General features: G+C 36.6%; 2 long non-coding RNA genes across 5 annotated transcripts; both read left to right on the top strand.

Moving 5' to 3' along the window:
* Positions 1-21,280: 21,280 nt before the first annotated feature.
* LOC141502232 (uncharacterized) lies at positions 21,281-76,185 on the top strand. Of its 3 annotated transcripts, XR_012472468.1 has the most exons (6): positions 21,281-21,498; positions 31,334-31,464; positions 54,233-54,362; positions 67,618-67,707; positions 70,255-70,433; positions 72,271-76,185. It is a non-coding gene; the product is annotated as an uncharacterized LOC141502232 (long non-coding RNA). The 3 variants fall into 3 exon arrangements; XR_012472467.1 differs by lacking the exon at positions 70,255-70,433; XR_012472466.1 differs by lacking the exon at positions 72,271-76,185 and having other exon boundaries at positions 70,255-72,073.
* Positions 76,186-86,970: 10,785 nt separating this feature from the next.
* On the top strand, positions 86,971-120,222 carry LOC141502233 (uncharacterized). 2 transcript variants are annotated; one of them, XR_012472470.1, is made up of 5 exons: positions 86,971-94,250; positions 98,415-98,516; positions 113,132-113,284; positions 115,442-115,544; positions 118,280-120,222. It is a non-coding gene; the product is annotated as an uncharacterized LOC141502233 (long non-coding RNA). The 2 variants fall into 2 exon arrangements; XR_012472469.1 differs by having other exon boundaries at positions 86,971-98,516.
* Positions 120,223-144,179: the final 23,957 nt, after the last annotated feature.

The following is a 144,179-nucleotide window of genomic DNA, read 5'->3' on the forward strand; positions in this document are numbered from 1 at the left end:
TATTTCATGATCACTAGAACTATCCTTGGGTCACTTTTCTTTTATCCCTCCACTCTGGCTACATGGCTACCCATCTCTTTTTCTAGTCCAGCAGGATGATGGATTTGCTATCTTACTTAATCCACTGTTGGTAGCATGCTGCTTCTTCCCTCCTCCTTCTCTCTCTCTTACTTCCCTTTTATTATTATTATTATTTAATTGATTTTTAATTTATGGACTAAAACGAGAATTTCCATAACATAATAAAGAGATGATTGCACATGAAACTGCAAATATGATATGTAGCTTTCTATTCCTTTTAAATATATAACATTATCATGTAAATTTCTTTATTTCCTTCCTACTTCTTTTCCATTCCCTTCACTCTTCTTTCTCTCCCTCCTCCTCTTCTCTTTCTTCCACCTTCTCCCTATCCGTCCCTCTTTTCCCCAAGACCATATGATCCTGAAAAGTACCTTTATACTTCAAGAAATAGGCAAAACAACAATCAACATTTTCCAGTATTTTTAGGTTATACATATGTTCTCTCATTTGATCCCCATAACAACCCTGTGAGGAAGTATTTTCCCCATTTTATAGATAAAAAAAAGAAACCAAAAGAAGCTAAGGTACTTACCCAAGGTCATACAATTGGTATGTATCTGAGGCCAAATTTGTTCACAGATCTTGATTCCAAACCCAACACTGTGCGCTAATTTTTGCTTTTCATTTGCTTTCCACATTTTTATGGCCTGTCCCCCCCCCCAGATAACTCTCCATTCCTTCTCCCTCATAAACCAAAGATTTTCAAGGTGAGGGGAAGAAAAGGAAGTGACAGCTAAGACTGGAAGAGATTTTTCTTAATATTTGTCACTTCATCAATATTTCCTAATTAAGGAAAGCAACTTTATTAGAGCTTACCTGAACAAAATACTCAGGGTCTTCTGAGAGAGAGAGAGAGAGTAGTTATAGAGGAAGTACTGATTCCTCAGCATTGTCTGGGTCTTGCTGAACTTACTCAGGTTCCCAACCATTGTTCCAGTTATTGAAATGCTACCTAGTCCAGGATTTTGCCCTTGCCACAGTCTCACCTTTATCTTCAGAAAGACACAGTGCATTATCTCCATGACAAGTAGCTCCTATCTAATGTGCCTAGAAGCTCCTATCCTGATGTTTCCCAACAAGTTTCTTCTCGAATCAAAGAATTGTGTCACTTTAGCAAAAGACAGCTGGTCTTTGATGTGCTATCCAACCAACTATATTTTGTTTGACTTTTAGACTTGACCATGCAGATCTCTTTGGATGACTTACATTGTTAGAATCTCAATCTCTTTAAATTGACTGCTTCTGCCTCCACCCCTGAATCAAAAGGTACCTCCACAGACTCCTGCCTTTTATGACATAATGAAGCATGAAGGTGACCTTGGGTTATCAATGGCTATGGCAAGAGGAATGCACTCAAACAAGTTCTATCTTGTTGGAAAACTATCAGATATGATTTTGGGAATGACTGCACCTCCTCAAGGATGTAGCTAAGTAGGAAAAGAATCACTACCAGCAGACTGGCTACTTGGAGATGAATTTTCTAGCTTTGGTCATCAGTGACACAAAGGAAATGCTAAATGGCCCTCAAGTCCTATTGTGAGATTTTCATCTGATTCTACTCTGGTGTTAGCTTAGTAAGATAAAGAAGAGATAAACCTGAATGTTTCATAAATGTTCACTGGATCTGCAGCATTTTACTCTCATCACCCTGTGGAGGGTTATACATGGACCAAAGTCATACAGTCAGGGTAAGTTGAAATCTGCACTTTTAGTAGGAGAATGGATTTTGTTTTCATCATAATCTGTCTGAGAAAATTTCAAACTTTTGAAATATTTATCTCTGGAGAACAAAATGCATCATCAAAGAGTCTCCTCCAACAATATTTTCCCCATGCATAGCTATATATAGATCATATAAGATTTCTTGATTGATGCAACCAGAGAGAAAACTTTTCAACAATCATCTCATCATCAACAAAAAGTGAATTAGACAGGGTCTCCTCAATGATATCCATGATAACTTAAAGAGATCAGCCTAAGAATGAGCATAAGAAAAGATGATTGCCCAAATGATGACATGCTTTTGGGGGATGGGGTAGAACAGTTCATTGAGTTCATTTAATTATAAAGATATATTGGATAGGCTTTGCAAATGGACAAAAGTTGGATCCAGAGTAGGATAAAAAATCACAGAATTGGAATGAATTTTGGGAAGTAGGCTATTTCTTCCAAAATAGGATCATGGAATCTTAAAACTGGAAGAAGTCTTAAGGGACTAAATAGTCTAACCTACCTAAACAAGGTCCTTCTCAGCAACATACTAGCTAAGAAGAGGCATTTTTAGAGCACTGTCAATAGAAAGGACTGGCTCACTGGCATAATCATTACTGCTAGTCCCTCTCCTTTCACTCAAAAATTTAAGGATAGAGGTATATCAACCTTAGGTTGTCTAACCAATATTAATGCCTGCTTCAGTGTGTTCACACACCAAGCCCAAGCTTTATAAGCAGGTCTATGCATATCTAGCCTTTACTTCTCCAGGGAGGGAGAATCCATAATGTGCTTGGCTATCCCATTCTGTCTTGCAGATATCTCTAAATGTTAGGAAATGTTCATTGATATCAAATATAAATCAAATATAAATAGCTCTCCAGTTGTCATACATATCCACAATTTCTATCCTACAACACTCAAGAAGAATAAGATTAGCAACTTTTTTCACATGACAAGTTTGGCTCAAGTTTTTGAAAACAGTTACTATATTCCCAGCAGCTAGGTGATGCATTGGATAGAGCACTGCTCTTGGAATCACACTCCTCTTCATGAGTTCAAATCTTGCTTAGATACTTAGCTCTGTGATCCTGGGCAAGTCATTTAACCTGTTTGCTTCATTTCCTCATCTGCAAAATGAGCTAGAGAAGCAAATGCCAAACTACTGCAATATCTTTGCCTAGAAAATCCCAAAATGGGGTCTTAAAGAGCTGTACACAACTCAAAAACAATTATCACATCCCTCTCAGACTTCTTCCCAATTCCTTTGACTAAGTCTTATTAGACATGATCTTGAGGCTCTTTGATATCCTAGTCTCTGTCTCTGAACAAACTTATCCATGCCCTTTCTAAAATGTTTTGTCTCAAACTATATAATTGACCCAGTGTTGTCTGGAAACTTAAGTCTGGCTGAACAAAGTATAGAGAAACCATATTATCTCCATTTGTGAATACTTTGCTTCTCTTAATACCACCTTTGATCATATTAATTTTTTTAGCTTTCATATCATACTGTTGATAATATGACCTCTTACTTCACTAAAATCCCCAGATTTTATTCAGATGAACTAAAACCTAGCCATTTCCACCACTGTTTACTTTGTGATTTTTTTTTGAACTCGTGTTACATTTATACCTGCTAGCTTTCATTTTTATCAGGTTTAGCTTAATGTGTTACCTTGTCAAGATCATTTTGAATCCCACTGTCATTCATTCAATTGACTTCCATTTTAAAACACCTACTATGTATCATATGTTGTTAATTATCCCCTACTTCCACTTTGTAATTTCTGAAAAAATGATGAAGATTCCATCTATGCCTAAATCCAAGTTAATTGATTTTGAAATGTTATACAATAGAAGGCCTATGGCAGACCACTCTACTAGATGTCTTCTAAAATTAATGAACCATTATAGTTTCAATACAACCCTTCAACTACTTCAAAATCCACATAATTACCATTATCTAACCTATTGATCCCATCTTTTCCACAAGGATAGCATGAAAATAGTATTAAATGTCAATTTAAACTTTCTCAAGGATAACTTTTTTACTATCAGTCTTTAAACTTTGATATCTTCTCCCAAGACACTGTAAGTTAAAATGGACAATATTTTTATTTGTGTGACAATATAAATATATTTATATACCCATCCACATAATACTGGTTCCAACCTATTATCCTTTCCACTGCTCCATCAGAAAAAGAGAAAGCTATGATGCTTATCTTAGAGCGCATGAATAGTTCATAAAAGAAACCATCTTCTAGTTGTCCAAAATACCACTTTTGCCCCACTTTAGAGGTGAAGACATTTTGGCTCCCAAAGATGAAATGTTACTCAGCAATGATCCATAATTAATGAGTAATAAATGCATAACAAAAATCTTAGAGATTGGGGGACCTGAAAAGTTAAATGACTTAGCAAAGGTTATGCAGCTATCATGTATAAGAGGTAATGCTTGAACTCAGTCTATCCTGACTCTAAAGCAGGCTTCTTTCCATTAAGACATGATGCCTCCCTATTATTTCAGAATAAAAGCTAATTAAATTGAAACTCTTATAATATAGTATATTAAATTAATTCTTCCAAAATCATTCTAAAATTTTCTGAGGCTTTGTTTAAAAACTAATTAAACCCAGGTTCTCTTCAGATTATTCTGTTAAACTGTTCTGCTGCTCTATGATATTTATATGGGAATAATATAGACTCTTAAAATTCACATGTTACCTGTTATATAAGAATTCATATTGACTTTTAAGGAAGTGCTGGCTAAATATTTTTCAAAATGCACTATAAGAGTCTAAATTATAGGTTCTAGATCTAGTCACAGAAACAAAACTTTAAAATCTTACAATACAGTAAATATCAAGAGACTGGCTAAACTGGGCATTTGTTGAACTTTTTATCATTTAGTTATGCACTATATAGTTTTAAATATATTTTATTATTTTAGGATTTTTAAAAATGATTTATAATCTTACTGATTAATGTATAGAAATGTATTTGTGTATAAATATATATTATATATATTATATAGTTTGACAATATAAACAATTTATGCCTTAAGTTTGTATGTCTTGTTCATATGTAGTCTTTAGTTGCTAAGAATCCTAGGAGGAATAATATTACACTATCAACTTTGACAAGCTAGAGCAGGTCTATAGGAGGGCAGCCAAAACTCCAAACCATGCCATATGAGGAATACTTGGGGATAATGTAGAAGCTTAGCCTGGAAAGAAAAATGGGGAATATAGGGAGAAGGCAAAAAGTATGATTACTGTTATCAGTTATCTGAAGGAATCTTGTAGGTAAGAGTTACATTGTATGACTACAGATACAAATTATAAGGAAGATTTCCATTCTCCTTAGGTGAAACCTCATTTCTGACAAATCTGATAAAAAAACCCTTTTTCAGTAAAGGACATACATAAGAGAATGATGTGACTCCTGTTTAGTTAGAAGACATCAGAAATAATGATGCTTTGTAATGAGGATCTACATCTTGGAATAAGAGTTCAAGAAAGGCAGTTGAGAAAGACATGTGTGAACTTTTTTGAGTGGCAGACAGGACAGCACCTTGGAGCTGTAGATGTGAGAAATCTGACCCCTAACATCTTCATCTCCTACTTCCCATTCCTGCAGCTCTAAAGATTGTCAAGAATAGGATGATATTTCCCCAATAACCAATCCTTCTCTTTCCCAAAGGGCTCATTTACTCTCTTTTTTTGGCTCATCTACTGTTAATTCTTGCTACATCTCATGTAACTAGCATTTGTTAGGAGAGAGTATATAATATATGTATACATATCCATATATACATACATATATATATATATATGCACACACACACAGCAGAATGTTACAAGTTTCAGAAAGAACTCTAGAAAAAAAATCATTTGACAATTTGCAGAGAGAGAGAGAAATTGTTTCACCTAGGGGGATCAAAAAAGTCTCTGAGAAGAAAGAATTTCAGTAGTTGTGCAAGTGTTCTAAGAGCCCATTCCAGACAAGGAGACTGAAAAGGAGAAAGTAAATAGAGCGTTTTAGTAGAATGTACAATATGTTCATTCTACATAAGTGGAATAAAGCTGTAATGGTAGGGTAATAGATTTTGGGCAAACCTGGAAATTAGGAGTTCATTTAGGCTAAACTGTACAATTTACAGAGGAAAGTCAGAACAAAGAAGAGGAGACTGGTCTGGTCACAAGTGTAATTAAGTGGTGAAGCCAAAATTTGGAGTCAAAAATTCTGTGTACACACACACACACACACACACACACACACACACACACACACACACATTGTCATAGAAATTTTTTTCTAGAGTTTTTTTTTTTCCTTATTGGTTTTCCTAATGAGGGAATACTTAAAATGTATGGTCATCTAGACTCAGAATCTTGGAGATATCTCTGAGAAGAGAAACACATAAAGAAATAAAAAATTTTCCAATGCTACATTATTATTTTCTATTCAGGTAGGAATGCCCCAGATGACTTTGGATTTATGACACTGATATTGAGTGTTCTTTCTCTTCTATCACCTGGAGCTCTGGGCCAAAAGGAGGAATAAGGCTACTCCACTCCCACATGTCTATTGTACCTTTGCCATCCTCTCTGAAAAGCTTATTTCCCTTTGTAATTCAGTCCATACTTTTTTTGCATGTAATGAGGCTAAGTGACTTGCCCAAGGTCACACAGCTAGGTATTTATTAAGATTCTGAGTCTGGATTTGAATTCAGGTCCTCCTGATTCCAAGGTCAGTGCTCTATCCACTGTGTCACCTGTCTGCCTCCAGTCCAAACTTTTTTTAATCACCTAGTTTAGCTTCTTATCAGAATCACAGAATGGTCATCCATTTTTCCTTGGTTCTCTGTAAGTTCAGTATCTGTCTGGCAGTCTTCTTATCCATCCAGTTTTTTCTTCTCTATTCAAGAATTTCAACATACATGTCAATATTCCCTCAAACATATTGATCTTCAAAACTTCCATGACCTCTATTTCCATTCTACCTGAGCCATGTGCAGGAATAGCTATGCTTTGATATGGTTATTTCCCATCATTCTACATCTCTATGATACAGAATGCTGAAATTCCTCTCAGACTCAAACCTTTTAGATTTCAATTTTTCTTCTTATTCACTCTTCCCAAACCTGTTCTTCATCCTCACTATGACCTTTGTCCCTTCATTCTTCCTTGTTTTCCCAGTCCTAGCAACCTAGGACTTAGTCTCCCTTTCCTTCATTTAATAGCCTTGACTGTTGAGTCATCCTTCTTATGCTATTGCCAGGAATATCTTGCCAAAACTCCTCCAATTAGTTACTCCGACTTCTTGCCTTTCTAATTCTACTCACCTACTGCTGAATATTTCCAGATCTACTCTGAACATCCCCCAACCATGTAATCTTAGATCACAAAATGTGTTGTTGTTGTTGTTGATGGTGGTGGTGGTGGTGGTCCATTGTTAATCTAAATGTAAATACTTATGTAATCCCAGAAAGTAAAAGGGTAAGCATGATATGTTAATATTCTGATACCCTTAATATAGTTTGAAGTTCTCTTTGAAGAGTTGGCAAAGATCAGTCATGCCCTTATCACTTTTGAAAAAAATAGATCACTAAACTATGGCTCCATCAAGCTTGTGAACTGCCTATTGGAGTGTGATCTCTGTTCTCTACCTAAGGATACTTGGGTATACCTTCCCTAATCCCATTAGCTCTGACAGCACTGGACACATAAGAGGCACTTCAACAGATAGCAACCCCCACCCCCCCAAAAAGACACTGATACAGAGAGGCAGCTGAGTCGAGCAAATGGTGGCAGGAAACAGCTGCAAGGTCCTAAAAAAGAGTCTACAACAGACTCAAGAAAGAACTAGTTGTTGGGGCAGCTAAGTGGTGCAGTGGATAGAGTACTGGCCCCAGAGTCAGGAGTACCTGAGTTCAAATCCAGCCTCAGACACTTAATAATTACCTAGCTGTGTGGCCTTGGGCAAACCACTTAACCCCATTGCCTTGCAAAAACCTAAAAAAAAAAAAAAAACAAGAAATAACTAATTGGAATTGAGTTGTGGAGAGAATCAGAGACTGGGAATCCAAATGGACCAAGACTCAGCAAACCTACTGCACCCAGGGGAAAAGCCATATGAGAACTCAATAAGGGGAGAAGGAACAATTGTCTGCTACATGTGTTCCTCATGTGGGTGCCTTATTACCATTATACTCTAAATTCTTGCCTACTCCTTTCCAGGGACATTGTTTACTTGTGAGAAAGTGCACTCCAGGTGTATAAGGGGACTCTTAGCTACTACTGTTTTACTATGCCATTGCTTTGAATTAATTTTGTCTGAGGAGTGGCTGTTGAGGGAAGCTTACTAACAGGAGCTCATGAGCTACACCTTTAGGGTGCAACTTAGAATCTGGGGGTGCAACAACCCACTGGGAAAACAATGATTAAATACAAGTTTGAATTCAGGAGAGAAGAAAAGGAAGAGTTTGCTATATACACTCAATGGGGCTAATGGGGTACAAAATAAAGCAATGTTTTATAACCTACATTGAGTCTTTGCAGCTTCCTGGCAATCTTTTTATTCCTCTCTGACTGTCTCTCTCACTCTGCAGTTATTGCAACTCTCTCAATTCTCATCCTTTTCTGTCCCTCTCAGCAGAAAATAGTTTTCCTACTTTACTGAGAAAATAAAAGACATTCATTCTGAGCTTCTTCTTCCCCATTCATTACCCCTATCTCATTCACATTCTCTCCTGTTATGCTGTGATCTCTGATGATTAGGTGGATTTTCTCCTTGCCTGAGCTAAGCCGTAAGATTGTGTCCCTGATTCTTTCCCCTCTTGTCTCCTGAAGAAACTTTCTCACCTCTCTCAACTTCAGTCCTTCCTTATTTTTCAGCTTTTCCCATACCCTTTCCAAATACTGTCAGCTCTCCCCAATTTCTCTCTCTCTCTCTCTCTCTCTCTCTCTCTCTCTCTCTCTCTCTCTCTCTCTCTCTCTCCTTTTGCAAGACAATGGGGTTTTAAGTGATTTGTCCAAGGTCACACAGCTAAGTAATGATTAAGTGTCTGAGGCCAGATGTGAACTTAGGTCCTTCTGACTCCAGAATGGTGCTCTATCCACTGTGCCACCTAGCTTCCCCCTCTCTCCCCAATTTCTGCAGAATCCTCGCTTATCTTGTTACTCCCTCTCCCCTGCCTTCCACAAAAAAATGCCAAACATGGAATATAAACTCTACTTCCTAACTTCCCTCAATTTTCCTTTCTATTTTTTTTGCAAGGTAATGGGATTAAGTGACTTGCCAAAGGTCACACAGCTAAGGAAGTATTAAGTGTCTGAGGTCACATTTGAACTCAGGTCCACTTGACTCCAGGGCTGATATCCACTGTACCACCTAGCTGTCCCCAACTTCCCTCACTTTTCAACCTGATTTCACACCCCATCAACTCAACTAGAAACAGCTTTCATCAAAGTTATTAAGAATCTTGTAAAGCCAATGGACCTATTGTGCTATATAAGAAATAATGAGGAGTGATTTCAGAGAAAGTTGGGAAAAATTGTATGAACTGATGCAGAATGAAGTGAACAGAATTTGGAGAACATTTTATATAGCAATAACAATATGACTTAGATAAATGACTTAGAAAGACTTAAGAATCTGAACAACACAATAACTAACCACAATTCCAGAGAATCCTAATTATATATGCTATACTCTTCCTGACAGGGAAAACTTAGGTTGCAAATTGAGACACATTTTTTTGGACTTGACTTATGCAGGTATTAGTTTTGTTTGACTATGCACATTGGTTAAAAGGAAACTTGTGAGATGGAATGGAGCTATTAATAAAATAGACTTTTTATTAAAAAATTAAATTAAAATTTTAAAAAGCCAAACAATTTTGAAAAAATTAATATTTTTTGTTCACATTGTCCTTGATCTTTCAGTAGCTTTTAATATTGTTGATTCTCTAAAGCACTTTACTTTTATTTATTTTTTCCCACTTTACTACAAGTCATTTAACATTATCCCCCCACAAAAAAGAGAAAACTCAAGAAAAATAAAGTGAGAGAAAAAAAAGACCCCAGTCTATATTCAGATACCATCAGCTCTGTCTTTGGGATGGATGGCATTCTTTATCATAAATGCATCAGAAAAATTACTTCAATATTTTTCCCATTCCATCCCATTTATTCTATTCTCTCTCTCCTTTCACCCTGTTCCTCCTCAATAGTGTGTTGTATCTGACCACCCTCTCCCACAATGTTCCCTCTCTTCAAAGACCTACATTCCCCCTCTCCCCTGTCCCCTTTCTCCCATTCCTTTCCTGTCCTTTTTTCCTCTAGGATAAGATAGATTTCTATACCCAATTGAATGTGTATGTTATTTCCTCTCTGAGCCATTTCCAATGAGAGTGAAGGCTCACCCCCCACTTCCAATACAAAATCTTTTTCTTGCCTCTTTTATGTGAAATAACTTAGCCCATTCTGCCTCTCCTTTCCCTTTCTCATCCATTAACTCCATCTTTATAATATATTATACCCTCATATTCAGCACTCTCCTGTACCTTGTCTATATATGCTCCTTCTAACTACCCTAATGAATGAGAAGTTTCATATGAGTTATCAGTATCATCTTCCCATGCAGGGATACAAGTAATTCAACATCATTAAATCCCTCATAATTTGTCCTTCCCATCCACCCTCTCTATGCTTCATATGAGTCCTGTACTTGAAAATCAAATTTTCTGTTCCGCTCTGGTCATTTCAATAGGAAAGTTTGAAACTTCCCTATTTCATTGAATGTCCATCTTTTCCCCTGAAAGAGTATGTTCAGTTTTATTGAGTAGATGATTCTCAGTTGTAGTCCACACTCTTTTGCCTTCTGGAACATCATATTTCAAGCCCTATGAGTCCTTGTACAAACTGCTAAATTTTATGTAAGCCTGACTGTAGCATCTTAATATTTGAACTATTTCTTTCTGGTTGCCTCTAATATTTTCTCCTTGACTTGGTAGTTCTGGAATTTGACTATAATATTTCTGGGAGTTTTTAATTTTGAGATCTCTTTCAGGAGGTGAGGGGTAGATTCCCTCAATTTCTATTTTACCCCATGCTTCTAGGATATCAGAGTAATTTTCCTGGAGAATTTCTTGAAAAATGAAGTCTAGTTTCTGTTTTTCAGGTCTGTTGTTTTTTCAATGAGATATTTCACATTTTCTCCTAATTTTTCATTCTTTTGGTTTTGTTTTTTGTTTCTTGATTTCTCTAAGTCATCTACATTCAAAGGATTTATTTTCTTCAGAGAGCTTTTGTATCTCCTTTTCCATCTGGTCAATTCCACTTTTTTAAGGCATTCTTCTCCTCCTTGGCCTTTTGAACTGTTTTTTCCATTTGACCTATACTGGTTTATAAGATGTTATTTTATTCAGTACTTTTTTGTAATTCCTTCCCTAAGCTGCTAACTTGGTTTCATGATTTTATCTCATCACTCTCATTTCTTTTCCCAATTTTTCCTCTACCTCTCTTACTTGACTTTCAAAATCATTTGTGAGCTCTTCCATAGCCTGAGACCAATTCATATTTTTCTTGGAGGCTTTGTATATAAAAGCTTTGACTTTGTCGATTGTCTGAGTGTGTATTTTGATCCTCCATGGACCAAAGTAATTGTCTATGGTCAGAATTTTTTTCTTCTGTTGTTTATTCATTTCACCAGCCTATGAATTGATTAATTCTTTGTTAAGGTGGAGGGTACACTGTCTCAAACATTTGAGGGTTTTTGTGGCTGTTTTCAGGTTCACCCCTCCAAGGGAACCTCAATTCCTTCAAGGTCTTATGAGAGGCTCTGACTGTTCTCTAGGTCTGTGGTCTGGTCTGTGGATGACTACAAGTTCTCCCTTCTATCCTGGAGCTGTGAGGAGGATCCCTGCTCTTCTATGTCAGTAAAGCTCCCTTTCTGGGACCAGATCTGAGTAAGGGCAAAACAACAGAGTTCTGTCTCAGAGGTAGTAAAGAGAGAGACCTCTGCATTCTCCCCCCAAACCCCTTACCATCTGTGAGCTGAGTGCTCTGGAAGCAACTTTCAGTGTGGCTCCCTAAGCCTACTTCTGGTTTCCAGAACTGGGTCTGCACTGAGGCCTGTGCTGGGGCCTGTGCTGGACTGGGCTCCTATCTCACTCTGGTGTGACATGTTTTCCTACTGACCTTCCAAGTTGTCCTTAGCAGTCCCCGGGCTTAGAGATCTAGAAACTGCCACCACTTCCACAGACCCGGGCACCCCCAGGACCCAGGACTCCATGGGCTGTTGCTAGATGTCTGGAGCCCAGGCTGTGCTGCCACCCTTTCTAACCCTGGTTTAAAAGACCCTTCCTATGGATCTTCCAAGTTGTCTTGGGTCAGAAAATTGTTTCACTCAGTCTTTCAGTGAGTTCCACCACTCAGAAGTTGGTTAATATTGTTATTTAGAGGTATTTAGAGTGATCTTACTCCGTGATCTTGGCTCTGCGCCCCCCATAGATTTTTTTACATTGTTGATCCCACCCACACCTCCTAAACATGCTCTCCTCTCTCTTTTGTGGACTTTTTTTTTTAGTTAGTTTTTTTTGCAAGGCAATGGGGTTAAGTGACTTGTCCAAGATTACACAGCTAGGTAATTAGTGTCTGATCCCTGATTTGAACTCAGGACCTCCTGACTCCAGGGCCAGTACTCTATTCACTGTGCCGCCTAGTTACCCCATTTCATGGACTTTTTTTTTTTAACACTGCTTTCTGTCTTACTCCTAAGAGTCTACTTCTTCATAATCTCCTTTCCTGAAAAACCCTCTTCATTTCTCTCACTCAATTTCTTCTACCCCTTCAGTTCTTTTTTTTCCCTACACTTTATCTCTCAGAAACCTCACCAATTTCCATGGGTTCAATTATCATCTGAATGCAGATGAATCCTAACTATATATCTAGCTCTAATTATTCTCCTGAATTCCATTACCATATTATTAATAGTGTGATAAGATATACTGTGTCCCAAACAAAATAGAGTCTTTCCCCCTAAACCTATGTATTCACCCAACTTTTTTTATTTCTTTTGATAACACTACTATCCTTCCAGTTACCCACATCCACAATCTTTGATTTGACTCAACTTTGACTCTTGATTTCCCTCAAACTCTATATCAACCAATTACCAAATCTTATCAGCTCTACCCCCACAACTGCATCCATCTCATGCTCCTTAATCCAACTGCTTCTTCCAGGTTCTATCTCTCATAACCTCTTTTCCTGGATTATAGGCTCCTTATTAGTCTCCCTTCTTCAATCTCTTCCTTATTGTTATCATTCTCTATGGAGCTGCCAAAATTAATGTTCCTAAAAATGAAGATCTAACCATATTACTTAACTCTCCTTAAAAAATCTTCACTTAGCCCCTCAATTTCAGTCAATATAAATCTATCTAAAGTTGTCCCTTCTCTTATCAGGAATATTCTGACTTTTTGTAGTATCTTCAGTGAAAGGCCTATTGTTCATTTTCCATAAATACCCTAAAACTGCTATTTTCCCATAGATTTTAATATAGTCTTTTCATTCAGAGAGATATTTTATAGGAAATAGAGCTGGTCTGTATTCTTGTTTCATTTAACAAAAATTCCCTATCTCCCTCAAAGAATCTACTGTTCCACTGATGGAATATATAATGTCTTTATATTTAGTCAGGAAGCACTTTTTCAACAAAATTGTCATAAGGGTGGTTCTGAGTGCATCAGTGTCCTAAAGGTTAATTATTCATTTCTTTCATTCATTCATAATAATTATTAGCTTAAAGTATACCCACAATATATTAAGTAAAGCAGCAGATACCTGCATCTAAACCCCAGTGTCCTAAAGGTTAATTATCCAAACTGCTCATTTTAACTTAAAATACTCCCACAATGTATAAAGTAAAAATCTAAGTGGACAAGCAGGCAGTAATTGTTTTAAATCAAATGGGAATTGTCTCTTTTTCTAATCGGTCAAGAGGATAAAGTCTTTCAAAGCAAAGACATTTAATGAAATAGCAAAGCTGCATCTCCATTGGCCAAGACAGAATGAAAGATGCATCATAGTTATGGAAGGGATGTTTACCTAAAATAGAATGCAAGGTAAAGAATGAGAGAGTAAGTCGGGTTGTAAACACTTTATACAACCCACGCTCAGGGCTCCTGTCTCCCATGGCTCCAGGAACTGCAGGCTACTTTATTTGTCCCTACTCTCCATGATTATTTTCAGCATGGCACTGTAGGTTAAGGGATCAATCAACCAATCAATAGACGTTTATTCAGAATCTACTATGTGCTAAGACCATGGCAAAAGAGTATCCTTGAATGCTGATACCTTGATGGAGGGAAGGAAGGGAGGGAGGGAGGGAGGAAGGAGGGAGGATGGAAAGGAAAGAGGAGGGAAGGAAGGAAGGGAGGGAAGAAGGAAGGGAGGGAGGGAGGAAGGAGGGAAAGAAAGGAGAGAAGGAGGGAAGAAGGGAGGAAGGAAGGGAAAGAGGAGGGAAGGAAGGAAGGGAGGGAGGGAAGATGGAAGGGAGGGTGGGTGAGAGGAAGGAAAGGAGGATGGAAGGATGGAAGGGAGGATGGGAGTTCCTATTATATATCAGGTAAATATTATCTCCTGAGGGAAAATATGTTCCTATCATGTATCAGGCAAATATTATGTCCTTTGATCCATACAGCAACCTGGGGAGATAAGTGCTATTATTATCCTCCCTATTTTATAGTTGAGGAAACTGGGGCAGCCTGTGGTTAAGTAATTTGCCCAAAGTCACACAGCTAGTAGGTATCCAAGACTGAATTTGAACCTGGTCTAGGTTCTAGTTACCTAGAGAACATTACTTTTTTCCATATTATAACAATAATAATTATTAATGGTAACAACAATATCTAGCATTTATATAATACTTTAACATTTTCACATCATGTTATATACATATATATAGATATATATAAATTCAATTAATCCTCACACAACACTGGGAAGTAATTGCTATATTATCCTCATTTTGTAAATGAGAAGAGTGAGGTACAGAGAGGCTAAATGACTTGCCCAGGTTCACACAGCTTCAGTTTCTGAGGCAGAATTTGAACTCAGGTATTCTTGACTCCAAGTATTTTAACTTGTCCACTGAAATGGCAGCATCTTTAGCAACAGAAGGGATGCAACAGAAGGGATATGCTTCATGTCACTAGCCCTGGAATGAGTTAGACTTAGCCCTCATTTTTTTCTCCTCATGTGTTTTCTTTTCTAGATTGCTTCTTATTCTATAATTGCCTTGTAAGATTTTCTCCTCACCATTTTGAGATTTCCTAACTGGAAGAGCTCATCTCCAAATATCAGAAAATGCCTCTACATTGTAGTACCTCACACAGATTTCTAGAGAATAGAATTCTCAGAAAGAATATGCCCCCTTTACATCTTCCCACCAGGGAAAATCTTTCAGTCCCTACAAAATAAATTTGATATTCTTGAAACTACACCTATAAGAACACATCAGTTGGTATAGAGATAGTCACAAGCATTTTTCCTGAATATACAATACATATGCAGTAATGCAGTACATGTTATTCTCATTAGAATTAAATGCAACAGGCATATGTCACATTAAAAATAATATACTTAGCTCAGATAACAAAATTTCATAGAAAAGACCAAATATGAAGGTTATACATTATATAAAGCACCAGTACCTGTTATCTGGTTCCTTATGTAACTCTCTCTCTCCCAGAAGTCCTGGAATATTTTAAGTCATCCTTGTCATTGGCTGAATAGTCCTTGCATTGCTTCAGAGACCTGCCTGCAGTTTGTACCCTCAACAGTCTTAGATCATTGTCGCCATTCCTCATTTAGACATCCTACATAAGTGACCAGAATTTCCTTGTGACTTTACGGCTTTGAATCCAAGCTTTCCCTCTGCCCAAGGCCCCTTGCAGGCCAAGATAGTATTACCCTATTTCCCAGGTCTTCAGAAGAGTGATAACATGCAATTTCCTCTGTTTTCATTGTTCTTGGAATGAGAAGCAATAAATTCCCCTTATTTAGGATCTAGGTGAATTTCTGACTCTTTGTCAGAATAAGTAATAAGTAAACTCTCTAGAAGAAAATTTGTAATACTTAGAAGTGAATTAATTTTTGTAAGGTATATCACAACTTTTACTAAACTGTGAAAGAATTGATTACACCCAAAGTGAACCTCTGTACTTAGCCTCATTTTGAAGGTTTTGGATAGAAAGAAAAGCACATTGAAACATGCGGTGGTCCTTCTCACCCTGGTTTTTCTCTGTTTAGGTTTCTTTCTAAAGGACAAAAATAATGATTCTAAAGGGCATTAGGGAGTGATGCCTTCAAGAAGAGTAAAAAGAGAAAATAGATGGTTCTCCCATATCTCAAGGAGTTACTCCTTTGAAAAGCTTGCAAATAAATAGCTTTGGGTGTCTTTCCTTAGGTTCAAATTTATTCCTACATAAGTTGACCAGAGTCTTATTCATAGCCGACATATGCCACCTCATACAAGTTTAGGGTCACCCCAAATTCTTTTTCCCCCTTAAGACTTTTTATGTAGTTAAAAATGTAAGTTCCCCAGAAGGGAATACATGAAAACTTACCAGTCATTAAGTTGGTATGTGAATGGGCTTATTAGGTCCTTTTTTTTTGAGGGCAAATTTTAAGATGGAGCAGGATGGAAAGAATTTGAGGGCAGAGGGCGCCTGAAGGCAGTTAAGTGAAAAGAACCACCAAAAGAGTAAAACTACAAAGAAGTAATATATGAGGTACTAAAGACAATATTTATCTGCTTCACAATTTTGTCTAGGAGTAATGCTACCTGAGTTTTATTTTTTTCCTTAGAAGGGTTCTGTATCTGGCTCATGGACCTGAGTTTATTTGATAAAGCATCAGAATTTTTATTTAAATGTCACTGAAAGTTAATATAATTCCTGCTGTGACCATCCCTGAAGTACTACCCCAAGTACCTTCCTGACTTTAAGATCCTCATATGTCCTCAAATAGAAACCCCCATTCACTGACTCTCCCTAATTTTAGACCAGTTAGAATTTATCATATAATCTCAAATCATCGTGGGAACATAAACAATTTTCCAAAATTGAATTTAAAATATTCACTAAGAAAATGTGTTTTCAGACAACTTTCCCAATATAATACCACCACTCCCACTCCCAGTCCTGAAAAATTCTCTCCCCCCCAAAAAAAAAAAATTCTCCCGTCCTATACAGACACATACATTTCTCTGCTGGGGAAGAACTTTTCCCAGCATAGGATGGCAAGCTGAAGACACTCACAACCAGGAATCAGCGGAAGAATGGGTCAACATTGTAAACAAGTTTGTTGTCATCTCTTTGGCACAACTGGCCATCATATCTCCAATCCTTTCTGGTGTTTACTGACTCAGGTTTCTTCCTCTCAGCACCCAGCTGGTATCTTCGCGAGAGAGGAAGGTTTTGCCAGTCTGCTGTTCCAGAGTCCCAAATCTGACATAAAACACCATGACAGAATGGGATGCAGCTGATGAGGCATCCCTGCTTCTGCCACTATTTTCCATTCTCTCGACTTCTGGTCTTCTTTCCTGGCTCAGTCTTCACCTTGGCTTTTCTCCTGGGTCTCCTTGCACCAACTAGCTAGCCAGCCCTGTAACAGCTGTGGGCACTGAAGCTGTTCTGGAAGGGTCTGCTAATGACAGCTGATAAAAAGTGGAGCTCACTCTATTTGGATATACACCTCACCCTGCTGTTTCATCTCCTAGTTCTTATTTCCCTTAATTCTTATCTAGCAATTTCCCCATTCTTTGGCATCCATTTCATTGGCTCAAATGAGGGGTCAATGGAAAAACAAAATGAAAAAGAATATCATAAGCCATAAAACAACATATCTTTGCACAATATTTTTGTTTCACTTTCTATGGATATTTATGCATCGTGTTATCTTTGAATCTGTAACTATGATATCATGCAAATGGTTTTGGGTTCTGCCACTAAATGGCCGTGTAACCTTGGACAAGTCACAACCTCTAGAGCTTCAGCGTCATCTATAAAATGTTGGAATTCAACTCAGGAATCTCTCAGATCCCTTCTAGCTCTAAAATTCTATTTTCCACATTTTTTGATCTTTTGAACTCTTGTTCCCACTAGGGACTGGCCGTGGGTTTATTCTGCACAGTGACACTTTGAGAACTTAATAAATATCAAATGACAATGGCATAGGAGGAGGCTATGGTAAAGTGACTTGATCTCAAAGATGTTATGTAAATACAAGCATTATTATTCAGTTAGTGCAAATTTATAATTGACTCTTTCTAAAACATTGCAGCAAGTTAAATTTAATTCAATAGGATTATTGTCAATAAAACAAATGCTTGATAATGACTACTTTCTCATTTTAACAATTTTCAAGCCATTGGAATAACACTACATAAAGTCTTAGCTCACTTCTATAGATTCACTGGGATGTACAAGCTGGATCTATTATAGCAAGACACGGAAAGGGCTTTATAGAAATGGTACAATAATCTAAAGTCAATGGCTTAATAATCTAAAGTTGCATTAATTTACCTTAAAGCTTTTCCTACGCTTGCTGCCATGACATCGGGTACTATTCACTTGTTGGTTGCTGGACACAAGTAGGTTACGGTGACATCTCCATCTTTCCATGGATTTGCGGTTTTCTGAAATCAAAACTGGCAAGGAAATCCTTATGTAATTTTCCTTCTGAAACAGCCACTGACCAAATTAGCAAGTACACTGACCTCAACATGGCAAAAGATATCCCAAGGAACATGTTCAGGCTTTGCAAAACAGGACAGAAAGAGTTAAGTCCTCAGGGCTGTGGGTTTAAAAAAAAAGAAAGGAAAGAAAGAAAGAAAGAACTATGCTTGAGAAAACAACACCAGAAGTCACCACCAGGTATGGGAGGGGATCCCTGCCAGCAGTGGGTGCAGGAGAGGCTGTTTTCGTCAAATCAGCTTTTGCAGGCAAGGTCATCCTTGGTGTGCTACCTTAGAAATTGGCCTTATCCTGCAGAGGACATTGAAGGATAACACACTAGAAGTCAGCTGACTGCTCTGTCATAGAGCTGCTGCTTTCTACATTATCACAACTACCACCCAGCCAGCTCCTCCTGCTGCAGTGCGGCAAGGCAGACTCCTAGAACTAGGCACAAGGCAACGTGGTGGCTCCCATTTTATTTTGTCGTGAATGTCGGTACTTTCCTAAAGGAGGAGTGTTTGCCCCTGTTAAGCCAGGAGCAAAGATGCTGTCTGGATTGGCACGATGGTTTCTAAGTTGGCAGCGTGAATTTTCAGCTGAGCAGGTACTGCTTGAGCCTCACACCCAGACTGCCTCTAATGGAGAATGGCTGGTTTCCTAGCATTTTATTTTATTTTATTTTTTGGTAGGAATAGTTTCTTATGCCACAATGCAAAGCCTCAGGAGTAGGAAATCACCTACCAGGGAGGAGTCAGTGTTCACTTATCTCTCTGACTGGGGCCTTTTCAGTCAATTTTGCCAGCTCTGAAACCGACTGTCCCAGCTCCCATAGAACACTGGCTGTAGGGGCTGGTGCAGGCTCTCCCTTGCCTCACTTGGAGCAAGGTTTCAATGAGAAGCCAGACTCACTGACCCAAATCAATCCAATTCCTTTCTGGATGCAGGGCAGTAGTCGACTAGCGATGACACAACCAGCCATCAAGTGGAGAATCTCTGGGATTGCAGTCTGTGTCAGGGGGTATTGGGGAGAAATATTCCCAATTTTGGTTATCCAATTTGCTGCTTCTTTCCTTTTCCCAAATAGCTATTAATTGTGCTTGGTGTCTTAGACTATTTCTATGGATCAGTCTATCCACAAAGCAGTCAGTCCTTGATCTGCTCTTGTTGGAAATCAGGGTGCTAAGTCAGCCTGCTTTAGCAGTTGTCTCTTTCTGCGTGATGCTATGCAGCTAGAATGGGTGACAATGACAACAAAGGAGCCAGCACAAAGCTTCCCTTTATCCTCTCGATTGTTACAGGAGCATCACTCTTCTCCGATATGATGCCCTCCTCTTTTTGTTTCCTCCATGTGTGTGCATGTGTGTGTATGTTTTAATTCATCTGAGTGAAGAGCCTCACAAGACATCATCATGGATGTGGGTTTTAATGATTTGGAAAAGACAGCCTGTGGAGACCGCGATTTGAGACAGCAGCACATTTAGGTTATTGCCAATTTGAAATACTTGGTTTGTGAAGCTGAGCCCTAAGGGACGAGCTCAGGAACTGAAAAAGAGATCGTAGATAAAGAAATAAAAATGACAAGCATAATGGAGGCTCTGCAAAAGAGACTGTCAGAGCATCAGTTCATGGATGGCAATTTCACCAGCCTGAGACTGAATAATTCATAGAATGAAATTACCCTGCTTTCACCTTTCCATTTAAACCGGCATGATCTGAATCTCTAATAAATTTTCAAGATAAAGTAAAATGCCAATTTGAATCTGAAGAGCTTTTAAAGCCAGATGCTGCATCCTGAAATCTTTCGATATCTTTCACAATTATCCTGTGAAAACTGCACTTCAGCACGAAGCACCATTACCAGTGAAAATTGCTGTGATTACAATAGCAACAATAGAATACCATCAAATGATCGTTCATTTACCTAATTTGCTAAGACTGACTGTGGTTTGAATACCCATTGTGTGTCACCAAGCCTGGCATCCATGGATCAATATCGCAAAGGAACAAAAATGTTGCTGAGGGTACTACCTTTAACGCTGAAAGTCCAGCAGAGAAACCTCTACTAGATTTAACTATTTTTCCATGCCTAAACCTTGTATGGCTGTTTTGGGGTAGGGTTGACTTGTCATGGTTTTTGGTTTGTTCCTTGGTTTGGGAGGACATTATATTGTTGATTGATTTATAATATTTATGTTAACCCATAGAAAGTTACAATATCTGTTTCTCAGGGTAAAGGAGAATTTCTATTCTAGGTAAAATTAACAAAAATCCAGTTAGATTGATAGATTTTTTTTTCTTTCTTAAAATGTAATCGGTTTTTGGGTTGGCAATATCTTTTGATAATTCCGGTTGTAGCAAGCTGTGTTCCAATATCCTTTGGTTTTCAGATATGCTCAGGAGACAGCCAACAATCAAGTGTGTGTGATTTGTACATGTGTGTACGTATGTGTAGCGTTTATAAGAAATGTATTTTCTCTTGCCAGTCATTAAATGAAACTTTCTGCATGTATATTCTCTGTTTATGCATGCATGCTCTCTCTATCATCAATCATAGAATGAGAATAGCAACTTCCCCCCACCAATATGGGCAATACAGTGTTTCATTGTAATTGTGCCATTGTGAGAAGCTGGTGTGGTTCATAAATCTTTGCTTGGGAACAGAATGTAATCACATTTAACAGGACCTGTGACTTCTTGAATTGTAGGTACATTGGCACAAGAACAGTAAGTACATGGGTTTCCTAAGTTGCTCAAGAGATTCCTTTCAGTCTATGTGTGTATGGGAGATAGCATTTGAAGGAAATAACCAGAGTGTGGGAGGAAAGTAAGCTTGAAACACAGCTGTGTGATGTGTTGATGTGTGAGTTCCCCCAGCTCAGATGTGTTCCTCAATCTATAACCAGATCTACATTTCCCTCTCTTCTAACAGATATGTTAAAGGACAAGAGGTAAGCGATTCTTCTGATCATTTGTGTAATCTATTATGTTTGTCATTGTCTAAATTTAAGTGAGAGAGAATGCCCTTTTAGTTTGTTTTGATACAACTGTCCTAAGACACATTAAACAATTTTTTCTGTTTTTTTCTATGCAATATATGTGAATAATTTGCATTTAAAAAAACATTTTGAATATAGTATTTCTTCTCCCTAGAATTCACTCAGCATTTTATTGTTCTCTCAGAAAAGAGTAAAGATGAGGGAGAGTGAGAGGGATCGGGAAGACTGTACTTTTTTTGTGAATGACTTATTTTAAAATATTTTTTAAAAAAGCTACTAGATATTAAAAAAAAATACCCTCACATATGTTCCCATTCTGTTTTTTAATGAGATAGCAAATATTTTTGCTATAGATCTTGGTATACTTAAGTTTATTTTGGAAATAAGCTTGTATGTTTAATACAAAGAGTTTTTCAAAATAATATGCAAATGTCAAAGTTTTCTTTATTAACTTATGGTTTTACTATGTGTTTTTCTTAGCTAACATTTACTGACACTATTTAGCATTTAGATTACAATCAGGCTAATCAGTATTATGACCAAAGAGTTTGCAAATTTTCTATTCGAGTAATACATTTATTTTTAAATTAATGGAGGAATTAAAATTGGATATATTGCTACTTTTCTGGAAGATATTGAAATTTTATCATCTTCACTTCATAAAATGTAAATTATTAAGGTTTTGCTTTTAGATGATTCAAATGTTTTTATTTTAATACTTTGAAAATGAATGTTTTGCTTTCTTCTTTGTGTTTATATGATATTGAAGCTTTGATAGATAGTATAAATCAGAAAATGTAGTTTCGGGAATTAGTACTTGATAGTATTATCAACTTATTTTGCCAGAAAAATAAGATTCAAAGATCCACTAACTTTTTTTAAAAAAAGAAACCAATTATAAAATTCTTCTAAAGTGAAATCTCTTTCACAGTGCTTCCATACAAATGAATTGAACATCTTAAGATAAAGTAATGAAATTATTACTAGTCAATTCTTTTCAGCATGTTTCACTTTGTTTTTTATATCTATCTACATATTAAGCTAAATTTCATGGAGATATAAAAACTTTAAACTCTATAATTACCAACAATTCATCAGATGAAAGCCAGGAATTGACTTCAGAGAATTCTAGCTTGAATACTATTTTGCAAAGCTTTTTTAGTGGTCATGAGGGAGATAGGCTAAAAAAATTATTTGTTGCTCACCTGGCTCCCACTTCTTCCCACCCAATCTCTTTACCCTCATCAAAGAATAGGGTATTACAAGAATAGACAATTACAAGTAATAATTTAAACATACAAACAAAACATCAAAATGCTTTAAGGTAGAATTTGCCCATGCAAGCATCACAGGATACAACTAATGAAATTCACCTTCAACTATTTCCTGTATTAGTATGTTTACTGATTTAGCTGAGGCCCGGCTTTACATAACACAAAGGCTAATAGGACAATATATGCTTATCTTGATATGTCTTGCCAATATGTACTGTCCTCAATGAATTTGTTTGTACTCATAGATTTTATGGAATTTTCTTCATAGAAGAAACGATGAATAAGAATCAATATTTTTCTCTTAGTTTTATATTGTGTCAGGGACTAGACTCATGATTTTAATTGCCTAAAGAACTCCTATAAGGTGATCCTACCCCTTAATTTACATGAAGAAATTGAAGCCTCGAGAAATAACTTATCTAAGTTCATTCAGGGCCTCGTTCTTAAAGTATCAATTGGTTAATCTTGTTCAAGTCATTTTCAGCTTTGTGGGCCTCAATTTTCTCATCTGGAAAATGAGAATAGAATAAATGAGCTCTAAGATTCCTTTCAGTTCTAAATTCTATGATCCAATAATGTTACTTAGTCTAGTCAACCAAAAAGAAACAGGTAGGACCTACATTTAAAAAAAAATATCATTAGTTTTACCTTCTCCATTGTGCTTTTTTTAATGGGCAACATCAAAGAAGGGTGATTTCAATCTTATAAATGAGCTCAGAAAACTTCTAATTTTAGAAGGACTTTTTCTTAAAGCAACCTTCCATCTCATTTTTATTGTTACAACACCAGCATGAACTATGACTTTTCATGGACAAGGCTTTTAAAGGCTTTGAGATCATTTTCTGATTTTTTTTTTCTGTGCATAGTCCATTTGGGGAAAGGTGGGCAGGTTGCCCAATCTCTTCTTGTATTAGGAACTCAAACTCATAGTCAAAGGTACCCAGATAGTACCCAGCCAGATTTGAGATTATAACTGATGTAGTAAAGGCCTAGGGAACTAGAACATTGTCAAAGAAATTTCTCTTTGAGTAGTTCAGCTGACATCCCAAAGAGCTCACTTGTAGATGCTGTATATAGAAAAACTTTTTCCTAACAGCTCTATAGCCAAGAACAGAACTTACTAGAGTATCAAGTAAATGAATTTCCTTACTTGCCTTGGAATTCAACGATCCATTTTCTATGTAAGGTACATAAGGAAAGGATTTTTTGCACCTTCTCAAGCTGTGAACTGTCTATAACAATTCCAATATTGGTCTAAAATAGGATCATAAACTCTTTAAAATAAATATTTTGCTATTTCATTAAACATCCAGGCTTTTATAACTTTCATTCATAACTATGATTTAGCAGGTTGGAAGGTTCTCTTTCATTCAACAAGGTAGAAATAATCAGTTCATCCAAAGGGGTCAGCTAATTATTTCTTCATTTAACGTTCCCATACAAACAAACTAGTCTGAAGAATTGTGGGCTTGATAGGTGATTGTTAATATTTCTATTTAGAGTTGTCTGTCCATGATAAGATTACATTGCAGTTTTGCTTATGGAGAAAACCTCTCCATGGGAATATTTGATTTTCTAAGTGAAGCTGTTATCATCTTCATCATCATCAACAACTACAACCTTACATCCTAAAGTAGAAGAGAGACTGTGATAAGTTCTAATTCTCTTACCGCCTCCAGTAGTAAAAAGTAGAATCAGTTTAGAATTGAAAGATGACAGAGTTCATTGAGACCAAGAGGAAATGTATTGGCCTAGGCCCCAGAAGGCAGAACTGGAATCTGGTGGAAGTGAGAGCCAGATTTAGACTTAAAACAAGTGGGCTCCTGGGGAAATTTTAACCTTTCTCATTCCTAAGAAAAGGGAAAGAATAAAAGCCTCATGAGAGTCAATGACATCAGAGTGCCCAAGAATAGGGACTGCCTCCTAGGAGACAAGGGAGGGGTTGCCTTATTTGTAGCCACTGCTGAACCCCTGTCCCTCCTATCCCCTAAACAATTGAATTGACTAGAGAAAGAATCCTGGGACAAAAAGGGAAAATGAAACAGATGCAGAGATCCAGATTCCTGTTGCTGAGGCAAAAATAGGGGATAGCTGTACTTTTTAATATATTATTTGCTCTTTCTTTCTTGCAGTCTTCTGAAAGTTATATCCCCAATCTTTATATTTCTTTAAGAATTTGTTGTTTTGCCACATATTTTAAAAAGCACAATTTTCTCTAAAGTCTCATGGTTGTTGACTTCAATATTGATGCATGCAAGCCATTGAGGGTTAAATGAAGCTAAGAGATAGCAGAGTATGGTGAGGCATACACAAGGGAAAAGTAGATTTGATATGGGGACCCATAGGATGGATTCTCCAGGGAAATCAAGAGAAATTCTCTGTCTGAAGCTAAAGATCTGATCTAAACAAAATAAATTTTACTTATTCATATTTGTATGGCTTCCCAGGTTGAGAATATATGCAAATATATTTGCCTGGTCAAAGGCATCTGTGGCTAGCAGTCATGGGAGGTGGGGAATGAAAAAGAATTAGTTTGTTCTTTAGGGATGGCTGTTTTTAGTGACTTTGATTTTTCTCATTGTTTCATCTCTGATGGATTTAAGGAAATTTTTCCTCTTAAGGTTTGGACTGAAACACTAGAAAGTCAGGCCTGAAGGAAGAAGTTAGAACCAAGATATAATAAATACCCAAGATATAATACCCATACAAGAGATGGGGTCAGTCAAGAGGATATAATTAGTTCTGCTCACTAAAGTATACTCCCTCATTTCATACTGTGATATGTATGGCTCATCCCACAATGACTATTCTGTGAAATATTTCTTAAAAATTAGAGCTGCCCAAAAATAAAGTATCTGGCCCAGGAGATAGAGAGTTCCCTTTGAAGGTTTTTAAGTTCAGGCTATATGACCACTTATCAAAGATGGAACATTCTTTTAGGCTGATGAGATGGATAAGATGCACATTGGGATTCCTTCCAGCCCTTAATTTGGAAAGTATATGATGATTTAACGATTTGAACTCTATAATAACAATAGCTCTGAATAACTAATATTTATGCAGCACTTTAAAGTTTGCAAAGTGTTTTACATAGATCATCTCATTTGATTCTCTCAACTACTCTATGAGGCAAGAGCTATTATTATCCCCATTTTACAGATGAGGAAAATGAGAGTAAGATTCTAAGTGACTTGCCCATGGTCACATAACTAGGAAGTTTATGAGGCAGGGTTTACTCTTGACTTCAGGGCTAGCACTCTGTCCACTTTTATGTTTTCCCCTTCCCACATTACCTAAAGTAACATGAATTAAATGTGTTTTTTCTCTGACTCTAGTCTGCAAATCTATTTTAAATACATGATCAAGAATCATAATTTAGAGCTGGAAAGAAAGCTTAAACATCTTTGATTCCAATTCCTTGATTTTATAGATGTCAAAACTGAGGTACAAACTATCCCAGAGATACATCTAATAAGCATCTGAAGCAAGATTTTAACTCAGGTCTCTTTTTTTGGCCTCTCAAGACTCATACTCCCTCTACTGCCTATTTGATGACTATATCATTAATAAACCCCAAAGACTTTCATTCAGAAAAGAATGAAATAAACTGCTTAATTTTATCATATGAATATGGAACAGAAATATGATGCAGTTGATAATATTTTCAGTTTCCAAAAGGCTGCCAAAACATACAAAATTATTAGAAATAATTAATGGGGTTTTAGTTTCATTCTGGACAATCTTAATAACTGACCCTGATTGGGTAGTGAAATATCTTTCCATGGTTGTCTTTTTTTTTGCCTAGAATGTTCTCACTCCTCTTGGCTTTCCTGACTTCTCTAAAGATTCAGCTCATCCTTCTCAGCCCTACCCATTGCTATCTTTCCTCTCTAAGATTACCTTCCAAGATATGTACTTTTTATAGGTCTTTTATGTACATAATTAGTCAATAAACATTTATTAAGTGCCTGTTTTATGCCAGGTACTCTCTTACATACTAAGGTTTCCAAAAAGATGCAAAAGACAACCCCCTACCCTTCAGGGGTCTCACAGGGGAGACAGCAAGTAAAAAAAAATTATACAAACAGGAGTGATCTAGGTGATCTAGGAGGACCTGAGTTTAAATGTGGCCTCAGACCCTTACTAGCTGTGTGACCCTGGGCAAGTCACTTAACCCTGTTTGCCTCAGTTTCTTAACTGTAAAATGAGTTGGAGAAGGAAATGGCAAATCATTCTATTTCTTTGTCAAGAAATCTTCCATGGGGTCAGGAAGAGTTAGACACCACTGAACAATAACCACAATGTAAGTGTACCATATAGATATTTGTATAATTTCTCCTAATGAAGCTCCTAGAGGTCAGGGCTTTATGTATCCTGCCCATATGTACAATATATATTTTGTATCCACCGCATTTACCATAGCACCTGGGACAAAAAAAATGAAGTCACTAGGTGATAGAGTCTTGGATTTCATTTTGAGCTTTCTAAGAAGTGTTGCCTGAGCAAGTCACTTAATCTCTCTGTTTCTCAGTTTTCTCATATGAAAAGTGGAAATAATAATCATAGTATCTTCACATAGTATCTTTTGTTATGAGGAAAAATGAAATATTTACAAAGCACTTTGAAAAGTTTAAAGTGCTACGTATATACTGTCTAGCTAATAGTAGTTGGTGGTGGTGGTGGTGGTGGTAGTGATAGTGATGCTCTGTTTAAATAAATGTTCTTTAGCAGACAATAGAGGAGCAGAAAGGATTCAAAAGGAAGCTGGAAGAGATAGGTAAGAGAATGCCATTTAGAGACATAAGCAATTAGTTGATTGTAAATGGAGCTGAGAATCCCTGAAGAAAAGAGGAAAAAAGTTTGGAGAATTTGGAGAAACTGATATAGAAAGTTGGCAGCAGGATCTATGAGAGGCTATTATTTAATAATATTCATTAATCTTTGATTTTTGACTTTTGTTAATAAAACTCTATAACTACTTTTCACACAGACACTTAGTTATTTGCCTTTAGTCTTCTCTTACCATCAGATAGTACTGTATGTGAAGATCTCATGAGATCCTGGCCAGTCTCTCTCTCTCTCTCTCTCTCTCTCTCTCTCTCTCTCTCTCTCTCTCTCTCTCTCTCTCTCTCTCTCTCTCTCTCTCTCTCTCTCTCTCTGTGTGTGTGTGTGTGTGTGTGTTCCTGGTTATATGGCTCTCAGACTTCTCAAGGTCAGAGGCAGGAATTAAAACTTAGCCTTGGTCTCCTGACTTAGCTCTTTTTGCTGTTTCTGCTATGCTAGTGGAAAAGAAAGCTTTCTTCAGTGTCCTTTATCAACTGCTTTTTGTTATATTCTTTTTTTGTGGAGATAAGTATCCCTACTCAGACCTCCTCTTTGGAGTCTGCCCCATTCATCCACCCAGAAGCCTTCAGAGACAATATTCTGAGGAAGGATGATTAGAGCAGGAGAAGGTCTGCCCCTTGCAAAGTCATGGGAGGCGAGGCCTAATGTGTTTCCTTGTTCCAGGAAAGGCAGATGTCCCAGATTCCAGCTTTCAAGTTTAATATCATGAGCATACAATGTTCTGGTGATGGGTCTTTAACATTCATGCTTGGAAAGGTCTCTATCAACTTAAGCTGATGGCACTTTGTGATTAAGCATAAAACCTGGTAGACAAGAGAGATTGAAATTGTGGAAGACCTTATATAATCAGTATACACTAGAAAGTTTCTGGTAACTTAAGCCTGGGCTTGGTTCAGAGCACAGGAAGAAAAGTTTTCCTATGATATTATCTTCCATTTAGAATTTAAAGCTTTTAATAATCTGATCTTTTCCAATATTTCAAGTTTAATTTTTTTAACAACCTGGTCTTTTCCTAGATTTACAGTTTAATTAAAAAAAACCCATAAAACTTTCCTCTACACTAGAGTATAGCCATGCAGGGCTACTTGTCCCTCCACTCACTTGATTCTCCATCTCCCATCCCCTTTACACTCACAGCCCCTCTCTACCTGGAAGGATCTCCCTCTTTATCTATAACTCTTAGAATTGCTTGCTTCCTTCAAGGTTCAGCTCAAGTACCACTTCCTCTAAAAAGCCATTCAGGGGATCCACATCTTTTAACACTCTCCCCTTTAAAGTCTCCTTCCAACTACTCCTTATTTATTTTATTCATATTGATTTTTTATCAAAAATACTGATTTGTAGATATACACTGATTGATATATCAATAATACAAATTTATCTTATATATAAAATGGTATTTATATGCATATGCATATGCATGTGCATTTGTGTATATGACCACATATATAATATAATATATATAACTGTGCATTTTATATGCATGTACACATATATAAAAATGTGTATATATGCATGTACCATATATGTTATATATATATGTGTGTGTGTGTGTGTGTGTATAAATATGGATGGATGGATGGATGGATGGATGGATGGATGGATGGATGGATGGAGTTAAGTGGTGCAGTGGAGAGAGCACCAGACCTGGAGTCAGGAAAATCTTATCTAGCCTCAGACACTACCTTAAGTCACTTAACTCTGTTTGCCTCGATTTCCTCATCTATAAAATGAGATAGAGAAGGATATGACAAACCCACTCTAAGATCTTTGCTAAAAAAAACTTCAAAATGCGGGTCATAAAGAGTCAGACACAACTGAAATAATACAACATTATGGATAGATTGAGAGAGAAATACATACATGTTTTATATTGAGAGAGAGAGAGAGAGAGAGAGAGAGAGAGAGAGAGAGAGAGAGAGAGAGAGAGATGGTCTTCTGTACTGGAATGTAAGTACCTTGAAAATAGAGACTGTTTTTTCTGTTTCCTTTTGGAAAAAACCCCCAATACTTAATATAGTATCTGGGACAAAGTAAGCACTTAAATATTTGCTGATTGATAATCTTTAAAGATAGACAATAGCAAACTTGACCATGCTATTTAATTGCCAGTTAACTAAAAGGGAGTTTATACATAATCCCCAATAGGGTTTTAGTCTTTAAGTAAGTTCTCCATGAGGGTGTAGTGGTAAATGTTTAATAACCAGCTTGGGAGGGGGAGGCAGGGAGCAGGAGGGGGAAAAGTGCAGGTGATGGTGACACTCTAAAGTTTAATCTGAATAATATTTTCCACCACTTTCTTACATGTAGAAAATCATCAAAACAAAAACACAAGCGCTTGTGTGCAATATTTGCCTATTTCTAACATATAAATGCTCACACTAATAATTTAGCAATTATCTCTTACCACTTTGGTTGTATTCAGTTATGCCTCTGCTTCTACTCAATATCAACCTTAAATTACCATTGTAGATATGGTACAAATTTATAATATTGCATGGTCTGCTTTTCCCTTGGACAAAATCTGTTAAGTCTGGGGGAAAAAGTGACTGATATCACTATAGGGTTTCTGAAAGTGGAAAGCAGGGGAGAGATTTTTGTTTTTTCAAAAGGCAATGTGGTGGGGGCAGCTAGATGGCACAGTGGATGGAGCACCAGCCCTGGAGTCAAAAGGACCTGAGTTCAAATCCAGCCTTAGACACTTAATAATTGCCTACTTGTGTGACCTTGAGCAAGTCACTTAACCCCATTGCCTTAAATAACTTTTAAAAAAGTCAACATGAGCATCATTTTTAGCATATTTACTTTTAAGTGTGTCAAGTTAGTTACAAATCAATTTACCTAAAGAAACACTAAATATATCATATGTCTTTGCTATTATTATGTCTATGGAGTTTTTCTAGACCCTAAAATTCCCTTATGATTTTAAAAAAGTGCATAGAAATATCCAGCAGCTACCTAACTCAATTTTTTTATTTTCTTTTTTGTATTTTTTCTAGTTAAATATAAAGAAAATTTTCAATATTCTTTTGTTTTGTAAGATTTTGAGTTCCACAGTTTTCTCCCTCCCTCCCAAGATAGAAAGTAATCTGATACAGGTTATACGAGCACGTTGATGTTAAACATATTTCCACATTACTCAAGTGGTGAAAGAAGAATCAAAACAAAAGAGAGAAAATCATGAGAAAGGAAGAAACAAAAAAAAAAACTTAACAAAATGAAAAGATAGTATGCTTTTGTCTGCATTTAGACTCCGTAATTCTTTCTCTGGATGTGGATGGCATTTTACACCACAATTCTTTTGGAATTCTTTTTGATCATTTTATTGTTGAGAATAGCTATCATGCCTGATCATCACACAATGTTTCTGTTAAAGGGTACAAGGGTTTTTTTGGTTCTGTTCACTTCACTCTGCATTAGTTCATGTTAGCCTTTACAGGATTTTCGGAAATCCACCTGCTCATGATTTCTTACAAAATAATAGTATTCCATCATATTCATATACCACAACTTGTTCAACCACTCCCTAATTGTAGGCATTCAGTTTCCATAAATTTTTTCTTTAATCAACTGTTTAACTTAATTCAACCAATTCTTACATGTAGAATTGTTTCCTTATTTATTTGAATTTTTAAAAATCATAATTTTTATGTTCTGTTTTATCTTAGAATCCATTGGTTCTGAATGTATGAAAGGAAGAAAGAAAGCAAGCATATATTAAGTGTCTACTTTGGGTCAGGGATTGTTCCATACCTTATGCAAATATCATCTCTTTTGGTCTTCACAACAATCCTGGGAGGTAAGTGCTATCATTTTATAGTTGAAGAAATTGGGACAGAGGCTAGGTGACTTGCCCAGAGTCATACAGTCAGTAAGCATCTGAGTCTGGACTACCTGACTCTACCTCCAATGCTCTCTCCATTATACCACCCAGTGATGTGATATATATTTTTTCATAAATACAAATCCTAGGAGCAAAAGTATATTCAGGAATATTCTGATAAGGAGAAAGACAATAGAGAAAAGTAGTGTCCATCTAGGAACTTGGTCACAATATGGAATTATGAGATTTTTTTTAGGTTTTTTGCAAGGCAAATGGGGTTAAGTGGCTTGCGCAAGGCTGCACAGCTAGGTAATTATTAAATGTCTGAGACTGGATTTGAACCCAGGTACTCCTGACTCCAGGGCCGGTGCTTTATCCACTGTGCCACCTAGCTACCCTATGAATTATAAGATTTTATAGTTGCAAGGAACCTTACTTTGGAAGGATATGCTATTCCCTCTGTAAAAATAACTCAAGGTTTATATTTGATCCTAGAGGTAAAAGGGAACCAGTAGAGTGAGTTGGAGAGGGAAAAGGGAGGGGATGACATGGTCAGGACTGCACTTTGGGAAAATAACTTTGGCAGCATAATAGGTTTAAAGTTTATTTACTGAATGATTACTCTTAAGCAGTGTGATGGAGTGGAGAAGGTCTGAAAGTTTGCAACTTTTCCCCATCTGTCTCATCTTCCTCAGTCCTTAAGAGCTTGGTGCCTTCTCTCATAGTGAGAAGGCACCAACCTTTTGCCACAACATCTCAATACAATCTTTCCTTTTGAAACTTTAATGTTCTGTGCTCTAAATTTACTTCATACCCCTCATTTTTTCTTCTACTCTTTCTCCCCTACCATCATAGTTCCCGTTCCATTAGAGTTTGGTTTTAGAAAATTCTTTTGATTGAACTATTCCATTATTCTTCTGGTGATATGATATGGCCATGAATCATGGAACACCACAATTTCTAAATAATCAAAATTGGTGGTGACCAAAAGGACAACAGAGTGAAAGGAATGGTAGGATTGAGGTAGAGTACAGCATATGATGACTTTTATCCAAGAAGTAGAAAAGAAAGGGGAATCTATCAAGGAGGAATACCTGAGGAGCAATTTAAGTGATGCTCTAACTTCTATGAAATGTAAAAAGGAGTCCAACACTATGGAGAATATGGACAAGAATAATCCCAGCATGAGGATTACTTGGGTTATGATCTTCATTAAGAGAAATAAAATACATAATAAAAGTCAAAAGTATATAAAAATATTACACTGTTCAGGTTACTAAGTTGCTTTTGTAGTTTGCCACTTTCTGGGTGCTAAAAAGTCTATAGAGATAACCTTATCTCTGGTTGTTTGTCTTATGAGAGACAGCTGCCCCCACACCCCCATCCCCCTGGAGCTTTTGTTTGCTTGTTTCTTTGGGGGGATTTTTCTTGCTGGAGGACTAAACAGCAAATGCTCGTAACATGGACCTTGTGGGAAGCCCCTCCCCCACGATCCCAGATATTGGATAACTGGATTGGGCAGTTGTTGGGATTCTGCCATAATTATAGATGATTAAACTCTCTAGGAGTGAAGGACTGGAATGATGGGCCACTAGTTCCTTTAGAAGGAAAGAAAGCTGAAGCATGTCAATCAGCTGAAGCCCACCCCTCAAAATGCAGAGGAGTGCAAGCTGAGTTAAAAGCAAAAAAGTTTTATTGTGAGGAAAATTAGACATTCCAGCCTAGGGTCTCCCATACAAGGTACATAGAAGCCTATAGCCCAGGAGAGGCAAAAAGAACTGACCAATGGGACAAGGAGCCTAAATGAACTGAGGTAGAGTGGCAAGTCAAGAGAATCGAAGATGACTAGTATTCTGTCTTGTCTAATCCCTGGTTTCCCTTCAAGACTCACCCCAAGTGTTATCTTCTGTCTGAGGTCTTTCCTGTTACTGCAACTGTTAGAGCCTTCTCCCTACCCTGGATACACTGAGAATTTCCTAGGAAGTTCATACATGGGAACCCAGGAGCTTGGGAACTGCTCTGAACTCCTAATACCAATTGTCTATATTGTAGTTAGCAATTTATTTTCCATTCTTTCATGTGTATCAGTATTTCTTCCTTAGCTATCAGGTTATAGGGAGAAATTATGTCTTAGGTTTTTTATGTGTAGTCACACAATATGAATCATAGTGATAAACAAATGAAAGGTATTTAATAAGAGCTTAATAATAATTCATTTTGTGTAATTTTGATCATCTTTGTTATTCTTCTTTATTTCTCCAGCTCTGCATTTTAGTATATTATTATGAAAGCTGAACATAATAAAGATCTAATAATAGTTCACATTTATATAACATTTTATGAATCATAAAGCACTTTAAAAATATTTTACTCATTTTGATTTTTAGAAATTTTTCAATGCTGGAGTCAGTTGTCATTATCTCTATCTTACTACTGAAGAAACTGAGTGTCAGAGAAGTGAAAGTAATGGTCACCTATCTCGTCAGAGCTGGATTTCAGATTCAGGGATCTCCTAATGATTTCTCCTTTGTCATTCTGTCTCCTTTGGTTTACAGAGTACATTTCTCAAAATAACTCTGTGAGACAAATAATGCAACTGTTATTATTTTGATTTTTGTGGAAGAGGATATCAAATCTTAGAGTAACTCATGACCACATGTGACAAGTAAATAAATCAGAGGCATTGAGAGAGAGATTTATAAAATATATATTATAAAAATAAATATCTATATCCACAGCTATCTTTCTGGGGTAAACATGTGTGTGTGTGTGTGTGTGTGTGTGTGTGTGTGTTTACCCTGGAACTATAAGATTTTCTCCATCCAAAAATCTCTTGCTCAAATGAGGTGAACACCCCAAATAAAATCTGTTTGATTATCTACAAACTAAAGATGGAAGTTCAAACAATGATATGTGCAAATCCATAGCACTGTTTTGTATAATTAAAACACCTTTTTTGTCCTCAAAAGTCTAGTACATACTACCATATAAATGTATTTGAGAAATCAATGAATTAATGAGATAAAAACACCTTCTATACTAAGGCTGATTACAGGTAAATACATTACTAAATTGAAAATTCCTTAAGGGAGAATATTCTGACTCATTTATCTTTTTTTATCTTCCCAGGTAAAATGCTCATATAGATGAATAATAAATGTATATTAAATATACAAATGAATAAAGATTTTATTATATAATACAGCCTCTGAGATCCAAGTCATGGTAAAACAGTGTTGGTTAGAATGTCTTACAACAAAGTCCTCTTAGTGAGTACTTTAGTGATTATATCTCCCTTACTACAGCCAAAACATTTGCCCACAGCAAATTTAACCGTATAGAAAAACAATATTATGGTCACTTCCAATGAGCTTTCTGGATTTTTTCCCAGTAAACTTTTAAATTAACTCAATAAATATTTATTTCTAGGCAGTATTCTGAGGTGAGGGCTGGAAATACAAATTTACGGTTTTTTCCCTTTTTTAGTAGTATAATTATTGTTGTTAGTCGTGTCTGAGTCTTTGTGACCTCATCTGAGGTTTTCTTGGCAAAGATATTGAAGTGGTTTGCCATTTCCTTCTCCAGCTCTTTTTAGAGACGAGGAAGCTGAGGCAAACAGGGTTAAATGATTTATCCAGGGGCTGGATTAAAATTCATGAAGATGAATTCTTTCCAATGTGCCACCTAGCTACCCAATCCCTGTCCTCAATACACCTAAGTATGATACAAGATATGATGGGGCAAATGAGGAATGCAAGCAATTTGGTCTGGGAAAAAAAGGTAAGGAATGAGTACTTTCAGTTTGATGGAAGAAGCAGGGATCAGAGAATGTTTTGCAAAGAAGGAAGAACCTGAGCTGAACCTTGAAGGAAGACAAATCTTCTGAAAAGCAGAGTTTTGAGACAAGTATATTTGTATAGAGAGTGACTTTCAAATATAAGCAGAAGGGGTAAGCAGTCCATCACATTCCATGAAAAACTAGCTAAGCCCTATCTTCTTCCTTAGCTTTGTAGGCTCCTCGATGGGATGGGAGGGATTCTGTCTTATTTATTGTCATATCTCTTCCAGAATGTTCTCCAACCTGTGTAGTGAGCTGATAAGGAAATAGAGTTGTGGGGAGGAAGGTGGGGAAGATGTTATTACTATCTGAAAAAAGCATGGTTAAAAAGCCAGAGTGTCTTCCATGGATGAATTTACAGAATTGCTTTAAAAAGAAATTTCTAATTTTGAAGATGTGAATCATCCAAACTTCAGGAAACAGCTATCAACTAGATATTTCATTTCTCTTTCTAGTTGAAGAAAAAGAACCATAATTGCTAATAGATATAGAATAGGAAAGAGCTTAGAGCTTATATAGATCTAGGCAGGTAGCTGGTGCAGTAGACAGGGTGCTGGACCTGGGGTTAGGAAGGCCCTAGTTAAAATTTCTTCTTAAACACTTAATCCATCTCCTCCTGCAAAAGTCTTCTGGTTAGTTAGTTGCCACGTATCTTTCCTTTCTCTATGCACACCCCACCCCAAATAAACTCCAATGGTTCCCAAAAGATTAGAAGTTTCTTGTAAATCCTGTTTGAAGATGAATGAATAGAAAAGTGAAAAAAAAAAGTTATGTTATTTCAACATTTCATCTCATTGGCAAAAAAAGAATTAGCAGTCTGAATTTATGTCCTTCCATAGTTTGGATCCAATTTACCATACTCTCTTCCTTCCAGTCAAACTAGGAAGCTAACTATTTGACAATCCATCCCTTGTATCTATGTTCTTATGTAAGCAATCCTTGATGCCAGGAATAGTCTTTCTTCACCTCCAACTCTCAGAGTCCTTAGAATCAGAATACCGAGGATCAACTCAGCTGCTATCCCCCACCCAAAATCTTTAATGGAGGAGGTAACAAAATGATTCAGTGGATAGAGTGCTGGGCCTGGAGTCAGGAAGAGGTGAATTCATATCCAATTTTGTCATAGCAAAATTTGACTGGGATCGAGATGGTTGCTTAGTCTTAGTGGCAAGGTGTGTAGCAAAGGAAAGACAATTTAAAAAATCTATTTGGTTAGTTAGATGGTTCAGTGGATAGTTTCAAGTTGGAATCTGAATTCAAATCTGGCTTCAGACACTTGCTAGCTTGGATAAGTCTCTTTGCCCTATTTGCCTTAGTTTCCTCATCTTTAAAATGAGCTGCAGAAGAAAATGTCAAATTTCTCCAGGATCTTTATCAAAAAGAAAATCCAAATGGGGGTCACCAAGAGTATGACACAACTGAACAAAATTGATTTGTCTAGACTGATCACTGGAAGGAAAGTGGAGAGGTGGAATTTGACCTGGAGAATGTTCTAAATGTATTATATCAACTAACAACATAAAAACACATCCTTGTCTCAATCACTATTCATTTTTTTAATTTTTTTTTAGGTTTTTGAAAGGCAAACGGGGTTAAGTGGCTTGCCCAAGGCCACACAGCTAGGTAATTATTAAGTGTCTGAGACTGGATTTGAACCCAGGTACTCCTGACTCCATGGCTGGTGCTTTATCCACTGCGGCACCTAGCCGCCCCATAGATGTGTATTCATTTTTGATATTATGGAACTGTCATTATAATTAACAGTTTTTCCTAGAATTACTTTAGGATAAGTATAAAGAAGAAAGGAAATTCGAAATGTTCAGTTTTTGAATGGATTGACAGTTCAAGAACAAACAACCATATTCATCCCAGTTGTCTATTTCAAGAGCCTAATTGTGAGTATATTTCTCAGATTTGATTAATTCTGCAGCTGCTGGACAGTACCCTCCCCCTTTACAATTAATTCACAATTACAATTGTATTACCCTTATGTTTTAAATTAAAAAATAGATTTACAAGTAATTCATGAAAAAAGAATAGAAAAACTCATCCAAGAAGTCAGGGATCCTACCTAGTACTTACTGCTGAGCCAGATAAGCCATTTCTAAAAAAGGAGTAATATTTTCTTCCTTTTAGAAATGGCTGGAGAACTGACCTCATCAGACTTGGATACAACCTCTGACACGTACTCTGACTCTGGGTGATCATGGTCATGTAACATCTCACAGCCTCACAGGCTCTCTAAGAATAGGAGCTGCTAATCTGTCCTGGAGGGAGCAAACAGAGGGAGAGTTTTCACATAGGGAGTTCCCCAGATTGATGAAATCACAGGTCTGGGCCAAAGGGAAAAAAAAAGTCAATTTTCAAGCAGCCTTTTCCTGCTTGGCATCTAAACTGAGCTGCCTGTTTCATGGGTTTAGTCATCTGAACTTTTACTTCCTCTTACAAAAAGTAAAATCTAAATCAGGGCTCTTAACATTTTGGGGTCAAGGACCCCTTTGGCAGTCTGCTGCAGCCTTGGGACCCCTCCTCATAATGTTTCTAAATAAACACATGGGATTATAAAGGAAGTCAATTATATTGAAACTTAGTTTTCAAAAGATTTAAAAAAAACAGTTTCTGTTTCTCAGATTAAGAAATCCTGGTAGAGGTTAGCAGTGTCAAATCAAGAATATCTTTAAAACACTCATTACAGAATTTACCTCCCAGATAATGAATTTCATTGCCATTGGTTTATGGATTCTAATTTAAAGGATAGAGAAGAAAACAAGTATTTCTTAAGTGTCTACCAAGTACCTTAACCTGCCTTGCCGTCTACCAAATTTCTTACACTTTATACCTGCCCCTACCCTACCTTATACTCTTTGATCTGGTTACATCAGGCTCTTTGCTGTTCCCAGAATAAAACACTCCATTCTCTCATTCCAACTTTCAGCTCTGAGCATTTTCTCTGGCTCTCCCCCATGTCTGGAATATTCATCTACCTCCTGGCTTCCCTGGCTTCCTTCAAAGTCCCAGCTGAAATCTCACTTTCCACAGGAAGCCTTTCTCAAACCCTCTTAATTATAATGCCTTCCCTCTGTCGATTATTATCCTGTCAGTCCATAAGCATGTATTAAATCAACTAAGCATTTATTAATCACCTACTAGGTGCCAGACATTCTGCTAATTAGCAAGAATCCAAAAAAGAGGCAAAAGAGACAGTTCCTGGCCTTAAGGAGCTCACAATTCAATGGGGAGACAACAAGCACACAAATATGTTCAAGCAAAAAGAAAATAATAGAGGAAAAGCTCTAGAATTAAGAAGGGTTGGGAAAAGTTTCTTATAGGCAATGGAATTTAGTTGGGACTTAAAGGAAGACTGAGAAGCTAGGAAGGTGGAGATAAGGTAAAAAAGCATTCAGTCAGAAAGGACAACCAGAAGAAATGCCCAGAGCCAAGAGATGGGTATGTCTTGCTTCAGGAATGAAGAAAGGAGGCCAGTAAGGCCTCTAGAAGACTGGAAATGGAGGAAGCAAGTTATGAAGGGCTTTGAAAACCAAACACAGGATTTTACATTTGCTCCCAGAGGTAAATGGGGAGCCACTGGAGTTTACTGAGTTGGGTTGTGACATGATCTGACCTGCCCTTTAAGAAATCCACTTAGGGGCAGCTAGGTGGTGTAGTGGATAAAGCACTGGCCTTGGAGTCAGGAGTCCCTGAGTTCAAATCTGGTCTCAGACACTTAATAATTACCTAGCTGTGTGGCCTTGGGCAAGCCACTTAACTCTATTTGCCTTGCAAAAACTTAAAAAAAAATCCACTTAGTTGACTGAATGGAAGGTAGATTGAAGTGGGGAGAGAGCTGAGGCAGGTAGATCCACCAGCATGGAATTGCAGACACAAAGTAATGAGACCCTGCTCTAGAAAGTGATGGAATTGTAGAAGAAAAGAAAGGGATATATTTTTAAAATGTCACACAGGTGAGATCAATAGGTGTTGGCAACAGATTAGATATAGATATAGAGTGTAAGAGAGTGAGGAATTGAGGATGACACCTAGGAGAATGATGTGAAGCCAGAACAGTCTACCAACATTTTGTCAAGAAACTGAGTTGCTTCCATTTGAATTATTTTAGGAGAATTCTAAAGATCACCTGACAGGATAAACTGAACACTGAGGTCTTTCTTGCATTGAACCGCCATACTGAAGAGAGGGCAACTTCAGTGGGCTGGCCCATACTTGCTTAATAGACTGTCTTAAGAGAATTCTGTAGTAAGAAGACAAGTGATTACATGGTGATTGAAAGAAGTGATAGGGCAGCTAGGTGGCATAGTGGATAAAGCACTAGCCCTGAAGTCAGGAGTACATGGGTTCAAATCCGGTCTCAGACACTTAATAATTACCTAGCTGTGTGACCTTGGGCAAGCCACTTAACCCTGTTTGCCTTACAAAAACCTAAAAAAAAAGCAATACAAGAACACTCTCAAAGTCTCTCTGAAGAGCTTCCTAACTGAGTCTGTGATATGGCAGACACTGGCACAGGATCACCCAACTTGATGTGGCCTCATCAAAGATGCTGTGCTCTATAAGAAAAGCAGAATTGCTAAGAGAGAATTCATCCCAAATGTTCACATTAACTATTTGTGCCCAAGCTGTAGTAGAGCATTGAGATAACATTGGTCTGCCACAGTCAGACACACTATAGCTTGACTCTAACATAGCAATGTTATTTTGGTCCTTTTTGAGAATGAAGAACAACCTCTTCAACCAATAGAGAAGATAGGAGATTGGGAAGGTTATCTTACAGGGAAAGAGAATGAGCTCAATTTTAGACATGTTGAATTTAGGATGTTCTACTGAACATCCAATTTGAGATATGTGAAAGGCAGTTGGAGATTCAAGATTGGAGGTTAGCAAAGGGGTTAGGATAGAATAGATGTGCAAATTAGAGGTATTAAATTAAATCCATAGAAGCTGAGAACACCAAGAGAAGTAGTACAGAAGGAAGAGGCATGGGACAGAAAATCTTATAGGGCACCTATAGTTAGGGGGCATAATGTGGAGGAAGATCTGGTAAAGAAGACTGAGAAGGAGCAGTAGGATAGATAGGAAGAGAATCAAGACTGAAAGGTGTACTGAAAAATCTAGAAAGTACCAAAGAGAAGAGAATGATCAACAGTGTCAAAGGCTGCAGAGAGGTTGAGGTCTAAGAGAATGAGGACTGAGAAAAGGCCATTGGATTTGGCAACTAAGAGATCACTGTAACTTTGCAGACAGAAGTTTTGGTGGAATAATGAGGTCAGAAGACAGAGTGGGATTAAGAAGAAAGTGAAAGGAGAAAGCCAGCAAATCCAAGAAGCAGAGATGAGGAGGGAGAGAATTCCAAGTATAGAAAACAGATAACCAATGAAAATGCTCTGAACCTAGATATGGAATGTCTTGATGAATGGTAGGGAGGCTATTACCTGAATCAAAGAATACTTGGGTGAGTAGTGAAGGATGGGAATTCAACTTTTTTTTTATTTAAGGCAATGGGATTAAGTGACTTGCCCAAGATCACACAGCTAGGCAATTATTAAGTGTGAGGCTAGATTTGAACTCAGGTCCTCCTGTCTTCAGGGCTGATGCTCTATCTAATGCTCCACCTAAATGCCCCCAGGGAATTTAAATTTTAAGAAAATCAAAAAGATACTTAGCTGTGTGACTTTAGACAAGTCATTTAACCCCATGGCCTTGCAAAATCCAAAAGAAAAAGAAAATTGGAAAAATAGAGGACAGATAATGAAACTCAGAAAATTTTCTCAGAAAATAGAATTCTTGAAAGAAGATTAAAAAAATATACTATCACTGATCATAATTAATAGAAGTATGATGAGGTTCTTTGTCTTTGGATGAATATAGAAAGATTATTTTAAGGTGGATGATGACCAACTGCTGTTCAGTTGCACTTAGACCAGAGCTAAAAGAAATGAGCTTAAATTGCAGCAGGAGAGATTTGGGTCAGATGTGAGATTTCACTCATGTTCATCAGTGGCACAGATTACTATGGGAGGTTGTAAAATCTTCTTTATTGGAGATCATTAAGAGTTAGACAGAGAACCATCTGCCCTGGTTGATTTAGAGGCAATTTGCCTAGACACAATGGAAGGTAGAGAATGTATAATTTCTTGGTGTCTTTTCTAGCCCTGTGATCAGTTGAAAAATCTAGTTATCATTTTTTATAATTTTGTCCTTCATATAAAATAATGGCATTACTGACTCACCAGCAATAGATAGGGCATGGATTCTGTGTTGCTTTTCTGGTGGTGGTGATAGATTTGTATTAATCTATCCACACTCTCTCCCCTGGTTCTCCCGGTGACAAAGGCTTGCATTCATGAGACAGCTGGTTGGGATTAGGGTTAGGGCACAGCCTGTGGCCAAGGAAAAGAACAGAGCTCACAAACTGGTGTGTGTGGGGATAAGCCGTATGGGATTCAGAATGAAATGAAATAACTTGGAGGGCATTTTTAGAGAGGTGCCTTATGGGCCTTTAATGGCTTCAGACTCAGTTCTTTCTTTCCTTCTCTGCCAACATTGTCCTTTACGAAGTCTGCCAGAAGGAAAACTGCCTGCTCCTAAGCTGTAATTATTCTCTATTCACACATCCTAGGCTTCCAAAGGGCTGTGGTACAGAGAATATCATGCCATTCAGTGGAGTATATGTTGAGCATCCCCTGCACGTAAGCAGCAAAACTGGCCCCCAAAGCTCAGGTGACAAAGAATGTGGGAAACTGCAAAGTACTTTCAATGACCCCAAGTTTCTCTCCAAAAAGCCAAAAAATCCCTTTCTTTAATATCACTATCTATATTTATGAGATTATTATGATGAGTATTATGAAGTTATATGTTTTTAACTTATAAAATACTCTCAATCTCCAAAGAATTAAAATTGTAGGTTGCCTGAAAGAGAAATATCTTGTGGCCATATTTAAGATATAGCATATTGGCAATGACACATTGTGCAACTAAAGTAAGAGAAAATGTATCTTTAAGGAGATGTAGCTAGGTAGCAAAGTGGGTGGAATGTAGGTCCTGGAGTGAAAAAGATCTGAGTTCAAATCCAGTTTTAGATACTTACTAGCTGTTGGAAACAAGTCATCAGGCCTCAGTTTCCTTATCTATAAAATGGGGATAATAATGGCACCTACCTCCCAGAGTTGTTATGAGGATCAAATAAGATAATATTTATAAAGCACATTGTAAGCATTATATAAATGTTAACTAATATTATTATAGAAAAGATAATAAATCAGTCCTGCAAATGAAAGATTATAGATGTACTAGGGATATATTGGGGGATGATAACCTAATGATTTCATCAATAGCTAACTAATATTAATTCCTAAAGGAAGGTCGCCTATCATTTTTGGTGGGCCCTGTGGTGGATTTATTGGGGTATAGTGAATCACACCAATAAGAAGGAATGCATGGTTTCTGTTCTCCCATTTGGAGGGGGTGCCTTTATTAATGATACATTATTTGAAGTATTGAAATATTGAAAAATATTCATCTTTGAATGAAAAAGTTCATCTTTGAAAAACTATAGCCTATATGCAAATGCATGAAAAAGCATTGAATCAATCAATAGGTATTTAGTAAATGTCTACTATATATCCCTCACTCAGGACATAAATATGAAAGACAGTCCCTGCTTTTTAAAGAGCTAATAGTCTAATAGAGAAAGACAAACACAAAAGGGAGCTGAAAAACTGCCTGGTGTTTGGTCTAAATGGTTTCTGGATTAATCCATTGTTTTATCTTGTTAAAATGTAGAATAATTAGTTTTCAAATTCTAGTTAAATAGGAGGTATATGGAGGTGGGACCAGCTAGGTATCACAGTGGATAGAATGCTGGCTGTGGAGTCAGGAAGTTTCATCTTAATGAATTCAAATCTGACTTCAGATTCTAACTGTGTTATCCTAAGCAAATCACTTAACCTTGTTGGCCTCAGTTTCCTCATCTGTAAAATGAGCTGGAGAAGAAAATGACCAACCATTCTAGTATCTTTGCCAAGAAAACTTCAAATGGGATTATGAAGAGTTGGACACCACTGAAAAGCGACTGCACATCAACATATGGGGGGGGGGAGTAAGGATGATATAACAAGACTTTTATATCTGCTACTGTGTTAGACAGCAAGGTGGGTGACAGGTAGGAACCATACCTAGTTGTCTCTAGAGTCTCGTCTAGCTCTTGAAGGCTACACTTTATGAGTAGAGAGATGTTAAGAGATGTATAAATAATAGGCAAGAAAATTTATTAAAAAGTTCTTGCTATTCCATTTTGGAGCAAGTAGGTGACCCACTGCATAGAATATTGGGTCTGGAGTCAGGAAGACCTGAGTTCAAATGTAGCCTCAGATACTTTCTAGCAATGTGGCCTTAGTCAAATCACTTTATCTCTGTTAGCCTCAGTTTCCTTATCTATAAAATGGACATCATAATACCACCTACCTCCCAAAGTGGTTGTGAGGATCAAAGGAATAATAATTGTAAAGTAGCTGGCATATGAAAATGTTAGCTATCATTATTTCAAATCATGTAAAACAATAGTGTGAAATTGAAAAGAGGTGGGGAGAGAATGGGGATTAATCAGTATATAAGGATCCCTACAGACAGGCATATTGACTTACTTTTAAAATGTAATGTTTTCTACATTTTATTGTATTTTTTTATTTATTTTGTTAAATATTTCCCAATGACATTTCAATCTAGTTCAAGTTTCACTTGAGGGTGTCACCCCTGGAGTCTGATACCTTGGTTGTAAAACATTAATAAAATAGTGCTCATGCATTAATCAGACAAAATGAATGAAAAACAGATCAGGTGCTAAGATTGTATTATTGATGTGGTTTTTCTCTGGAGCACTGAAAGGAGTTGCCATTTTCTAATTTTGTGACTTTGGCAAGACTTGTAACTTTTCTGAGGTCACTTTTTTGATCAAATGAGCTAAAATATGATGTCCCAAAAGTCTTAGTTCACTTTTAAGTTATTAAGCTAAAGCTAAGACTTTTGGGAACACCCTATTTATGTGTAGCCTTTTATAAACCTTGAAGTCCTAAATAAATGTGAACTGTTGTCATTCTTCTATAAAGATAAGAACCTTTGCCCAAATTTCCTCCCCTCCCTTCCTCAACCTCCTCCTGAGTGTTGTCATTCAAATTAAATGAAATAATATAGGGATAGTGCTCTGTAACTCTAAAGAGTTATGCCAATGTAAGCTATTGTTATCCCTTGAAGAGCTGACCCTGCAAATATCTCTGTTATCATTTTCTTGGAGTGGTTCTAGTTCCCATCATTGTATAGCAGACACTTTCACAGTGTTAGAAACCACAACCAGGATTGAGGCAAACACAAATAAAAGTGAAGACAATTTATTTTAGAAAAGTGTTATAATATGGTATTTCTTCTATTTCTCTACTTTTAAATTTTCATTTCTTTTACCTCATTCTGCCCATGGAGAGGAGGGTTTGCTAGGTATCTTTCTGTTTTGCATTCATTTTGACCACTGAAATTGCATCCTCTGTCACAAAGGCCCATTTGTTGTTTTCTCCTCAGAGAGGGAAAAGCTTTATGTAGGAGCTGATCACACCAAGGCTCTACAGTGCCCTGGCCCAGAAACAGAAGCTTTGGTTCTACTGTTGGAGACACATTTCAAGAGCCAAGTAAGAAGAGGATCAGTTTCGACCTCAGATCACCCAGATGATTAATTATGGGCCAAAATTAATCTTCCATAAGGTTTAATCCTGCATAGTTTGCCTTAAATGAATAAGAGTTGGCTTTATTAAATGGGAATACAAGTAGGCCTTGTTCAAATCTCCCTAGGCTGCATTTAGGCCATCTGGGGATGGGGCATTCTGCTTAGCAAAGAAGCAGGTGTAGTGAGTGTTGGGTCACATGGTAGGGATTGGGCTTGCTTTGGCCAAGCAGCTAGGTGAAACCCCAGATGTGTGTGCTGGCAAAAGTACAAAGAGAGGAGGGTTCCCCTAAGCTTAGAGTCCCTGGGCTATGCAGCTGTTTATTTGGCACTTGCTTGGGGCCAACCTGTAGAATTGAAGATTTAACATGAAAATCCCTTTGGAAAAATACAGCTCCTTCCAGGCAGAACAAAAAAGAAGTATATTTTGCTACTAATTCTTTGGTAGACTTGTCCTCTGGCATTTTGCAACTGTTCCTCTACATACACATACATATACATATGCACATACAAACACACTTTGTTTGGGGCAATGAAAATTTGCCTTAAAAAGAGAAAAAGATGTTCAGAAAGAGTAAACAATCTTCTTGGAGGCTTAACATTTTTTTGCACTCATATATGTATAAAAATCCATTTTCTTTTCATTCAGGGATAGAGCCTGAAGAATATATATAAAGTAAGTCAGGAATTCCCTAAGTTAGAGGGTGATACAATGGAAGAAAAGACAGACCTCAGGCTCAAAAGCAAAAATAAATAAAGAGTCGTTCTGGGTTGCAGGAATTCATTTAAACAAGTCCATCTTAACAACCCCTTCTTAATTTGCTTCTGTCCCACTGTTGAGGCCATCCACTTTCCTGTGGTTTTCACAGAATAGAGTAACCTCTTTTTGTTGTTGTTTTTGTTGGAGGTGATATTAGGAATGTTTCATTTTTGAAATGAGTTTCTGTGTTTGAAAGCAAAAGGAAGCTAATCATCAGGAATCTGGTACAGGGCCTTAGAGCCCCTTTGGGGGCTATTCTGCTTCTTTTTATCAGCCTGCCTCTCTCAAATTTTTCAAAAGCTCTTGTACTAGTTTCAAATAAACTCATTCACATTAAGGTTTAAATGACTGAGATGACTCAGTATTTATTTACCTCTGTTGAGGGTTATTTTGCATTTTCACAGGGGAAGAATAATTAGGCCAAAGGAAAAAATCTATTTCAGGAATTGTATCCATCAGCATTTGTTGGGAAAGGATGGTTCCTAATAAAATTCAAACTTTGTAAGACTTGATCTCAGATTAATATCTTCTCAAGTCCAGTTTTCTTCTTTCCTTTCTTTCTTTCTTTCTTTCTTTGTGCAACTCTACCTCACTTAAATCCAATTCACACACAAGTCAAGACATCACCCCATGATGTCATTGGTCCTCTTGAAAAACGAAGGACAAACAATAACAGCCTCTTTCTTAACAGTATTTTATGGGGAGAGAGTGATGCAGATCATAGTATCATCAGAGTATCACAGAATTAAAGATGAAAGGGACCTCAGCAGCCCTTTAGTTCATACACACATTTCTACCCCACTCCTTCCACCATTTTACAAATGAAGAACCAAGTCCCAGAGTAATAATATGATTGGCCAAAGTATCACAGATCTTTTCACTGTTGCTCTACCTTGCTTGAGATTTCTAGTAAGAAAAATCTCTTCCGTAGCTTTCCCAACCTAACAAATCCTTAAATACATTTGTTGTTCTAGGAAAATGATATTACAAAATCATCATAAAATGTATAATTTGACATTAATCCATTTAACTACTAAGTCCTTAGCATGCAAGACTGTTCAGTGTGCATCTTTCTTTACTTCACAAGGGGAGGAAAAGAGGATTACTACTCATATTTGGAGCATTGGGAAAGGAGTTTTCCCACCAGTTGTCAAAAAGGACTTTCCTTTATTGCAATGTAGGGAAAGGTAGTTTTCTAATAAAGGCTGGGGATAGCTTCTGGGTTAGGGAAGAGGTTTTTGTTTTGATTAAGCTTTTTTCCCCACCAAAAGATATAGAGAAATAATAAACATGGGGAACAGAGCGATGAGCTGGGGCAAAGGGTCCTGTCAGAGACCAGAGACTTGCATAGACTGGAAGCAACTTTGAAAAGAACAAATTACAGACCATGATGCGGATGTAGATGACCAGGGAAAGTGTGGGAGAGGAGGGAGCTTGGAAACAAGTATTTATTAAGGGCTTTAGCCCAGTGAGCTCTAGAAAATCAAGACCTATATTAAATTCAGTAGGTCCTTGTCTGGAAATGAGGTAGGAGGCAAATGAGACAATATAGGTATAAATCACCATCAAAAATCCCTCTTTCCAAATTCAAATCTCTACTGATCCACAGAACAGGAAGAAGTAATTTCTGAGCTACACATGAACACATTCTAAGTGAGACAATAATTTTAAAAGGGTATATAGCATTAAGTCAAGGACAGCTAGGTGGTATAGTAAATAGATTCCTGAACCTAGAATCCAGAAATCTTCTTCCTGAGTTCAAATCTGACCCAGTTGGGTTATCCTAGGCAAATCACTTAACCCTGTTTGCCTCAGTTTCTTCATCTGTAAAATTACCTGGAAAAGGAAACAGGAAACCTATCTACCAAGAAAACCCCAAATGGGGTTATGGAGAATTGAACATGACTGAAAAATGACCTAACATCATAAAGCCATAAGTCATTTTAGGCTTTAGAGATAGGAAGCTTCAACACACTAGTAGAGAGAGTTTTCATGGACATCTTCAAAATCTGTTTTAGTATTAACAAAATGAAGAAGGAAAAAAATCCCTTCTATTTTATTTCACAATACACTATCTACTTTATTCAGCAAGTGAATACAAAATAACTTGGATTGTTTTTCTTTCTTAAATGTCCTAGAGCTTTGTAAAAGGAAGTCATAATGAATCAAATTTGTTAAATTTTCTCTCTTAAAAAAAAGGAAAGGAAAGGGGAAAAAGCAGGTATTACGGTACTTAGCTTAGCTGACTTGTTTTAATAATGCTTGTCTGACACAGAAATCCAGAGCTCAACATCTGTTTCTAATAAAAATCTATAATCAGCAATGCCCATTGCTTTTCAAAACTTATTTTCTTCATCCTCCAACTATGCACAGACCTGGCCAAAGCCTGTTTCTGTTGTCACTAAGACATATTGGCATTGCATTTATTTTAGTTTTTGTTTTTAAAGCAGCAATGATTCCAAGTGGAATCAATGTCAATGTCTTGGGCAATACAAATGGCTCTTCCTTAATTTCTTTTAATTGTATTCATTTTTAATTTCATATATATTTTATATATATGTATGTATATATATAATATATATATGTAAAATTTCATTTTCCAAAGCATAAATCCCCAAACTGGACTAGGTGTGTAATTTTTTAGAACAATGACATAGAATCCCTTGGGATACACTTTTGTTTCTCTTCACAGACTAAGAAATATTTGAAAATAAAAACAGTTTGCATTGAAGAACACTTTACCTTGCCACAGAGAAAACTCATTAATAAAGAGACTAGTGTTTGTGCTGAGCCCTAGGTCAAACAGGCTGAAATTATTTCAGCCCCGGGCAAACTACTTCATAAACGAAAGCCCTTAACATAATGTTCCCTCTAGCCTATAGTCCAGACCAGAAGTGTAGAAAGAATTTGTTGGAAGCATTTTATAGATTTTCCTTGCTATAATTTCTTTTAAAAATAGTGTAAATAAAAGTAATTTATATAAATGTGTTTATATTTGTTTGTATGGGGGTACTTGGTCTGGGAGAGGTATTATTGTCCCTTTTAAGTGTGATTCTATAAATCTTGTATATTTTTTCGATCTTTCAGACTAGTCAATCGCAAGTTTTTGTAGTTACAAACCACTTTGAAACTAAGCAACAGGTTGTGAGCTGGGCACTGAAAACTCTTGTTTGTCCTCTCCCTCTGAGTGACTTATCACTTTAGATAAGATATGAATGGCAAGCACAGGAGGAAAATGGTGGCACTAGGTTAAAGGAAAAACAGAAAATGAGGATTGTAAGATGATAAACAACAGAAATACAGTGGTGGCAAACAGTCTTAAGACGTTGTAAGTCATTCCATGCCATTCAGAAAATATTGTTCAAGCTCCTTTGTGTGTCAGACATTGTACTCGGGATGGGGGTCAAAGGCAAACAATCCTTGCCTTCAAATTGCTTACATTCTACTAAAATGTATTCATTAATGCAGGCCAGTTAGGTGGTACAGTGGATAGAGCAGTGACCTTGAAGTGAGAAGTATGGGAGTTCGAATCCAGCCTGAGACTTGACTCATACACTGGGCAAGTCACTTAACTCTGCCTCACATCCAGGGCCATCTCCAGTTGTCATGATTCATATCTGACCACTGGACCCAGATGTTTCTGTTGGAGGAGAAAGTGCAGCTGGTAACTTAGCACAGCATCCCCCTCATTCAAATCCAATTCATGTGCTTGTCATGTCATGATGTTGTGGTCTGCTTCAAAAATGAAAGACAATGCATATTTGTTACAAAGGGTTTTCTTGTTATGTTTTTAACTGTGGGGGTGAGATGGAAATAAAATAAATATTGAAAAAATATTCTAAGTTTAAAAATAAAGTGAAAAACACTTTTTAAAGAACTATAGTCATCAGAAATATTCTTCAATACTTCAACAAGGCTACTTCAACATTTGCTTTCAGAGTAGAATTTCACCTCTGTGGGTATTCTTTCCACTTAATGTCTTTTTGTTTCTTAATAGACAATTTTGTGAGTTACTGTTATTCAAAGAAATCCATTATCTGGTGCCCAACCCTCTTTTGATAAACATCTCTGAATTATGGAGGCTGGTCCTCCAACAGCAAACACACAGTCTATCACTTAGCTCTTACTCAAAGCTTTTCCAGTTTGGTAGGACCTTGTTAGGGCTTGCACTCTACTGACACAGAACTCTAGCACTCAAGGGCACCACCCTCAGTGAGGCATGGAGTAGTATTTAATTCAGAATGGAAGCCGCTCATTGTTCTTCAGAATTTGAATATCTGTAACACAGCAAATAGTCATTTTCAGTCTTGAAGTACTTAGTTTTTTTTTTCCTGCTTGCATCTATCAGGTAGTATCTGCAATGGGATAGTAACTACAAACCAGTCATTCAATAACTGAAAATTAGCATTATTACCTCTTGAAGGAAAGTATTCTTAAAATTTTAAATGTTCTCATTTTGTTGAGAAGGCACATTGGTCATTATTTTAATATGTTTATTGATGCCATGTATCTCTATATCATAATTGCTTCAACTCTGACAAACCAACAACCACTATCCCCAAACTGAATCCTCCCTTTTAACAAGCAAAATTACCTATTACAGTTAACTGCATCTAACAATGTCTATACAACATTTGGGTTTTTAAGTCCACCACCTCACTGCTATAAGTCAGATTTTTTTTGTCTGTTCTTTGAGTTTTTCCTTGATTTTCCAGTTACTCAGGCCCTCATAAACAACCCTCTGTCTCCTATATTCATGCCTTCATACAAGCTATCCCTCATGCCTGAAATACACTTCTCACTCACCTCTTTATCTTAGAATTATTAATTTTTCGAAAAACTCAGCTTAAACATCCCTTTTTTTTCAAGAGGCTTTTCATGATTGCCTCCATTAGCATCTTCCCAACCACAATTGACTGGTATTTCTGTATATGTATATGTGCTATCTCCCCAAATTGTATAAATTCCTTGAGGACTTTCATGGGGACTTTCCCTTCTGTCTTTTTATTCCCAGTACCAAGCATAACATCTGACATATAATGGTTTTTATTGATTGATCTTTTAATTTATATTCTTGTACATTCTGTACACCATTCTCTTTGTTCTTTTTATTTAACTATGTAACAATCCTTTTCAATTTTTATACTCACCTTATTAATGTATCATCAGAAAAAACAGGCTCGCAATGTATGAATGCACAAATGAATGAATAAAGAATTTATTAATTGCTTACTGTATCTTAAGTACTAAGTACTAAGTCCTGAGAATAGAAATAGGAAAGTAAAACAGTCCCAGCTCACAAGGAGTTCACATTCTATTCAGGAAATCAATACAAATGAAAGGTTTCAGCTGCAGGTAAGGAGGAAGAGTCCCATGGTCCTTGGGATGCAGGGGCAAAATGTAACAATGCTTTATCTTTAATGTCATTTCTACTAATACCATTTTAGTCTATAATACTGAACCATTTGATATTACCAGGAACGTTGGTGGCCATAATCTTCATGTTACTCTTAATGCTTCATTTGACCTCACCTCACAGAGATTGTAATCTGTTTCCAAGTCTTCTTATTTCTTCCTTCAAAGTATATCTGGGGCAGCTAAATGGATAGAGCACTGGTTCTAGAGTCAGGAGGACCTGAGTTCAAATTCAAATTCAGATACTTCTTAATTACCTAGCTGTGTGACCTTGGGCAAGTCACTTAACCCCACCGCCTTGCAAAAATAACAACAAAAAAAGCAGCTCTCATTCACATCCACTTCTCTCCATTCACACAGCTGCCACATTAGTTACCCATGTGATTTTCCCCAAGCACAGCTCTGGTATTGTTATCACTCACCCCCTACTTAGTAAACTCTACTATCTCCCTATTACTTTCAAGATTGAATGTAAAAATCTTCCATTTGTCATTTAAAGTCTTTTGGCCTACCCTTATAGTCTTCTTATACTTTATTCTTATACTTTACTTCTTATACTTTATTCCCCTTCAGTATGATCCAATGGCAACAGCTCTCCTTGATATTCTTTGAATATAACATTTCATTTTTGGACTTTTTGCCTTTACGTTCCATGTCTGGAATGTTCTCCTTCCTCACCTCTGCCACTTAGTTTTCCCGGCTTCCTTCAAGATTTAACTCAAATCTCATCTTAATTTGGCCTTTTCAGACCCCACCCTTCTCACCCTACCAGCTGCTAGTGTCTTTCATCTTAGATTACCTTCTATTTACACTCCAATATCTTTGCCAAGAAAATACCAAATGGGGTCATCCCAAGATTTAGATATGACTGAAAAACAACTGACTATGATATTCTATATATCTGCAAGTTTAGTTGTTTGCGTATTGTCTCCTCATTAGAATGTGAACTCTGTGAGGGCAGGGACTACCATTTTGTCTTCCTGAGCCCTTAGCAAAGGCCTAGAACATTTTGTTGTTGTTTTTGAGATGCTTCAATCATGTTTAACTCTTTGTGATCCCTTTTGGGGTTTTCTTGGTAAAGAAACTGGGATAGTTTGCCTTTCCTTCTCCAATTCACTTTACAGAAGAGGAAACTGAAGGAAACAGGGTGGTTATACAACTAGTAAGTGTCTAATTCAGATTTGAACTCTAGACTTCCAGATTCCAGATCCAATGTTCTATCCACTGTACTACCTCATACTGCCCTCTGGCATACAGTAAACTTTCAATAAATGTTAAATGACATGGGGGCATCTAGGTGGTGCAGTGGATAGAGCACCAGCCCTGGAGTTAGGAAGACCTGAGCCTCCAACACTTGCCTAGCTTTGTGACCTTGGGCAAGTCACTTAACTTCTTTGCCTTGCAAAAAAGAAAGAAAGAGAAAGGAAGGAAGGAAGGAAGGAAGGAAGGAAGGAAGGAAGGAAGGAAGGAAGGAAGGAAGGAAGGAAGGAAGGAAGGAAGGGACCAGGCTCCATAATTCAGAGATGTTTATCTACAGAGGGTTCGACACCAGATAATGGTTCTTTGAATAACCATAATTCACAAAATTGTCTATTAAGAAACAAAATGTAGGTGGCATAGTGGATAAAGCACCAGCCCTGGAGTCAGCAGTACCTGGGTTCAAATCTGGTCTCAGGCACAATAATTACCTAGCTGTGTGGCCTTGGGCAAGCCACTTAACCCCATTTGCCTTGCAAAAACCTAAAAAAAAATGGCATTAAGTAGAAAGACTACCCACAGGTGAAATTCTGTATCTCTGAAAGCAAATGTTGAAGTAGCTCTGTTGAGGGACTGATGAATATTTCTGATGACTACAATTCTTTAAAAAGTTCTTTTTGGGGTGGCTAGGTGGTGCAGTGGATAGAGCACAGGCCTTGGAGTCAGGAGTACCTGAGTTCAAATCCGACCTCAGACACTTAATAATTACCTAGCTGTGTGGCCTTGGGCAAGCTACTTAACCCCATCTGACTTGCAAAATCTTTTTAAAAAAGTTTTTTTCATTTTATTTTTCAACCAAACATATTCATTTTCTTTCCATCTCACCTCTCACAGTTAAAAGCAAAACAAAAACCTTTGTAATAAATATGTATTAATGTAGTTGCTTCTTCATTTTTGAAACAGACCACAACATCAGACACTTAATAAAAGATTGTTGAATTGAAATGAAAGATCCTTGTTTGGAGTGAGAAGATCTGCATTTTAGTATTTATTAGCTTGGCTAATGTGTGACAATGGGCAAGTCATCATTTATCTAAGCCTCCATTTCCAGCAAGATGAAGATACTAATACCTCTATGCCACAATTCGAGAGAGAAATCCTTTGTAATTCTAAAAGCCCCATATAAATGTGAGTTGTTATTGAAGCATTAGGAAGGACCACCTTCAGTATTTCCAGTTCCTTATACTGAGGTGGCAACTTCTCTGTAAAGTTGTGAAGGGACCTCAATTTTGCTTTTATTCCTATAAGGTTAGGGATAGACTATCAGGACTTAAGTGGATTCCCCACAGCTTTGCTGGAAAGGGAGAGTTGACGTTTGAATGTGGGTTTCCTGTAGCATGGCCACACACCTTGGACAAGTTCTGGGATTTCCAGTTCCACTGTAGAAGAAAAACAAGGAAAGAGTCCATGGGGATATTCACAGACTGCCCTATTTTTTTCCCCTCCATGCATGACTGGCTTTGATCCAACAAACTACAAGGGGCCCTCTGTGAGGATCTCTGGACTTTTGCCCAAGGTCTTTTAATGCCACAAAATAAGAGCGTATCACAGTATGGAATAATTTAATTTTTCATTCCTTCTTGCTAGAAAAATAAGCCCAGCAATTTGGGAAATTTGTATGACATGGTACAAAGACAAAAGAAAAATGTGCTGTTGATATTTAATTCATTTTCCCCACAAAATAGTATGAAACTTGTACTTGTAGAAAGAGGATTTGAAGGTTTTTTCTATTAGAAATGATTTAATTTTACAGGTTGAAGTTCATGTCCATGATTTTCCAAGTTCAGAGCTGAAAAAGGGAGAAAGAACATCAAGAAAGATGAAAAGCATATGCACCTTCAAAATGAAGACAAAGCTGCTAATAATACACCAGAAATGGATGGGTAATGATTGATCATTTTAGGGTAAAATTCTAGACTAGAATTGACTAGAAATGTATAGTCCTGAGCAGAATATGTGAAATAACATATCTTTCCTAGAAGGAGCTAACACCATTAACAAAAGCTATTTGTGAAAAATCCCTGAGGTAGGAGGATGGGTAGGATGTTCTGATGTAGGAGGAGCTGATATCATAAAGTTCATGTGGATCTGTCATAAGGATGCAGAGCAGGTCAGGTAGCAGAGATTGCATAACTGAGATTTTATTTTCAAACAAAACAAAGTCCATGTCAAATGGACTAGCCATATGATTCCTCTAACCCCTTTTGAAGAATAAACTGTTAAGTTCTCTAAAGAAATTGTGTACTTTACTGAATTATCGTTTTCCCTGTGATTTCTCCAATATTACCCAGAGAAATATGTCTGAAATATTGTTCAGGGGAAAAAAACAGTCTTCTTCCCATTAGTCTGTAGAATAATAATAAAATCAATTTTCTTAAAATGTGTTTTTGTTTATTGATATAATTTCAAATCTATAAGGACCTACACTCATTGGTTTAGAACTAGAAGGGCCCTTGCAGTTCATCTAACCATGCCTCTGTTTCATATTTTACAGAGGAAACAATCCCAAAGAGATTATATGCCTTACCCAAGATCACTCAAATAGTATGTAGAATTTGAATCCAGGTCCACTGACTCCAAATCCAACTTTAGCAAAGGTTATTCAATCATAAAGGCTAAGATATCATAAACAAAGAAAGCAAAGAAGTCCAAAAATATGAGAGAGCTACAAATAGATTTATTTCCTTAATAAGTTTATTCATTTAATCAATAGTAGAGGATTAAGTATAAACAGGCAGATTTCTTTAAACCCATTTCCACAATTGTTCTGCAGGCTGTTTTAACCTTGTTACTCTGACGGGCAGTAAATGAAATTCACAGATATGGAACAACTGAGCTAACGTCTATCCATGTGTGTAGAATTATTAGGTGCTTAATTTTATGTATTCAGAGGTCTGGAGGCATGAGAAACTACATAGATGTAGAACACATTCTCAGATTTCACAAGACCATGTTCAACTGCTTTGTTCAATAACCTCTGAGGAAGCAATCAGGCAAACTACAGGTTAAGGAACGAAGACAAGATCGCAGAATTCCTAGGAACCTCACTGCACACTGGCTATTCAAAGACCAGAAGATCCCCTCTTTTGTAGTTTCCCTGCTTCCATGGTTAGGAATCAGAAATTTGGTTTAAGAGAGAATTTGTGAGTAATTGGCTTGTTTCCAGAAAGGTTTTCATTCTAGTTTAGTATAAGGGGAAAATGGTTAAAACTCAGCTGGCAAGAGGTATTTTATAATAAACAGGACCAAAGTAGGCTTTCCCCAGGAGAAAAGAATGCCCTTCCACCCCAATAAAATTCCCTCCAAATTATTGTTATACTGTTGTGGAGTCATTTTGAATGTTTTTTTTTTTTAAGCCCTCAAGGAAACTCTTCTTTTACCCAAATGTTCTCTGATTTTAGTCGTTTTCCTGGTCTAGCCAGGTTGTCTTACTAGACCACCAACACTCTTCAGAAGCATTGCTCCTTCAACTGGATTTTATGTAGACTAGTAAGTTTTTACTAGTCTAGAAGTGTTGCAATATAACCTAACAGTTTTGCTGGGGATTTGTAAGCAAGACTGTGAAATTTGACAAATTATCCTTTAATTCTTTCTTTGTATAAATTCACATGATTTGACACTCATAAAATTTTGATTTTACTTTTGTTCCAAACTCCCAGAGGATGAAATCCATGGCTTGAAAGGAAGAAACTATTTCTCGAATAGTATCAGTGATTTGTTACTTTCTTAATTATTAAAAGAGTCTAAGCAACATTTTGTTTAAAAAATGTAAATATATGTACATAAAATTTATAGTTATTCTTAAATGATATGTGCCTAGTAGGTGCATGTTGATGTAATTCACTTTTTACAGGCTTGAAAAGTGGAGTTTCTAAACTTTCAGTCCATATGATCCATTGCTTTCAGTAAACCTTTTCAAAATACCTATTCTGTATGGAAGGAAATAAATTCTGGAGTTTACATGCATTTAAGAAATATAATAAAATAAATTAGTTTTTATTAAAGAAAATTTTATTTGCTTTATAATACTATTTTTAGCATTAAAAGTTGTTCACCCTCCAATCCACTTTTTTTTCACTAATACTAGTTTAGGAATATTTTAGGAATATTTCATTCAATAATATAGCTATTAACTAAATAACTAAAATCTTAAAGCTTTATAAATGCCAGCTATTGTTATTATTACTGCTTTACCACAATGCTATAAGTTATTTCATCTGTAATAAAGTCTTTTTGAAGATGGATGATAATGACAAAAATGGGCAGACAGCTCCATAGATTTGTCAAGTTTTTGAGACTGATTTTCAAGTTAAACCCATTTTTGTTATTTTGAATTTGTACAATATAAAAACGTTTTCAAATAGATCAGAACCTACCCAAGAACCCCAAGATATCTGCCCATATTTTGATTTGAGGTGGGGAAAAAGATAAAGAATGAAACAAAAGAAATAATGCCAAGAACTAAGAGGAAGATAACCCAGGGCTAGGAGAGATTCAGAGAGAAAGGCCTAGGATAATGATTCTAAATTCACTATGACACTGAGATAATGGCTGATCCCAAACAAGTGAAATATATGACCCTCTATCATACATAGAAACATGTTAGATAATACTTTATTGGTCAGGGTATGTGATAATAAAGAGCAGCTAGTGGATAGAACACCTAACCTGGAGCTCAGAAAGACCCAGGTTCAAATTCAACCTCAGACAAGTAACAGCTGTGTGACCTTGAGCAAGTCATTTAACTTCTCACTTCCTCACCTGTGAAAGGGGATGATAATAATAGTGTTATAAGGATCAAATGAGACAAGATTTGTGAAGCTCTTAGCACAGTCCTGGTAATGTATAAATGCTCATTATTATTTTATTTTATTATAGAAAGATGAGGCAGCTCCACAGCAATAAAGGTATAAATGGCTTGCTTTATGAATTTATACATGATACAAACTTAAAAGAGATAATTAATTTGTTGGTTGACAGAAATGAGAGCCAAAAAGTTCTTGACAGGCTGGAACAACACTAATAATTTGGAATTAAATGGGGATAACTATAAAGAACTAAGCCTAGGTTCAAAAAAATCAGCTGTGCATGAATAGGATAAAGGAGATAGAGCTCTTTGGTAAACTTCACAGTCAGAATAAGTCAATGTTATGCCATGGCAGCCAACTGTATTAATGGAAGATTAGTTTCCTAGAAGAAGGAGGTCATTATCCTACTGTATTCTACCCTGGTCAGATCACACCTGGTGTACGGAGTTAAGTTCTGAATTCTACATTTTAAAGAAAAGCTGTGGCAAATCCAGAAGAGGGTGACCAAGTGTGTGAGGGAATTTGAAACTTTACCATACAAGGAAATTTAAATGCTTATCCTAATTAAGAAAAGATGTAGGGGAAGGAGGGTAGAAGAGAAAGAAGGAATATCATTTCTATATTCATAAAATTGTGCAATTCCCTCATCTGTCATTCCACTTCTCCTTTTGCATTGCAACTCCATATGCTGTTTTATGATCACACTATGACCTCCAGTCTCTTTGACCCTCAGTTCTCTCCCAGGTCATCACCTTTTGAACAAGCAAGGCTCTTCTGTCTTTCCCCCTCTTGGTCCCTTGCTCAACCAATGATCTCTATACTGTCCTCTTCTCTTGAGTCCCTGGTCCCCTTATCCTGTTTCTGCTTTTGCCCTGCCAAGCCTCAGTTTTGCATCATTGCCACAATCTGCTGCTTTTGTTCCTACTCTATGCTGCTGAGCAAAGATGAAGGAAATCACCCAACTGTCCTGCCTAGATCTGCTGTAATTTAACTAATATAAATTCAACTGGCTACTTATTATATAAAGCAATTCAGTTATACTTCCCTAATTAAGTCACTCTTCTACTCTCCAAAGAGACTCTTTCAAACCTTTTCATTGCTCCTCCAACTTCAATGACTCCCCTTCCCCCTGCTTTTTTAACTGAAAGTCTTGCCTTAGATTATACTGAAAAAATTGAAACCATTCACTGAATTATCTCTTCCCCCCCCATTTCATATCACCCAGATGCCTCCTCATACTACCTCCTCCTTCACCCTGTCTCATGTAATGAGGTAGACTTTCCCAACAAGGCCAGCTCCCTTAGATGTATCAGAGATCCATTCTATCTTGTCTTCTCCAGTAGATTGACCCCTCTATCAATCCTTCTCTCACACTTGCCATGTTTTGCTTTCTCCTCTGTCTATTCCATGCCCATGTCTCTCTTGCCCTAAAAAGACCATCACTTAATCCATTCATCCCAATTATTCCAACTCTCCTGCTTTTTGAGGTCATTTATAATAAATGCCTCCACTTCTTTTCCTCTCACTCTCTTCTTAACTCTATTGTCTGACTTCCACCCTCATCATTCAACTAAAACTTCTCTCCAGAGTTAAGCCAAATCTAATGACCTCTTCTTCATCTCTATAAACTTTTGACATTGTCAATCTTTCTCTTATCCTTGATATTTTCTTGTCTTTAGGTTTTCATGACATTACTTTTTCATAGTTTTCCTCCTACCTATCTTATCACTTCTCAGTCTCCTTTGCTAGATCTCCATCCAAGTCATTTGCATGTCCCACAGGGCTTTGTTCTGATCTCTCCTCTCTTTTCCACTTGGTGTTTTCATCATTCCCAATGGACTCCATTATCTTCTCTATGTTGTTGTTCAGTTTATGTTGTATCTGACTCTGTGATGCCATTAAAAGTTTTCTTAGCAAAGATACTGGAAAAAGACTTGCTATTTTCTTCTCTAGTTTATTTTCACAGATGTGGAAATTGAGACAAACAGAATTAAGTAACTTGTCCAGGGTCAAGTAACTATCAAGTGTTTCAGACCCAGTTTGAACCCAGGACGATGAGTCTTCCTGACTCCAGGTCCAGTACTCTATTAACTGCACCACCCAACTATTCCATCCTTCTCTAGGCTGATGATTCTGAAATATACTTACCCAACCCTAACATTCCTCTTTACCTCCATTCTCATATCTCCAAATGCCTCCTGGATACCTTTAACTTAAAGTCTTATAGATACTCAACATGTTTAAAATTGAACTCCCAAACTCCCCTCCCCTCCCTATCTATCCTATTATTATTTTATTTTATTTAAGGTTTTTGCAAGGCTTAAGTGGGGTTAAGTGGCTTGCCCAAGGCCGCACAGCTAGGTAATTATTAAGTGTCTGAGGCTGGATTGGAACTCAGGTACTCCTGACTCCAGGCCAGGTGCTCTATCCACTGCGCCACCTAGCCGCCCCCACTTAGAACATTCTTAAGAGAGACCTTGATCACTATGTGAGTTCTTGCCCTGTGTGAGTTTATTAAATAGACATTTTGGCAAGCATATGTTTGGCATTCGAACAACATAGCCAGCTTAACAGAGTTACCCTCTCTGTAGCAGAGAGCTAAGTAGTAGGCAGTTAATAAATCTTATTGACTACTATTAGAATACAGAGACTGAGGAAGAGAAAGCATTGCTATGTGCTTGTTATTGTTCTAACATGAGTTCATATTAAAAAAAAAACCCATAAGGTAGTTCCTGCCCCCAAGGAGCTTATGTCCTAATAGGGGAGGACTACATATTTAAATAGATAATGGAAAGAGCAGGGCTTAGTGTGGAGGCTACAGTAAGTGGCATCTTGATGCAGCTCCCAGTTGAATAAGGCAAATGGTCATAGGGCAAACAAGAGTGAGAGTCCAAGTGTCCATGTGGAATGGAGAAAATTAAAGATGTGTCATGTCAAAGAGGTTGATTAGACTTGTTTTGCAGGAAAATACAGGAAGAACTAGGACCAATAAGCAGAAGTTACAATAATTTTGGTTAAATACCAAGATATTTTGATTCACTTTAGCAAGAAGAAAAGATTTGTAGCTGAGCAGCAGCCTGGAGTCCTAAATTCAAATCTGGCCTCAGATACTTACTAACTGTGTGACCCCAGGTAAGTCATTTAGCCCTCAGTTCCTCATCTGTAAAATGAGCTAGAGAAGCGACAGGCAAACCACTTCAGTATCTTTACTGAGAAAACCCCAAATGGGGTCACAAATAGTCAGACACAACTGAAAAGACTGAACAACAAAGATAGGTAATTTCATATAGTTGATGGAGATACAGCTTCAGAATCAGGAAGACCAGGATTCAAGTACTGCCTCTGATATGTCCCTCTATGTGACCTTGAGCAAGTTACTTATTCTCTTAATCTTCTCTTCATCCCACCCTGAGCCCAGCCCAGCAACTTTAAAACTTTTAATTGTCGAACAAGTTCTGATCTGCATTGCTTCAAGAAGTTTCCTCACTGCGATTTCTCTATACTGTGAAATCTCAGTTATAGCCCCTAAGTGTGTGTGTGTGGGGCGGGGGAAGAAACTTAACAAAAATTAGAGTCATCCAAATGTGAGATTAGTTGTTTCAGGGTTTCTGGTTTCCTACCCCTTGATTGTTACCCAGGGGATCCTGGCTCAAGCTTGAGTTGGAGCAGATGACCCCCGAGGTTCCTCATGAAATCCCAAGAATATAGATTTCTATCATCTGGTGATCAGTAATCTAGGAACAGGTGAATGTAAAAAGACATTCTGATTCTCAATTAGAAAGGAAGAAAGCTTATGTTCAGCAGCCACAAAGCAAGGAATTTTTTGTTGTTTGTTTAGGGAAAACCATAATTGATAATGGGCCTTCTCTACTATGAGAACTTTGTCACATGCTATTTCACTATATGTCCCTGTCATTTCTATGGCATCCTTTTTTTTTTAAGGTTTTTGGCAAGGCAAATGGGGTTAAATGACTTGCCCAAGGCCACGCAGTTAGGTAATTATTAAGTGTCTGAAACCGGATTTAAACCTAGGTACTCCTGACTCCAAGGCCGGTGCTTAATCCACCTAGCCACCCCATGGCATCCTTTTAACTAGGGTTTTTCCCTTTCCCTTTCCCTTTCCTTTGCTGATCTTTATTTCTGTAGGAGAGGAATACATGAAAATAGGTTTTGAAAATGCATCATATGGGCGGTAGGTGGCGCAGTAGATAGAGCACCAGCCCTGGAGTCAGGAGTACCTGAGTTCAAATCCAACCTCAGACATTTAATAATTACCTAACTATGTGGCCTTGGGCAAGCCACTTAACCCTATTGCCTTACAAAAACTAAAAGAAAAAAAGAAAGAAAATGCACTATAATCTACATAACCTTTCAACATAATTCTATAGCTAAAGTGTTGGCTTTTTCTGAATTTCACAGGTTAGCAATGATGCATCTGATAAGAGTGATATCTTTAAGAAGTCTAGTATCAGAGCTATAAGGCAGTGATTTCACTGTTAATAGTCACCCTCTTCCAAAATGAGCATAGTTGATTCACTGTATATTAACTTAAGTGGGTAAGACTCATCTGCCATGCTCTCAAATAAAGAACCTAAGGAGCCTTCAAAGACATCTTTGATAAAGTTATGTGAATAGGTCTGTGTGTGTATGCTCCTCCCTCCCTGTGGTACATTTTTGTAAGATGCTCTGGACTCTGTTCTATTTTACTTCTTATCACCCCAAATGCTTAGAAAGTAAGCACCTAACACTTCATATACTTATCAACTAATGCAACTCATGAGTTTTGATACACACACACACACACACACACACACACGCCACTGAAGCAAGATTTGCTAGAGAAAAGAATTACACCATCTTTTAAAAATACAGACAGAAAAAGATGTTTTGGCTACATTAGTCTTCTGGAAATCCAGGAGAGCCATGAGCCAGACAGACATAATAGAAAAAACATTTTTTGAATGTTTAAGAGACTGCAAGGAGGAGCTACTTCTAAGTTATCACAGAATCTCAGATTTGGAAAAGTGAGTGGATGCTTTGCTGTTCCCAAGTAAGAATCATCTCTATAATATGGAGTAAGCATGTTGGAATGAAATAATCATTTATTAAATGTCCACTGTTTGGCAAGCACTATGCAAAGTGCTTTATAAATATGACCTTATTTGATTTTCACATCAACCCTGGGAGGTAGGTGCTATTGTTATCTCCATTTTGTGGTTGAGGAAACTGAGGCTGACAGTGGTTAAGTGACCTGCCCAAGGTCCTTAGCTGGAAGGTCCTGCCCTCAATCTACTGCCCCATCTAACTACCTTTGATAGTTTAGTAATCTTAAAATTTAAAGAAGTCCAAAAGTAAAATAATCTGCCCTAGTCTCCAAGTGAAAGCTGAACACTACACTTGTTGATAATGTAGCAGAGCAGGGATTCTTTTTCAGGTAAGGTTGGTTCTCCATAGCCCCAACTATGGTTGAGGGGACTTGAGGTTGTTTCTACCCCTGAAAGACTGTGATGCTTCCCCATGATAGAGGACCACCATCCTATGTTTCTTAAGTCTTCCCTTTCTCGAATGAAGCAAATTCAAGTTCTTTAACCAGTTCTCAAGGAATATTCCTTTTTTAAAATTTTTATTTATTTTGAGTTTTACAATTTTTCCTCTAATCTTGCTTCCCTCCCCCCCCCCCACAGAAGGCAGTCTGTTAGTGTTTACATTGTTTCCATGGTATACACTGATCTAAGTTGAATTTGATGAGAGAGAAATCATATCCTTAAAGGGAAAAAAGGTATAAATAAGAGATAGCAAAATTACATAATAAGATAATGTTTCCCAATGTGTTTGGTCTTTGTTCAAACTCCACGATTCTTTCTCTGGATACAGATGATATTCTTCATTGCAGACAGCCCCAAATTGTGCCTGATTGTTGCACTGATGGAATGAGCAAATCCATTAAGGTTGATCATCACCCCTATGTTGCTGTTAGAGTGTACAGTGTTTTTCTGTTTCTGCTCATCTCACTCAGCATCAGTTCATGCAAATCCTTCCAGGCTTCCCTGAATTCCCATTCTTCATGGTTTCTAATAGAACAATAGTGTTTCAAGAAATCTTCTTGAGGCCTCATGCCCTCCTTAGAAATTTCTCTAGCTTACTCTAATAACCCTGAGGGAGCTCTTAGATTTCCCATAAGGAGTTATGCCACAAATTCTTATAATCTATGTTCATAATAAGCCCCCTAAACTATTTTTAAAAGCAAAGACTTTTCTTATTTGGAATGTTCTCTTTAACAAGAGGGAAATATCTAATACTTTTCTTTTTTAGAAAGATTTCTGTCTGTCCCTTCCAAAGATTATTTTCCTTGACAGAACTTAAACAAAATTAGAGTTGAATTACTTGAACTTTTGTGTCATTTCCTAACATAATTCTATCTATCCCCTAAGTAGCTTATCCTTCTACTGAACTTCCTTTGGCCTCCAGCTTGGCTTACAACAATTCTTTGGCAACTATGTGCTATAGCAGATAGAGGTTAGGCCTGAAGTAGAGAACCTCTGTTGGCATGTTTCCTCATCTGTAAAATGGGAATAATAATAGAACCTACCTCCCAGCATTGTGGTGAGGAATCAAAAATTTTAAGTGCTGATATACAATAAATTATTATTATTACTATTACTCTAAATGTGGTCTGCCCAAGCCAGATATAAAAGACAATTTAATTCTACAAAGAAAAGAATGCTAAATATAAAAAGCTCAAAGCATTAACAGAAGAATTGAAAATGGGATTTAGTAATTTAACTTGTAATCACTATTACAATCTACTTAGACCCCCCATTAATATATAAAGCAGTTTGCAGGATACTCATTAGATATTTTATTTATCACCTTGAGTCTGCACTGTCCAAATAATTCTTATTACATATTTGCTACTGAAACACCTAGCTTAGAGCAGTCTTCATATAGTCGGCCCATCTTCTCTAGAGCATTAGAGTAATTGCTAGAACTCCTCCCATTCCTACCACTATCCTGCTTTGTCCCAATCAGACCTCTAGGCCTCTTTGATTAGCAAGTCAGAGCCAAACTTGAACACTTCTCTCTTGAGATAGGTGCCCTTTTGTCTAAGATCTTCTTTTTTTTAGTTTTAGTTTTTTCAAGGCAATGGAGTTAAGTGACTTGTCCAAGGCCACAAAGCTAGGTAATGTTTAAGTGTCTGAGGCTGGATTTGAACTCAGGCACACCTGACTCCAGGGCTGGTGCTCTATCTACTGTGCCACATAGCCACCCCTCTAAGATCTTTATAGATCAAATGCAATAAAGGCATCCTAACCCTAGGTCTGTATAAGTAGGTCCTCTATTTGTGGCTAACAGCTTATGGGCTGCCATGATGCTGAGAAGAGCAGCCTTCATCACCCCTCTAGCGTCAGCTTGGAAGTTCCATAACGCCATCTGGAAAGTCAAAATGAGGACTGAGCCAGAAGCAACCTTTTTCTTTTAACTGACATTTCACCCTTCTTTCTGATCTTGTTGCAAAATATAGAAGGGCTGGGGGGGGGGGGAGTCTCAAAATTTGCAATATAATAATGAAACAAAATCCTTTTAATACTGGTCACCATCTGTCTGGAATCACCTCTCAAATTTCCCATGTGGTCAACCAGAACCAGCAACAACAATTCTTTACATGCTACGTGAGATGGCCCCTAAAGGTCAATTTACCTTTTGCTGTATAGGAAACAGTCATGCACAAAAGAAATCAAAATATATTATCATCGAGTCTACTAAAGTTCATACACATTATTCATGCATTCATGGCTTTTGGTTGTTGTTGTGGTTGTTCAGTCGTTTCAGTTATATCTGATGCTTTGTGACACCTTTTGGGATTTTCTTGGCAAAGATACTAGAATTGTTTGGCATTGCCTTCTTCAGCTCATTTTACAGATGAGGAAACTAAGGCAAATAGAATTAAGTGACTTGCCCCAAGGTCATACAGCAAATAAGTGTCAGAAGATAAATTTGAGCTCAGGTCTTCCTGACCCTAGGACAGGTACTCCATACACTACCTAGCTGGCACCCTTTTAAGTTATCACTAAAAATTTAGCTATTTTTATTTTTATTAAACTTCTAAAATGAGAAGGCATATAATGTTTTTAATGCAAAAACACACTGACAGTCATTAGAAATGATAGTTGAAAGTCAAAAGAAGAGTGGGGTGGCTAGGTGTATAGAGCACTGGCCCTGGAGTCAGGGTTCAAATCTGACCTCAGACATTTAATAATTGCCTAGCTGTGTGTCCTTGGGCAAGTCACTTAACCCCATTGCCTAAAATAAAAAAGGTAAAAAAAAAAAGTCAAAAGAAGAAACAAATGAACAGCAACAACAAAAACTTAGAAGCAAGCAGAATAATTTGAAAAGCGTTAGTAACTCAGAGCCATCTTGGTAAACTAGCAAAAATTCCACAATGCTTCAATAAATATTCCTGAGGGAATTCTTTTATATACACAAAAGAATAATGCCACAAGTCACTGCCATCTATGTTCATAATAAGCCCCCTAGATTAATTATTTTTTTAAAAGCAAAGACTTATTTGGAATGTTCTACTTAACAAGGTAGGAAAATATCTAACACTATTTAGAAAGATTTCAATCCGAAATAATTTTTAAATGGTATTGGGTTTTGTTGTTGTTTTGTTTGGAGGCACATAAAGGGTCAGCTATAATTTGGGGGAAAATTCCCTTAGATGGAACATCACCTTCTCAATTAGTTGTTACTGTTTTCCTCTTGATCTTTTCTTCAATTTAAAGAAGATATTTTTCTTCAGTTTTTTCAGATTTTTATGACTTTATAAAGAGCTAAGCACTACCTTCTGTAACCTCAAGACTCCCAACACGTTTCATTACCCCTTTCTTCATGCCCTCTTCCTGGCCCCTATTCATCTCCTCCACTCCTTTACCTTTACCCTCAGCACCCCCACATAGCTATCACCATCTCTGGGATAGACATTTCTGGGGAATTAAAAAATAAAATATGCAAACTTCCATCCCAGCTTCTAAATGTCAGTTTCTATTTCAGCCAACATTAAACTTTTCGACTGGAATCTTAACGTGGATGGGGAAGTCTGTTGTGGGGATGACTTTCCTAGTCTCTGAACTCTATCATATCAGGGCAGTCAGGGCTGTTTTGAATGTTTTAAGACTGTTTGTTTTAATGGACTTGTTCCAAGCGAAGCACATGGTTTTTGAAAAGCGAATGCCAAAGATAACAGCAAATATGCAAAGGAAAGGGAGAAAGAACAACCCAGCTTATATGAGTATACTGAATAAGAATCCCCACAGCATTTAGGACAAAGCAAAAAGGCTGAAGGAAAGAACAAGCTGGAATGTAGATAACTTTAAAAAAAATAGTCACAAGTACCAAGTTGACTTGGGGCCCTACTTATATTTTGCATTTCTTTGGGTGACTTAGTTTTTGGTCAGCACATGATTCTGTTCTCCAAACTGTTCACAGCTGCACTGGAGTGGGCTCTGGTGACAATGTTGTTTCAAAGTAATTTTCTAAAAGAAACACTCTGATTACTGTTCTCTGTCATTAGCTACTATGATTTGTTTTCAAGGTTGATGGCCATCACGGAAATTGCATTTAGAAAGCTAAATTGTTTTGTACCCTAGGTCAACCTTAAATATGCCACACTTTCCAGAACCTAGTTGAGCTTAAAAAGAGCAAACCATTTCCTTTCTAAAGAAGATAATGGAAGCTGATTATTTTCTATTAGAATTTACATAGCACTTATATGGCAAATGCATTACAATCATTTATTAATTAGCTATCATAATGTGTAAGTGTGTGTGTGTGTGTGTGTGTGTGTGTGTGTGTGTGTGTGTGTGTGATTTATAGGTTAGTAAAACGGGTTGAGGATGAGAAGAGAGAAAGAGACAGAGATAGAGACAGACAGGGAGAGAGATAGAGAGACACAGAGAAGTAGCGAGACAGAAGGAGAGAGGTAGAAAGAGAAACGAGAGAGACAGAGAGACAGAGAAGGGGAGAGAGAGAGAGAGAGAGAGAGAGAGAGAGAGAGAGAGAGAGAGAGAGAGAGAGAGGAGAAGAAGGGGTGAAAGAGGAGGAAGCAAAAGGAGGAGAGAGAAGAAAAGAATAGTAGTATAAGGAAAGAGAAAAAAGAAGAAAAGAGAGTGAGGAAAGGGAAAGAAAGGATAAAGTGAGAAAGTGGGGAGAAGAAGATAGGGAGACAGAAAAGCAGGTGAGAAAGAAGAGAGGGAAGGGAAGAAAAAAGAAGAGAAAAAAGAGAGGGTCTAGTATATAGTATGGTTACTACCTTCTCTTTTTTTTTCCCCAGGCTGTCCACCTTCCCACCCCAACCAGGGCCTGCACAGGCTGGCTTCATCATTTTGTTTGAAGTGTTGCATTTGAAGTTCTCAAAATTCAGGTAGAAAAGAGTGCATTGCCAAAGCCAAATAGAAATGAATTTTAGACTATTTGATGTTTCTGATTTGTCTCATTGCAGCCCTCCTCTGTTAGCGTGTATAATCAAGAATTGACTCCTGCAGGGTCAGCTGTGGATTCTAAAATAACTCTAAAGAAAGAAACAAGTTCATCTAAACTAAGAGACTGGGAGAAAGTCCCTTAGTGGATAATTAAATTCAAGGGTAGAAAACCAGGAAAAGGTCAAGGAGTTTGATCAGAGGATTTTTTTAATATATTTTTGCAACGCAAATGGGGTTAAGTGGCTTGCCCAAGGCCACACAGCTAGGTAATTAAGTGTCTGAGACCAAATTTGAACCCAGGTACTCCTGACTCCAAGGCCAGTGCTCTATCCACTGCACCACCTAGCCACCCTTGATTAGAGGATTTTAAATCACTAACTAAACCACAGATAATTCAGAGTCAGAGCTGGGTGGGTGGGGGGGGGGGGATGAAGCAAACAAGGACAAAAGAAATTTGTTTTTGGATTCTCTAGTAGAACATATCTCTAGCATAGCTATATTACCTTCAGAGTATTATAGTTTTTGACCTGGAAGGAATCTTGGAGATTAATTTGTTCAATTAGTTCAATTCTTTCCCCTTTTTCTGAGTTTGTGTTTACCTCTTTCACTCAGGTTGGAAGAGCACTGGCCATTCACTAATCCCAAAGCTGATGAACATGGAAGCTCTGTTTTTTCCCAACCTAGGCCAGTTTATCCTTCCTTAAGCAGCCCAGTAGACATCTGCTCTTGAGGCTTCAACTCACTGGTGCCAAATTTAGTGTCAATATCCAGACTAGCTCTAGCTCTTTCTAATCTCAGAACTCTTTAACTCAATAGATCCACCAGTCTTAGCCTTCCCAGTGATGGGGACCACAGGGGTGAAATATCACATCTATTTGACCCTTTCCTTTTACACATAAGGACATTTATCTCACATGAGTAAAAATTTGAAACCAGTTCTTCTGAGGTTAAAATCCAACACTCTTTCTACTTCGCTATGAAGTAGTTCAAAAAGTCATTTCAGTCATATCCAACTCTTCATGACCCCATTTGGATTTTTTTTTGAGATACTCAAATGGTTTGCCATTTTCTTCTCCAGATCATTTTAGAGAGATGAGGAAACCGAGGCCAACAGGGGAAAGTGACTTGCTCAGGGACACATAACCAGTGTCTGAGATAAAATTTGAACTCAGGTCTTCCTGACTCTAGTCAGGTTACTCTATCCACTGTCTCACCTAGCTGTCACCAGTTCAAATAGGTTCTTCCTATATAAACCACTTATGGAAAATTAACAATTAATAATTAAATAATTATATATATATATATAATTTCTATTTGAATATTGAATGGAGATGAAAACCTTACAATATTATTATTAGTTACAGTAAATGTTTATTGGATTGAATAACTTAAAAATGGAAATGTTGAAAACTTCATCCACCAGATGTTTAGTTCTTTGAACTCAAGTCAAATAATACTGATAAAGTACAAAGCACTTTAGTAGAAATTTAATACTTATTTTTAAAAAAAATAACTTGAATCAGAAAGTTTATTTGATATAAATAAGATTTGAGAAGTTTTAGATTGATGGTACTAGCAAAAAGGAAATGTGACTTATTCAATAATTTTTAGAAATTACTTTATGTATTATTAAAAAAACTATTTACTTTGGCTCTTCCCTGGGCAGGACCTCTCTAAATTCTATGTAGCTGATAATCAGTAAAAACTATATTTAACTACTAAGTGATGTTGTGAGTCACTCCAGTACCAAATGGGGGTCATGAAGAATCTGACATGATTGAAAACAATTCAACAACAATAATCAACAACCTGAACCTAGTCACCAAAATGACTGGGTTCTGGGAAATCCCACACTCACCCTGCTCTAGAGAAGAGGTTGGGAAGTGACAAGTTCTGTGTAGTTCATTTCTTTCCATCATTTCTCTCTTTGAATGACCACATTTGTCTTATTAGCTTAAGAGGTTTATTTAGTGTAGATTTATTCAATCAGGATAATTCTAATTTCCTACCTCCTGGAAAAATCATTCTCTCCTTAAATGGACAAAATATTTCACTAAGCCTTAATCTGCCCTTGGCATAAGAAAATAGACCACTCATATAAATGGACAGTAATGCTTAACAATTCGAAGTGATTTTTTTACATTTAGTATAGAATCAATAAAGGAAATAAGTCTATTTTAACATAACATCTATCCCTTGGTTGCCTGCACATCTTAATTTCCCTAGTCCCAAAATATCCCTACTAATAAATAGGAATATTTCCAACCTAAGAATTTTCAGGAATGCTTCAAGGTGCCTAAACTTTACATGTTTCCCCTTAGAGAGGAATGTTATAATTTTAGCCTGATCAATAATTTTTCTTTTCCTAAGAGCAGAAGAGATTTATGAAATAAAACAGGGTTCTCAAATGCAACAAAATTCACAGCCTTCTGAGTCAAAGGGTGATGGTCAAGGGGCGATGCTCAATGTTCAAATTATGACAATTGCAGATCACAGCATCAAGAGATTCCAATTCATCATTTGTATAACAAAGACATTGAAAAATCAATTTATGTCAAAGAAGGCAATTATATAATGATGAAAAGAAAAATCTTTAACTCCAAGAATGAAGATTTGCACAAAAATCATCTTCAAAGACTAGGAGGGAACAAAACTTCAATTGAATAAGGTGTGGTACTCATACCCAAACAAAGCAGGAAAAAAACCCAGGAGGTCCTTATAGGGGAAGGGGGAGAGGAAAGGGAAGAGTTTAAGTCCTGAGTCACACAACTGATTTTAGACTGGACTTGAGACTGGTCTTCTTGACTGCAGGCCCACTTCTCTATCCCATATGCCATCTAGTTGTCTCAAATATTCCAGTGGGAATTATCCAATATGTGAAAAATCAGTATTAGTCTAAGATGGTTTTTATGAAATATTTTTAGTGATGGTATAGATTTCTCTGTTGACGTTCTAGAAGAAATAATTGAATTTTTGATGATTTGACAATTTGACAATATTCAATTTCTATTAAATTAACATGATATTATTAATGTAGCTTTTCTCATGTTTATGAAATGTTTGTTTTTAAGTATTTCTTACATAAATACTATTTTATTCTTTAAAATGAAAATTATATACACAGTATCCCAAACTGTTTAGGAAATAAGGTATTATAAATGAGTAAATTTCCCAAGTAAAGATAGCCTTTTCAATGCAACACCTTTGACATCTTAAACATTTATAATGAAATCACTTTAAAATATATTGCATATTTTCCACATTAGTAAATTAATATGATATACACAGTTTAATGACTCAGGGTGACCATAATTTAATAGATAAAACCTTAAGATTTTGCCTGAGTCTTAGGAAGTTTCAATGACTGGTCCATGCTCCAACAGCTAGCAAATATTAGCAGCAGGATTTGGACCCAGGCCTTTTTTGACTCCTGATCTGGGATCCTACATACCCAATGCTGTGCTGCCTCTCTAAATGGAACTTGGGCTGATGTTTGTCCTTCATTCTCAAAGAAGATCGTGACATCAGGGAGGTGATGATTGCAAGTGAATTGGATTTAAGTGAGGGAGTGGTACATGGTAGGGCTGATTTAATGGTCACAAAGGTGGTTTCCCCAGGGTCAGGCTTATCCATTGCACTTGGGAGTAGCTAACCCTGGGATTTCCCCAAATGTTGGAAACGTGAATGCATAATTTGTGGTAGTGGGAGACTGTGTTCAAGCTAACTATCCATTGACAGCATCATTTGGACCAAAGTCTTCTACTTGTTGGATAACACCTCAGGACTTGACTCTCAGGGTGCCTTTATCCTTGAATGTGGGAACTATATCAGATGAGACCCAAAGAGAAATCAGAAAGCAGCCAGGACAGATTGAAGACTCCGGGCTTTAAGTTCCCCTGTCCCTCCACATCTGGAATGCATGGTGTTGTTTAGAACTGTTTAGATGCTCTCTACCAAATTCTGCTCACACTGCTGTCATTCTCTAGATTTTCTTCTCTTTCTTTCATGATTGTCTGTGTTAAAGGTCTGTTCCTCATCACCCATATTTGAGTTTGTAATCTCTTACACCATTTCCACTAACCTCAGGTCTTTTCTATCTGGTACTTCTCCTTTCCTTTCTTCTTTATTTCATCCCCTCTCCCTTTCCTGTCTCTTCTCCCATGATTCCAGATTTTGAGACCAAATAGTCCTTTTTCTTGATTGCTTAAGTTTAAAAAAAAAGAAATGAGGCATAGAATGGCCTCTTTTCCCTAGTCCAAAAAAAAAATTTTTAATCAATCTGAAAGAAGACCAACATGGTTTCTAGGAAGGAAGGAAGGAGGGAGGGAGGGAAGGGAGGGAGGAAGGAAGGGAGAAAGAGGGAAGGAAAAGGGAAGGAGGGAGGGAAGGAAGGAGGGAAGGAGGGAGGAGAGGAAGGAAGAAAGAGGGGAAGGAGGGAAGGAAAAAGAAAGAGCATTGGGCAGCTCCTACAACTCACAAAGGTTGTTTCTCCTTCATTCTCTAAGAGGCCCAATGACATCAGGAAGGGAATGTTTTTCCTTTGGGGAAGAGACTCTTATATCCATCACCAACTGATGACCAACTTAAAAGCAAGTTAGCCCAAGAACACCAGGAACAGCTCCCCAGCCATCAACCCTGCTTCCAGTCTCCAACATTGTCCAGGAGTAAGTAGTTCTCATGGGGAAGCAATCTCATGACTACCTCTTCTGGTGTGCAGCTTGTGCCTCCTCAGCAGCCACTCAGAGAACTCAGAAAAGAAAGTTCTTGTCACTAAATTCCTTGCTCAACATTTAAAAGATTTGGTTTTATGAATGGAAATGGCATTAAAGAATAAGCTTTATCATCTGCTTTATCACTGTATCCCAAGCACCAAGGGGCCTTTCCCTCTGACCTTCAGATGGAATCCTCCTATTTGTGTTGTCTCCCCATTGTAATTCTGGTTCCTTAAGAATAGGGACTATCATAATTTTTCTATTTGTGCCTAGCATAGATTTGTGTATAGTAAATACTCACTAAATCCTTTTTCATTTATTCCTCTCAATAATTTTAGTAGTGTTAGTTTTATTCTTATGATTTACCCAATTTTAATAGTAAAATTAAGTAATTTGATTCTTCTTAGAGTCACAGGGGCAAGTCATCTGGTGGCAGAATATTCTGACAAGCTGGTGAAAATTTGATGGCATGTCAAACTTTTTGGCAAGGTTATTAAAGGTGGAATTTCCTGACAAATGAATCTCTTCCAAAATGGAACAGACTAAAACAATGTAAATGGAAAGAACCACAAAAAAATGGAAATAAAATGCTGTGAAATTATACTGACCAAGCTTAGTGCTCATAGAATGCACTTTTAAAAAGTCCCTCCTCCAACTTCTTTTCAGAAATGGGGGATATAAGTGTGGAACACTTCAATATTTATAATACAAATTTGTAGGGGGGGGAGTTGGTAGTGTGCGGTGTGGGTGTATGTATATGTTAGGTTTGTTGTATCTGTTCTTTGTTATAAAAGATAGTACTCTCTGGGAAGGGGAGAGTGGAAATGTATTAGGAAATGTAGCTGAGTGATATAGAAGCAAAATAAATCAATAAAACATTTTTATTTTTTAATAGAGTGGACTGCCTCAAAAAGTCTCCATCACTAGAGTCTTCACATAATAGCTGACTTCTTATAAAGGAGGTTTATATTTCAAATAGAAAGCTGAATTATATGGTCTCTAGATTTCCTTATAATACCAAGATTCCAGGATTGTTGCTTATGAGCTTAACCTGAAAGAGGACTTGAGTTTTCTTTGTGCATTTACCCCGTCAAATGATATAAAAGCTGGAGGAAAAAAATGATTTCCTGGATCTCAAGATAATGGATGGGTTAATAGAGAACTTTCTAAAATGTCTTGAGACCTGCACCCTGTGGTGGGTGCTGATTCTGATGCAGGAGAGCTTTTCTATTAAGATAATAGATCACACTAGGAGTGCTCCAAATGTGGCTTAAAACATGCATGTGCAGCTCCTTCCTTAAGAAGTGTGAATAACCTGTCAAGGGAGGCAGCTGTTTCCTGGTCCATTCCCTTCTTAGGCAATTCTCAGGACAAGCACAAACACGACAACCACAGTTGGTTACTAGGGGAGTTAATGATCCCAAGCTCAAAAGGAATGACTTCTTTTGAATGATCAATTTGACAAAAGATCCCCTGAAGCAACACCTTTTTCAACAACCTCCCCCACCTCCTTTCCCCACCCTCCCAACTGAAATTAAGAACCATGCATTGGTTCACACTGAATCTCATGCTGAATCTTTGATCCATCTTTTTTTTCTTTTTAGGACATAGTTCACTTTGGAGTGGAGTTGTCTGAAAATCACTTATAAGTTTCTAGTTATATAACCTGAAAGCTTTCTAGTAATTATTTGCCAGAAAACTATCACTTCAACTATGAATGAGATCAATGTATTTGCTATAAGTGGCTTTGGCCCTACTCAGTTTGTAGTTGAGTAAAGAATGTTCTGTGTGGTGTGATTTGAGGAATATCAGTCCTTCCATTCCCCAGATCTCTTTGTCTGGAGCACAGATTTTAGATCACTAGAGTATCCTTTGTTTTACCAAATGACTATAAAAGATGGAATGAGACTCTCTACAGTCTTACTCCTTTCTAGAACTGATTCAGACTCTCAGAGTCCTTTCTCCTTGCTGGATGGGGCAATTCAGTTCACTTAGCCTGTCCTATCTGCCACTAGTTCCCTTCACTGAGGTGCAATAGTGAATTAATGGACTTTGCCCCATCCAGCAAATCACATAGATAGAATGACAACTTTGATTCATGGGATTTAGAATTAGAAGAGACTTTAGAAACCACCTAAGGTCCATGCCATCTCTTTTATAACTGTCCTTGGTCTAACTGAGGAAACTGAGGTTCAGAAAGGTTGACTGTTCTAAAGCAATTATGGCTAGTTGAGCCAAAAATAGAATTCAGGGCATCTGAATCCAAATCTTAGACTCATCTAAATAACACATCCAGGCTATTCAGAGATATAGCACTCCTTTCATCAATTAATCAAGCAATCAATGAGCATTTATTAAAGACCACTTTTGTTAGTCATGATATGAAGTGATACAAAAGCAAGAGAAAAAACAGATTTTTGCCCTCAAAGAACTTACATTCTAAAGGGAAGGAAAGACAGAAAGGAAGAAAGAAGGAAAGAAAGAAAGAGAAGGAAGGAGAAAGAAAAAAGGATAGAAAGGAAGATAAAAGAAAGAAAAAAGAAAGGAAAGAGGAATGGAAAGAAGAAAAAAGAAAGAAGGAAAGAAAGAAAAGGAAGGAAAAAATAAAAAGGAAAGAGGAAGAAAAAGAAAGAAAGGAAGGAAAGAAGGAAGGAGGGAAAAGAAAAAAGGAAGGAAGAAGGAAAGAAAGAAAAAGAAGGGAAAATAGAGAAGGAAAAAGAAGGAAACAAAGGAAACAAAAAAAGAAGTAAAGAAAAAAAGAAAGAATTTACGCCAGGTGCTATGCCAACGGATTTACAAATATTTTCTCATTCAATCCTCACAAAACCCTGAAAGGTTGGTATTATTATTGTTATTATTGTTGTTATTATTATTGTTATTATTTTACAGTTGAAACCGAGGTAGATAGCAGTTAACTGACTTGCATGTTGTTACACAGCTAATAAGTATCTGGCTTCACCATTCAACTCAAACTTCTCTCCAATTATTAATAATCTCTTAAATGCAAAATCTAATAGCCTTTTCTCAACCTTTATCCTTCTTGACCTTTATGCAGTATTCAACGCTGTTGATCACCCTCTACTCCTAGATACTTACCTCTCTGAGTTTTTGAAACATTACGCTCTTATTTCTGCTTCTTCTCCTATTGAACTGTTCCTTCTCAGTATCCTTTGATGAATTTTTTTATTCATATCAGATCTACTAGATATAAGCATCCCCAAAGTTCTATCCCAGGCTCTCTTCTCATTACCTCAATGCTATTTCACTCCCTTGGCATCATCTCTATGTCAATTATTCTCACACCCATGTAATCAGCTCTAGTTTTTCTTCTGAACTAATGTCCTGCATCAAAATTGCCTTTTAAGATCTTGAATTGGGTGTTCCTTAAGAATCTCAAGCAACATGTCTAAAACACGATTTCCTCCCCAAATTTCCTTTACTGCCAAATTTCCTCCCCAGATTTCTTCCACTGCCAAATTTCCTCCCCAGATTCCCTCCACTGCCAAATTTCCTCCCCAAATTTCCTTCACTGCCAAATTTCCTTCACTTTCCTTTTTTTTTTTTTTATTAAGGGTACACTGTCTTCCCAGTGTCCTAGGCTCACAAGCTTGGTGTCACCCTTGTTGCTCATGTGCCTGCATACACACACATACACACACACACACACACACACACACACACACACACACACACACACAAAACACTGTCCTCCATATAGTATCCATTGCCAAATAATAGGATTTGTTTACTTAAATTTTACAAAATACTTTATAAGTATTATCTCATTTTATTTATTCTCACATTAACCCTGGGACATGTGTCTCATTTTAAACTTAGGCATAAAGAGGTTCAGTAACTTGCCATGAGGTCACATTTAGGTTTAGATTTGAACACAGGACTTCTTAACTTTGAGTCTCATTCTTTATTTACTGCATCCCATTCATATGCACCTCTATATATATTTCATTTATCTTTCAAAACCTCTCCTCTAAGTCTCCCCCTATACTTACATTGTCATCACCCTAGTACATATCTTCAGAGCTTTTCACCTGACTTATAGCCGGTATTGGTGCTCCCACTTCCATTCTTTCCCCTCTCTAATGCATCTTCCACATAACTGTAAAATTGATATTCCCAAAGTACAGGTCTGCTCATGCCCCTCCTTGCTCAAGAAGCATGGTGTCTCTTTATTGCCTCTAGGATGATATAAACTCCTCCGTTTGGCTTTGAAAGCCTTTCATAGTCTGGCTCCAAGCTATCTTTCTAGATTGACTTCAGATCCCTGCCTCCCTCTCTCTCTCTCTCTCTCTCTCTCTCTCTCTCTCTCACACACACACACACACACACACACACACACACACACACAAACATACCTGACTCATACACATTGACTCACACAACTGATTCACATACACAAGTGCAAAAGCACATTGATTTACAGACACACACATACATATTGACTCACATACAGACATAGACAAACATATTGACTCATACAATTGACTCACAAAGACAAATGCACACACATACATTGACTCACATACATACAAACACACACTGATTCACACACTTTGGGTCATATATAAATGTGTACACACTCACACACACACACACACTTACACATTGTTCCAAATTATCTTATTTTATGTTACCTATAGACAATATTCCCTCTCCTACCACCTTGCCTTTTCCTTCTTCCTCTCTGCCTACCATGTTTCCCTTCCCCCACTTCTTAGAGTCACAGTTTTCCTCATCTATATAATGGGTGTTATAATACTTGTACCAAATACCTCACAAAGTTGTTGTAGGGAAAGTCATTTTCATATCTTTCCAGTTAAATAGCCAATCAATACTACATCTCCTCATCACATGATTACCAGATCAGAACAAGTTATAGAATGTCTGTGCAGACTCCTAAACGTGAAGAAAGACCCTTCCATGATATATAACCTTGCCTTTCTGGAAATAGTTTCTTTATCCTCTTCCATAGGACAGATTACATCAGTCTCTCTCCTCTTGCTGCTCAAAACCTCTCCCTTGATCCTGTGATCCAGCCTAGCTGTCTCTCCTCCAATTCTTAATCTAAATTCCATTAGAAAACTGCCCACACCCAGTGCCTCCAATGCATCTTTAAAAATTAAAAGTCTCAGTCCCATAAGAATGGCAGAAATATTAAAGCCTATATTGGACTGAAGATCTCAAAAAATACTAAGGAAAACACAAAGATCAGAGTTTGGTTATTGGTTCAGGGTGGTGAGAATAATGATTTTTTTTTTCATATTTCTGTATTAGTTGTGTTGTGAAAGAAAACACAGACCAAAAAAACACATGGAAAAAAGTGAAAAGTAATAATCTTTGATCTGCATTCAGGTGCCATTTGTTCTTTTTCTGCCATTTGTTCTTTTTCTGGAGGTAGATTTTTCATTGTGGGTCTTTTGGAATTCTCTTGGATCACTGCATTGCTGATACAAGCTAAGTCATTAGCTAAATTGATCAGGGTAAAAATTTGCTCTACTGTGTATTGGTTCTGCTTACTTCACTTTGCATCAGTTCATGAAGTCTTTCCAGATGAGCATCCTGCTCATTATTTCTTATAGTAGTCCATTGCAATCATAAACAACAGCTTTTCAGTCATTCTTTAACTTATATATATCCCCTCAGTTTCCATTTCTTTTCCCATCATTAAAAAGAGCTGCTATGATTATTTTTGAACAAATAAGCACTTTATCCCTTTTATCTTTTAACCAACCTGGTAATGTTATTACATTAAAAGGTATGCACAGTTTCAAAACCCTTTGTATGTCACGCCAAATTAGCCAATCTGATAGGTGTAGGGTGATCAGAGTTATTTTAATTTGCATTTCTCTAATCAATAGTGATTTAGGTCATTTTTTTCATATGAGTATAGATAGCTTTCTATATTTCTATATCTATATTTCTTCTTCTGAAAATTGCCTGTTCATATTCTTAGGCCATTTATCAAATGGTAAATAAATTATATTCTTATAAATTTGACTCCATTTTTTATATATTTGAAAAGGCCTTTATCAGAAAGACTTGCTGGAAAATTTTTTTCTCAGTTTTCTGCTTTCCTCCTAATCTTGGTGGCTTTGGTTTTTTTGTGTAAAAACTTTTAAAATTTAATATAATCAAAGTTATTCATTTTACATCATGATGATAGATGATGCAAAGAAGGCAGAACTACTGAATTCCAATTGTAGTTCTGTATACTTTACCAAAAGCTACTGGCAGAGGAGAAAGAGAGCTGACTTTGAAGCTAGAAAAATGAAATTCTGGGTTCAAGATTGTTCACTGGCACATATTGGCTATGTGATCCTGGACATGTTCCTTAGCTTCTCAGTACTCTAGGAAATTCTCTAAGATTATAAATTGCAGATAAGGCTTTTTACCTGACCACTCTTCAGATCATTGAATAATACAGGTTCAATCCTTATCCCATTCCCTATCAATGTCTGTCTTTATCAGGAGGAACAATCTTTAGAATGAAAAATTTAGGTAGGAGAAAATTTAATAGGAAATAGAAACTCATGGTAAGGGTAAGCTAAGAGAACCCAAGCCCCTGAAAAAAATTTATGATGTGATTGCTGAGCTGTGGTCAATGATCTTTGAAAATGATGAGAACAGGAGTGTGTATTGTAAAAGGGGACAAGAAAATGGATTCCTCAAACTTTAGCCCAGTGAACCTAACTCCAATTCCTGGAAAAAAAACATCTTAAAGCTTATTATTAACAGGATGTTCAGGAGCACTTTGAAAGGGAAGAAACAACCTCTAAAATTTACCATGGTTTCATCAAGATCAAGTCATGCCAGACTAACTTCCCTCCTCACCCCCCCATTTTTAGATATAGTTACTAGATAATAGAAAGCTGATAGATATAGTATATGAGACAATATGGTATAATATATAAATGACCAAACATTAGTCAGGAAGATCAGGATTCAAATCCTTCCTCTAATACATACCAACTGTGTTCATTCAAACTCCCTGAGTCTCAGTTTCCTTATCCATAAAGTATCCATACCTGTAATACCTGCTTTGGGAGGCTAACCCACACTTCAGAAACATGATGCCTCAGATAAACTTTGATGCTCCTATACCTTTCCATCTACTTATCCTTTCATGGAAGCTGATGGTTCTTTAACTTCTGCTAACCACAGCTCTACTTAAATAAGCTCCTTTTGTCCCTAAAAAAATAAAAACAAATAAAATGAACAAAAAAGATGTCAGATGCAGAGAAGATGATCTTCCATGAAACCCTATTTTTTTTAGGTTTTTTGCAAGGCAAACAAGGTTAAGTGGCTTGCCCAAGGCCACACATCTAGGTAACTATTAAATGAATGAGATGGGATTTGAACCCAGGTACTCCTGACTTCAGGGCTGGTGCTTTATCCACTACACCACCTAGCCACCCCTTGTGAAGCCCTATTCTTGAGAAGAATATGCAGAAACAGGAAGGCTCAGTGTATTAGACTGTATAGCAATAGGACATGTCTTTTGGATCACACAGCCCACCACAGTGTATGATACATTCCTTAAGCAGGCAGTTCAGATATTAACTGAAAACATTATCACTTTCTTTTTACTTCAGGTGAAGATCAAATCCACTTTTAAATCCTAAAATAGTCTACAGTAGGTTTAGAAGTGCTTTACTTATAAGCTAGGGAGCTTTAGCATTCCAAAAAGTATCCTTTTGCCACAAATATATGCATGTAATACAGATTAAAAGTTGCATACGGGTGCCAAAGATAAGCCCTCCAATATAGACTAAAAATAACTGCCACATCAACTGGCAAAATGATAATGAGGAAAAGTCTGGAGAAAGTCTCTGAAATGTCCTGATTAGAGAACAAAGATTTCTACTTCTCTTTGAACCTGGGAATTTCCACATTCCAATTCAGTCCAGAACCAATGCTAACAAGATAAAACATATATGTGCATATGTGTATATGTATATGGGTCTATGTGTGTGTATATTCCACTCCATAATGGATTTTTTCTTTTCTTAAAGTTTTTACATACAAATATAGCTTTAATATATTCATAAAATCAAATCTTTGGTTTTTAATTCCAAAGCAATGGTGAGACTGATTCAGCCACCCTATCTGACCAGAATTCTGACCACTCAATTTTAGTTTATGTTAATTGAGTAATATACACCACAAAAATCACTATTTAAAATACTTCTCTGGCACAATTAGATTAGAATATCTTTTTTTTTTAGTTAGACTACTACTATGTCCAAGTAGAGCAAATTGCTAACATTTGAATAATGGGCTAGAGTCACTAAGTACTTTATAATTGTTACCTCACTTAGCCTTCACAACCATTCCATAAGGTCGGTGCTATTAATCTACTTTTACAGACAAGGAAACTGAGATCAGACTTGAACTCAAGTCTTTGACTTTGATGTTCCATCCTTTTAATTACCTAGCTGTCCCCACAAATGATATAGGAATCACAGTTAAAGACCTTTATACAACCTAGCCTCTTAGCATACCTTATTGTCTCAGCAACACTAGGTTTAGTTGCTGCTCACATTCAACATATCATACTTGGAGTTTTCCCATTCACTGTACCATGTCTAGAATATTCTCCTTCCTCATCTGTGCTTCTACCTTCCACAAGAGACATCTCCTCAATGAAATGCCTTCCCTTCAGGATTACCTTTCATTTTTAATAGCATCTATCTTTTAACTAGATAGATATAGATAGATAATCTTATTTACAAGTTGGTTTCATTTTTACAGCATCTATCCTATCCACACACACACACACACACACACACACACACACACACACACACACACACACTTATTTACAAGTTGGTTTCCATATTAGAATGTGGACTTCTTGAGAGCAGAGATTCTGAATTTGACTTTCTTGTTATCCCCAACACAGCATAATTCACAACACAGGAAAAGCACTTAATAAATGCTTGTTGACTACCTGATTTTAATTAGGAATTCATATTATGTCTCATCAATTAGATTGTAGGTTCCTTGAAGACAGATTCTTTCCCTTATATTTTTATTACTCATGGTGCTTAACACAGAAACTAGGCAAATACACACATCAAAGTATATGTATGTACATACATTTGTGTAAACATACACACACATACATATATATGGGAAATAACTAAATATATGTTGTTTAATTTCTTCTTCCTAGTTGAATCCACACAATTCAGACATTTATCCTGTTTCCTCTCCCAAGGATTGTGCTATTTTCTCACCAGACCTAGGGAGACCTGATGATTGACTGACAAATACACCTTTCCACTAGTCTGGAACTTGCTTCAGGCCTAAGACTATATAAACTTATTTTTTTCTTTTAATTATATTTTTCCCCATCTAGGAAAGTTTACTCTTCCTGTATTGTGCCAAACCGCATAATCTGGAAAAAGGAACTGCAGCTCTAGCTGGAAAGGACTAATTGGGTTTCAGCCATCACTGGAAAAGTTGCAGTCCTTGTTTAAAATTATTATTTTAACTGGCCAAATGCCCTTTGTTCCCATATTAACAGTCTCTCCATGGTGCCTGAAACCTTGAGATTATTTTCACTTTTCCGCTAAATTTCACTAGATAAAAACCAGCACACCCTCAATTTCAGAAGTAAAAACTCATGTGAATTTTTTTTTAAATTCCATATTTCAGAGGCATAAGCCTGTGAAAGTAAAATCTCTTTGTTGGCTAGCTTTCCCTTCATGAATCCATCTCGCCAGCTGCTCTCATTGGCAAAAGCAAACATAATATTTTGGTATTGTTAATTTGTCTGTTTCAGAAGAGCTTTGCTATGTCCTTATTTAAACCATACATATTGACATTAGTCTGGCGCTCAAGATGATATTTTTGTACTCACTTGGTTTCGGACAGTAGTAGTGGGAAGCTGCAATAATGCACCTCCAGGCTAACAAATTGAGTTTAATTTTGTCCTCCAGATATAAATAACTACAAAATGTCCTTAAATTGGAAGTTTAGAGTATTGCATCTTTTTATTAGTTGAAATCCTGACCCCACACCTTAATCCCATGAAGCTCTACAGTCAATTTTGGAAAGTAAAGCTAAAAATAACTTTTAGAGATTAACAAATGCAAGCCTGTCATGGTGCAGAGGCTCAAACTGATGAAGTAATTTGACCAAGGTTACATTATTAGAAAGGAACTAAAACCCAAGCCCCATTGTGGAGCAACTAAGGGGAATTGACAAGTACCTGATCCTATTGATTCATAGCATCAGCTCTATAAATCAGATATGCATCCTCACCTATCATGTGCACCACCCAATACCAGAGGATATTCTGGAGTAACTATCAAACTCTCTTTGGTTCTCAGAGAGCTGGCTACCTCTCTCCCTCAATCCTGTATCTCTGAAGGTAAAATTCCCTTTTCTCATTGTCATAAAATCCACTGGTTCTTGATGAGTTTCCATATTACTCCAGCCTCCATGAGTAATTAGGATAACTGTTCAGTAGAAGCAAGAAAAACAGAGTTAAAACAGAAATAGAAAGAAGTTAAGCATTAACTCTCTTGGATTCATTCACAAAATTTTATTTCCCAAACTAGTAGTGTCTTCTGCTTCTAACTCAAGAAGGCAGCCTTAATGCAACTGACTTGATTGACCTCATCAAAGAAGATAGATCATTCACCTGATCTTAGTAGAGGAATTTGATTCAATTCCCCTTCCAGTTCAGCTCTTTTTGCACTGGCCAGCAAATTTACTCACCTCTGCTTTGAGCCATGCCCTACTTATGATGGATGTTCCCAATCTCTGCCTTCTTCTCAGCTTAGATTGAATGACCAGGCCATCACATTCTACACTCTTCCCAGACAAAATCCTCATTCCATTGATGCAATCAAGAAATGAAATCCATTTATTTTACATTACAGTTTTTCCCTTCTATGCATTTCTAAGACATGATGAAATGTCCAAAATGTAGGAATCCTTCGATGGAAGAAAAAACAAAGGCTGGATAATCTACAAATTTCATAATAAATCATTAGAAAAATAACAAGCCATGGATAATTTAAGGAATGTTTCTGAGGAACAGAAGTTCTAGTAGCAGTTAACATGCAATGATAGGTCAGCTAAAGGCTTATAGAGCCTAATTTTATGTCTCTGTCTAAAACAATAAAGGATACTTTGTGAGAAAGCATTTTGATGACATTCAATTAAACTCACCTGACATCAGTTAATCATCTATTTTATTCTGGGCGCCATTTCGGCACTAATATTCAAAGATGGAAAAATTTTGAGTCTCTGTTCCTAAACAACCTACAATCTAACAGGGACTCCAAGGTATGTACTTAAATAAGATAAAGAGTTAAGGAGGTTGTGATGGGGAAAAGGTGTTGCTAGGTGGTACAATGATTAGAGAATCAGTCCTGGGGACAGGAGGAACAGTCTCAGACATTTGATACTGTACAAGCTGTGTGACCTTGGGCAAATCACTGAATCCTGATTGTTTCACATCCAAGGCCATCTTCAGCTGTCCTGATTCGTATCTGTCATAGGACTCAGATGACTCCAAAGGAGAAAGTGAGGCTAATGACAGCACAGAATCCCCTCACTCAAATCCAGTTCACTTGCTTGTCATGGCATTGCCTTTCTGATGTCATAGTTTTATTCAAGAACAAAGGACAAACATCAACAACAGATGGGGGAAAAGAAGAGATCCAAGCAAAGTGATCTAGGAAAATTTATGTAGTGAGAGATACCACACCACCTTTTAGAGTATGCAACTAGATTAAGGCACTGGGCCCAAAATCATTAATATCAGAATTCAAATATAATCTTAAACACTAACTGTGTGACCCCGGGGAAATCAATTAACCTTGTTTGCCTCAGTTCCCTCATTTGTCAAATTAGCTGAGGAATGTAATGACAAACCACCTTGGTAACTTTGTCAAGAAACCCCCATGGACAGTTGTTCTGTGTACAGTAATGAAGAATCAGACATGATTGCACCAGCAAAATCAGCAAAATCTTCATTGAAAATGTGATAGCTAAGCTGGAACTTAAGAGTAGAATTTCTGTCCATCAGCCCATCCACAAGCATTTATTTATGTGGTTTTTATGCGGTAGGCACTGGAATGTTATTGTTATTTGTCCTTCTATCTTGAAGAAGACCAGTGTCATCAGGAAGGTGATTTCTTGACTTGCAAGTGAATTGGACCTAAGTGAGGCAGGGCTGTGCAAAGTCAACAGCCTCAGAACCTCCTCCTTCAGAACCATCTGAGTCCAGTGGCAAGACATAGATCTGGATGATCAGATATCTCCACTGGAGATATTAAGAAAAGCAAAAAAGTCTTAAACTTCAAGGCTCTCCCATTTTAATGGAAAAAATCACATAAACAAGTGTATGCATACAATGAAGTGCAAGCTGAGAGAAGGCTCTAGCAACCTGAACTAGAAAGGACTCCTTTGTATCCTCTATTCCAAGATACAATTGAAGGCTCTACCAAAAAATGTACATTACATCTTGAAAAACCTTGAGGACTCCACCAAAATGACTTCCAGGAACTATAAGTAATTCTTTGATACATGTACTCTTGAAAATATAACAAAAAAGTTAGAATTTGAGTTGTCTTGAGAAAGATGAGAAGGAAAGGGGGTATTTCAGCAGACAAGAAGAAAAAGGAGTGCTTTATAGGCACATGGGAGCAGCCTCCACAAGTTCAGAATGGTGAGAGAGTAGAGGAGATGATAAAAGTACAGCTGATAATTCTTTTTTGGCTGGGATGAGCAGTGCATTAAAGTGTGAAATAAAAAAAAAAATCAGGTTAGAGCCTAGAGTGCCAGACTGATTAGATTGTATTTTACCCTGTGGACAAGAGGGAATCAGGGAAGACTTCTGTACAGGAACTATATGGTTAGATTTATACCTAGTAAGATGATTTGGACAGTCATATAAAGGATGGATTAAAAAGGGGAGAGACTGGAGGCTAGGAGACCAATTAAACTATTAAAATAGTCTAGGCAAGAAGCATAATTAATAGATCAGGTATGATTTAGCTTGTCTGTCAAATGTGAGAACTCTGAGAAAGGGGGTAAAACAGTAGATTAATACTCTGGTTTAATTAATACTTGGTTTAATTTTCTACTTTTATGAATTAATTTTATTGATTGAAACTGATCACTAGCTATTCATTATAATTGTTACTATTAACCATTTTAAAATTGACTCCTATAACAAAGTTATAATGAAACAGAGGGAGAAAAATGCCCACCAAAATTTGAAAGAGTAATTTTTCCCCCCTACTGGATAAGGATGGGGTGTTGATTGAGTCATTCAATCTAATTATTCCCCACCTACCCCACTTAAAGGTGAAGTAGTCTCTACTGATCGGTAAGAAGTATAAAACTAATTGTGAACAAGACCACTACATATTGCTCAGTCAAGGCATTTCAACCAGGTGTGACAAGAAGTCTGTTTGAATTGGCTAAAGGACTGAGTTATAACCTGTGAGGCTCTTATAAAACCAGGAAGCTAATTTGGAATCAAGCAAGACTCTGAGAAAGAATTATTAGGGGGGGGGGGGTATTGGTATCTGTATCGGTATCCATACAGAGAATTGTGTGTTAATACTAGCTACAGTCTCCTCCTCCCATCCCCCTAAAGCAGAGAAGGATCTTGTGAACTAGAAAGGATTTGGATTGTTTTTAATCAGTAGCCTAGTACTCTCCCCAGAATAACAGCAGTAGCTGGAGATAATGTTTGCATCAGGCAACAAGGAGATATTGATATCTGCAACCAGAGGGCAAGGTATATGAGTGCGCAGCACCTGGAGTTGGTAAATCTTGAGTTCAAATCCAACCTCAGACATTTACTAGGTTTGGTTTAAATCATGTTACCTCTGTTTGCTTCAATTTCTTCATCTGCAAAACAGGAATAGCCCTTCTCTCCCAGGTTGTTGTGAGGATCAAATGAGAAATCGGTAAAATGCTTAGTACTTTGACTGACAAGTGTAGGCCATGTATAAATGCTAGTTGATTGTTATTATTACTACTACTACTACTACCACCACCTAACTGCAAATAACTACAGCTAACTTCTCCAACTTACTACTACATGTACTACTACAACTTACTACAACTACTCACTATCACTACTATACCACCAGATAAAATTGAAGGCTCTACAAAGATCTTAGCAGAAAATCCACATTACATCTTCTTTTTTTGAATTATAAAGATTTTATTTATTTTGAGTTTTACAATTTTTCCCCCTAATCTTACTTCCCTCCCCCCACCCTCCACAGAAGGCAATTTGTCAGTCTTTTACATTGTTTCCATGGTATACATTGGTCCAAATTGAATGTGATTAGAGAGAAATCATATCCTTAAGGAAGAAACATAAAGTATAAGAGATAGCAAGATCAGACAAGAAGATATAAGTTCCCCCCCCCCCCGCCCCTAAATAAAAGGTAATAGTCCTTGGTCTTTGTTCAAACTCCAGATGGTATTCTCCATTGCAAACAGCCCCAACTTGTCCCTGATTGTTGCACTGATGGAATGAGTGAGTCCATCAAGGTTGATCATCACTCCCATATTGCTGTTAGGGTGTACAGTGTTTTTCTGGTTCTGTTCATCTCTCTCAGCATCAGTTCATGCAAATCCCTCCAGGCTTCCCTGAATTCCTATCCCTCCAGGTTTCTAATAGAACAAGTGTTCTATGACATACATATACCACAGTTTGCTAAGCCATTCCCCAATTGAAGGACATTTACTTGATTTCCAATTCTTTGCCACCACAAACAGGGCCACTATCAATATTTTTGTACAAGTGATGTTTTTACCCTTTTTTATCATCTCTTCAGGATATAGACCCAGTAGTGGTATTGCTGGATCAAAGGGTATACACATTTTTGTTGCCCTTTGGGCATAGTTCCAAATTGTTCTCCAGAAAGGTTGGATGAGTTCACAGCTCCACCTACTATGTAGTAGTGTCCCAGATTTCCTACAACCCTTCCAACAATGATCATTGTCCTTTCTGGTCATATTGACCAGTCTGAGAGATGTGAGGTGGTACCTCAGAGAAGCTTCAATTTTCATGAAAATCCACATTACATCTTAAAAACTCTTGAGGACCCCATCAAAATGTCTTCCAGAGCTATGAGAAATTCTTTGCCACATGTACTCTTGAATATTATATATGGAAGAGTAGACTTTGAACTCTATATACACAGGTGAGAGAATGTATCACAGACTTGGGATGGGGTGAATTGCTTGTACCAGCTATTTTTTGTTTGTAGGGTCACACAGCTTAGGTCAGATTTGAATTCATGTCTTCCTGACTTCAGGTCCTGCTCTACTGGACCACTTGGACAATTCACAGAAATCTGATTGCCTCTCATCCAGGGCTATCCCTAGTCCCTGGACCTTGATGGCTCTGGAGGAGAAAGTGAGGCTTGTGACTAAGCACAGCACCCCCACACACACTCAAATTTAATTCATGTGCTTATCCTGGAGTCACCCCTCTGATGTCAGGGTCTTCTTTGAGAAGGAAGGACAAACATCATCATCACTAACTATATTATGCTTCATAGTAAATGGCTCTTTCTTAAAGCTAATTAAGTCAGCCTGACTGATAACATTTGAAAATCATGGGCTGAAGCTCAGTTCCTGAGCTAACGAATTAAAAAGACACCCTCTAGAATCCTGAATGGACGAAGCAGCCACTCTCAGGGAACACAGTCAACCAGGGGAATGGGGGTAGGTGGCTTAGAATAGCAGTTCTAGAGCACTCATTGTATTTGAAGATCAGTTAGTAAAATAATAGTAATTAAACCATAACATTGTAAATTAGGTAAAGTTCCTATAGGAGCTCCCTTCATGACCCTACCTGGGGTTTTCTTGTCCAAAATACTGGAATGGTTTGTCTTTCCCTCTCCAGCTCATTTTACAGGAGGCAAACAGAGTTAAGTGACTTGTCCAGGGTCACACAGTTACTAGGTGTCTAAGACTGTATTTGAACTCATGAGTCTTCCTGATTCCAAACCCATCACTAACCATTACACCACCTAGCTGCCCTAAGAGCAGGGACTAGGTCTTAATTTATCTGTTTATTTCTTCAGTATTTAACAGAGTTGCCATATAGTAGGTATTTAATAAACATGTCAGAATGAACAAATAATATGCCTCATATCTTCTAGTGCAATTGTTGCACTAAACCCTTTTGCCTGTACTTCATTTAAAGAATAATTAACTTCTAGATTAGTTTAAAGTAGGTTAAAAGAAAAGAGTCTGTTTTTTGACCATTTTATTACCAAGTTTCTTTTTTGATGTTAATCAAAGTAAACATGTGACCACCTTTAGTCTACAAGTAAACATAGTAAAATGAAATCTTTCAGTAAACTTGGAATCCCATGGTCGAGTAAAAGAAAAACAAAAGGAAAACAACCCCCCAAAACCCAACAGCCTTTACAGCCTTTCACACAGCACATATTTGCCATGGATGGGAATAAGTAACGAGAGCTTCGGAACATCAGCTGACATTTACACCAGCTCCAAGACTTTCATCAGAATCTCAAAATGGTTCAGGGAAGAGTCAGGGAGTAAGTACAGACAGGAAACATATCTCCAAAGGTCTGTGCATGTCCAGATATGAGATGATTAAATGGGAGAGGTCTGGCAGTAGTCCATGGCAGTATATTGCCTGCTGTACAAATTAGATACAGCAATAAAGTTTAAGGAAGCTAGAAAAGCTGTAACAGTTTCTGTGATCTTGCTTTACTGGGAAGTTATATTTCCAAAAAAGAAAAACTGGAGGAATATTTGAACATTTAGCACAAAAAAAAAATATTCTTCATCTCTCTAACCTGTTCCTTTATTTTTATAGTCTTTTTAATTGATGGAAATTATTCTTAGTCCTAAGGAGACCTGAGACTTTCAGAACTATTTTACCAAAGGCACACAGTGCTCATTATCTACTCTTTACTGGCCCACAGGCTGGAAGTAAATTAAAATGGAGGTTTCCACTAAGATTTTTATGAGGATCAAACACATATTTGTGCATAATTTGTAACTTATGTGTACAGAGATTGTGCTGTCTGATGTTAAGTTTTCAGAGTGACTTTTCTTTCCTTTCACCCTGAAACCCTGTGTACCCCCATTGCTCATCCTTTCCCACTATCATTGACTCAGAATAGCATATAAAAGGTGGGAAGAACATAGTGGTAATAAGAGTTGAAACTAGGGCTGTATAATCAGTGCTTTGCCTCTGAGTGCTTAATTTAGAAAGCAGATAACACTTCCTATCCTGCAAATAAAGAAAGAATAAAGCTTAGCATATAGTTACAGAGAATAATCAGTATAAAATGGGAAGCTTACAGATGGTAGGTAGGATAAACTTTTCCTTTTCCTTCCCCTCCTGTGACTGTCTCATTAGCAACTGCCTCATGTCAAAGTCTCAGCATCCTTGTCTATTCTATGAGGTAGTGTCATACAATAGCCTTTCCAAATGAAGGCAGTCTTTGTGTTTCAAAAAAACTACTAGTTAGAGATATGGTCAGGATATTCAATCACCTACTATATTCTTTTAATTCATGGTTGCAGGACACCCATCTCTAGATGATTCCACTGATTCTAAATATTGGAAGATAAAATAGTTATCAAGATTTACTAAGATAACAACATAGATCAATAATAAACAAATTCATTAGAACCATAGGTTCTTCTGTACCTTGCAAATTCAATTACTTTATTTTCCCTAGATTTAATTGGTACAAGAGCACTTGACCTTGGTGAGATTTGTGGTATATCTCTTGTGACCTTGATCTTTGTAGCTACAGGCAATGGTGATTGTTCAGGTGATCATTTTATACTTAATATACAATTCTTAAAAATGCTCTGTGAAGCGGATTTAGTAAGAATATTTGATTGTTCCATATAGGATTCTCCCTTGTAAATGGCATGATTAAATAAGAATTTATTAAACACCAAGAAGTGAATAATACTTAATAATACTCGCTCTCAAGGAGTTTACATTCTTGTGGGAAGAGATGGACTAAATAGATAAGTAAATACAAAATAGATACATAGTAAATTCAAGGAAATTTGGAGAAGGACAAGCACTAACAAATTAAAAAGTCCTGAAAAGTCTCCTAAAGGAGCTAACACTTAAGCTGAGTTTTGAAGGGAGCTCTCACAAATCTCCTCTCCATTTATGTGTATGTGATCATTACTCTACTTCATGCTCATCTAGTTTTTTGCTATAAAATTGCAACAGCCTCCCAATTGGTTTCCCGGTCTCATATCTCTACCCTCTTTATTCATTCTCCATATAGCTGCCAAAATGATATAGTCCTAAAGCTCAGGCCTAACCACGATGTCCTTGTTACAATAAATTCTAGGGGTTCCTTATTACATCTAAAATCAACCTCCATTTAAAGCTCTTCAAAAATTGTCTCCAAACCTATCTTACTTTACCATATAATGTATAGTTTTACTCTTCATTAATCCCCTTCAACCTTTCTACAATTCAGCCAAACTGTTCTTCTGTTGCATGCACAGAACATTCTAACCCTTATTTCCATTGCCTTTGCAGAGGTTGACCCCATCCCTTCCCACTTCTGCTTTTTAGGATTCCTGATTTCCTTCAAAGCTCAATTCAAGTGCTACCTTCTATGGTAGGGACTGACGTCTGTCCCCCAAAATTGTCTTGTATTTATTTGTACATACTTATGTGTCCATATTGTCACTCCTTATTGAAAGGCTGATACTTGAAAGCAGAGATCATTTGGGGTTTGTCTTTGTGACGGTAGTGGCATATAGTGGACACCTGCTGAAAGATAGATGAAATGGGGGCGGCTAGGTGGCATAGTGGATAAAGCACCGGCCTTGTAGTCAGGAGTACCTGGGTTCAAATCTGGTCTCAGACACTTAATAATTACCTAGCTATGTGGCCTTGGGCAAGCCACTTAACCCCCATTTGCCTTGCAAAAACCTAAAAAAAATAGATGAAATGAAGGAGAATATTAATGGTCTTTGAACCTATGTAGCCACCATTAACTTTTTCAGTAACAGTAGAATAATGTGATCAAAGAAGGGAAGGGATGTGAAGAATAACATAGCTTTAAAACTATAATAAAAAATGGTTACAGTGATCTTGACATTCTCACTCTAAGTGAAATGGTTTTATTGTGCATCCAAGGGCAACAAGAAACATCACCTCAGAGTATATTTTATATTGCAGTGCTAATGATAAGCGTTTGCAAGTATGAGCACCAGTAAGAAGATAACTGGAGCCTAGACACCAACAACTGCTGCAGAGGAGTGAAAAGTTTGGGAAACTCGACAAATAACAATACAGATTTTCAAATTAACTCATCAAGTAATTTGATATTTGTTGCAAAAAATGGGCAAGGGGAGAGAGAGCAGCAAAAAATGTGCTGGAAAATGGAAGTAATGAGGAATTGTGTTTAAAGGCTTAAAGAAGTCTCATGTTCATATGTACTTTCTTTAAGAAGAAAGTCAGGGGAGCGGTTAGATGGCATAGTGGATAAAGTACCTAGGTTCAAATCCGGTCTCAGACACTTAATAATTACCTAGCTGTGTGGCCTTGGGCAAGCCCATTTGCCTTGTAAAAACCTGAAAGAGAGAGAGAGAAAGAGAGAGAGAGAGAGAGAGAGAGAGAGAGAGAGAGAGAGAGAGAGAGAGAGAGAGAGAGAGAGAGAGTCAGGAAGTGTGAGACTTTAGAAAATAGCAAATAACATACACACAGAGAAACTGATTACATTTTAACAGAAAACAAATAACTGGTAACTATGGGATCATCACCCTACTTATTTTTAGGGCAAAGATCAAAGTCAATAACAACATTTTTAAAAAGATAAAAAAATGATAAGAAATGGTACACAGTTGATATAACTTTAACAATCTTTTTTTTAAAATCTGTCAATGTTGAAAAGGAGCAATTTATAGTATTAGATGTCTGGACTACTAATGATAAATGAAGTGATTTGTCCACAGTATCATAGACAGTATGTGTCAGAGTTAGGATGTTTGAGGCATTAAATGAGAATTATCACAACTGGTGTAAGAGCTGATGAGCCTTTCTTAGGGCTGCTAATCCACTTTGATGTCTGATTCTCACCCAGCTCTTCTTACCTGTGGTTCCAAGAAGATGTAACATGTGCAGCAGTGAAATCAGTAAAGGTTTCATGGACACCAGAGTCAATTCTACTCAGCATCCCTTGTTACCTCTCTGAACTACATTTAAACAATATAAATCAATCACTAAACCCAAAGAGCTAAAATTTATCCCAGATAAGTTTTTTGAACTCATTGTCAAATGGAGAAATATGACAGCTAAGGGCAATACCTTTTAGCATATAAAAACATTTTACAAAATCTTAACAGAATGATTGTGGAAGACTTTAAGATTTGTCCCACAAAATGACAGGAAAGTTGACAAAAGACCCAACTAAGACAGAGTCTCACAAAGATATGTAAGAATGAAACTGGAGTGAGAATAATGAACAGGTGAAAATCAGAAAGGATTTGAAAGGATATGGGTAGCAAATTTTTTCTATATGTAGATTCTAACATCACTATTTCAGATATGTTTTGTAGGGAAGTGAAGATTGGTGGTGCTGAAGAAACAAAGATAGGAAGCTAAGTGAGCTCAAATCTATACAGAAGAGGTCTGTGTTGGAAGTTATGATTTGGAGGGCACTGAGGAATTGAGTGATAAGATACTCTCAAAAAAGAACCATAATAATTCAAAAAAAACCCCTAAGTGACAAAATATGTCTATTGTCTAATATAAAGGAAAAAATTTGAAAAAATTTAATACCCTAAATATCCAAAATTTCAAAGGACTGATGATATAATTTGGCTTTTGACAGAGATGAGGAACAAGAAGTGCCAAAAAAGATATTACTTTCATACCTAGACAATGTGATGATTTGCTGAATTTCGTATGTTAAAAAGGAAGGCCCTACCAATTGTTTGGGGTTTTTTTTGGTACTGTTGACAATATGAAGTGACAGAGGTGAAAAAAAGAGAGAGAAGTTTAAATATATAGTTCTGTTACTAATCTGCTAAATTTAACAATATATGCTCTTTAAAAAAAATTTTAAAATATATTTTAAAAAATATATGCTCTTTTAAAAAATGACAGAAGCTTTCTGTTCATATGCAATTCTCCTTATGTTTTTGAATGTTGGGTTAATGATTACAAAGTTCATAATGAAAAATTGTTTTAAAAATCCCTCTTAGACTAAAATAGGTAGTTATATGGACAACCTGTAGGGTCCAGTATATGTATCTCAGCCACAGAGGATGGATAATAAGCAGGCTTAAAATTAAATGAAGGGAGGTAAGGAAATTCTGTGCTTACTGAGCCTGAACTTCTTTTAAAAATATTTTATCATTTTTCAAGTAACAATTTTTCTTTTATTAATCTCTTTCTTCCACTACCTCCCTCTGAGCAAATTTAAAAAAAAAAGAAAAACAAAGCCCTCAATTTATAGCTGCATAGTCCAGCAAAACAAATTCTCACATTAGCAACAAAAAAAGGACAGGTGCATTTTAAGTTCACCATCTCTTTTTAAGGGTTGTATCAACTCTAAGTTTCTAAATCAAAGTCCATCTTCTTAGGATTGGTGTTCTTCCAAGAATATTGTATTGTAGCATAAAAGTTGTATTTCTTTTTACTTGCTTCTTCTTCCAGATCTTGAAGCCTGTTCAAATGTAGCAGAAATCAGTTTCTACCTTCCAGGATCTCAAAGGAGTTTTCCGAAGAATAGGTTTGTCACACTACCTCCTCCAACCCAATCCCTGTCCTCTTTTATCTTATATAAAACTTCCAGACTTATCTTTTATGTTTTCTGGTACATTTAATCTCATGATCAGGTGACAGGGAGTCAGGAGCATAAGAGTTCAAATCCAGCCTCATACACTTGACTAGTACTAGCTTGGGCAAGTCACTCAACCCTGATTGCCTCGCATTCAGGATCATCTCCTGATTCATATCTGGCCAGTAGACCCAGATGGCTCTGAAGGAAAAAGTGAGTCTTGAGACTTAGCACAGCACCCCTCACTCAAATCCAATTCATGGATGTCATGGTCTTCTTTGAAAATGAAGGACAGGGACAGCTAGGTGGCATAGTGGATAGAGCACTGGCCCTGGAGTCAGGAGTACCTGAGTTCAAATCCAGCCTCAGATACTTAATAATTACCTAGCTGTGTGGCCTTGGGCAAGCCACTTAACCCCATTTGCCTTGCAAAAACCTAAAAAAAAACAAAGAAAAGAAAATGAAGGACAAACATTATTATAACTTCATGGTCATTAGTATTTAAAAATAATTCTAAGGGGCAGTTAGGTGGCATAGTGGATAGAGCACCAGCTCTAGAATCAGGAGGAGCTGAGTTCAAATGTGAACTCAGACACTTAATAATTACTTATTTCCATGCAAAAACAAAAACAAAAAAAATAACTTTAAGCAAGGGAATAAAGGAAACAGAATAGGAATTACTTTTATCTCCTATTCTGGAGCACAGCCCTATGTCTCCTGTGTTTCTGTTTCATATTATGAAGTTTCTGATGGCAACATCTGTTGTATTAACAGTGGTTGAGTTTCCTGCTAAACAGTCATAATTGATAACATAACTGGAAATTGAATAGATTACAGATTATAAAAGTCTCATCCCAGGTGGGTCTGCACTCTTCTTTGAAGTACTGTATCTCTGTGCATATGTATGGAGATGTAGTGTTGGATTGGCAGAGAGATGGAGGAGAGAAGGTGAGAAGCAAGGTATGGACTTCAAATGGCAAACAGGAGAAATACCTGGAGCCATAGGCATGTAGCTAAAGCCAGTACCTCAGCATATCCTTTAATTTCCATCCCCTCTATTTCCCAAAACTTCTAAGAGCTGACCTTTTGGGTGAAATTGCTTTCTTCATAGTTGAGTTGAGATCTTATTTTGTTCCCCGGTCACTGAGACCCCTGCCTTGTTCTCCTGTATATGTTAATCAGTAGAACTTCCCTGATTGTTGTGACTTTGATAAATGTTTGCTTGCTATCTGTGATTGTCTTGTGTGTGATAAGTGTTTGGTGGAAAGGTGCTAAGCTAGTCAGTAGTAAGTGCTTGCCCTGGTGTAGGGGAAGAGTTATTTCTCACCCTGAAGGACCAAAGAAAATGGGCTAGAAAATACCTGATGTGTAGATTGATAATAGTTCTAGCCCAATACCCCTTTTGGAGATAAGGAGAGTAGAACCATAGTCCTTCTGCTTTTTCCAAAGGTGGACACAACAATTTCTCTTGGAGGTGTAGAGTAGGGTATTCCAAATCTTTTCTAAATAAATCTCCTTGCCTTTCTGGGGTGGCAGAGAAGCAGAAGGGAAAGAGACAATTTGGAACTCAATTTTTTAAAAACAATAAATGTTAAAAATTTTACAAATAATTGGGAAATAGTTAACAAAATTTAAAATATAAATAAATCAATAAATCTCCTTTGACATTACCTATTCTATGTTAGAAATTCAATATATATATATATATATATATATACACATATTAGAAATAAAAAGAACCATTTTGTTGAATAGTGAAAAGAACAATATTTGTCATGAGAAAATTGGGGGAGGGGGAAGTTCACTTATTTTCATGCTTCCAACAGGGACATAGAAAGCTAGAAAAGCATTTTAAATGTAGCAGTTAAAAACAACCCTGAATGGCTCTCTCTCTTTCCATCCACCTTTCTGTGATCCTCTTTATAAAAGAAGAGCCTAGAATATCCCCTTCTTCCCAACCCCTAAACCTTTTTTTTTTCCTTTTGCCCAAATGATAATGAACCTCTGGCTTTCTCCAGTATAAATTATTCAAAATTTCTTCTTTCACACATGGACAGAACGATCAATTCTCCTGATTAAAACTGACCAGGTTTGCATTTCCAAGCTCTCTTTAATCTTTTAATTATGTCTGATTGGACAAGACTCAGATTGAGACTTATGGCAACTAAGTGAAATGCTGAATGTTTAGTGAGATGTCTTCCAAGTCCAGAAATGTTGGGGGGTTTTTTAAATCAAATTAGCATGATTCACAGTCAGAGAAATTCACCTTCAGACATACTGCTGGAAAATTGGAAGCCTTCTCCTGAAAAAGTTTGCTTTCATTTCAATATTATATATGTCTTATGTACATATTTTATGGTTTCTAATTTCTCCTAGGAAGGTTTTACAAGCCTCATTCAGGGGGTTGGCTAGTTTCTCTAACAATAAAAAACTATATGCTTATGAATGCTCTAGAAAAGACTGGAGAATTTGACTAAGAGCATTATCCTCCACCATCAACTTCAACATGGTGGTCAAAATTCAAGAGTAAAATGACTTCAGTTACTAAAGTTTCTGAAAAGAAAGTTACAATCCTTCAAGCTATCCAATTCTTCATGTAATAACTCTTTTTCTCTGGTGTGATGGATGGAAACCAGACCATACCCAGAAAGTTTTCCAATGATACTTAGTAATCAGCTCCTTACAAAGAAGGAATTAAGTTAAACTACACAATAAGTCCTGGAGCAGGTAATAATTATTTGTGTGGTTTGAATTTTCAGTGACATACAGGATGGTATTACCAAAGAAACAAAAATGTTCAAAAATCAAAATGTGGATATCTGCCCACGTACATTTAAGTAGACATACTCCAGACTATCAGCAAAACTTCTGTCTGACTAGTCAGTCTCCCCCAACACCATTAACCACTGGTTTTTAAGTATTCTTGTCAGGATTTCATCTGAGCTCTAAATTTCACCTACAGTGTGCTTATGTTAAATTGTTACTTTCTAAACATTTAGTAGGAAAAAGACTGCATTTGGCAGTCTAAGAACTAGTCTAAACAGACTAGATCAGAGGAGGCAGTGTAGTGGGGAAAGTGATGGATTCTGATTCATGCCCATACATTATTTTTCCACTGCTGAAATGGTGGGACATGGAAATGACTGGGGAAATTAAAATAATTCAAGCATGCAATAGTTAATTTAGGCAAAGGGACAGAGATAGATCAGTTGGTGCTGTATTTGATTATGTGTTGCTATTAGAGAATGACCTTGGCACTGGTTCCTGGGTTGAATCTGGGCAAGGCTTCCCTGCCTTCTAATATAAGGAGTAGAATCAACAATATCTTCCTTGGACTGATGCATTGCATGGCCCAGTCTCAAAAAGGTTATTAGATCTTCATTCTGGAAAGTTCTTAAGAGGTAGTACTTAGTAAAAGAAAAATTGGGAGTCCCAGGTTGTAGTGCTGGCTTAGCCATCAACTAGCTTCAGAAGTTTAGAAGTGAGCATCTGGGTGGTAACAGAGCATGGAGCACTGGGCTTATAATTAGGAAGACTCATCTTCCATGAGTTCAAATCTAGCCTGAGACACTTAGTAGCTGTGTGACCTTGAGCAAGTCGCTTAACTTGCTTGCTTCAGTTTCTTCATCTGTAAAATGAGCTGGAGAAGGAAATGGCAAACCACTCTAGTATCTTTGCCAAGAAAACCCAAAAATGGAGTCACAAAGAGTCAAGACACGACTGAAAAGCTACAGGATAGCAACAAAGCTTCAGAAATCATTTAATCTTTTCACTCCTCTGTGTCTCAGTTGCCTCATCTATAAAATGACAGATCAGATTATATAAAAATCTAAGATCTTCTCCAGTTTTTAAAAATTATTATTCAATGGAATAGAGGAACTTCATCCAATTTTACTCAGTATATTTAGAATCATTCTACAGGTTTCTTAGGGAAACAGCTAGAATTCACTAAAGAGTAATTTCAGGAAAAGTAAGTTGCCTATTGTTTGACAAAGTGTGTTACTCCTCTAGTCCTTCTCCTTGTCTCCATGACTCAAAAAAGCAACTGAAAAGTGAGTTGTCATCAGTCATTGTAACATGTCAATGAGTATTCACTGAGATCTTACTGTTTAACAGGCACTGTATGCTATATATGACTAATATAAGTACAAGCAAAAGTAAAGATGGTTCCTGCCTTCAAAGATCTTACATTCTACTGAAAGAAGACAACACATAAAGGTAAGCTGAAGAAGTGTGGCAATTGTTTCTCTCAAATCAAAATGTTGTCTGTTTATATCCTCTATAATTATTTAATTCCATTCCATCTCAAGGATCTGGGTTCAAATCCTGACTCTGACTCTTACTGCTATGAGACCGTGAAACCCATTTGAACTTCAGTTCCCACATCTTCAAAATAGAGGGTTTAGGCTAGATTATTAAATTACTTTCAATTTTAAATCTACAATCTCATGATCTTTTTTAGAAGATCCTAATGTACTTGAATACCTTGTTCCTCATACAAACCAGTTAGATTTGTCAGAAAGATTCGTCTTCCTGAGTTCAGTTCTGATCTCTGACATTAAGTAGCCATGTAACCCTGGACAAATCACTTAACCCGACTTGCCTCAATTTCCTCATCAATAAAATAACTAGAGAAGGAAATGGCAAACCATTCCGGTATCTCTTCCAAGAAAACCCCAAGAAGGAGTCACAAAGTAAAGGAGAGGATTGAAAAATGACCAAACAACTTCATCCAAAGCCAAAGAACTCTGACAGAAACTGCCCTTGAAGGAATATTAACTGAGGAGTGCCTACTATGTGCTAACCACATTAAGGAAAAATAATATATTGCATGGTCCACATATGCAAAAAAAACCCCTTAAAGTCAAGTATAGACTTGAAAAGGCAACACATAGTTCACAAGAAGTATAAGTGTCATGAAAAGACAGAGCTATAACTCAAACTTTTGTGCCTGGGGAAAGGGAGGATGCAGGGAAGGGAAGCATGCAGGGAGCTCTAGTGGGGTGTGGCTAATGGGTGGAAGAGGCTTGCCCTGGGACATACTGCCAGTTGGTTCTATCTTGACCCTCAGCTGGGAAAAGCAGTGGGCTCTAGTCTCAAACTATGCTTTTGATGCTGTCTGTGCTCTAGGAAAAAAAGTCCCAGTTGCTGCCACCCTCATTGATTCTCCATGGACAAAACAGAGCATTTTAGAATAATTTAAATTTTTTCAATTGCCTTTCTCAGCTTGTGGGGATCTTCAGATTTTAAAGCTAATACCCACAAAGACACTCACTTTGATCTTATAGCAAGAGATTATAAATTCCATAAACCCTCAAATAGCTATTTACCCATTGGTCTACATGATGAAATTTAGGGTTCAGTATGTGAGGAGTAAAAATGTAAGGCACATACCTACCCATATCTATAATATGTTTATTGTTCTGATCCACCCATTCCTCCAGGGAGTCTTCATGTACTTGGAGTAGACATCCCTCTAACTCACAAGTTGAGGTTGATAGGTTACTCTCAACCTGGTTTAGCCCATCTGCTGAACTGGAGCTTGGTCAAGCATTGAAGACAAGGTCAACCACTGCATCCTGGACCATCACCCTTCATCTTGACTTTTGTCTTGCCACTGGACTTTGATGACTCAGGAAGATAGAGCAAGGTTGATGACTATGGAACTCTGCCTCACTTATTACCTATAAATCAAGACATCACCCTGAGATGTCATTGGCCCTATTCATAAACAAGGGATGAATAACAATATGTGTGAATGTATAAACTTAAGGTCAATTTAAGTTTTCTTTTGACCAAATAGCACATGCAATGTATTTTTACAGAGCAAACTCTATTGCATTAAAATCTTCAGAAAAGAATGTGAGATTATAGATTTAAAGTCAAAAGATAACTTAGCAAAACCCCCTCCTTTTGTAGATGAGAAAACTGAGGCTCAAAGGAATGGAGTAATTTCTCCAAGGTCACATAAAAGTTAAGTGTCAGAACCATAATTTGAACTCAGATCCTCTGACTATGAATTCATGGCTTTTGAATAGGAACAGAATTATTATAAAGCAAATTTCTAAATACATCGAATATAATATTTGAAGTTGATTCTCTTGCTAAAAAGAAATAGATGGATAGATAGATACATACATATAGACAACATATGTTTGCTCCTATATGACCAAAGCTATGGTTTCATTGGTTTAGGGATGAGTAAACTCTCTACCCATAACCGGTCACACAGAAAATATGTGTGAGCAGTGAGACTTGGATTCAAGCCTGCTCCATTCTGACCCTGTGTGTATCTACATAGAGATATCTATCATCTTTGTGTATCTGAACATAGATATATATATTAATATATATGTATGTATAGTTGTCTATGTATAGCTATATTTAGATATCTATATGTATGTTACATAGATATATGTACAGATAGATATGTTTTTCCATATAGATATATCATTTATTAAGGGTTTATATTTCAGGCACTATAATATATCAAGTTATATCTGCAAAAATAGGATGTGAACAACAATTATCAGTGGCCAAATGATGATTCTGATCAGAACATAAAAGGATTCCCAAATAGGTGAACTTTTATCTATTAATTCTTCAAAACTAGTACAATAACTGTGCTTAGAGTATGGGCTGTGTATGGCTGAGTATGGAGGCATATCTAGGATCCAGTTTTTGATGGGGAGAAGAATAGAGGGTGTTATAAAAAGTTTAAATAGAAGATTCAGAGTTGGAAACAATTCTATTAATTGTGCTTTCAGTGGGTCAAATTTAGAATGATCAGAGCTCTATAAGTTCTTGGGAAGGAACCTGGAAGTGTGGGGAAAACAAGACCCACTGGTAACAGATGAGATGACCTGCTAAGTCATCCCTGAGCCAACATGTCCTCCTCACAGCAGAAATCTAGGCCAGATCAATAAGCTTTATGCCTAAAACCTTGTAGCCCCAACCAGGTCATCCCTGATTCTTCTTCACAATAATAATGTGTTAATGACTTTGATAAGAGAGGGATACATATCATTAACACTTCTTAATTACCTTTCAGGCACCAGGATAGCAGCTGCAGAATACACAAATAAAGGAGCCTAGGGAAGAAGTTACAGATAAAGTGGTTCCTCTGATTATTAATGTTATATTATTTTGCCTCTGTTAATTATCTGATTTTTTTTAAAAAGGTGAACTGTCATTATCTAAGATGTAAAATACATGTTGGTGGTTGACTCAATTCCAGCCACAAATGTTCTCTTTATGTATACAATGATCATTTCCTTCAGGATAAATTTGTCACAAGTACAACCCATATTTATCTGCTCCCCAATTCTCAGAATAAAGAAACTAACCATATCAGACTTCTTTTGTAAACATAATGAGGAGGCGCAAAGGGCTACATTAAGGGCCATCACTACACACTTGCCAAAGAATGCTAAATATTTATTTTTGCCAAATCTGTTTATTTCAAAGATCAAAAGAAATTTCATCCTATGGATTTCAATGCCATTAAATAAAAACCATCTCTTTTATGTGGAAGGATTAACCTTGCTTTGCTTGGTGCCAGAAGGCAGAATTAGGGCAATAAGGTAGAAGGAGTAAAGAGGTAGTCTTTGATTCTATATATAATCGCAGTTGTACAAAACAGAATGAGTTGTAGAGGAAAATACAAAGTTCCCTGCCATAGGTCTCCAAGGCAGGGATGAGTGGCAGGCTGTCAGGAATATTGCAGAAGGAATTCCTACTTTGGGTGGGGTTGGACTAGATGACTTTGAATGTGTTTTCCAATTCTACAATCTAATACTGATTAATTTAAGTAGTTCTACATTCATACATAGAGTTCCTTCATCTAGGATATAACTAAATATTTAATCAAAATAATTACTAAATATTCCTCAGCAGGAATTTAAGCCAGCAATGTACCTCCTAGCATGTGTTTTGTGTGTGTGTGTGTGTGTGTGTGTGTGTGTGTGTGTTTCTTTTTTTCTAAGTAAAAGGAGTGCTACTAATCAATTAATGCTCCCATTCCTAATACCATTTCTACTATTATTGAATGGCATATTCCCAATACCTAGAAATCCTATCCTGAGGACTTCTGTTCCTTCAAAGGCTCTGTCTAGTGTCCCATGAAACATAGGGAATGGGTGACTTTTCCTGGTTAATCAATGCACTTTTACTTCCTCCAAGTGAGAGGCAATCAAGTCCTTACTTCACTCCATTTTCCAAGCAGCTCTTTGGGAGTTCAAGGTCACTTGAACAGAATTCCCATTATCACTTCAGACTTCAGTTGTAGAGAAATCTCTTTATCTTAATATTATCTAACCCTCAAGTGGATTCTTTGTTAAGGCTATTAAACTCAAAGATGACAAAACTACAGCCCAATTCCCTGTTCACTGTTCTAATGTCATCACACATAATACTACATAGGCTCCTGGGACACATTTCCCTACAGGATGACTAAATTACTGCAGAAAAAAAGATAAAGGTGGATCACAATACTATCCTACTGGGAGAAAGAAAATATAAGCTATTTTAGCTTTATTTTCTTTATCAAAACAGTTAGAGGAAGTGGAACAATTCAGTATGGAATTAGAAGATAATACAGACCTTCAAATAGCTGACAGGTTGTCATGGGAAAGAGAAATTAAGTTTAATTCAATATAAATCCAAAAGGCAGAACAAGGACAGTTCAGAGGAGTTACAAGGATGGATATGCTAACTCATTAGGAGGGCTTGTTCAAAATGGGAATGAACTGCTTCACAAAGTTCTTTATCACCAGAAATATGGAGGGATCTAATGACCAACTGTTAAAGATGAGGTAGAATGCACAGGTTGGGCATTGGATTACAAGACTTCTAGGGTCCCTTCCACTTTGGAGATTCTATGATTTATTAACCTATTACACACAAAAACCCTGTTTTGGGTGGAATACAAAAAAAACAAAACAAGTTAAGGTATGATCCCTGCCCTTTAGAAGCTTATTTTAATTATTTTTAAACTTTTATTTATTTAAGGCAATGGGGTTAAGTGACTTGCCCAAGGTCAAACACCTAGGCAATTATTAAGTATCTGAGGTCATATTTGAACTCAGGTCCTCCTAACTCTAGGTACAGTGCTCTATCCACTGTGTCACATATTTACCCCCCTTTAGAAGCTTAGAAGTCTACACAGGAGTCCATGAAAGCTTCAATTAGAGAATAGGATTACAAGTAGTCAGAAGGGGAAAGATTTGAAAAATGTTGTAAAGGTAGAATCAATAAGACTTGGTTACTGGTTGGAGATGAGGTATGATGGAGAAAGAAGAATAAAATAAGAATCCGGGGTGGCTAGGTGGCACAGTGGATAAGAGCACCGGCCCTGGAGTCAGGAGTACCTGAGTTCAAATCCAGCCTCAGGCACTTAATTACCTAGCTGTGTGGCCTTGGGTAAGCCACTTTATCCCCATTGCCTTGCAAAAACTAAAAATAAAAAATAAAAAATAAAATAAGAATCCAAGGTTGCAAACTAGGGTTACTGGAAAGATGACGATATACTTGACTTAAATAGGGGAACAGGAAGGGGAGGAGAATATGCCAAAGTACTGTGCTAAATACTGTACAAATATCTCTTTGAAAAATAGGAACATGTTTAATTTGGGGGTATGTTTAATTTGAGGAACTTATGGGACATTCAATGTGAAATGTCTCAAGTCTGTAGTGATATGGAACTGTAGCTCAAAAAAGAAACTGGAGTTAGATATATAAATTTGTGGAAATATAAAAGCACTAAATGTTAGATTTGAAAGGGACCTTAGAGAGCATTGAGTGCAACTGATAATTCAAAAGGAATCCCCACTATAACATATCTGGAAATTGTTTACCTAGCATCCACTTAACTTCCAAGGAGAAAACTTCCCTGCCCCCTAAACCCTTCTAGGGAGCTCATTCTACCTTTTTTTTTTAACCTGTATCCCCAGTACTTAAGCAATGTTTGACACACATAACACTTAATAAATGCCTTTTTTTCATTCATTTTCATTTCCTCATTCAATGGATGGAATGATTTATTTGTATTAGATGGGGGGTAAGGGGTGAAAGTAGAAGTAAAAAGTCATAACAGCAGAGACAAATTCTTCCTTCCACATGGCATTAAGTTTGCTTTCAATTTCCAGAGCCCAATTCAGCTCAGTAAACATTTATTAAGTACTTACTGTTTGCAGAATTCTGTCTTGGAGCTCACTCCTGTCAGTGATTTGACTACACTGTCTAAATCCCATTTATATAGTATTTCAGGACTAATTTCCAACTGTGTTGACTTTCATGTGGGAATGGAGTTTGCAGTTTTTGATAATAGGACCACAATTCATAGCAAAAAAAGGATATTAAATATTGAGATATTAGATAGATATTAGATTTAGAGATTAGATATTAGAGTTGATATTAGAACTGGAAAAAATAGAATCAGTCAAATTCCCCCTTCATACCAGGGAAGTTTTATAAGAAGAGGTTAGTGTTTTGACTTTTTCAGAAAACAAGTATTACATATGACTGAGGAATTATGTAATAATTGTCCCCTGAGATGAACTAGATTAATCACAGACACCTATTGTCATGACTTCTACTGACTGAATTAGACTAACAACTGTAGCAGAATCATAACATCCCACAACAAATTGCATGATTTTAGCAAAGGAAATACTATCATACAATAAATATCTTGTAAATTTTATGTTAATTGATCAATTTTAATAAAATCAATTTTATTTAAGTTTATATATGCAAATCATTTCTAACTAGCCAGTGTTTTCATACTTCATTATTAACTACATCTTTACATTTCATAGAAATGAGATGTGATTTTTTTTAACTTTTAAGCATAAGAATATATAAAATGCAGGCAATTTAAAATGTCTGTAATTTTTAAATAATATATTTCTAAGCAAAATAAACAAGAATGACCTTTATATTTTAAAATATTCTTCATTCAGGGATGACTAGGTGGCACAGTGGATAGAGCACCAGCTCTGGAGTCAGGAGGACCTGAGTTCAAATCCAGCCTCAGATACTTAATAATTACCTAGCTATGTGGTCTTGGGCAAACCACTTAACCCCATTGCCTTGCTAAAAAAAAAAAAAAAAAAACTAAAAAAAATATTCTTCAGCAGTCAATGAAAAATAATTCAAATGATGTATTTTTGTAATATAGATATTTTCTTTTTTATTGTTTTTTTATTAAAGATATTATTTGAGTTTTACATTTTCCCCTCAGTCTTACTTCCCTCCCCCCCACCCCACCCCCTTCGGAAAGCAATCTGTCAGTCTTTACTTTGTTTCCATGTTGTACCTTGATCCAAATTGAGTGTGATGAGAGAGAAATCATATCCTTAAGGAAGAGACAAGAAGTCTAAGAGGTAACAAGATCAGACAATAAGATATCTGGTATTTTTTTCCGAAATTAAAGGGACTAGTCCTTGAACTTTGTTCAAACTCCACTGTTCTTTATCTGGATACAGATGGCACTCTCCATTGCAGACAGCCCCAAATTGTCCCTGATTGTTGCTCTGATGGAATGAGCGAGTCCTTCAAGCTTGAACATCATGCCCGTGTTGCTGTTAGGGTGTACAGTGTTTTTCTGGTTCTGCTCATCTCACTCAGCATCAGTTCATGCAAATCCCTCCAGGCTTCCCTGAATTCCTATCCCTCCAGGTTTCTAATAGAACAATAGTGTTCCATGACATATATATATATATATACCACAGTTTGCTAAGCCATTCCCCAATTGAAGGACATTTACTTCATTTCCAATTCTTTGCTACCACAAACAGGGCTGCTATAAATATTTTTATACAAGTGATGTTTTTACCCTTTTTCATCATCTCTTCAGGGTATAGACCCAGTAGTGGTATTGCTGGGTCAAAGGGTATGCTCATTTTTGTTGCCCTTTGGGCATAGTTCCAAATAGCTCTCCAGAAAGGTTGGATGAGTTCACAGCTCCACCAACAATGTAATAGTATCCCAGATTTCCCACAACCCTTCCAACAATGATCATTATCCTTTCTGGTCATATTGGCCAATCTGAAAGGTGTGAGGTGAGAAGCTTTCATTTGCATTTCTCTAATAATTAATAATTTAGAGCAATTTTTCATATGGCTATGGATTGCTTTGATCTCATCTGTAAATTACCTTTGCATATCCTTTGACCATTTGTCAATTGGGGAATGGCTTTTTGTTTTAAAAATATGACTCAGTTCTCTATATATTTTAGAAATGAGTCATTTGTCAGAATCATTAGTTGTAAAGATTGTTTCCCAATTTACTACATTTCTTTTGATCTTGGTTACAGTGGTTTCATCTGTGCAAAAGCTTTTTAATTTAATGTAATCAAAATCATCTAGTTGATTTTTGGTGGTGTTCTCCAACTCTTCCTTAGTCATAAACTGCTCCCCTTTCCATAGATCTGACCGGTAAACTAGTCCTTGATCTTCTAATTTGCTTTTTTGTTTTTTTATGTCTAAGTCCTGTAACCATTTGGATCTTATCTTGGTAAAGGGTGTGAGGTGTTAGTCTAATCTAAGTTTCTTCCATTCTAACTTCCAATTATCCCAGCAGTTTTTATCAAAGAGGGAGTTTTTATCCCAATAGCTGGACTCTTTGGTTTTATCAAACAGCAGATTACTATAATACTCTCCTGCTTTTACACCTAGTCTATTCCACTGGTCTACCACTCTATTTCTTAGCCAATACCAAACAGTTTTGATGACTGATGCTTCATGATATAATTTTAGATCAGGTAGGGCTAAGCCACCTTATTTTGCACTTTTTTTCATTAAGCTCCTGGAAATTCTTGACTTTTTATTTCTCCATATGAATTTACTTACAATTTTTTCTAACTCATTAAAGTAATTTTTTGGAATTTTGATTGGTAGGGCACTAAAGAGGTAGTTTAGTTTTGGTAGAATTGTCATTTTTATTATATAAGCTCTACCTATCCATGAGCAGTTGATATTTACCCAGTTATTTAAATAGATATTTTCTTAAAGCAGAGAGAATCTACATAGGATCAGCAAGATCAAAGATCCTCTGAATGAGGCAGACTTTCAGAAAGTACTTCCAGAGTAAATTCTGATACTCTGTTTAGTATAATTTAGTTCAATGCCATTCCATTTGAGAAACAGTTAATATCCCCCAGGTGCCAGATATTATTTTAGTATCTGGACATACAAGGGCAAAATGATAAATAAACAAAAAATACAACAACAACAACAACAACAACAGTCCCTACCTCTAAGGAGCTTTTGGTCTACTCTTGTATTTATTAATAATAATAAGGCTGTCTACTGATCCATTAAAATATCCATGAACTTATCATTTATTAGAGATATCATAGAATAATAGAATTGCCCTAATATATGGGATGTCAGAGGGCACAAACAGTCATGCCTTCCATATCACATATCATGATTTTCCCCATTAGTGTTTCAATATATCATGGGTTGGCCTAAGAAATTAAATAGGAATTTTGGGGAAGTTTTGCAGAAGCTGCAAATGATGCATGAAGGTCAGCAGACACAGAAATATATGTAAAATTTATGTATGATATTGTAAAAATGTATAAAATATATGTATGGTGTTATATGATATCAATTCTGATTTCTTCTCTGGCTCAAAGAAAGGGCCAAAATATTTTATGTAGATTTTCCAGATTGCAAAAGTGTGTTATTTGTATCTATTACCAGATAAGACACCTAACGCCACTTTTGGACAGCATTGATTCCTAGAAAATTTTTTCTTCTATTGACCTTAAATCTGGCTCTTTATTATCAGTGAGGCACAAAGCTAAGGCACAGTGAGATGCTACATTTAGATTCAAAAGACCTAGGTTTACATCTTAACTCCAATTGTCTTATTTATGTGATCTTCTTAGATGAGGAATCAAAGATGTGTATATAGTCACCAGTTGTGGAACTTTGATTGAATGTTGCTAAGTCAAAACCCCATAAGACTGACAATACTATAACACCCATGCCTTGGAGATATGGGAAAGACTTGCATGTAAAAGGCCACTATATCCAGACCAACATACTTGTCATCCTTTTCCTACTCTATCAGGTCACTGAGTCCAGAAGGTTCTGGAAGAGTTCATGAGAACGGTGTGTTTAAAGGCACAACACCTCCTCATTTTAACTCAAATTTTGGGTATGCCATGACATTATTCATTTGATGTCATGGTCTTCTAGAACCAATGACAATAACAATATGTCAATGACTTTGGGCAAGTCATTTAACTTCCCTGGGTCTCAGAGTCCTCATTTATAAACTTAGGGGGTTGGACTAAATGGTTTCTGAGATTCAACCCTAGATTTCTGAATCTTTTGCCCTTTTTTATGAAAGTTCAGAGTGCTCAAAAGTTGAGGCTATTTGAACCATCTAGCTGTTTGAATTCTTGATAAATGATAAATCGTACTTAGCACTTACCAATACTTTGACCCAGCTGTACTTCATATCCTCCCTTCCCTCCATTGCTCCTTTGAGAGTGAGGTAACTAAAACTTTTTGATCCAAGATTTCGTGATTTAAAAAAAATTCTGGGGCATCTTGTATTGCTCCTTAAATACAAACAGGAAGAGATCTCTTTTTAACTTACAGACTTCTAGATGCAGGCAAAAAAAAAAAGCAATGGTGCACTTGAATGCAGACATAAATTAGGCAGTGATGGGAAAAATAAAAAAAAAAAGAAAATTATCCCAATTTAGAAAGTACTTAACAAAGACCAGGTTTGGTCTGTAAATACTGTGCTGCATCATTAAATCACAGGAGAAGTAATATATTATATAACTTGAATACCTCTCATAGACCTCATTTTCCCAGTCTTCCTCATGGTCTGCTTTAAAGCAGTAATTAATTTTTTTTTAAATTTTATTTATTTAAGGTAATGGGGTTGAGTGTCTTGCTGAAGGTCACACATTATTGTCTGAGGTCAAATTTGAACTCAAGTCCTCCTGACTCTAGAGACAGTGCTCTATCCACTGTGCTACCTAGCTGCCAATAATTCGTTTTTGAAGTAAAAACCAAGTTAGACAAAGTTAAAAAGTTGAAATAATATAAGATGAAAGGGTAAGTCTCCATACTCTCGGCCTGACCCTCCTGCTACTTCTATTTATGATGTATAGAATTATAAAGAGCTCTTTAGTGGGGAAGGTCATCAACAGTATTTCTTTTCTTTTCTTGTCCATATATAGTTCTGACACAAGTTCATTAATGATTAAAACCATCAATTTGTTGAGACTATAGTTTTATATGTCTATATATAATCTGCATATTTGTACATATGTAATAAATACAATTATATAAACAATGTATTCATAATGTTTGTCCAAGTTCAAACCTTGGAGTCATCCTAGACTACACTTTTTCCCCATATCTCACATGTCCATTCAGTTGCCAAGACTTGTGATGTATTTCTGAAGTTCAGGAGAAAAACTAGTATTGGAGCTTAAGGATCATCCCCTCTCCACTCAGAGAGCTAAGATCCTAGTTCTGGTTTCCCTCAGTTCTTTCCAAAACATTATAGTAACCTCTTAATTGATCTCCCTCATTTAAATGTCTCTCCTCTCAAACTGTCCTCTACATCTCTCTAAAGTATCATTCCTAAAGCATGAGTCTGGTCACTGTTACTCCCTTTTAAAGGGTTTAAATAGTTGCCTATTGCCTCTAGGATCAAATACAAACTTCTGTTTGGCATTTAAAGCCCTACACAACATTTTTACCTTTCCAGGCTTATTATGAATTACTTCCCTTCACATAGTTCTAAGGTCCTTTTCAGATGCTCTCTCTCTCTCTCTCTCTCTCTCTCTCTCCCACCCTCTCTCACCCCTTCCCCTCTCTCCCCCTCTTTCTCCCCTCTTCCCCCCCACTTTCTACTTTAATATATATTAAATTTTATGCCACTTGTTCTCTCCCAAGCTAATTTGGGCTTTTAAGGGTTCTCATGATGACTAGGATGATGGTCCAGTAATGTGCTTGAATTCTATTATGACTTTAAAGAATTTTGCATTCATTACCCATATACCTATATTTTTCTCCCAATCTAATGGCTGGCACAAAATACAGCATGTAGAATAGCTAAAGGATTGACCCAGTTCCTGACTCTGATACCTGTTAACTGTGGGGAAACCTTCTTTGAAAAAAAAAATAGAACTGGGGCGGCTAGGTGGCATAGTAGATAAAGCAGAGTCCCTGGAGTCAGGAGTACCTGGGTTCAAATCCAGTCTCAGACACTTAATTACCTAGCTGTGTGGCCTTGGGCAAGCCACTTAACCCTGTTTGCCTTACAAAAACCCAAAAAAAAAAAAAATAGAACTGATCTGCCATAAATTTCCTCTGTTCCCCAGATCTACTTTCCAAATTATCTTAAACATAATCCATTTTCTCTTGTCTCCTGTCTCACAGAAACAGAAATTCTGACATGTGATAACCTCTCTGATTGTGCTCATTCCATCCACTACTATCTCCTCTGAAAGATTGTCCTTTCAGTCATTCCCATTCCATTCCTAATTTTCAGCCTCTAATCTATCAGATCTCTCTCCACTTCCTATAAACATGCCCATAGTTTCCCAACTCTCAAAAATATACATTTATTTCCATCCCTACAAGTTTTATTCTCTATTTTACATGAATTTTTATTCTGTATATTGACTCCATTTCCTCATGTTCCACTCATTTTTTGCTCCTTTTAATGTGAATTTCTACCTCATTGTTCAACTGAAACTGCTCTCTACATGCTCACCAGAGATCTATATTAAGAGTAAAATCTGAGGGCTTTAACTCAGTCTATTTCCTGTAAATTTTGTTAACTATTCCATTCTCCCAAAAAATCTTTTTCTCTGGATTTATGTGGCACTGCTCTCATCTTTTTTTCATGACTCCTGTCTGACCCCTTTTTAAGGGTCTTTTGCTACATCATCATTCTTGTTCTACTCTCCAGGGTCTATCTTGGGCCCTCTTCTAACCCGACTCACTTTCTCTCTCTCTCTCTCTCTCTCTCTCTCTCTCTCTCTCTCATTTCCTCTCAAAGGTTCAAATATAAGCACTATGCATATAATTTCCAGATTTACATGACCAGTTCCAATTTCTTTTCTAAGTAACCTCATCAATTGTCTATTGGACATATTCAACTAGATGATCCATAGGTATTTCATATTCAGCATGTCCAAAGAACCTATCTTCAAAGCCTTATCCCTTTTCTAGCATCTCTAATTTTATTGAGGTTACCATGATGTTTCCAGACACTCGAGGTTCACAACCACAGACAATGCTCCCTTTGCCAAGTCTTACCAGTTCTACCTGTTCAATATATTTCTCATCCAGTCCTATCTTTTTGTTTTGTTTTGTTTTGTTTTGTTTTTAGGTTTTTTTGCAAGGCAAGTGGGGTTAAGTGGCTTGCCCAAGGCCACACAGCTAGGTAATTATTAAGTGTCTGAGACCGGATTTGAACCCAGGTACTCCTGACTTCAGGGCTAGTGCTTTATCCACTATGCCACCTAGCTTCCCCTATCCAGTCCTATCTTTTCACAGAAACCATTTTAATTCAGGACTTCTTCACCTTACACTTAATCTATTGCAATTGCTTCCTAATTGATTCCTCATCCTCAATAATATATTTTTAAAATAATCAAGTTGGGTTTATACCAGAGAGAATAGGACACTTCAAAATTAGGGAGATTATTAAAATAATTGAGTTAAAACAAAACCTTCCAAAGACAATTCTTATATTAATAGATGTAAAAAAAAGGCTACACTTATTTATGTAAAACACCATGTAAAGTATTATATAAAACACCAGCAAATTAGAAAGCATTGATAATGAAGAATCATTTTATATGATTAAAACATATCCCTTTCTTTTGACTGAAGCCAAAAGCTAGCATGTTTTGTAATGAAAAAACACGTGAAGTTTTCTTGATAAATCTAAAAAAAAAGCAAGGACACTTCTTTACCCTGCTGTTAACATTTTTAGAAATGATTATGATAGTAAAAAGACAAGAGAAACTTTATAACTTTAAAAGGAAGAGTAAACTGTCCACAATAGATTTACAGTTTCAGTTACAATCACTTTTTTATTATACTGTTATGGAAATGCTTCTTTTATCCCATTCATTAAAAATAAAATACATAAAAAATTTTAAAAGGAGATGATTTGTTAATAATATAATACAACACAGAATTTAATATGCAGAGAAATAAGCAATAAAATGCTTATGCAGATGGCTAAAAAAGATAAGAAAATGAAATCAAAAGGCATCAAACAAAGGAAAAGAAGAAACAAAAGTATCCCTAATTAGCAGCAAACATAATAATTTACTTAGAAAATACTAGATTCAACAAAGATAAGAGAAACAACTGATAGTTTTAGCAACAAAAAAAGATGTCTGAGGCTGGATCTGAACTCAGGTACTCCTGACTCCAGGGCCAGTGCTCTATCCACTGCGCCACCTAGCCGCCCCTCCAATTCATTTTACAGATGAAAATATTGAGGCAAATGGTATGAAATGACTTGCTCAGGATTAGGAAGATGAGTCTTCATGACTTCAAGCCCAGTTTTATCCTCTGTGTCACTTAACTGTCCCCTAAATCTTATGGAGGACTTCCCAAATGACTTTTTAAAATCTACGTTATATTTATGGATATTATTGCATTAGAAATGCATTAGAAATTTCATACTGAAATTTTTAAAAATCTATTGATTGATTCATTTTAAATAAACATAATAAATTCATTATATGTGAACATATATATTAAAAAACTACATTTTCCAAAACAAAAATACTGAAAAGAGTAACATTGTTTTTCATATATTTGCAGATTCCTTTAGTATCTGACTTTACAGAAGACAACTGGATTCCCATAGAAGCTACTGCATTCAGTTTGTTGCTGTGTATTGTTGGTTTAAGTATATGAAAAAAATCCAGTCTTACAAAGCTATATAGTTGGAAAAATGGAGGAATAGTTTAAAAGGTAAATGACATCTTAGTATTATCGTGAAAAGAATTTTGACTTCCCTGATTTCCAGGGCTCCATGGACTGCCCTTTCAAACCCCTGGCAAGTCAGAGAACCTTACAGTCAGAAAGACATTTTCGAGTCTTAACTCTAACACCAAATGACTGTGAATGTGGGCAAGTTAAAAGACTTCTTAGTTCCCCCAGAAGCTCTCAGGAACTTTAAATGACAGAATAGTTGTTGATATATATTGAAAGAGAGTTTCTGTATATGGAATTCTCCATACCCATGAAACCTGGATTTGAGATAGACAGAAAAACAGATAAATGAATGATAGATAGATAGATAGATAGATAGATAGATAGATAGATAGATAGATAGATAAACTACCACAGTACTCTTTAAATTAAAACTACAGAACAGGATTCCAGATTTTGTTGTCTGTTCTGCCACTGAATCTATAATATCATCAAATACTCAAATGGATCTGAAATCCAATTGATGTAGTTGCTCATTCCAACCCATAATGTCCAACCATCCTGGCTCTTATCCAGGTCCTCCCCTAAGTGTGCTCTCTTCCTCATTTGTTTTGATATCTTGAGAATATCAGGGGAAAAATAAAGTTGTTCTCTTCTTATCTCTCACCCTTAAATGTGACTGACCCTACATTTCCCTGAGGCCATCTTTCCACTTTTTTAGCTCCTCATTGGGTAAATGCCACTTTCTTTTCCCATGCACCTCTTTATTGCCACTTGTGATGTTTATTTTTAATTCTTCAGATATTTGTGTTCCAGAGATGACATAGCCAAGCAATAATGATAGAACAATGTTGATTAAAAAGATAAGTCTTTGTTTTCTGGAGAAACCTGGGGTCATTCATCACAATTTCTTGAAGATTATCCAGTATATGAAGTTGATCCATGGACAGGTGCATCTGGGACAAATAGGACTAAGTCCAACATAAACTCTTTAAAGTATTAGGGCTTTGATCAGGATTCCTCCCTAAAAGGATGCTTTCTGTGAAACTCTGCAGCCCCATAAAGAATTGGCAGTCTTCACTGTATGTGAAAAGGGGGAAATTCTCAGCAATTACTATGATGCTTAGAACCCAAAGAGTCTAGTAGCCTGATCAACTCACTGGACATTACAGCTATTGACGATGCCCCAAATAAGGGTCATTGCTCTGGGAGTTCTCTCTCAGTCCTGCCCCTCATGCTGGGCTTCCCTTGACAGTTAGAGAAGGTGTCTGTCTCCATTGAGACTTATGGTGACACATGGCAGCTTGGCAGAATTAGCAGGGTTATCCCCTAGTTAAAAGAATATTCTACCTCTTCCCTGAAATGTTACTAATTAGCTGTTAACGCTTGACATTTTCACACTCACTTCAGTGTAGGGAAGGATCTTAACAATTCCCTGTTCAATGCATGCATGAAATACTAACAATAAAGGAGACCAAGAATGGTGCTTTATACATCTGTCCTCTTATGGACTGCTACTTCCTACTGAATTTATCATGTATATGTCAGCTCTGTTTATATACATATATATGTATATATATATATATATATATATATATATATATATATGTGCGTGTATATACATTCACATGCACAATGCATCCTAAGCTAAATTATATACAGCACTGGATCATAGATACTTAGAAGATTATAAAGGTCTTCTAGTCCAATTTTACAGGTAAGGAAACTAAGGAACAAAGAAATTGAATGACTCATCCAAGGTTACACAGCTATTAAGTGAAAGAGCTAGAATCACAACCCAAACTCTCTGATTCCAAATTTAACATTTTTTTCTCCATGCATCAGTAAGCAATAACACACTTGAGAATCAATCACAGAATTGTATCCAATATGACGGACAAGTGAGTGAACAAGAAGGGGATGTACTTAAAAAAACAAGCAAACCTAATTTTCGCATAGTTCAGATGATAAAAAGAAAAAACTGGAAATATTATCAAACTTATAGTTTTCTTATCTGTAAAATGAGAGAGCTGAACTAGATCAGCAATTCTTAAAGCATGGTCCGTGAGCTCCTGGGGATCCCCAAGACCATTTTGAAGGTCCAAAAGTTCAAAACTATTTTTATAATGATACAAAGACATTACTTACCTATTAAAATACTTTCTCTTTTCCAACTACATGTCTATATGAGACCAGATTTTCTTCACATACCTCAACCAAAATAACATATCCCAACAGATTGAACACAGAAACAGATATAAGAATCCAGCAATCTTCTTTCAAGCCAGACGTTAAAGAGGTATGCAAAAATATGTAAAACAATGCTACTTTTCTCACTATTTTTTGTTTTGGAAAGCATAAATTATTTTTCATAAAAATTCTATGTTAAAGGATTTATTTAACATGTTAATAAATATTATTTTAAATGATAATCAAATATTTTTAGATTATTAGTTTTAATTTTAATATGATATTGATAACCCATGTAACAAATATTTTTAAGGAGGTCCTCAATAAATTTTAAGAGAGTAAAGAGGAGAAAAAAAGAGTAAAGAGGTCTCAAAATCAAAAATTTGAGAACCACTGATTTTGATCATTTCTAAAGTTCCTTCTAGACTCAACAGCCTATAATTCCAATAGTCAACCTATAATTCTAATTCCAGGTCAATGATTTAACTAGTAAAATGGAGGCTTCCCACCAGTTTCATGATGGGAAAAAGAATGGAGACACCTTTTTCTATTTGAAATTACTTGAAAACATACATGTATAAATGAGCAAATGCTCATCCAGTACAGCAGACTAGTTACTTAGGTTCTAGTTCCATCTTTGCCAGTAATTAGTTACATGAGTTTGGTCAGATCTGTTTAACATCATTGGACCTCAAAGAACTCCTTTATTAAATGAAAAAATGGAATTAGATTTTTGTAAGAACCTACTATGTTTAAAATTCTGCAACCCTATGCTTCTAAACACATAGATTGTCTAGAAGGAAGCATCAGCTTTAAGACTTGTATAAAAAGGAGAAAAGAATTAGACAGAGGGATTCAGTAAATGGTTAGATTAGTTAGAAGAAACCTGAAACTTACTTTTGGCTAGGTTGGTAACTCTTCTGCAAATTAGTATTAAGAGAGTTATTTTCATTAAAAGATCAAAAGCTCATCATTAACAGGTTAGCTATGACCCATGAAAGATGATAATACAATATGGTTCTAGGTCTTACATAGCCTCCTTGTTCTCCTTCAAGATCAAAGCAGTGGATTAGGAAAAGTTTGGAAAGATTTTAAAAAGCCAAATCCTTGCTTTTTTTTATTTGTTTGTTTGTTTTGTCATCTTGAAATAAATGAAATGATAAGACAAAAGGTTGTGGCTAAATGGAAGGACTGTAGTCTTTCTGCTTTGTGTACAGAGCATCTCTTCAAAAGAGGGGCAAGCACATAGGTGATTTCCTGGAAAAGATTAAAGTTGAAATCCATCACATGAGATATGGTTTGGCAGATCAATTCATTTCACTTAACACTTAAAAGCCTCTTTGCTAAGGGTTTGGAATTACAAAAAGAGGAAAAAGACAGTCCATGCCCTTCAGAAGCTTACAATCTGATGAAAGAGGTAATATGCAAGCAAATAAACAAATAAACAAAGCAAGCTACTGATAGGATAAATAGGAAATAATTAAAAGAGAAAACACTAGAATTAAGGGACTAGGAAAGATGGAATTTTAGATCAAGAATAACAATAGCTAGAGGCAGCTAGGAGCAGCTAGGTGCTTGGATAGAGCACTGACTTTGGAATCTGGAGAACCTAAATTCAAAATCAGCCTGGGACCTTTAATACTTACTTAGCTGTGTGGCCTTGGGCAAGTCACTTAATCCCATTGCCTTGCAAAAACAATAACAAAAATAACAATAATTGACATTTCTGTGCATTATAAAAGTTTACAGAATACTAGCCTCACATTGCAGGTACTTATTAAATGTTTGCTGAAATGCATTGAACTGTCAAACCAGATTATCAACAGTAAGTAGTGTTGCTATTATTATACCCTTTTTTTAGATGAAAAATATTAAAAACCAGAGAAATTGTCCTTGGAGCCGGAACTTGAACTTTGGTCTTCTGATTCAAAGATCAATGCTATTTCTGTTAGACAATGCATGAACAATATGGTAGAGTGAAACAGATTTGTAGTCTGGAGAACCTGCAATTTGCTAACTATGTGACATTGTACAAGTCACAACTTCTCTGAAAGTCGGTTTTCTGACCTCCAAAGGGAGATAACAGTACTTTCACTACCCACCTCTCAGAGCCATTGTGAGAAAAAACACTTGGTCAGTTGCTATATAAATATGAGTTCTTGTCACTGTCCCCAGTAAATGGTTAATAGCTTAATACACCTTCTAAAAGTATTTTTAAAGTTAAAAGATGGTCCCAGAAAAAGGATCAGTCCTGAAACTGAAAGGACTGAATCACAGATGTCACAATATGAGATATCAGTGGGTAGATATTTTGGAGGAAGTGAACCTCCCCATATTCTTGAAACCTCATCAAATAGCCTGTAACTTGTCCTACCTAAGTGGAATGAAGGTTCAGAGATGAAACATAGAATCATAGAAACTGAGGGTGTTAAAACTGGAGAGTCCCTAAAAAAAGTATATCTTCTAACCCCTTCATTTTACCAATGAGGAAACTGAGTCCTGTGATTTAAGGTTCCAAAAGAAGTTATTTCTCATTAGATGCAAGTACACAGACTAATTGTCTGTGGAATTGGGTATATGTTGTCCTATGGAAAGAGACAGGGAAAGTTTGAGCTTCAGCCCACAGTCCCCAAGTATCTGGAAGTCAGTGGCAGATTTAAGAAAAAGGATTGGGTTCCACTTCAAATCTCCATTTAAAAAACCAATGTGAATGGTGAAAATACAACATAGAGTGCATTTCAGTTATGATTGTAAAATTGTTATTTGCTAGAAATATTCTACAGATTGAATAAAGGATAAAGTTGCTTTGGTCTAATTTACATTTGAATTTATCTTCGTTTCCAGGCAACATTATTGCATTGGATAATTATGGCTACATCCCTTGGAGTTGCTCATGATCTGGTAGGTGAGATGGATAAGAGAGCCAATTTCTGTTTTGTTCTGGCCAGTATCACAGCCTATTACATACAGCCTGGGAATAAAATCCATTTTTAATGCACCATTTGATAAGAACACTTAACCTCAATACGTGCTGTAATTAGAGAGATAATTAGAACTTCACTAGAACCTCTTAAGACTACGAATACATTTTAAATTCACCTAGAATAAAAATTTTCTTATCTAAAACCAATCCAAGTTATTTTTTCCAGCTTTACCTTTATTCCTGTCTGCCCCTCCAACCTTTTGCACTCTAATAAATGAAGAAAGATAAGAATTTTATAGATAGAATATATCACAGAAGGCTAATGGGTTCAGCATAAAATTGCTTTATACTGATGTGAAAGAAAAAAAACCTTAATTTTGAATGAGTTTTAGAGGCAGAGTATGAAGAGTATTAAGCGCAAGTCATGTATGCAGGGGAAAAAAATTTGCTCTTGCATGAATTCACTCTTAAAATGTTAATATATGCATAAGAAAATTGTGTCCCTTAATCTCTGAAGAAACACTTATCACTAAGAACCTCTTAATTCTTTTCCTGTGCTTGATTTATTAGCTTATGAAATTATGTTAATAGCTTGCATGTTAATGGTTTGCAAGCTCAAATGATCTGATTTTAATAATGAAGTAATTTATGCAATAAATGCAATCAGCAGCCAGAAATCTCACTTAACAGCACACATTGGTGATTACTCAATGCAAAAACAAGTGACAGGCAGTGTGGCGCCTCAGATGTGCTACCGAGGACAAGGGAGATGGATCTAGCCAAGCGGGAGTGGTGTGCTGCTTCTTGGATCACACAAACTGGTGAAGGCTGCCACCAGCCATTACCTTACAAGATGTCAGATGGGCCTGGTACCATCATTACTACAGAGTAAGATGAGACATCATATTTGTCCATAGCAAGAAACAGTTATTACTTTTTAGAGATGAACAGTTGAAGGAAAAGATGTGAAGATGTGGTAATGGAAAAGGCCCAGAACATAGGACAGATCCTTCATAATCTGCTAGGTTATGAAGAAAATATTAAGAGTTGGGACTTTGACACAGAGGGAAGATTAGACTCTTTCAAAGGAAAATAACAATTTGTAAGGTACAAAATCCACAATTTAATTTCACCATTCAACAATTTAATTCTTTTGTGTGGAGGAGAAGGGGAAAAAATGGGTATTGGACCTGCAGTTTCAACTGTACTTCCTGAAAAGGAACTTCCCTCTGTCAGTGCAGATGAGTGCTTTCTCTACAATTTACAGATTTAGAGACATTAAGTGACTTGCCCAGCGTTACACAACCAGTGTATAATCAGAGCTTCCTCTTCAAGGCACAAATTCATGATTCCAAATCCAATCACTACCACATTGCCCCTCAACAAATATTTTCTTTAAAAGGAAAAAAAGCAAAAATCTTAGTGTAATTGTGAATTGGTTCAACTGTTCTGAAACTCAACTGGGACTGTAAATTAAGCAAACATTAATTGCCTGCTGAGTGCTAGAAACTACACTAGGGGTTGGAAATACAAAGACATGGAATGAAATGATCCTTAGGATCTAAATAGAAACTTATATAATGATTCATACCTTTCTATTCAGTGATCCCATTCCAAGACCAATGAAAGAAAGTTCCTATGTAGATCAAAATATTTATAGTTGTCATTTTTTCTGTAGTAATAAAAACCATAAACGAAGTCAATGCTCCTTGATTGGGCAATGACTGAACAAACAAACTATATAGCATCTTGATGAAATTAATTATCATCATTCCACATGAAATGAAAAGATGACAAATTCAAAGAAACATGAGATTTATAAAAATTGATACAAAGTTAAGAAAAATAGAGCCAGGAAAACAATATATATATATATATATATATATATATATATATATATATATATATATACATATATATATGTGTGTGTGTGTGTGTGTGTGTGTATAAAAATAAGGACTATGATCATGTAACTAAAAACAACACGAAAAGGAACCAGAATTCAGATTAAATAACGAAAGTTGGTTTTAAAGGTTTAATGATGTTACAACTTCACTTAACAGGGAGGTAGTGGAGTAGAGCTAAGGCATGTTGACTATACAATCAAAATTGCTACTTTGGTTAGTTTTATTAAACTGGTTTTCTTTGTTATAAAAGATAGGGACAGTTAAGGGCGGCTAGGTGGCATAGTGGATAAAGCACCGGCCCTGGAGTCAGGAGTACCTGGATTCAAATCCTGTCTCAGACACTTAATAATTACCTAGCTGTGTGGCTTTGGGCAAGCCACTTAACCCCGTTTGTCTTGCAAAAAAGGGGGGGGGCAGTTAATAGGAAATGACTGGTTTAAAAATAAAACAATTTAAAAACAGCATTCTTACCTTTTGTATAGTCCTCTTAGATTTAGAAAGAACTTTCATGACAAGAACCTGTGAGGAAAGTAATATAAGTATTATTATTCCCATTTCCTTTTTTAAAAAAAAACAGATGATGAAAGTAAATTTCAAAAAGTTGCCTGTGGTCACACAGCTAGCAAAGTTTTGAGCAAGTATATGAACCTGTGGCTCATGATCTCAGATGGAACAATCTTACCATACTACTTCACTAAAGAACTATTATATTCTAAGCACTAGGTTTGGGGGGAGTAGGTGGTGGTACAATGGCAAGAGTATTAGCCTAGGAGAGTTTAAATCCCAACTCTGGCCTTTATTAATTATATGGCTTTAGGCAAGTTACTTAACATTATTAAGTAGCAGTTTCCTCAGTTTGAAAGTTGTAATAATAATGATAATAATGATAATGATAATAATAGTATCCACTACTCAAGGTGGATATAAGGCTCTGGAACCTACAACTAGAATGGACTTTAGAGGTCATTACATCCAACTCTTCATTTGACAGTGAGAGAAACTGAGAACCAGAGAGTTTTCTGAGATTTCAGATTTAGAAATGGAAAAGAACTTATAGACCATCAAATATAAATTCTTTCATTTTGAAGATGAAGAATCTGAGACAGATAATCACAAAGAAGTTAAATGATTTGACCAGGGTCACATAGATAAAAAGTGATGGGAAAAATTCTACCAAGGTCTTCCTGATTCCAAGATCAGTGTTCTTATCTATTGTGCCATCTTGCTGCCATGTGACTTGTCCCCAGTTCAGATAAGATAATATATGGTAAAGTACTTTACAAACACTACAGTACTGTACAGTTGTTTTTAATTTTAACAGTTAGCAAATCTATAGCCCTTGCAGATTTGCCAAAATGTTTAACAAAGATCTTATTTTAGCCTCATTATTTTCTCCATCTTAAATGTGAAGAATCTGAGGCAAAAGAGGTTAAGGGACTTGCCCAAGGTTATATATGTCTGGAGCTGGATTTGAACTTAAGACTTCCAGATTCCAAGTCCAATAATGTATCATGCCATTCTAGTTGATCCCTAATTTTTGTTTAAAACAATGGTCCCTGCCCTCAAAAATCTTACAAGGGGATATGATATATACACAAATCCGATACCCAATAGAAGTTAAAAGGAAAGGAGAGATCCTTAGTAAGTTCTTTGGAGACCAATTGTTAAGGCTTTTCTCCAGGGTATAACATAGACAGAAAGAAGAGCCTCATTTCTGAAAGGGTCTGCCATCTCTCATCTGACAGCCTACTACTCTATACCTCTTCAAACATGGAGAAGGAAAGAAGCCCCAAGACAGGGTGATGAAACATGATCACTATCAGAGGAAGTTGGGGACATAGAAGAAGACAAACTAAACTGCTCCTTTTCTCCCTGATGTGTACCTGTGATGGATTACTTTTTGGTTACTCTTTGGTTACTATTTGCTTTTTATCTGCTTTTGAAATCTGTTACCCCATACCTTTTCCTATTGCCTCATTCCCAAATTATTATCCCTCTCTGCCCTCCTTTCTCCTTGCCCTCTAGATCTATCCTCTAATGATAAAAAAAAGAAAAGGAAAAAATTTAAAAATTTCCCTCTTCATCTTTTATCTCTTCTTTTGACATTCCTTTGTTAGAACAAAGGCTTGCTAAAACCAAATTGTCTCTTAGAATACATTTCTTGCCATCCTCTCCCTAAGGCTAGCTCCTCTTTTACTCACATTCCATAACATACAGGACTGGGAGGAAGAGTGACATACTTCTTGCTCCCCACTGTAAATTTTAGCCACTGATATAGGCATCTGATCTACTTAGGCAACTCACAGATTTCTGTGCTTTGGCATTGACTGAAACAAAGCATGGAGGGAGGATTTCATGCAAAAGGAGGTTGGTTGATAGGACAGGTATATTTTTTTCCTTAGGAATTTGGTGTTTAATTGCCTTTTCTGCACTTCCTTTCATCATCGTCATCAATAAGCATTTATGAAACTCCTCCTGAAGAATTTCAGAATTGATTGCATGATGTGGAAGAATCTAACAAAGAACTACTCAGCATGACGTGTCCTCATCAATGAAGACACCATGGTCTATGAGTAAAGTAGAATTGAAGTAGCTCAAAAGAAACATTAGGTATACAAATGTAGAGAATCCACCTCAAATGTTCACATGGACTATTTGTACCTGACCTATGGTAGAGCATTCTGAGCTCATATTGTTCTGATCAGCCACAGTTGGACACACTGTAACTTGATTCCAACATAGTGATATCATTTTGGTCTTCTTCCAGAGGGAAGAACAACAATCAATCAACAAACTAACTATGCACTAGGTTCTGCACTAAGCATTGGACATATAAAAACAAAAAGAAGGTTCCAGTCCTCAAGGAGTTCACATTCTAATGGAGGAGACAGCCACATAAGAGATAAACAGTGTAAAAGAGAAGTAATCTCAGAAAGAAGGCACTTGTGAAAAGATTGGAAAAGGCATCTTTCCTCTTCAGTGTTTTCAGGAAGACCTATAATTCTCAGGTTGTCCTTTCTCAATCTTTATTCGAGGTCAGTGGTTTTGCAGATGAGGTATTTTAGATTTTCTTCTATTTTTTTTCAATTTTTTGGTTTTGTTTAACAGACTCTTGCTGTCTCATGAAGTCAGTGGTTTCCACAGACTCCATTTTTTTTAGAGAAGAATTTTCTTCATTTACCTTTTGCAACTCCTTTTCCAACTGGTCAATTCTATTTTTGAAAGAGTTTTCCATCTGACCAATTGAGATTTTGAGAAAATTATTTTCTTTTTGCATTTGTCCAATTGTATTTTCCAATGATTTTTTTCTTGTTGCAAGGTGTTAATTTTCTCTCCCAAATTTTCCAATTGATGTTTAAACTCCTTCCTTATTTCTTCAAAGAAGTTTTTTTGTGCTGGAGAGCAGGTCATATATTCTCCTCAGAGGTTGTAGGTCTCTCTGAGTTAGTGTCTTTTCCTTCCAAGAATTTTTCTATGGACCCTCCTTTGCACTGGCCTTTCTTCATTATTCTAAGACCTTGTGTTGGTGAGGGGCTGGTTCACAGAGGTTTAGTGCCTAGATGCCTAAACTTTACTCACTGAGTGTAATATATCCAGCCAGCCAGTAGGGGTTGCTGGTTGCTTTCTCTGGAGTGTCTGTGATTGAGGCCTGCTCCCTTGGCCTGGGGGGGAGTGGTTGAAGCTGTTAAATACCTTTGTCTCTGATCAATAATGGGGTGAGGTCATCACCCTCCCTATTGACTACTGAGGTGGTTCTGCTGCTCACACACCTGCACCAGGAGCAGAGGTAGTAGGTAATTGTGTTTGTTCTGGGAAGAGGCTTCAGCTGAAATGGAGGTGTGAGTTCCTCCCAATCAGAGGAGCCCAGGGATGTTGTCTGCAGCTCTCCCACAATGGAACTCTCCTCCAGCCCTGCCGGCAAGCTCCCAAGGGTCAGTGCCACCACCAATGCCTCTGCTCCATAGTTGACCCAAGCCTCTGTGGTTGACCAGGCTCTAACCCTGCCACTGATGGAGCCGGTCTGGTTTTTGGGCCCTCAGGCTCCCAGGCTCTTACCCGGTCCTGTGCTCCTGGCAGATTCCGCCCTCTGCACCTGGATTCACCCACGATCTCAGAAGACAGATCCTAAGGTGGATGTTCTTCTCCTGGCTTTTCTTTCTGGGTTTTGTCAATTGGATTTCTGTCAAGAGGTTTGTTTCATATTATTTATAAGGGAAGATCAGGAGACTTTAGAACTGTGCCTGTCTTCTCTCCACCATCTTGGCCGTAAGTCAGCATCTTTCTAAAGAGAGATTTGAGCTGAATCTTGAAGAAAACCTGGGAAGCCAGAAGGAGACAAGAAGGAATAAGATTTCAGTCATGGGGGTAGCTAGTACAAAGACAAAGTCAATAAAGAAAGTGTGTTGTTTTCTTCCAACACAGAACTGAAGATTGGAGGCAACCTTGAGAGGCATCTTGTCCTATACCTTTTATTCATGCAGGCTATGAACACTGCAATCATCCTGGAAAGGTAGACTGTGCTATCTTCTGAAAGCCTCTTCAAGAGCAAATAAATACTCCATGTGTTTAAGGATCCTACCAGGAAATGCTCTTTTCTCTCTCCTCTTCTATTCCTATAGCACTTTAGAGCAATTTCATCTTGATCTGTCCTCAGGGGAAACGTAGACAAGTAGTCACATCAACTTTTGGCTGACAAAGGGAGCCCAGAAAGGCACAGTTCCTTATATATATTTACATAAGCAGAATGTAGTGTTGGACAGCAACCTATTATGTCCCTTTTAATGTTGTTACCCAAACAAAAATATCCCAGCCCTTGAAAGTCTCCCCACTAAATATTGCTCCTTCATAAGGTCTTTACATAGATGTCATCCACTCACCAAAGAGGAAGAGAGAAGCAATAAATATACTTATGAAATACATGTCACACTCACTGTAGATTGTTTCTTTTTTAAACCTTTTTCGGAAATATAAGATGTCCTGAAATCTGTTCAGAGACAGTTAAGATCTGTATTACTTGAAAGTTGTACTATGTATTGCAATGTTATACTATGAACAAAATGCTAGACTCAGAGCTGAGAGATGTAGATTCAGATCCTGGCTCTGACAGTTGTTACTGGTTGGATAAGGATAACATATTTTGTCCTTCTAAGGATTATGAGCAAAGGAACATGTAAAAATCTTTGAACCTTTTATAAAGTGAGTTATTGCTGTTATTATTAAAGGATCGGAACTGGACCTATGATTTCACTAGAATAGGAAATTCCCTGGTGGAAACATTCCCTCTTTTGGGAGGGGGGGTTGCAAGGCAGTGGGGTTAAGTGACTTGCCCAAGGTCACACAGCTAGGTAATTCAGTGTCTGAGGTTGGATTTGAACTCAGGTCCTCCTGACTCCCGGGCCAGTACTCTATCCACTGCAACACCTAGCTGCCCCCAACACTCCCTCTTTCAATGCAGGCCGGCGCTTCTGAGCACTGAAAAGTTGAATTACTTGCCCAGGGATATAAAGTTTTTGTGTGTCAGAGGCCAGACTTGAACCTGGAACTTCCTGACTTTGAAGCTAACTTTCTATCTACTACAGCATATTGCCTTTCTTTTATTATGAAACTGAGCCAGAACAAATGCTTTCCCCTTCTGATGCTATGCATGAATTCAGTAATACATTTGCAGCAAAGCATGTGAGAGGCTGCCTTTGGGAGCCCTGATGTACAATGGCTTGCAACCAAATGAGGTACACATAATTCCATGATAAAAATATATCATTTACATGTGATAATAATACTCTGTGCTTTCTAGCACCTTTCCTCCAAGGAGCTGAAATCTGCCCTCACAGGTTGTCATTGCTTAGCACAGTGTAAGGCTTAATGAATATCAAATACTGTCACCTCATTAATCCTTATAACTGAGAAGCACCTAGAAGTGCTATCCATCCTTTTACACTTAGAGAAACCAAAACAAAGGCATGTATATACTGCTATACGTGGCAAAAATTCAGGAATCGTGGCTTCTCATCTCCCACAATAAGAACCTTGCCATTATCTTTTCATTGGCCAGAATGGAAGGGTGAACCAAGATACTGTGCTAAGTTTGCAATCCTGGTTTGGTTATTTGTTAGTAATTGAGCTCAATTTTGTCATCCATAAGAAGGGGACAATTGTATTACTTCCCTCAGTGAATTGTTGTAGGGAAAGTGTTTTATAAGCCTGGATTATTACAAAAAAAAAAAAACTTTTGTGGTTCTCTCTGTCTCAAGTCTCTCCTCACTGTAGTCCATCCTCCACTCAGATGTCAAAGTGACCTTCCTAAAACTCAATTCAGATCATGTCATCTCCCTATTCTATAAACTCCAGTGACTCTCTATTACCTCCCGGATCAAATATAAAATTGTTTGGCTTTTGAAGCCTTTTATAACCTGGTTCTCTCATACTTTGCTAGTTCTTGTTTTACCTTATTTTAGCAAGCCAGTGATAGTCAATCATCAATAAACATTTATTAAGCACATACTATATGCCAGACTCCAGTCTCCTTGATAAATTTCAGACATCATATCCATTTCCTGACTATATGCATATATATATGTATATATATATACATATATATATATATATATATATATATATATATATATATATATATAAAATGACTATCCTCCAAACCTAGAATTCTCTCCCTCCTTGTCTCCACTTCCTGACTTTCTTACGATCTTAGATCGTATCTCACAGATTTGCCCAAGGTCATACAGCTCGTGTCAAGAGTCCATTGCAATGGGTATCTAGGATAAAGCACTGTCCCTGAATTCAGGAGAAGCTGGGTTCAAATCCAGCTTCAGATACTTGACACTTACTAGCTGTTTGACCTTGGACAAAATCATTTAACTCTGACTGCATCACATCCAAAGTCATCTCCAGATTCATATCTGACTGCTGGACCCAGATAGCTCCAAAGGAGAAGTGAGACTAAGTGAATTCAGAGCACCCCCTTACTCAAATCCAATTCATTTGTTTGTCATGGCATTATTTCCCTGATGTGATTTTCTAAAAGGAAGGACAAAAATCATCTATTTATATTCATTGTCTATCCTCTAAACCTAAAATTCTCTACCCCACCACACACACACTTTGTTGGCACTTCCTGGCTTCCCTGAGCTTCCCTAAGCCCAAGTCTTAAAGTCTTAAGTCAAATCCATCCCCCCATAAGAGACGTTCTAAGTTCTCCCCACTCATTCTTCTTTTTATTGCCAATTTATCTTGTGTATGTATGTACACACACACACACACACACCACATTGTTTGTACATAATTATTTCCATGCTGTCTTCCCAATTAGATGGCAAGCTCCTTGAGGGCAAGGATCATGGACTTGGGAGGTGATAGGTAGAAGAGAAGGGTTGTGTGTCTTTGTATCCCTTCCTTTTTAGCACAGTACTTCACATTTAGTAATCATTTAGGAAATACTTCTTGACTTAACATATTTAAAAATGTAGCAGAGATATGCAAATTGCTTGGGACAAAGGAAAATAATTAAATTTATTGGCATTGAGTTCACAAGGTTTTAACACAATATTCTTTAGTCCATCATGAAATCATATTTATCACATTAGATATTAAATGTATCTTTGACAGTCCATTTGTCCAAATCTAGCCTTGATTATAGCCCATGGGTTTTCAATGAAGATTAAATCACATGAGTTTCCAAATAAGCAAATTTATCTCCATCTCTTAGATAAGTTTCTCCCCCCCAAATTTTTTACACTATATCAAATATGTATTGATGTTTATCATTCTCTTAGGGCAGCTAGGTAGTGCAGTAGGTAGAAGGATGACCCTAAAACCAGGAGCACCTGAGTTCAAATCAAGCCTCAGATACTTACTTGCTGTGTAACCTTGGGAAAGTCATTTAATTCTGTTTTCCTGAGTTCCTTATCTGTAAAAACAAGCTGGAAAAGGAAATGGCAAACTACTCTAGTATCCTTTCCAAGAAAACCCCAAATGGGGTCATGAAGAGTTGAATATACCTGAAACAACTATACAACAATGGTGATTATAGACTTCTAGAAGTAAAAATCCCTCCATATAGTGAGGTGTATGTTTTATAGTCTGAGGAACAGTCTAAGAACTAACTAGCTCTCCTGGACTTCTTATGCCACTTCTTAGAGAGGTTTTGATATAGTTTTGACTGAAAAAAGTGAATTTTATTGACTAAAATTATATTTTATTCCAATATTCAGCTCTCCAGTGTGTTGTTTTACACATTACAAGTGGTTTTTTAGTAAACTTGATTAGCTGTCATTTTTTTTAACTGGTTTTCTGTATCTTCTTTTAACATCAAGAAGTTCATGTTACACTGAAATGAAATCATTAGTAGCCTTTCTAGTTGTTAGGTCTCTCTGAAGGTCTGAAATTGTCTTTTGAAAATTAATTAGATTGTTTTAAAGCACAAGTCTGTCAGTTCTTGGAATTCTTTTTTCATGTCTAGCCTCACTTTTCTTTGAACTTCAGTATGATTGTTGGCTTGACTGATTCTGGAATCACCTGATTTTTCCATATTGTTAGATACTATAATATCTCTAATAGTCAGTGAAGTGTGCTCTTTGGAACTTTATTTCCCTGGAGTACTAAAACCACAAAAATAAAAATTCAGCTTATGAAATGATTAATTAAAATATTTATTAAGAGTATTTGATTGCCATTAACTGTCCCATATGTAGGAGATACAAATACAAAAAAAATGATCCTTAACCTCAAAGAACTTACATATTAATAGGGGGAATAAGTCATAGGGCAGCTGTAGCAATGAAGGGATACTTTGGGCAGGAAAAAAATCAAAGGAATAATGAGTTAAATATAGGGGAATATATTGACACCTCATCTAGAAACAATGGCAGAATTGATTTAATCATAGTTCACAGCATTGGATAAAGGGAAGATGGGGGTGTCAGAGTGACTAGCTGGAGAAAAGATGACTTGATAGTAGTAAATAAAACATGATTGGGGCTTTCCTGAAATAGTGGTCCAGGAAATGCAATAACAAATCAGGGCAATGGTGCTCTAGGGCAAAAGTTCCAAAGATGTAAGGAGAGCAATAAAATTGTATGTTTGGCATGAAATCTAAGAATTTACTGACAGAAAACTAAGTAAAGGTGGGAAAGCAGATCAATCTTGTTTTATCTGATCAAAATCAAGTGTTACGAATCAATCTGATGCCAACAGAAGCAGACATCAATAACCATTGCTGTTATAAATTGAAGCCCTATCAAAATGATCGCTTGTCCCAAGTAATTCAATCACTACTCTACACCAACAAATAGCTATTATGAAGACTAACAAAGCATAGGACAATTTCATATGCATTGTAAGTAAGTAAACCTTAAGGGCATTATCCTTCTGAAAAAAAGGCAACCCCTAATATTTAGAAATAAAGTGGTACAGCAAAGGACTAAACTTGGAGTTGGGAAAATCTGGGTTCTAATTCCTGCTCTGACAGTCACTAACTTTTCAAAAATGTCCAAGCAACTTTAGTTCCTTACATATCAGTTTTCTGATCTAGAAAATGGTTATAATAATGCCTATATAGTATCTTCCTCAAGTGAAATAAGGTATGTAAAGGATTCAATAAATTTTATAATTTACTAAGGGTGTCCCAAAAGTCTTAGTGCTATTTTTTCAGTTGTAATATCTTAAAATGTGTATTAAGATTTTTGAAACACTGAATAAATGATTACTATTCATTGGCCTAAAATGGCTTGCTGATGGAATAAGTTGTGACAGAGGAGGAATTAAACAAAAGCTTCACCAACTTGCCTTTTCCCCCATTATCCATTTCATGTCAAATCATAAACATTATGGGGCTAAGAAAATTATCAAGTCTTAGGTCTCAGAATTATATTTGTATATGTTGTAAAATATTGGTTTTTATCTAGTTTCTGTCATATTGTTTTTCCAATTTTCCCAGAAGTTTTTGTTAAATACTGAGTTTTTGTTCCAAAAGTCTGGATCTTTGGATTTATCATCTACTAAATTATTATACTTATTTACTATTATGTAGTTTGTATCTAATCTATTCCATTGATCCACTTCTCTATTTCTTAGCCAGTACCAGTGTACCAGTCTGCTTTGATAGTTACTATTTTATAATATAACTTGCGATCTGGTGTGGCTAGACCATCTTTTTTATTGATTTCCTTGATATCTTTGAGTTTTTGCTCTTCCAGATGAATTTTGTTAATATTTTTAAACTCTATAAGATAAGTTTTTGGTAGTTTGATTAGCATGGCACTGAAAAAGTAGATTAATTTAAGTAGAATTGTCATTTTGGATCATATTTATACATGCTATATATTTAATGTAATTAATAGATATTTAATTATAATTATATATGAATATAAGTATATTTAATTACCCATGAGAAATTAATATTTTTCCAATTGTTTAGATCTGATTTTATTTGTGTGAAATATATATTATAGTTATATATTATAGTTTTATATATATTATATATAACATATTATATATATGTGTATATATATATATATATATATATATATATATATACATATATATATAGTTCCCTGGGTCCTTCAGGAGGGCAGGTAGACTCCCAAGAATTTTATGTTGTCTAGAGTTATTTTAAATGCAGTTTCTCTTTCTATCTCTTGCTGTTGAGCTTTGTTGTTAATATTTTTAAAATGCTGATAATTTATGTGGGTTTATTTTGTATCCTGCAACTTTGCTAAACTTGTTAGTAATTTCAAGTAGTTTTTTAGTAATTCCTCTAGGATTTTCTAAGTATAATCATATTATCTGCATTAATTATTCTAATTCCTTTAATTTTTTTGTCTTCTCTGATTGCTATAACTAATATTTTTACTATACTATTAAATGATAGAAATGATATTGGACATTCTTGCTTCACCTCTAATTAAACTGGGAAGGCTTCTGGCTTATTTCCATTACAGATAATGCTTGCTGATAGTTTTAGATAAATATTTCTTAACATTTTAATAGGAATGGATGTTATATTTAGTCAAAGACTTTTCTTTTGGTTTTACTACTGATACGGTCAATTATGCCAATTGTTTTCCTAATATTGAAGCATCCCTGCCTTTCTGGTATTAATACCACCTGGTCAAAATGTATGATCTTTATTATATAATTTTATGATATCTTCATTAGTATTTTATTTAAAAATTTATATCAATATTCTTTAGGGAAATTGATCTAAAATTTTCTTTTTCTGTTTTGGCTCTTTCTGGTTTGAGCATCAGCATCATATTTATGTCATAATAGAATTTGGTAGACTTCTTTTTCATCTGTTTTTCCAAGTACTTTATATAGTATTGGGATAAATTATTCTTTCAGTATTTGGTAGAATTCCCTTGTGAATCCATCTGATTCTGGGAACTTTGTCCCTCTATGATGGCTTGTTCAATTTCTTTTTTTTAAGATTGAATTAATATTTTAATTTCTTCTTCTGTTGATCTGGATAATTTATATTTTTGTATTATATATATGTTTATATTTTGTATCATATTTATATCATATTTGTATTTATATTTGTATCATATTTCATTTAGATTTTCAATAAAATTAAGCAAAAGAGTTCCTAACAATTATTTTATTTTCCTCTTCATTGGTGGTGAACTTTCAGTCCTTTCATTTTTGATCCTAGTAATTTGATCATCTTCTTTCTTTTTCTAAATCAAATTAATCAATGATTTTTCTACTTTATTGACTTTTTTCCATAAAACCAACTTTAAGTTTTACATATTAGTTCAATTTCTTACTATCAATTTTATTATTGTGTCTTTTGATTTTCAAGATTTCCAATTTGTTGTTTAATTGGAGATTTTAAACTTGATTTTTTCCCGCATTTTTAAGTTGTATACCCAATTCACTGGTCTGCTTTTTCTCTATTTTATTGATGTAAGCAATTAGAGATATAAAATTTTTCCCAAGTACTACTTTGGCTGCATCCCATAAATTTTGATATATTGTCTCATTGCTTTCATTTACTTCAGTGAATTTATTGATTGTTTCTATGTTGTTCTTTGACCCATTTGTTTTTTAGGATTAGATAATTTAATTTCCAATTAATTTTCAATCACTTTTTACATTGTCTATTGTTAAATCTAATTGTTATTGCATTAGAATCTGAAAAGGATGCATTTATTGTTTCTGCTTTCTTGCTTTCAGTTGTTAAATTTTTATGTCCTAAAATATCATCTACTATAGAAAAAAGGTATATTCCTTTCTATTTCCATTCAATTTTCTCCAGAGATTATCATATCTAACTTTTCCAGAATTTTATCTTCTTAATTTCTTTCTTGCTTGTTTTTAGTTAAATTTATCTAGGTCTGAGAAGAGAAATTTGAGATCCCCCACTAACAAAGTTTTATTATCTATTTCCTCCTATAACTCATTCAACATTTCCCAAAAATTTAGCTCCAATTGTTATATATGTTTAGGATTGATATTACTTCATTGCTAATGGTACCTTTTAGCAAGATAAGAGTTTCCTTCTCGTTCTCTTTTAATTAGATCTATTTTTGGTTGTGCTTTGTCAGAGATCATGATTGTTAACTCTGCTTTCTTTACTTCAGCTGAACCATAATAGAATCTGCTTTAGCCACTTACTTTACCCTCTGTATATCTGTTCTTCAAATGTGTTTCTTGTAAACATCTCAAAGGATTCTGTTTTTTTTTTAATTCATTCTGCTATCTACTTCCATTTTATGGATGCTTTCATCCTATTCATGTTTATCCCTCCATACTATAATTTATGTGCTTACCCCCCCATTGACTCCCTCCCCTACCCTCCTCACAAATGTTTTACTTCTATCTTTGCCTTCCCCAGTGTATATCCCTTTAAACAGTTCCCTCCTCCCCTTTCTATTTATCTTTGTCTCTTTTTACTTCCTTATAGAGTAAGACAGATTTCTGTCCAACTATGTGTATGTTTTTCCTTCTTTGAGCCAGTTTTGATGAGAGTAAGGTTTAAACTTTGCCCACCCACATCCCCATCTTCTTTTCCATTTTAATAACTCTTTCATGCCACTTTTATCCTATTTAGTCCCCCCAGTCCCTTTTTCTTCCTGTGCAATTTTCTTTATCATCTCTTTGTTCAATCAAAGTCACCTCATATTCATATCCTCTGTCTGTATATATATATATATATATATATATATATATACTTCTTCTAGTTGCTTTCATAGTAATAAAGTTTGTTAAGAGTTTCAACATTATCTTGCTATAAAGAAATATAAATAGTTTAAACTTACTGGATTTCTTATGTTTTCTCTTGTTTCTTTTTTACCTTTTATGTTTCCCTTGAGTCTTGTATTTGAAGACTGAATTTTTTTTAAATTCAGTTATTGCCTTTTAATGCTTAAAAGCCTTTTATTTCATTAAATGTCCATGTTCCCCTGAAATATTATATTTAATTTTGCTGGATAAGTGATTCTTGAGTGTCATATTGACTCTTTTCCCTTCCAATATATCCTATTTCAATACTCCAGTTCTACAATGTGAAAGCTGCCAAATCCTGTGGATTTCTGACTGTAGTGCCATGATATTCAAATTGTTTCTTTTTGATTGCTTACAATAATTTCTCCTTGATCTGTGAACTCTAGAATTTGACTATGATGTTTCTGGGAGCTTTTATTTTGGGATGGCTTTCAGGTGGTGACTGGTGGATTTTTCAATTACTATTTCGTCTTCTGGTTCTAATATATCAGGGAAGTTTTCTTTGTTAATTTCCTGAAAGATGTTGTGCAGGATTTTTTTTTCCTGATCATGTTCCTATATCTTCTGTCTCTATTATCTAGGTCAGTTGTTTTTTCAATAAGATATTACACATTTTCTTCTATTTATTATATTTGTATTATATCTTGATGTCTTAAACAATTATTAGTTTCAGGGGCAGCTAGGTGGCGCAGTGGATAGAGCACCAGCCCTGAAGTCAGGAGTACCTGAGTTCAAATCCCACCTCAGACACTTAATAATAATTACCTAGCTGTGTGGCCTTGGGCAAGCCACTTAACCCCATTTACCTTGCAAAAACTAAAAAAAAATTATTAGTTTCTACTTGTTCAATTATAATTTTTAAGGAGCTATTTTCTTAAGTAAACTTTTGTACTTCCTTTTCCATTTGGTCAATTCAAGTTTTTAGGAAGTTATTTTCCTTGGTCAATTTTTGTATATCTTTTCCCATGCTATTAACTTTTTTAAATGATTCTCTTGCATTACTCTCATTTCTTCTCCCAATTTTTCTTTTACTTCTCTAATTTACTTTTTAAAATCCCTTTAAAGTTCTTTCAGGAATTCTTTTTGAGCCTGAGCCCAAATTACATTTTTCTTTGTGATTTCACATGTATTCTTTTTTTAGGTTTTTTTTTTTTGCAAGGCAAATGAGGTTAAGTGGCTTGCCCAAGGCCACACAGCTAGGTAATTATTAAGTGTCTGAGACCAGATTTGAACCCAGGTACTTCTGACTGCAGGGCCGGTGCTTCATCCACTACGCCACCTAGCTGCCCCAACACATGTATTCATTTTGACACTATTGTTCTCTTATAAGTTTATGCCATGATTCTCCCTATCACCATAGTAGCTTTTTTTATAGCCAAGTTCTTATTTTGGGGGGGTTTTGCTTATTTTTTTTCCTGCCTTTTTTGGTAACAGGATTTTTATGTTGAAAGTTGGTCTGTGGTCCTGCTCTGTCCAAATTGTTTTGTGCTGGAACTCTGATTCTTACTACTGGCTTTCACTGGGTTTCAGGTCTTAATAACTTGCTTTCTCTGAAGGGTGGACATCCATCTAGCTTGTACTGGAGATGTGTCCTCCCTATTAGCCTCCCCTGGAATTTGTTTTTAGCCACTGACCTGCTCCAGGAGTGGGACTTTGCTGCTGGGTTGCTATGGTAATAGAGTCTTTCTGGAGACTGTCCCTGGAGGAGTAGTTTTGTTACTGGTTGACTAGAAGGGTGTGGCCCTACTTTTGGGTTACTATAGAAACAGGGTCTTTCTACTAATAGGTCTCTGGGTAAGGTCTTGCTATTGGCCAACCTCTGGTAGTTCTTCTCTACCAACCAGCATCAGAATCAAAGCCTCTGGGTGCTGATGGTGGAGTTGTTGCTATATCCAGATTGTTCCTTTGCCTATGGGGGGATGCTAGTTTATAGGAGAGCAGGGTCTCTCTGGTGTTTTTCCAGTTTGGAAACCCTTTCTGTGAGACTGGCTATTGTTACTGCTGTTCTTGGACCTTGCTCCCCTCCCACTCCAGTGAAACAGACCTTTTCTGCAGGGCTAGTAAGCTACTTTCTTGCTCCTAGACCAGTTCTGAGGTAGCTTTCTAGTTATTTGGAGGGGAATTTGGGAAGTTTTCAGGGGGGGTTCCTCACTCAGTCATTTTGTAATTGGAACACTAAGAAAATTGCATTTTGATATTAAGCAAAGAGTTTCAAGTATTCCCTAATCCCAAGTCAGAGAGAGGATCAGGACAGAGATACTACCCTGGAAGAATAAAAAATGGAGCTACTTTGACCTAGCAATCTTACTACTGGACAGCAAGGAAGTTAAAAGCAGAAAACAGCATCCAAATATTTATAATGGCATTCTTGTATTTATAAAGAACTGAAAATAAAGTAGATGTCCATAAATTGGAGGATTGATCTTTTAGTGTATGTGAAGGTAATGGAATATTACTGTGCAGTAAGAAATGATGATTATGAAGAATTCAAAGCAATGAAATAGATTTTGCATGAACTGCAGCAAAGTGAAATAAGCAGGACCAAGAGAACAATAAATACAATGCCTAAATAATGTAAATGGTTTCTTGAAAAAGCACCAAAAGGAAGTTGGACCCTGAATAATGGGAAAAAACCAATATAAGTCCTATAGAAGAAATTATGAAACATAGCTTTTCCCTCAGGGTAAGATGATTACTAGGACAGAATATTATATACAATGTCAGGCAAAGTTTCTGAATCAAGTGCTTTGGCTTAATTATTTTTCTTTGTCAGGGGGGTGAGTGATGAAATATTACATTCTCAAAACAAAAATGAATAAAAAGAGAGGAAACACAGATTTTTTTTTAAAAAATAGATAATTCCTATACATACTAAGCTAATTGAGAATTCTGTGTTCCAAAGAACTTGGTCAATAAATTAAGGACTTTCTTTTTCCTTCCTCAATGGGAGAGAAAAGCCAATTCATAACTAAAACTCCAAGGACTGACAGACTCTCCTTATGCAGGAGAAGAAGAAATTAAGCATTTTCTTCCTAGTTTTATAATTGGGTTGTAAAAGTTCCAGATGTAAAAATGATCTGTAGCTTAATATTTTGAGTTTTAATGTAAAAGCGAGATGGTTTTCCTTTTATGGAGAATAAATAGAAAATTCAGCCAAAGCTAGGATCTGGAAACAACAAGAAGCTTCACAACTTGAGTAAGCGACCATAAGTGACCCCTCAAGACTAGTAAGAAGATCAGTGTCCCACAAATGTTACATGTCAAGACCCAGTGGATGACAAAGATTATATATGAAGTGAAACCAGCAGGTAGCAAGAAAAGCCCGATCAGGGCAATGACATCACCAAAACAGATCATCCATACTTTATGGGAATATTGTTGGCTCCTTGTAGTGTGCAACTCAACCACATATATTTTCTCCATGAGTTTCTCCATGTTTCCACTTTTCCCATAAAGTTGTATATCAGTATTGATCATCAATATTGTACATCAATATCAAGATGACATGCTTGCCCAGGTTCTGAGTAGTAGAAGATGCTCTCAAGATTTCCCAGTCACCAAGTGGGTGAAACAAGGATGTGTCCTTGCTCCCATGCTTTTTAGAATGTTTTCAGCCATGTTATCAAACACTTTCACTGAGGATGAACACAGACAGCATCAAGGTCAGCTACTGCACTTGTGGCAAATTCTTCAAGTTGAAAAAGCTTACATGTCAAGATCAAAGTTGAGGGAGTGTTGGTGCATGATCTTCTATTTGCAGATGACTATGCACTCAATGCAGCTTCTGAACTGAGATACAACAAAATATGGATTGATTCTCAGCTGCTTGTGCTGATTTTGTTCTAACAATTACCACCAAGAAAACACAAGTGCTCCATCAGTCAGCACCATGTCATCCATATGTGGAACCATTGATTATACCAAGTGGAGAAGTTTTGAGTACAGTGGACAAATTCACTTACCTTAGCAATGTCTTTTCCAAGGAGATATACATTGACAATAAGGTTGACACTCACATTGCCAGAGTTAGCTCAGTATTTGGGAGGCTCTGAAAGAAAGTATGGAAGAGAAGAGGTATTAGACTGACTACCAAACTGAAGTTCCACAGAGACATTATGCTGATCTCATTGCTATATGCCTGTGAATCCTGGAAAGTCTACCAGTGCCATATCAGGAAACTAAAATGCTTTCATTTAAATTGCCTTGGGAAGATTCTGAAGATCACCTGCCAGGAGAAGATACCAGACATTGAGGTCCTTTCTCAACCTAAACTGCCAAGTATTCCAACATTACTATAGAGAGTGCAACTATGATGGGCTGGGCACGTTGTTAGTATGTCACACATAAGCTTGCCAAAAAGGCTATTCTAAAGAGAACTGACACAAGGCAAGCGCTTAAAGAGGGGTCAGAAGAAGTGATACCAAGACACCCTGAAGGTGTCTCTTTAGAACTTTAGTGTTAATTGTACAGTTTGGGAGACATTGGCACAGGACTGCCCAGCATGGCATACCCTTATCAAATGAGATGCTGCACTATATGAGGAAGGCAGAATTAAAGCAGCTCAAAGGAAATGTAAGATAGGTAAGTTTAGAGTATCCATTCCAGGTGTTCACATGGACTATTTGTGACCAACTATGGTTAAAGCATTCCAAGTTCATATCTGTCTGATCTACCACAGTCAAACACAAAGTAATTTGTCTCAAACATAGTGATGTCATTTTGGTCTTTTTTGATAATGAAGGACAAGAACCAACCCACCAAAGATGTGTGTGTGTGTATGTGTGTGTGTGTGTGTGTATTTGTGAGTACACTCACCCTTCTGAAGGAATTACATTATTGCTCATTTTCTGTTTTATTCCCTGACTTTATTCTGAAGCAATATTGGCACTAGCTTACTTGAAAAAGTAAAGCCATCACTTTACACTCATAAGCTATGTCTTAAGTGAATATGATCCCACAGAGTAGTTTTGCTGCTGGTTGGTTGTTGGTTGCTGTTTGACCTTAAACCTAGAGCAGTTTTATCCAAGAGGGTCTTGTATATAAGTTGGAAGGTACCAAACATTGTTCCTCATTCAGGAATATTCACAATATTCACAATTTCCATATCCCTAGGTAGTATGTTAAAGAGTTAGACTTGGACTTAGGAAGCTTAAGGTTCAAATTCCACCTTGGGAACCTGATTTCTGTCAGTTAGTTTACTTGGGAAATGGACACTTAGCTCACAGTGTTGTTTTGAGAATAAAATATCAAAATATATAAAATATCTCATCATAGACAACACCTGTTAGGTGATCAGTGTTTTATAGATACCTCATTTGAGATAACAACTCTGGGATGTAGGTACCATTATTATCCCTATTTTGTAAATGAAGAAACTGAGTTTAAAAAAGGTAACAGTTGTCTCTTTTATGGCACACTCATAACATATGAGTCTTAGTGAAATTTCATTCCTTTAATATTACATATATACATAAATTTACTTATATACATACATACAAACCTTGTTTGTTTTAGTTTCCTTATCTTCTAGATGACCTGGATGAGGAAATGGCAACCAACTCCTAAATGCAGTCATGAAGAGTAGGACACAATTGAAATACCTGGACAATATGTTTGTGTGTGTGTGTGTGTGTGTGTGCATATACACACACACACACACACACACACACACATATATATATATATATATACACACAGATAATTTTTTTTGGTCCCTTCTCATTGATTTTATGTAATTTCTCTTTAGGCTGACATTCCCAACATTGCTGATTCTTCAACCATCTTACCATCTATGTTGAATCCCATGTTGGACTCTGTCTCAGTTTTCTAATCACAAATTAAAAAAAAAATAAACAATAATTCATAGGCTGAGAGATGTAGAGACTATAAACAGTGTTATTATATAATCCAGGCCTTTTGTTTTATAAATGAAGACACCAAGGCCCAGAGAAGTTTGCCCAAGGTCACACTATTTGACATTATTTGATACCTTTAAGATATTAGATGCAGAGCAGGAAGGTCCTTGATAGGTAGTCTAGTCCAATGTATCTCCTTATTTTACAGTTGAAGGGAAAGAGTAGGAGTCATATTATCCTCCGTAAGAAACAGACTGGTAGGCAGTCTCCTTTCCATTCTTCGTGCTTTCCCCTCCTCCTGCTAGAATTACAAAAAGAGGTTACCATTTCTCATAACTTTCCCTTCTTGCTTCCTTCTTTCCATTCCTCCCTTCCTCCCATTCCTCCTGTTCCCCTCACCCTCCTCTTAGGAAGAAGAGGGAAGAGAGGAGGGAATTTTAATCCTGAATTATATAGTGTTCCTAAACTGGGATGAAAGAAAACCTTTATGGTCTGAGCTTAATGCTTCTTTTCCAGGTCACTTCTCTTTCTCAGCTTCTAAATGGTAAAACTAAGGCTATAGTGGCACTGATTAAGGACACCTTCCTTGACCAGTGATGGTCAATTGCATTTTTTTCTTAAATTATGATATCTGTTATTTTTGGTTTTGTGCAAATATAAATAGCCAGTTATCCTATGCGAAAAAAGTCACTTTGCCTCCCAGACTCTGAGGTCTGAAGAGATTAAATATCTTGCCCAAAGTCATAGAGTTGACAAAGGGCAAAGACTTAATTTGAATGTACATCTTCTGTCTCTAAACCCAACACTCTTTGCACTTCATTCCTAATGTATGGTGTTCATATACATTTTTCCTATCTTCTAAGAGATCCCTTTTTCATTTCTTCTGTAGGTTACTTCTATCCTGCCCTCAGCTCAGCTTGTCTTACATTTTTCCCAGCTGATTGGACCTACTTTGTTAATAGTCCAAATAACTTTGACAAGTTGTTTAAATCAAGTTATTCTTTGGAAATTCACAAGGTATGAGAAAGAAGCAGATGCCAGTTTTTGACTCTGTGCTGCTGAAGTTCCCACCACTGTTTTCCAACAGGTTGGGAATCATCCCTCACCATCCCATGGTTCCAAGGTCACCTTCCTAATGGAGCCTATTACTATGCCTCTCAAGTTTCAATGCTTCCAAAGATCTTTCTTCTGTGCTTTTAAGACATTAGTTTTATCACTTACTAGTTTCTAAGTAATTTAAGTCAGTTTGTCTCAAAAGAAATTAATTAAAAGCAATACAAAAATCAGATCATAAGAGTATCATTCCCTCCCCCCACCCTCCACCCAACTTTTTCTTAATTGAACACATAAAGTCTGGTTTCTATTCAGACCTGGGAGGTAACACAAATTCCCCCATAGAAATGTGGTTTGCTTGTTCTCTCCAAGCATACTAGACTCTTCTGGCAATGAAAATGAGTCTGGCCTGTTTTACATTTGATTCCATCTCATGAAATGAATCTGAAACTGAAAGGCAGGTTTCCTTTTGCCTAAAGACTCAATTCTCAGGGAAAATTTTACACCTGGAGTCTTCCACACAAGACCAGAAATGTTTTGGGGCTTTTGGTTAATTTTCAACAAAGAAATAAATTCTGGAAGGTTCATTGTCTTTGTTGTGTATTGGGTTTTGTGTATATGTGTGTGTTAGTGTGGTGCATATGTATATGTATGTATGAATGTGTATGCATGTGTATGCATGCGCATGTGTATGTTAGTGTGGTATATGTGTATATGTATGTGTGGATGTGTATGGATGTATGTTTGTGTGTTAGTGTGGTGTATGTGTGTATGCATGTGTATGCATGTGTATGCATGTGTGTATGTGTGTGAGTGGGGGGGGAGAAAATGGGGAGACTGTCAAATGAAGAAGGAGGACCTGAGCATCTCTGCTACTCCCCACCTGCTGGATCAGTCATTGGAACCTCTGGTTCAACCTTCTCCCTTGTAAAATGATATAAAATGTTGATTCAGGTGAGGTCAAAGGGCCATGCTGGTCTAGACTAATGATCCTGTGATCTGATGTTCCCTAAGATTCCTTCCAGCTCTAGATCTAAAATTTTATTAGGAAGGAAAATAGAAATTAAACAGCTCCCTTTAGTAAAAAAGATGTGAGCCTGTGAGGTTTTCTAAAGCACTCTACCACAACAGCCTTGTGAGGTAATCCATCGTTATATCCATTTTACAGCTAAAGAAATTGAAATTCAGAGATACTAAGTGACAGTCACATATCTGCATTTTAGGATTCAAATCTAGTGCTTGTTTTTTTATTTTTTTAATTCCAAATCCAATGTGCATGCTCTCTCTGTCTCTGCCTTTCTATTTCTTTTTCTGTCTATGTATCTATGTCTGTTTCTGTTTCTCTCTCTTTCTCTGTCTCTCTCTGCTTCTCTGTCTTTGTCTCTCTCTGCTTCTGTCTCTCTCCCCCCCCCCCCCCACATCCCACTCCTCAGATTCCTAATGAAGGAAAGGTGCCTACCTTCCATTCATGATAATAAATCTTGGGACATAGAGAGAGAAACAATGGCCTTTCAGTGTTTGGAGAAATAACCTACAGTTTGTTATATTGTGTTATGAGTGGATCATTACCTGAATCTACATGGAAGTGCAAAACCCTCTCCTGCCAGAACGTACCAAGAAAGAAAAATATGCTTTTCTTCTGTGGGTATTTTGCCTTGTTTCTTGTAAAGATTTCTTATCCCCACTTAATATTGGCAAGAAAGTCATAGAAAATAATTTTCTTTTCTTGCCTTTTTTTATTGGAAGGGGTAGGAAAAGGAGGGCAGGGACAAAGTATGGCTTGTGAAAAGAATTAAAAATTACTCATCCAAAGCAGTTTTGCAATGCTCTTGTAAAAAAAAATCCCTATTTCTCTTACTTCTATCCCATCAAGATTCTCCACCAACCTGACATTTCTTAATCAGAGTTTATTTTCCAGGTCATTAATTTGATTTCTCAATGTTTTGCAGTCTTTAGCTTTCCCAGTTAGTACTGCATCATGATGATCAATCATCATTTCCATGCCTGCATTTTTTTTTATTTACTCCTGCCATTTTGGTTTTCTTTTTCTTTTTTTAAATTTTCTTTTCATCACTTTCCGAATAGTATCTGACCTTTTCTTTGCACCAACCCAAGCTAATCCTACTTAATAAATCAATTCTGATTCTCCCAAGAGAGAAAAATGTAAAAGCAGGCAAGCCTGCTTCCTGACCGTGGATACCAAAAAAAAAACAGCAATACTGAAGCTTATTTTTATCTTCTCAGTAACTCTCATTAAAAACAACAAGGAAGGCAATTAACCAAGGACATAACATTGTAAATGAAAACCAGAAGAAGAGTCCTAAAGGCAGCAAACTACCTACCCACAGCTGTCTGCCGTCTTGGCCTCTCTTTAGACTTCTCTGCTATTTTCTGGAGATGGGGGGAGTGAAGTTTCTTTCATAATTGAATTTGCTCTGCTATTATTGTGAATATAGAGCTCCATTACTCTTCTCTACCTCAGGCAAATCAGATCTCATAAAGTACTACTGTATCCCCTCAATAAACCAGCTTTTGGACTCAGAAGGGAAGGGGAAAAATGAGGATAATTTCAGGAAATTTTGTTGACCCATTTTCTAAAACATAAATCAAATTATTACAGGTGCAAGAGGATATATTTAAGCCTTGCTAGGGCAACTCAGTTGGCTATGTCTAAGTCCCAAGTCTAGTAATATACTTCCAAATTCATTTAATGCCTAGATATGTGTGTGCTCATAAAGCTTTAGTCAACCAAGTAAAGAACAGACATTGATAGTTTTTCTCATGCACTCAACCCTCATGTTGTTTCTGAATACCTCATTATCCTCACTTGCTTGGTTTCACTGGAACCCAGAGATTCAAGTACAAAAGTGACTTTTGTTGGTTAACAATCCCTAAGCATTTCCATAGTTTACTAAAAAAAAGACAGTAATCGCTTTCCTCTTTTAGAGGAGAATGCTTGAACTTCCTTGAGAGATCACACCATTCCTTTTGCAGCTGGTAGTCCATATCAAAATTATAACTTTATTCTATGGTCAGCTGGGTGTTTTCTTTTTTCTTTCTTTTTATCAAGTTTATATTTTTATTCTACATATAATTTCCCCATCATACAAAAGGGAGTGGATTCCCAAAGTTCTTAAGTTGCTTTCTCAATTTCAGAACTTTTGAATTAGAGTAATTGTTAATAATAATAATGATAATGACAATAACTTGCATTGCATGGCAGAAGTATTTTCCTTAAACCATCATGTGAGACAGTCAGTATAAGGATTTTATACTCATTTTATAGATGAGGAAACAGAAGATGAAAGAGGATAAGGGTGAAATGATTCAATACCATATAGTACAGTTGCATTACAGTCTTCAGGCTGACCTTGAGAACCTCACAAGAGTTTATAATATGGTTTCTTTGAGGAAAGAGAGGCAGGAAGGCACAATGAACAGTGATAATCTAGAGTCCGGAAACCTCTGTTCAAATTCTGATTCTGATACATATAAATTGTATTACCACACTCATAAAGTTACATATCCTTGATGTATTGACCAAGGAAAATTGTAACCTAAGTACTAACCAGGAAATAGAGAAAATTGTACTTTTGGGAAATATACCCTTATGAATCTGTATATAGGAACCCACTTAAGGTCAACCTCTTGAAAGGAAGAATCATATTTCTTTGAGAATTTTCTTCTTTGCCCTTTAAAGCAGAGTGGACAGTTTTCTTCCTCTCCTCTTTCCTGGTATCCCTTCTCCTTCTTCCCCTTTCCAAACT

Source organism: Macrotis lagotis, chromosome X (genome assembly GCF_037893015.1).
Source record: "Macrotis lagotis isolate mMagLag1 chromosome X, bilby.v1.9.chrom.fasta, whole genome shotgun sequence".
Lineage (NCBI taxonomy): Eukaryota > Metazoa > Chordata > Mammalia > Peramelemorphia > Peramelidae > Macrotis > Macrotis lagotis.